Raw genomic sequence first — 142,014 nt, forward strand, 5'->3', positions numbered from 1 at the left:
GCCGGAGTGGAGATCACGCTTTACTCCCAAAGGGTGACCACTCCCGGAGTGGGGGGCTACCTGTTGTCCAGGGCGCAGAGGAGAAATGGGATTGGGGTACCTTTACTCCAGGATATGTGCGTGTGACCAGACTTTCTTTTAATATACCGGGTTGGGGGGGGGCATGTTTTCTGAGACTAGAGCCTCCTCCCCCTCCCTTCCTTCCACATATGGAGTCAAACTGTTTGTAAGGAAAAGGACGGGTTGTCATAGGGAAAACCACCTGTGGTCTGCCAAGAGCCTTTCCAGTCAAGCCCTGGGCAGGCGTCGCAGATTGGAGCCAGGAGGGAGGGGCGAGGAGCGTGGTTGAGGAACGGGAACCTTACCGGCGCCCCCCCGCCCCACGCCCCACCAGCGCCCCGGGCCTGCTCCGCCGGTTTTTACTGGCGGCTCCCAGTAGGGGTAGAGAGTACCTGGGTGCTGGGCGCCTTCCCATTACGCAGTTCCTGTCCCTTTAAATCCAAGTCCCGGGAAAAGGGGGGGTTGGGGTGCACTAGCTGGACCCCTAATTCCAGGCGGGCCCGGGCAATGAGGGGAAGCTGGGCGGGAAGTAACGCAGGGTAGGGATGAGGGTGGAGCGCTTGGGGTCCTGTCGGCGCCCCAGCCCTACTCCAAGTGGGGCAGCGCCCCCCTCCAGGCCGCGGGCGCGTCAGAAGCAGGGGGCCGGTGCGGGGGCTCGAGGGCGGGCGGGGTGCGGCGCGGGGGCGCGCAGACTAGATGCGGAGGCGCGCCGCGCAGGCCGGAGCGCGCAGGCCGGGCTCAAAAAGCACGCCGTCGTAGCTGCTGTTGCCGCCGCCGCCGCTGCCCGACCCGCCGCATTGCTGCTGCCGCCGCCGCCCCGGCCCGGCCCGTGGCCCCCAATATGGTGCAGCCGCCCGCGCCGCCGCCCGTGCCGCCGCCCGCGGGCCCCGCCGCCGCCCTCGGGCGCCCGCAGCGCGGCAGCCGCAGGTGGGGCGCTGAGCCCCGAGCCTGAGCCGCGGTCCCCGCGCCGGCCTGCGTGGCCAGCCCCGCGGGCTCGCCTCTGAGGGGCACTTCGAGCTGAGGTGGAGCCGTTTGCACCAGCTCTGCTGCTCCTGCCCCCTCCCTCCCCCTCCCCTCCCCTCCCCCTCCCTCCTCCCCTCCGGTCCTGTCTCCAGCGGGAGCGCGAGACGCTGGTCAGGCTCCGCGGCGCAGCTCGAAAATGAATAATCGCCCCCGATTGACTTAAATTCCACCGAAGCCGGCGCCTCGGCCGCCCGCCACTCGGGATCTGCTCGCTGTTTTTTGCTTTCTCCATTCTTTCTTAAAAAAAAAAAATAGCAAAACAAAACCAGCCAGCCAACCAAGAATCCGGTTTGTTGATAGCCTTATTTTTTTTTTCACCGTTTGCGGGATTTGCAAACCGAGTTACATGCATGTCCAGTGGGGGTAGGTTTAATTTTGACGATGGAGGGTCCTACTGTGGAGGCTGGGAGGACGGCAAGGCGCACGGCCATGGCGTCTGCACCGGCCCCAAGGGCCAGGGCGAATACACCGGTTCGTGGAGCCACGGCTTCGAGGTACTGGGCGTCTACACCTGGCCCAGCGGCAACACGTACCAGGGCACTTGGGCGCAGGGCAAGCGCCACGGCATCGGCCTGGAGAGCAAGGGGAAGTGGGTGTACAAGGGCGAGTGGACGCACGGATTTAAGGGGCGCTACGGGGTGCGGGAGTGCACGGGCAACGGGGCCAAGTACGAAGGGACCTGGAGCAACGGGCTGCAGGACGGCTACGGCACAGAGACCTACTCGGATGGAGGTAGGTGCGCCGGTGCGGGCGGGCCGGGGGCTGGGCGGAGGAGGGACCTTCTCTTGCCTCTTCTGTTTATCTCTGGGGAAGTTGAGCTTCTCCCTCCAGTGGGGCCCTGGGCACCTGGGCATTTCCCGGGGTTCCCTGGAGGCCCGGCTGCCCTGGCTACAGGTTGCCCCACTGCTTGGTGGGGGATAGCACCCCTGTGCCAGCTGAATGGTGTTGGGGGCTTTCCAGGAGCAGAGCCAGGCCCTGGAGCTGCGGAGCTGAGCACTGTCTATGCATCACCAAGAGCAGGCCAGAGACTTAGGGAAAGGCCAGACTGGGCCCAGGGCCTCCTCTAGGACCCACTGAGGGCAGCCAGGGGCTAGAAGAGGCCCCCTTCCGCTTGTTGACAACTGAGAGCTCCCTTGGTGTGGGCCTCCAGGACTCAGGCCCCAGCTTTGTTTCTTGTTTTCCTGCGGTGCCAAAGGGCCTCACACAGACCTGATCAACCCAAGCCAAAGGAAAGGGAGCGATTAGGAAAGATAGAGGCGGGGGGCACGAATCCAAACCAACACAATGCAATAAACTTCTAGGTGGTTGGACATGGGCTAGTGCTGTCAGAGCAGGCTGCTAAAGGGAGAGAGGGAGGGAGGCCCATCTGTTTAGCAAGAGCCCAGGAATCTCACCGTTCAGTGGCTGAATCATTTTCCCCATTAGTTCAGGGAATGGTCTGTGCCTTCATTCTAAGATGCCACCACATTCAGGGCTGAGCTGGTGCAGGAAGTCAGGGAGCTGTCCACCAGCTGCCTACCACCACTGTAAGATTTCTGTGCAGGGAGCTTTGTTGGCCTTGCAGCCAGCTTACCCCTGTCCCAGGCACGCTAGTATCCACGCCTTGGTGCAGCGGAGAGGCATGGAGCATTTACTGTTCCTGGAAGCCAGACCCCAAGCAAGCCTGCTCTCTCGTGCAACCCCCCACCCCAGCCCCCAATCTGGGAGTTCATTCTTAGAAGCGGTTGTAATTTTTGAAGCATGCAGTGGGACACAGCAGTGACTTGTATGCTTCTGGTGGGCACAGAAATATAAGTGTATGTGTGGTCTTCTCCCTGCCTGCTCGTGGCCTCCAAGTCGCATGAAGCAAGTGCTAAACACCTGCTCCCCGGCCACATCCAGGAGTGACAGAGGGCTGGAGAGTAATTATTATTTTGGCTTATGCAACTGAGAGGCAGGGTTCATTATTCCTCAAAGGGGAGGAGGCGTGGGGGCAGTTAATTATATAATGCTCCTGCTTGTCATCGCCCTGCCCAGCCCTGGTCCCAGGTGGCCTCTCCTGTGCTGTTGTTGTTTTCCCTGATCAGGTTGGTGAGTTCCCTGACCCTGGGCCATGGGGGCCAGGTGAGCAGCCTGACCTGCCGGGTTCCAGGTCGTGGGTGTGTGTGCGTGTGCATGCACCCATGTGCAGGCACAGCGAGGCCCGGGCAGCAGGTGTGGGTGGCTGAGGTGGGCGGTCGAGCAGCCTGGCGCTCCCAGCTGGGCGCTTTGGGAGCCCAGGAGCAGTTGTCACCCCGGGGCTTTGGCCAGGCTGCTCTGCAGATCTGTCCCTCCAGAGGTGCTCCCAGCTGTGCCTGAGCCAGGAGAGTGACTTCGTAGTCCTGCGCAGGGGGCTGCATGCGGGAACATGTGGAGGAAAGGAGTCAAGAACACCCCAGAATATCCGAGGGTGAGGTCTAACACCCCCGGCTGCCTGCCTCCCTGGACATCTTCAGTGTCCTATGGAATTCTGTCCTTCATTCAACAAATATCTACAGAGTGCCTGCCATGAGCAGTTGCTCTGGACTCTGGGAAAATAGCAGTGAGCAAAGCAGACACATCTTTGCCCTCATGGAGCTTCCATTTGAGAAGGAGGGTGACAGTCGCTTTGTGATTGCTGGGGGAAGAGGGGGTCTGATCTTGTGTCTGGCCGTGAGTTTAGGGTCTGACATGTTGCTGTGAGAGATGCTTCTTTTATTGGTTTTACGACCCTGGGTCTCTGTCCCGCATCCAACCAGCTAAGCAATGGTCAGCTCCCTAGAGCACTTCCCCTCTGCATCTTCTTGCTTGAGTGTCATGTGGTGGAGGGGGTCATGTCTACTTCACAGGTGTGGGTAGTGAGGCCCAGGAGCCAGGTGCCCCACCTCTGTGGCAGAGTTGAGGGTTTGAAGCCCAATCTGTCCTCACCACACCACCTGTATGCCAGCGGAGGCGGGTGCACAGATGCAGGGCACCAGGGCCAGCTGCTCTCTTTTGGTTTGTGACATGGCATGACAGAAAATCGAATTGACCCTTCTGGCCTGGGATGGTCAAGCCCAGACATCGGGGACCACTTTGCCGGAACACGGCCCCCACTTCTTGTTGGGAAGGAGGTGACGATGGAGAGTGTGCCTTTGAGCAGTCCATCCAGTGAGCAGAGCTGAAGTGGGTTGTAGGCTGCTGGAACAAAACGGTGAATCTCCACACTTTCTCCCCAGTCGGCTGGTGGGCTGTGATGAGGCTTCCTTCGGAGAGGGCAGAGCCTTTAATGAGTTAAAGGTCTAGTTCAACTTTTCCTGTGCACCAGAAATGGGAGTATTGGGCAGGCCTCAGCAAAGCTCCCGAACTTCAGCCCAGCTCCCAGTGCTGACTTGGGAAAACAGTGATATTCATGAATAATGCACAGATAGCAAATGTATTCCACATTTAGCTAGAATTGGTATGGAATCCATTTCAACTGGGGACACTTCCGCCAACTCCTGCTCTTTCGGGTTCATCCTCCCATGAGCGCAAGTCAGGTATTGCTCAGTGAAGTGAGCTAAGTGGCTTCCTCGGTCTGTTGGTGGCTCCACGGAGATGGTGAGGCGGGGGGTGTGGGGTAGTCGAGCACGTGCTGTCGAGTTTACAGCTGCTTTGCTTGAATCCCAGCTGTGCTTTTGCTCTGTGACCTTGGGCAAGTTATTTAACTTCTCTGAGCTTCTGTTTCTTCGCCTGTCCAAAGGGCTTATAGTAATTCCTGTAAATAGGTGGGGATTAATTGAGGTGGTGGATGTGGCTATACCAGTAAGCATTCACTATTATTTACAACTGCTTTCTTGTTACAGTTCACGTGCAGGGTATGCCACATGTACTGATTATGTTTTAGAGCCAGTAGCCAGACATGACAATGACGATTTTGAAAAGGATAATAAAGGGCAACATTAAACACTTCCTGTGTGCAGGGCACGGGCAAGTGTTTGCGTGAATGATACCACTGGATCCCTATTCCGTTCCAGGATTATTCCTCCCATGTCCCACAGTGGGAAGTGAAGGCTCAGAGAAGGCAGATGAGCACTGGGCCACGCCCAGATGCACTCTCAGGATGGCGATTCCAGAGCCTGCGCTTCTGTGCAGAACACCCCTTTCTAAACCGCCTGGTTCAAAACTACCTCCTTGTTCGCCCCTCTTCCTCCACACCCATCCCTCTCTTCTGGGTGCAGCAGCCCGGGGTTGTAGACAAGGGCACATTCACAGACACACGCACTCAGACGCCCCCACTTGGATCCCACCAGTCACACTGCCTCTTCTCCACTTGCTGGACTCCCGCGCTAAGCTGCACAGGTAAATATTTCCTCCTGGGTGCCGTGTGCATAGGACCCCTGGGACCAAAAGTTAGCCCCAGCAAATAAACCCTCCCACAGGCTGAGAGATATGAGTCATCTCACACACCCGGCCTCTCCCCCTCATACACAGATTCCGTTCACCCGCCCAGATCCCTCCACCCACACAAATCACACACGCCCACAGTCGAAATTCAGATCCCCTCGCCCCGCGCCTGCGCACACAGGCGCACAATACACCTGTCAACCAGAGACGTGTTCCATCCTGTCCCCAAAACATAGCCACGTGCACCCTCCCAGCTTTGTTCTCTGGCCACGTACTCCAATCCCCACTGATTCCTGCTCCTGAGACGCAGCCATGCCCGGGAGGGAGAGTGCCAGCCCTAGAGGAGGGCTCAGATTACAGATGGAACAGAATGCTGCGTTTCCACTTTAAACGCACGTTTATGCAGCCAGCGCCCCTTGGAAGGGGGGAAACCCTTCATCCAAACAAAATAAACAGCCGTTGAGCATATTTTTAGTACTTTGCCATGGTTATGTGAAAGGAAATTTTTGAATCCAAATGTCCAGGTTAGGAGGAAGCGGGCCCATCCACATATTACGCCCACCGGAACTCCTTCTAGAAATAATAAAAAAAAAAATCGAGCACTCAGCTATGGGAGATAAAAGCATCTCCTCAGAAATTTCTCTTTCAGCCACTTTGGGGAGGGAGAAGGCTCCATGAGGTGAAAGGAGAAGGAAAAGGCAAATAACTAGTTCTTTGTTGCCAATAATAGCTGAGGAAGAAGTGTTACTGAAGACTCCCTCACCCAGCACAGCCCTGGAGCGATTTGACGGGCTTTATATTAAGAAGCCTAACAGGGCTGGTGAGGAAGTGAGGATCAGCACCCTCCAAAAATAGCCACTCCACCCAGGGTTAGTGAGTAGCCCCCAGCTGACGTGAACAGTTAATGCAGCTAACCTGAGGAAAGGGGCATGAGGCTGGAGAGAAGAAGACCCCGGAAAAACAAAGGGTGGCAATGGTTTTAGAGGGAGGGCCAGGAACCTCTGCTATTTTTCTTCAAGACTCCTTTCCTTCCTCAGTTTCCTCCAGGCCTCTGCTACAGTAAAGGGAACTAGCTACCAAGTCTGAGCTGGCAATTTTGCATATAAAACTGATCGTGTCCTTAAATGACAAGATACTTAGAGTTGTGAGCACTACAAAGAGAGTGGTGATTGTTTTAATTTTCCACAATGGTCCCCCCCTTCTTGGATCAGCCGCTCCCCCCATTTGTAGTTTTCTGGTTTGTGAGAGGCCACATGGCAGATGAAGGGGGCTCTGAGGGGTTCTGGGGGTTCTGGCATTGCCACAAACGGCTGTGTGGTTTAGACCACGGGGCTGGCTCCCTTGGGTCCACTTGTCTTCCTTTAGGAGAGAGAGGAGTGTCTTCAGCACCTTGGAGAGCGCCCCACAAATCCTGCCTGGGAGGCTGGCTCTGCTCTACTTCTTGGCAGGCGGTCTCTTCCAGCCAAACCACGTCTCCTGGCCAGTGACCGCCTGGCTCTGGCCCCTCCTGCACACTTGGCTATCAGAAGTCTGCCTGCTCTCGTTCTGTCAGTGTGTGGGTTCCTTACTCCAAGAAACACCACCCCTGCGGGTGTGTGCCTGTTTTTCACCCCAATCCTGTCAGTCTTCTCTAAAAAAGTTGAGTGCCTTCCTGGTGTTCCCTGCTGAATTGGGAGAGCCTCTCCCAGCTGGTGTAGGTGGGTTTGGGGTGGGGTCCTTCAGGAAGACTTGTAGAAGTTGCTCTGAAGTCTGGGGTTTACTTTTCCATTATGTTGTATGTGCTCAGTTTCCACAGAGCATGTGGGGGCTGTAAGTGCACAACCAAAGCAGGCAAAGGGGTGATCTTGTCTGTAGCAGCAATGAAAAACTATTTTACCTTTATTCTCTTTAAACTGGCATCAATGGGTTAGTCATATAGACCAGCCCTGCCTGATCCAGTGGCTGGCCTCATGTGACTATTGGAATTTAAATTTAAATGAGTTAAAATGAAACAAAATGTATAAATTTAGTGCCTCAGCCATGCTGGTCACATCTCAGATGCTCAGTAGCCACATGTGAGTAGCGATGATACCATGTTGGACAGTGCTGGTGGAATGCAAGTACGCTTTTTGCAGGAAGGGATCTGCTGTCTCTGCCGGTCACCGCTGTGTGTCCAGGGACTAAAACAGTGCCAGCGTCTAGTGGCCCTCAGTAAACATCTGTGGAATGAATGAACTGGGAAATGTAGTAGCATTTGATAATTTCATCCACTGCCATTGTTTCATATACCCACCTCACTGCAAGGACTTAGGACTACACGTAGACATTAAAGGGAAAATGTAAAACTTTCTTTAAAGCATTACTGCTTTAAGTACTTGATCAGTTTTGTTTTGTTTTGTTATTGGCTCTGTCATTGGTCGTAAGAGTCTCTGCCAGCATTTTACCTGAGTAAGATGGATGGTGTTGAATACAATGAGTAATAGAGTAATAATAGTCTGATGGTGGAAACCAGTTGTGATCAGGAGGCATTTTTGGAGCACTATTTAAAGAGCAGCATTCATTGCAAAGTGCTAGCAAAGATGAGCAGAAAATGCCCTTTCATCTACTCTCTTGCTGTCTCTTTATTGCTACCTTTTCTTTGGCTTCATTCATTCAGTCATTGAGCAGATCTTACTGAGTTCCTACTATATTCAAGGCACAAACACAGAAAAGCTCAGCTCCACCTTCAGCGAGTTACCCTGGAGATGTTTGTGCCAGAGCACTGACTCTGTGTCTCGGTCCGTTCAGACAGCACAGGCTGGGGCTTATCAACATCAGACATTCATTTCTCACGAGGCTGGAAGTTTAAGGCCAAAGTGCCCACAGATTTGGTGTTTGGTGAAGGCCCTCTTCCGGGTTACAAACTGCCAACTGCTCTGTGTCCTCACACGGTGGGAGGGACAAAGGAGCTTTCTAGGGTCTCTTTCATGAGGGCACTAACTCCGTTTATGGGGGTTCCACCTTTGTGAACCCTGAGGGTCTTTGCTTATTTTTCAGCCTAATCCTATCAGTCTTTTCTAAAAAAGTGGAGTGCCTTCCTAATACTGACACATTGGGAGTTTGGATTTCAAGATGTGAATTTTGGGGACACAGATTCACTCTGTAGCACTACGTATGTGGTACATAGTTTGCAGTAGTATAGGCTACTGGGGAAAACAAACAAATAAAAAATAAAATATAAGAAAAAGAATGACATGACTTCTACCAAAAAGAATATGCAGTCTGGATGCAAAACTAAAATATGTGAAATAATTAGGGGTTTCTCTTGCCAGACTTTGGGGGCCCTGCATGGCACTACCGCAGGTGAGAGTTCTGAAACCAGAGGGGAGTGTGTGCATCCTTGAGTGAGCAGCACGGGTACCCAGGGAGCGCACACCTGGGTTGAATCTGGGAGGGCGGGCAGGGCAGCTGTTGCTCCAAGACTGAAGTTGCTGACCTTGGAGAAGGCTTGTCCTCTCAGCCTCAGTGTTCTCACTTCTATGATGGAATCATAACACTTTTCTCCTCTCAACATATGCCATCTCCTGCCTTCCCAGGGATATCACAGGTGTTAGGGGCCCACAGGGGTCCCCTGGTGCTTTGGAGGTCCCCCTCCAAGATTCAAGGGTCAGTTTGCGCAGCTGGAGGAGCACAGGACTTAGGCAGAGTGTTGGTTTGCCACCGCCTGTCACTCTAGGCCAGTGCTCCACAAGTTTGAGTGTGTATCAGGCTCACTTGGAAGGCAGGCAAAATAGATTGCTTACCCCACCCCTGAGATTTTTCCCTGGAATTATCATTTCTTACAAGTTTCAGTGGATGCTGAGGCTGCTGGTCTGAGGCCCACCTTTAGAAGCATGGCTCTAGGCTAGTACCTATTAACTCCTGGCACAGTAGAATCACCAAAGATGGTTCCCTGGGAGACAGTTACAAATGCAGATTCTCAGGCCCCAATGCAGACCTCCAGGGCAAGAGTCTGCACTTTGGGGAGATGCCCAGGAGGTTCAAGTGTGGGGAGCACCACTCTAGCCCAGCAGTTCCAATCTTGGCTGTGCATGAAGTCATCTGGGTGCTTTGAAAAACACTGATGCCCGGGCTATGTGAGGTGGTCTGTATGTAGACTGGCACTGGGGGTGTTTTGTAAACTGCCAAGGTGGTCTAATGTGCAGCTCAGGTTGAGGACCTCCCTTCCAGAGCATCCTCAGTTGCTCATCGGAATCACGGGGATGCATCTGGGGTTCCATCCTACACCACTCCAGCAGGATCTTGAAGGGGGGCATCCGCCCTGTGTTTGTGACAATGGCAGCCAGGGCCAGGAGTTGCCTGCTCTAGACAGAGATTTGAGAACTCTGGGTCAAGTGGCTTATGAAATTAATGTTGTGCTTCAATTAAAAAACTGAAATAGACTAGAGAGCTTCCAAGCACAACAGCTGCATTACAGTAAGGAAAAGCACTGTCCTATTTCTGCCTCTGCCACCATGTGGCCTTCTCTGTGTCTGTGCCTTCTCTTCTTCCTGTCTTAGCAGGACACTTGTCATTGGATTTAGGGCCCAGCCAAAACCCAGGATGAACTCATCTCGAGATCTTTAACTTCACTGCATCTGCAAAGGGCAAATTAAGAGGTACCAGGGGTTAGGGTGCAGATGTATCTTTTTTGTGGGGGAGTCACTATTCAACTCACTGCAGTGTCTCACAGATTTTACTTTGAAAGTGCTCCAAAATGTGAGATGCCCCGTCCTGCGGAGCTCTCCCGGCTACTGTGGATGAGAAATAAGTCATCCTGGACACAATCTGTTGTTCTGGCAGGGAAGGGGGTGGCGATTCCTTCTAGTGGAGAATGCCCCAAGCCCTTCTCCAAAATGGCTTTTATTGGGATCAGTATGCACAGGGGTATACAGTATGCATGCATAGCTCATCAATCAATGTCTACAGGCCACAATTACAGAAAACAATTGAGAAAATACAGAGATCTGCCTCAGGTCGGCAGCTGTTAGACGTGCTGATGCCAGAGGTGTTAAGGTGTGGTTCATGAGATTAGGAGTTCACTCCCTTAAATTTTGAACTTAAACATCTGGTTTATATCAATAGGGCTATACAAAGCAAAGCAAGCCTCAAGGGGTACAATGCATTCTTTAGGCCTGATCTCCCACGGGAAACTTCTGCGCTAGTATCAGGTCATGCCTGCTTCCTGCATCCCTGGCGTTCTGGTGGAGACTCACGGGCCTCCTTCAAGGCCCTCCCTCAAGGGACTACAGTTTCTGATACCACACAAAGTAGTCCCCATCACCAAAACACGTAAGTGAAACCCAGAATCACAAAGCCAGGGAGAGCCCTGTGAAAGAATTTTAAATGTCCACTTTGTTCTGAGTGCAGCACTTTACCATACATGGTATTTCTTTTATTCTTTAAAACAGTGCTTTGAGATGAGCCATGTGCTCCCATTTAAGAGATGAGAAAAATGAGACTCATGGAGTTATGTGGCTTGATGAGGACATACGTGCATAGCAGGGCTCGGCTGGCCCCAGAATCGTCTCCAGCACCCAGCCATGGAGCAGTTATTCCAGCCACTTTCTTAATTGACAGATGAGGAAGCTGAGAGGCCTGGAGAAGAGCCCAGGGCCTCACAGTGCAGGACAGGCAGGGAAGGCTGATGCCATGCTCTTCTAAACCTGGCCTTTGGTGGGCCTTCCCCAGCCAGCCATAAACTTGTGTGTTCTTCCAGGCCCCTCTGAGAGTGTGATGAAGCTGTGGGCCCCCTCCCAGGACACAAGCATGTCCTGCACACATGTGATGTTTTGTGGACACTTACTGGGTTCACAGACTCTCTGGGACTTATCCATGGGCCCCAGGATGAGAGCGCCCTTCCATTCTCCACAGGCACTTAAATGTGCAGAGATGGATCTCAGCAGCACAGCAAGTGGGAGAAGGGAGGAGGGCAGAGCCAGCAGACTCCTGCAGGCCTGTGGGTCCAAAGCAAAGGCCAGGGGCAGGCAGAGTGGGAGATGTGGGAACAGGGACTCAGCAATGTGTGCTCACCAGTCTGAATAGCCCAGGCCGGGCCTCTGGACAAGCTCCTCAGAAGAGAGCTTAGGAGTTTATGGCACGGTCACACACCTGACGCAGGGGGCCCTAAGGACACACTTTGAGAAGCACCTGTGTCCCTCTCAGTCAGTCCATGTGTCAGGGATGAGGACCACTATAAACGATATGAGGCATTTCTAGGTATAGGGGTAACAGTCTGACTGTAGGGAGGCCCAAGAAGGCTTTTCAGTGGGGAAGGTTTCAGGAATTAAGGGAGTTAAGAGGCTCCTCCCAGTATTACGTGGGAGTGGGGAGAAGGGTGCTACCTGGTAAGCAGGTATCACACCCTCACCTTACTTGGAGGCTAGTTGTAAAAGCAAAGCCAAGGGGCCATGAGCTTGTACCCCCCTGCCAGCCTGGAGACTGTCCAGCTAACTGTTGTGCGTAACCTTTCTGTGGCCCTGCCCCTGGGCATTTGTTGAGTTCACATGCCTAGTTGCTTGTGGGTAGCTTGGGGACAGGGGGAGCAATAGTCGAAATGCACTTTGGTGAGGGTGGTGTGGAGTAAAGGTGGGTTTGCCAGTTGTGGGGCATCCCTCCTCTGCCCTCTGCAGTGCCACTGGGCCCTCTGGTATTGAGCGTGCTCCTGTGTCCTATGATTAGTGGCTTCTGTGGCTGTCTCCTCCTCTTGGACGGAAAGCTCCTAGAGGGCAGGGACCTGGTCTGCAGGGCTGCTCCCTGTGGCCCTAGTGTGGCCACAGCACCTGTAGCAGGGGAGGTGGGTAGCTCTGGAAGTCAAGGTTGGACAGTGAATGATGTATGCGAATCAATGTAGATCCGGAGGATATGCATCATGGGGAGCATGGAAGAAAGAGTGTGCAGGGAGGGAGAACAGCATGTGCAAAGGCTCCAAGGCCAGAACAAGCTTGGCTTGTTCCAGGGACCAAAGGAAGAGGCATGTGGCCACAGCAGGCTGAGGGGGAGAGTGTCAGAGGGTCTGAGCACAGAGACCTTCCATGGGAGGGACTTTGGATTTTTCGGGAGGCCAGGGAAGGGCACTGAACAATTTGAGCAGGGCAGCAAACACTGTCTGGTGTTTGTGTTTTTCTAATTAAGTCTTTTTATTTTGAGATGATTATAGATTCACATGCAGGTGTGAGAAATAATAGAGTGAGATCCCCTGGGTATTATACTTAGCTTCTTCCAGTGGTAACATCTTTGAAAAACCTCTAGTTCAATGTCACAGCCAGAGTGTTGATACATTGGTATAGTCACACACAAAATATTCCATTACCACAAGACTCCCCCACTCATCCTCTCATAGCCATGTCTGCCACCCTCTCGACCCTGTATCTCCTCCCCCTGGGCACCCCTGGCCTGCTCTCCATTTCAAGAATGTTCTGTAAATGGCATCATATGGTATCTAATCTTTGGGGTTGGCTTTTTTCACTCACTCCATTTCTTTGGAGATTCGTGCAGGTCATTACTGTGTCAATAGTTCGTTCCTTTTCATTGCTGCCTAGTATTCCATGGTGTGGATGGACTGCCATGTGTTTAGGTAGTCCTGGATGAGGAGCATCTGGGGCATTTTTTGTTTGAGGCTATGAGGAATACAGCTGCTACAGACCTCCGTGTAGAGGTTTTTATGTGAGCATAAGCCTTCATTTCTCTGGAATAAATATCCAGGAGTGTACTTGCTGGGCCCTGTGGTCATTGTAGAGTTGATTTTAGGTAATCACCCTGGCTGCTGGGTGGGGAAGGAAATGGGAGTGGGGTAAAGCTGGAAGCTGGGGGGATACCGGGGGAGCAGGTGTCCAGAGGAGAGGGGATGATGGCCTGGATCTGGATAGGGGCAGTGCTTGGGTAGGACCAGAACCCCAAGAGCTAGGAGGTGGGCTGAGCAGGAGGACAGACCCCGGGACTGCCAGCTCCTATCTAAGAGAGAGGCCACCCTGGGGGAGGAGTAGGCGTGGGGGCTAAGAGTCACATGGCAAGCTGCATGTGGCCAGGTGAGGGTGAGGTGAGCGTTGCAAGTCTCGGTCTAAAGGGGTCACCACCCTGCTCCAGTGTGTAGTGACAGAGGAGGCAGCATCGCTGGAGAGGAGGACCAGGAGGCATGGCTGATGTGAGCTGGGTGGTGGGAGGTGCGGTCAGACCAAGGGTGACATTGTACCTGGTAGGAGGTTGGGGGACAGTAAGGGCAGAGATAGGACCGAGGCCCAACACTGGCTTGTCATGGCCGGGTGGCCAGTGTTTTCATCCATTGCGTTACCATGCCCTCAGCTCACTTGGAGGCTGAGTAAGGTGAGGCCGGGTCTGCAGGACAGTGTGCTGCGCGTTTATAGACAAGAAGCCAGGCAGGGCGGGACGCAGTGAGTGGGCGAGTTGGAGTGACTCGCTCAAGTCACTCTCCAGAAGCCTCGGAATCGCATGGTGTAGAATTGAGTTCGGATTCCCATTCCTCCATCAGAAGCCTGCATGAGCTCTTCCTGAGGGTGGGATGTGAGACCAGGTGAGGGTCTCTGAGCGCATGCCTGGCGTACACAGGTGCTCCATACGTAAGCTGTCGCTCCTCCTGCCGCCACTGTGGTGTGGGAACCTCAGAGACACCAGTGGCGGATCAGAGCCCCCGTTCTGCACTCCACAGTTCCCCCCTCTCCTTTGCTGTGTCCCGGAGGCTGTGCCCGATCAAGCCTGTCCCCTGGGAGGAGACAGATGGTGTCACAGTGACATTTTTTTGTATCATCTTTATTGAGATATAATTTATACATCATAAAAGTCACCCTTTAAACTGTGCAATTCAGTGGTTTCTCATATGTTTACAAGATTGTGCAATGGCGCCACACCTAGTCTTAGAACACTTCTGTCACCCGGAAAAGAAACCCCGAGTGCGCTACGTAGCCCCTCCCCATCGCGGTCAGCTCCCCTGACCCCTGATAACCACCCGTTTACTCTCTGTCTCCACGGATCTGCCTGTTCTGGATATTTCACACAAACGGAATCATCGTGTGCAATTTCTTTCACTGAACGTAATGTTCTCAAGGTTTATCCATGTCACATGTACCAGAAGTTTGTTTCTTTTTAAGACTGAATAGTATTTCATTGTGTGAATGGACCATATTCTGTCTATCTGTTCGTCAGTTCATGGACTTCTGGGTTGGTCCTCCTTCAGGCTATCATAAATAGTGCTGTTGAGAACATTCTCGTACACGTGTTTATGTGGATGTGTGTTTTCTATTCTCTTGGGTCGATATCTGCAAATGGAGTTACTGGGTCACGTGCTCCCCCGCCCAAGGAACCATTTTCCAGGCCAGCTGCCCCACTTTCCAGTCCCATCACCAGCGTTCGAGGATTCCAGCGGCTCCGTGTCCTCACCGACTCCTGCTACTGTGTCTTTTTGATCACGTCCGTCCTAGTGGGTGTGCAGTGGTATCTCACTGAGGTTCTGATTACATTTCCCTAATGATGCTGAGCATCTTTTCATCTGCTTATTGGCCATTTGTATGTTTTTGAAGAAATAGTTCTTCAGATCTGTGACTATTTGAAAATTGGGTTATTTCTCTTTTTAGTGTTGACTTGTAAGGTTTTTTAAAAAATATATCCTATTTATTTACTTTTAGAGAAAGGGGAAGGGAGAGAGAAAGAGAGGGAAAGAAACATGGATTGGTTGCCTCTCACACACGCCCAGAGTAGGGGATAGTGCACCAGACTCTAAACCCAGGCATGTGCTCTGACTGGGAATCGAACTGGTGACTTTTTGCTTTGCAAGGTGAGGCCCAACCCACTGAGCCACACCAGTTAGGGTGGGTTTTTTTAATATAATATAGATCCATCCTCCAGTGACTTAGATTCCAGCGCTTGACTTCTGAGCACCCCCTGACAATGGCTTGTTTGCATGCGGCCTCCCCCAGTGAGTGGTGGATTCTTTGACATAAGCTGTGTGGGCACCTTTTTCTTGTCCCTAGAGTGCCTATCATGGTGCCAAGCACACAGTAGGTACTTGCCCGCTGGCCGAGAGGTCAGGTGATCCTGTCCAGTTCTCGCTGCAGAGGCGTTGATGAGCTGCATTCAGGGTCTGCTCTACCAGCAGGGAAAGAACAGCCATGGTGTTTGCAGGGAGGTTGGGACCCACAGGGATATTTATTGAGCACCAACTGTGTACCAGGCAGTGTGCTGGCTCTAGGGGCAGCAGTGACTAGATAGCCACAGGGTTCTGTGGGGGACATGGCTCCTCAAGTTTTAATGCTGATGGGAAGGGGGGCCAGGCCAGGTTAACGGAAAGACTGGATGGGTATCTGGGGCAGCTTAGAAAACCTCTGGGGACATGACTTTCCCATGGGGACCTGAGACTGAGGGCACCACAGATGCTCCTGGAGAAGCATTATTAAGTGCTCAGAACCAGAGGGAGCAAGGCCACCTGGGAACCAGTGTGATTTTGGCTGTGCCAGAGCACCAGGGACTGCCTCCAGGGGTCAGACCCTCCTGGGCGCTGGAGGCCCAGCTTGACCCCTCGGGCCTACACAGAATCAACTCGATTGTCAGGAGCAACAAGACAGGAGGCAAACTCACTGGGGATGAAGGCCCCAGCCCACAGCCTCGCTGGGAATCTCCCTCAGCTCCAGCATCCCACAGACAGAGCGGGGACTTGCCCGCCCTGTGTGGAGGCTGAGTGGCCGCATCCATGGTACAGGGCCTAAGTCGGAGGAAATTGTGTGTGTCCTCAAGAGAATGTGGCAGAACTGTAGTAGAGGTCAAGGTTTACTCGGGCTGGAGGCGACTTTGGTGACAGCGACCATGAGGTGTTCACAGGCACCGTATCCTATTAGCCAGAGACTGAGCAGCAGGAGGAGAAGTAGGAATGTGCCAGCCAGGGGAGGAAATCGGTGGAGAGACAGTGGGAGGGGTCCGGGGAGAGACAGAGATGGAGGAGAGAGACAAATGGGAGGGAGGGAGGGAGGGGAGAAGAGGTGAGGAGAGGGCAGTGGGGGGCAAAGACAGGAAGATGGGGTGGGTTGTGGAGGGGGGGAGCTGGGAGGGGACAGAGGAGAGAGTTGGGGAGAGGGGAGAAGTTGCTGCTCCTGCCGCCAGGGATGCACGGATGCTTCCTCCCCCCGCCCTGTTGGAGCTGCAGCTCTTGCCCACCTGCACTGCAGCAGCCCTGGGCTGAGCGCGGTCAGCATCTCTCCTCTACGTCCTCGTAGCAGCCTCTACAGCCGGGCCCCCTATTGCTCCGAGGAGGAGGCCGTGCTTGTGGTCACATGGACCCAGTATGGAGCAGGGCCCAGTGGGGGCTGAGCACCCAGGCTGTTCCAGTGCCCCTCCCTGCCTCAGTTTCCAGTCCTGCACCTGCCCGTCAGGACTGTGAGGAGCATTAACTAGAAACTGGGTCCCTGGAGTGTGGGGGATTTCAAGGTAACACTCAATAGTGCTGCTTTCTGGACACGCTGGGGTGGGCGGTTGTCTGGGTGCTTCTGAGCTTGTGGGCATCAGAGGGTGGGCGAGCCCTGGTGCCTCTGACCCTCAGGAAGGCAGCAGCACCCCACCCCAGGCCTCCCCACCCCCACAGGAGCCAGAAGGGAGGAATCCTGTGGAAATACCCAGAACACCCTCTGGGGTGCAGGAGCCCTCTGGCCAAGACCCAGGAGCTCATCCGGGGTGAACAGTCAAGTTCAGTCCTTGCTGCAGCGAGGCCGGCCCCTCCCCAGGGGATCGTGGAGAGAGGGTGCTAGAAGAGCCTGGGGTGGGGACTGGGCTGGGGGTTGGTGGTTTGGGGAGGGTCTGAGGGAGCAGGGGTCACTCTCGACAATGTGCTCTTGGAGAGGGGGGCAGTTCTCTGGTGGGGATCCCCTCAGTCTCCTCTGCAGCGAGGAGCAACTCCGATGAAACTGTGACCCCCTCACTGTAGCCGAGAGGGGGGCGTGTTTGCTGCTGGGTGGGTGCCACGGTCACCTGTTTCCTCTCCCTTCATCGAGGTCTCAGGTGACCTTGTCTGTTTATGCCCAACAGGGGTCAGCCCGGGCCCAGTGGGAGTCAGGACAGTGCCCAGGGGCTGAGGGGCCTTTGGGGAAGGAGGTGGGAACACCGAGGCCTCACACCATCAAACCTGCCTCTGCCTCCGTCCCCAAGCCACTGTTCCAGTTTTCTTGGCATTTCCTGCTCCTCTTGGTGGCCCCAAGAACTCTTGGTGATGGCTGAGTGAAGTTTCTGGAATACCAGACATTCTGCTCTCTCCCCTTGGCCTGTGTCTGAGATGATGGAACAGGGGGAGGTGGGTGAGAGCGGGTGCTGCAGATGCTGGCAGCAGGCTCCAGCTGACCTCAGGGTGCTGGGCCCTGGGGGGGGGCAGCAGAGCACAGACACGGCCCCTCCCTCGAGGACCTGTCAGCCTGGGGGCCCGGCCCCTCCTGCCTGTGCAGCCAGGACTGCAGCAGGTGCCTGGAGGGAGTGCTCTGCCCCTGAGCCAGTGGACTGGGGTAGGGTCTGGCCAGGTTCCCTGAGGGACTGGGGGCTGGGACCTGAAGGAGGAGCTAAGTGGCATGGAGGGTAGGGGGACCCCAGAAAGAATCAGGTCTCCAATTCATTTATCAGCCCCACCTGTGGAGCCTCGGTATTCCCCCTGCTCTGGACAGCAGCCTCTTGGGGCATGAAGGACAGTACTGGATGTCCCTTCCTCAGGCCAGCACAAGCTTGGGGTGGCATTTGTGAGGCCACAGAGGCAGGCAGAAACTGTGGGCGCTGTGTGTCCTTGGCCCTGTCCACCCTTCGCTGACCTATCCGGTGTCCGGCAGGGTGGGTGTGAGGCTCATCCTGAGCTCTCCCGCCCTGCTCCGGCTGCGACAGGCCTGGATGTAACACTATCTCAGGGTGTTAGCTGCCACTCTCACAGGACGTGCCATTTCTATTGGTGACAAAATCACAGGATTGCCATACACCACAGTGGTCTGATGCCTGCCTACACCTCAGGTAGAGGTTAGTAGAAAACATAAGGTAAGTTTCTCTCCCCATGACCCCCAGTTGTAGCCATGGACCCCACGAGTCTGCACACCCAAATTGGGGACCCTTGCACCAGTCCTGCCCTTGGGGGCGAATGTCACATCTGAAATCGGACACTCCCCCTCCATGTCCTGCAAGGAGTCCTGAACCCAGCCTTCTCCTCTGCATAGGCCACCGGGGTCCTCTGGCCAGACTTCAGGGGTGCTCTGCAGAGGTTTGGGGCACAGCTTGGAAACACACCCCAGCTATAGGGGCCCCTGGTCAGCTGAGCAAGCTTTCTGAGAAATACTCCTCCTGTGAGAGCCTCCAAGGGGCGTGGGCAAGGAGGGCGTTATGGTTAAACCGAGGTGTTCGGCATTTACTGGAAGCGGAGGGTGGGGAGGGCAGGCATGAGGTCTGTTAGGAGGGGCGGAGACTCTACCCCTGCCCCGGGCAAGGGAAGGCTGGCGTGGCCTCGCCCAGGCCCGCTCTTTGCACGGATTGCAGAGAGGGAGGGGTCTACTAACCCACAGCTTTATTTTTAATAGCTTTATGGAGGTATGGTTCATACCTCATACAATTCACCCAGTTAAAGTGTATAGTTTAACGACTCCCAGCGTATGCACGGTTGATTTTAGAACATTCGCGTCACCTGAGAAAGAAACCCCATAGGAGCTGGCGTTTCCCTCTCCCCTCCCCCAGCCCCGACACCCACTGGTCTGTCTCTGTCTCTGTGGATTTGCCTACTCTGGACATTTCGTATAAATGGCTTTGTGTGATACGTAACTGTTTGCGACTGGCTTCTTTCATTCACTGTGATGCTTTTGAGGCTCACCCACATGTATGTCAGTGCCCACCTTTTGGCTCTCATGGTAGCGCTGGTGTGAACACCCGTGTACGTGTGTTTGAGCGCGCGCTTTCACAGCTCTTGGGCCGGCACCTAGGAGTGCACTCGCTGGGTCATGTGGTCACTCCGGGTTTAATTGTTTGAGGAGCAGCCAGGCTGTTGGCCAAAGTATCTGTACCACTTTACGTTCCCATTCAGCTTCTTTAAAAAAATTTTTTTTTATTGTTCAATTACATTTGTCCCCATTTTTCCTCCGTTGCTCTCCCCTGCCCTGCCCACACCCCCCACACTCATTGTCCTCCCCCTCATTGTCTTTGTCCATGAGTCCTTTATATATGTTCCTTGATGACCCTTCCCCTTCTTTTCCCTGGTATTCCCCTCCCCCCTTCCCTCTGGTCACTGTCAGTTTGTTCTTTATTTCCAAGTCTCTGGTTCTACTTTGCTCTCTTGTTTTGTTATTAGGTTCCACTTATAGATGAGATCAAATGGTGTTTGGCTTATACTGCCTGGCTTATTTCACTTAGCATAATGCTCTCCAGTTCCATCCATGCTGTCACAAAGGGTTGGAGTTCTTTCTTTGTGCTGTGTAGTATTCCATTGTGTAAAAAAACTATGTACCATAGTTTTTGATCCACTCATTTACTGATGGGCACTTAGGCTGTTTCTAGCATTTGGCTATTGTAAATAATGCTTCTATGACATTGGGGTGCATAGGTTCTTTTGAATTGGTGTTTCAGGGTTCTTAGGGTATAATCCCAACAGTGGAATTGCTGGGTCAAGAAGCAGTTCCATTTTAAGGTTTTTGAGGAAATTCCATACTGTTTTCCACAGTGGCTGCACCAGTCTGCAATCCCACCAACACTGTTAGGTCCCTTTTTCTCCACAACCTCGCCAGCACTTGTTGTTTGTTGATTTGTTTATGATGGCCATTCTGACCGGTGTGAGGTGGTATCTCATTGTGGTTTAATTTGCATCTCTCTGATGTCTAATGATGCTGAGCATCCTTTCATATGTCTCTGGGCCCTCTGTATGTCCTCCTTGAAGAAGTGTCTGTTCACGTCCTTTGCCCATTTATTAATTGGACTGTTTGTCTTTCTGGTGTGGAGTTGTGTGAGTTCTTTATATATTTAACAGATCAAACCCTTGTCCGAGGTATCATTGGCAAATATGTTTTCTCATACAATTGGTTCTCTTTTCATTTTGCTGCTGTTTTCTTTAGCCATGCAGAAGCCTTTTAATTTGATGTAGTCCCATTTGTTTATTCTTTCCTTTATGACCCTTGCTCTAGGGGACATATCGGTGACAATATTGATGCGTGGAATATCTGAAATTTTCCTGCCTATCTTTTCCTCTAGGACTTTTATGGTGTCATCACTTATATTTAAGTCTTTTATCCATTTTGAATTTATTTTTGTGTATGATGTAAGTTGGTGGTCAAGTTTCATTTTTTTGCACATAGGTGTCCAGATCTTCCAACACCATTTACTGAAGAAGCTATTTTTACTCCATTTTATGCTCCTGCCCCTATGTCAAATATTAATTGACCATAAGACTTGGGTTTGTTTCTGGGCTCTCTGTTCTGTTCCATTGATCTAAGTGTCTGTTCTTATGCCAGTACCAGGCTGTTTTGATTACAGTGGCCTTGTCATTAGTTTGATGTCAGTATTGTGATCCCTTCTACTTTGTTCTTCTTTCTCAAAATTGCTGAGGGTATTGGGGGTCATTTATGACCCCAAATAAATTTACCATATAAATTTTTAAAATATTTGTTCTATATCTGTGAAATATGTTATTGGTATTTTAATAGGGATTGCATTGAATCTATAAATTGCTTTGGGTAGTATGGACATTGTGATGATGTTAATTCTTCCACTCCATGAACATGGTACCTGCTTCCATTTGTTTGTGTCTTCCTTAGTGTTGTGTAGTTGTCTGAGTACAGGTCTTTTACCTCGTTGGTTAGGTTTATTACTGGGCACTTTATTTTTCTTGTTGCTATAGTAAATGGGATTTTCCCCTGATTTCTATTTCTGATATTTCATTGTTGGTGTACAGAAATGCCTTTGGTGTCTGACTTTGTATCCCGCTCTGGAAGCCAAGAAGTCCTTACCAGTCCTCCCTGTGGGGTTTGTTGCTAGTCGTTGGGAAAATCTGAACAGGATGGAGACAGCAATGACTTTGTGAGCGTACAGTCAGCCTGCAGGCACAGGAGCCACCCAGTGTCACCTCTGCAGGTGGTCCTGACACATTCTTGCCCCTCTCGCTCTCCCCCAAGCCCTGCTCTGCCTCTCTTTATAGTGTTGGTGTTCACGGAATGTCTTTGTTTCTCTGAAGCTCTGATCCAAGAGGTTCTTGTTCTCTATATATTGTCAGCCCCTGTCCTGTGGGAGGTTCGATATCTACATGGTAGTAGATATTGGTGGTAGAGAATAAACAAGTGTTTAGAGTAGGAGGTGTTTTCTCCACGCTGCAAGCCACTGAGGCTGGGGCAGGGCCGAGGGGCCTTGGGGAAGCTCGCAGCTGAGCCTTGACCAGTGATCGCACTCTAGGTCAGAGGTCCCTGGAAAGGAGGTGACGCTGCCTTCTTGCTGGACAAGCTGGCTCCCAGCCCCTCTTCCATTTTTCTCAGGACAGATTCTGGGGACACCTCCCTGAGGAGAGACAGAGACCTAGGGGGACCTCCATGAGGAGATGACAGGCACCTGGGGACCTCTGTGAGGCAAGAGCACACAGGGACCCGGCCCTCACTCATGGCAGCCACTCCAGTTTCCAAGGTCCAGTCACGGTCTTGCTGTGGCCTTGCGGGTTAGGAGCTGTCACCCTTTGTAGATGTGGAAACTGCGGGTCAGTCGCCCAGCCCCTCAGTTAATGGGGGAGCTGGGCTCGAACCAAAGGGTGTGGTGGGTGGCTTCCTCCATCAGTCCCTGTGCAACAGGAGCCCCATACAGAGGCCTCACCCCTCCCCTACGAAGTCATCCAGTCCAGCGCTGCAGAGACGGAGGCTGGTGGAGGTCTCACTGGGGCCCATGGACGGCCTTGGGGAAGTCTGGGGTCCCTGTGTATGGTTGGGGGTGGACATGCCTCTCCTCCTACAACTTTGGCTCATAAGTCCTATCGTCCTACTGCAAACCCTCCATCTTAATGCGGACCCTGGGCCTGCAGCCTGGGCCACCAGCAGCGGAGGGAAAAGAGAGGCCAGCGAGGGTGAGGCACCCCACAGAGTGTGAACGGGAGGCTGCCCCTCTGAAGTGAAGATGGAGGTGGGACCCGCCAGGCAGCTTCTCAGCAACAGGATTGATGGTCCTCAAAAGCAATGAAAAGGAAAGTGATTGTTGGCTCTGAAAAAGGAATCACCTGGGAGCTTCAGAACCTGCAGAGCTTCACCCCTGACTCACTGAGTCTGTGTCTCCGGGAGGCCTGGGCATCGGTGATCAGTTTGCCAAGTTCCCCAGGGGATGCTCATGGGACATCCTGTGTTCCGGACCCTGAGGGAGATCACAGTCACCTGGAAGGTGTGTGCCATGTCTGGCTGTCCACGCTCCCCCAGAGTTTGGTGGGCCTGGGTCCAGCCCGAGAATCTGCATTTTAGTAAATTCCCAGCTGGCGCTGGTGCTGCCCAGAGAACCACAGCACCGTGTTTGTGGGGAGCCCTCCATGGCCTCCCTCTGTGCCCATCCACTTATGAGAACCCAAGCCTGGGGGTAGATATTGTCATTGCCTCTGTTTCACAGAAGGGGACACTAAGGCACGGTGAAGTTAGGTCACTTGTGCAAGCTTTCACTCTGTTAACTGTCAGCCTGGCTCTCCATCCCCTTGCTGTCCTCCTCTCTTAAAGCTCACAGGGAAATAATTTTATCCCCATTTTGCAGATGGACAAAGCAAGGGTCAGAGAGGTCAGGGAGTCTGTCCGGGGTCGCAAGACCAGGACCTGAGCCCAGACCTGCCTGACTTCCAGCCACACCAGTGAAGGGTCCTTTCCTTCCTCCTCCCACACTCCCTACTGCCCCACCTCACTGGCATCTCTTAATCCCTGACTTCTAAGAGGCCAGTCTTCTGGGCCTCTGGCAGCTGGTAAGCCTCAGTGCCTGCTGGGTGACGGAGAGGGGAGTGTGGGTCCAGGGAAGGTGCCCCCAGGTGGCAGGATACAGAGTAGCACCCTCTCCGTGCTGCGGTTCTGTTGCTGCTTCCCCTGTTTACACAGAGGGAGGATGAGAGGGAGGGGCAGCAGGGAATGGACGAACCTGGGTTGGGGGGCACAGGTGGTCCCTGCTTGCTGCAGACAGGGGACTGGCCCTTGGGAGCTGCTCAGCCTGCACACCTGAGCTGCTCACCATCGGGAGGAGGCAGCGCTTGACATCAGCGGTATTAGCAGCAGCAGCAGCGGGCCTCCGCGGAATGAAACCCAGCATCCTGCCACGGCCCAGTTACCGGCCCCCAGTGCCGGGTGGGGAGCAGTGGAGAGTAATCATCCAGATGTGGGCTGGGGAATCAGATACTCCTAGCAGGGGTCGTAGCTTAGCCTCTTCCTCAGTATTACATCTTTGGGCAAGTGACAACCTCACCACATCTCTGTTTGCATCTGTAAAATGGGTACAGTAAATGGGTACAGTGAGATATAGAAAAATCCCCCCACAGGTTGTTGTAAGAGCCAAGTGAGGGGCTTATGGAAGCTCTTAGAGGGGACTCAGCAGACAGAGTTGGGGTGTCATTCCTATTGGCAGGTGGCTGAGGCTGCCCTCCCTGGTGAAGTCAGGGTGATGAGGTGGGCAGAGCCTGTCTCCTTAGGGAGTGTGGCTTGGAGGGAACAGTGTGGGACCAGCACACCTCCAGAAGAAGGGACACCTGACTGAGGTCTACGGACCAGCCTCTCTTCCCTAACTTGCACTGATCGGCCAACAGCATAGCTGTGGCCCCCCTCATGACAAGGACAAGGAGTCAGGAGGGGGCTCCCATGTCCCCACAGCCCCTGTTAGCCCTGGGGATGGCTAGGTGGGGAGGATCGGATCTCCACCTCTTCCTAGCATGTAGCCTCGGACAAATCACCTCAGCTCCCTGAGTCCACGTGCTGTTGTGAACGGTTAACACCTGGCACTATGTCCTGTGGGTTCAGCAAACGTCAGCTGACGTCGCCCTTCAGACACAGCGACCCGAGTTCCTGACCACAGGGTCCAGGAGGGTTGTCCAGGTGTCCCAAACTGAGAAGGCAGCCGACACAGGGAAGTTTTAAAGATGAATATTTGATTGAAACAACATTCTTTATTCTGAGAATAGACTCATTTTTATGTGAACACGACTTTCCCTTTATTCATAATTGCCCAAATCTGGAAGCAACAAAGATGCCCTCAGTAGGGGAGGCACGAGTCCAGGAAGGCACACAGGAAGCTTTAATGCAGGTCACTAGGTGAGCAAAGCCGGTCTGAAAAGGCTGCATGCTGTATGATTCCAACTCCGTGACATTTTGGAACAGGCAACGCCATGGCAACAGTAAAAAAATCAGTGGTGGCCAGGGGTTGGCGGGAGGAGGGGGCAGGATAGTGAAACTATGACACCACCATGGCGGGGACACATGGTCCTGCACTGTCCAAACCCATGAAATGTCCAGCAGCGAGAGCGAGCCCTCCCCTGCACCGTGGAGTCTGGCTCCCAGTGGGTCAGCACCGGCTCATCGGTGTGACGAGCCTGCACTAACGTGAGGCAGCAGAGAAGTGTGTCTAGTCGGGGGTGAGGAGGTGCATGGAAAAGCTCTATACTTTCCACTTGGTTTTTCTCTAAACCGAAACTGCTCTAAAAATAGTCTATTATTTTCAAAAAACAAAAAGCCCTTCCCATGATGAACGATTGGAGATTGGGATCTACCCGCAAGGCTGGAAGACCGTGCAGGTGGGCACCGGTGGGTGGGTCCTCGTGCTTTCCCAGTCCGTGAGGCCGAACACACCGCCTGTGCCCAAATGCCCTCTTACCTGGGTGGCAGGAAGGTGACCCTGCAGGCCGAGTTTGCCCCTCCCACTGGGGTCTGCTGGACTCTCAGCCCCTTCCCCACTCGACTCTGGGGTTGCTTCCTGGCTCGTCTGCCTGAGCTGCACTCGGCCTCTTGAGTGGCGTCTGACAGTCCCTCTCCTGCCTCCCATCTGCCCGCGTCAGAGGCCTCCTCTGGGAAGCTCCTCCCCACCGCGCCCCACAGGGGACCACTGACTGCCACTTCTGCCTCTCCCTTCTATTTTCCCCACCAGCCTTTTAAGTACCTAGGCTGAACATTCCTGGGGCCGTGGTCCTCCTGAAGGATCAGGGCTTTGTTTGGGGATGGGGGAGGGGGGCTAGGTTCGGATCCCCACCCCAAGAAGCACAAAGCCTCTCTGAGCCTTGGTGTCTGAAGCTGGAAAAGGGATAATATAAACCATTGTGAGAATTTTCTCATAAAGGTGTCTTCCCTCCCATCCCCCTTGAAATTTTTCCTCTGTAAAAGATACTGTGTGGCCATAGGTTAAGGTGTCAGTTAGTGCTAAGACCAAAATAGTGCTTAGAACAAAGAGCAGCAGGACCCTGGCCCCTCCCTCTGCTGTGGTCTGAGCTGCACTTCGAACTCTGTCAGCTGCCTCTTCAGAGACTTGCCTCCGAGTTGCTATGTGCATGCTCTCACTGCTTTCTCGGTTCCTAACCACTTTTAGCCATTGTCTGTTGACTTCCTACTGTTGTTCCTGAAGATTTTCAGTCTTTCAGAATCCTCGCCCTCGTACCTTCCCTAGCCACTCCAGTGTTCTGTCACAGGACCTTTGTTAACCATGGTCAGTTTTTCATTATTAAAAGACTAAGTATTGCTTACTGTGTAGCCAAGCAATGCACTCCGATTCTTTTCACACACAACTTGATTTAGTAGTTGCCTCATTTTTGCAATTGCAGAGTTTTTTTTAAATCACTGGTTGGTTCCCCCCCCCCCCTTGCAAATGCTCAGGAAAATACAATGCAGCTTTTCACATGAACAAACTCTACAGATAATATATATACACAAATATACATACTTTTTACATATTTATATATTTTCATGTATTGCTTTCTGTAAGTCATATATACTTATGGGGATATATACATATATACAGCCCCAGTCACACTAACCCCCTTTCTTCCTGGAAATTTTCTTCACCTTTGCTGGGTTGGATCTCCCCTGTCTCTTCCTCTTTCTTGGTTTACTCCCTCATTTTTGGTGGAGTGCATCCTGCAGTAGCTTCCTGAGAAAGGATGCATGGAAGATCCAGTTTTGATGATTTGATGATTGATAAATTGGTTGTGCATAGCATTCTAGATTGATAATTACTTTTGTTCAGAATTCGGTGGTGGGGGTGGGACAGTTCCCCACTGACTTCCAGGTTTTGGTGTTGCTGTTGAGAAGTGTCTCATGCTGTTCTGATTCTCGGTCTTGCATACGCAATCTGTTTTTCTTTTTCTCTGGGAGCATTTTGGATCGTTCTTAGTGGATTTCTAAACTTTCACAATGCCGTGTCTCAGTCTGAGTCCTTTTCCTTTATTGTACAAGGTGTCCGTGAGCCCATTCAGCCCGCACACTCATGTGCTTCATTTCTGGGACTCTCCTTTATTTTACACCTTCGGTGATTTTTTCCATTGATCCCTGGAACTCCTAATACATGGGTTTGGGGTCTTGTGGATGACTATAATCTTCTCAGTATCCCGTATTACTTTGCCTACCTCTTTGTTCCAATTTATTGAAAGATTTTCTTGAACTTATCTTCCAACTCATTCACCAAAATTGTGATTTTGGCCACTCATACTTTTAATTTACAGGAGCTCTTTCTTTTTGTCTGATATTTTTTTAAATTGCATTTGATTCTCATTTTGTGGATATAGTAACTGATGTGAAGATGTAATTTCTGGCTTCTCTGATGTCTTCTTCCGCACTTTGCATTTTTCATAACTCCCCCAGATTCTTTTCCCACTTGTTTGTGTGTTTTGGTCTCTGTCTTCCCTGTGGGAGGCTTTCTCCAAATGTCTGGTGACCCCTGGCTGTTCGTCTATCAGAGTCAGGGACCAGAAAGCCTATTGGAGGTTCTGTGTGTGGAGCCTTCACTGCTGGCCCAGTTCAGTCTCTCCCGAGGAATCCTCCTCTCCCGCCTGGGCGCAGTGATTCCAGGTGGGCGGGCTGGGCAGCAGCCAGTCTCTGCCCGGAATGAGGGCTTCCTCCCACTGGTGCTGGGTCTGGTCTCTGCCTCCCCCCACCCCCCTCTCTGCCTGGTGGCCCCTCAGGCATAATCCTCTGGTTCTATAATATTTCTCCAGAAACTTCTCGTCCTGTGTCCTGTAGGAAGAGAGACAGCTCTCATTTTAAAATGTATTATTTATATGTTCTCAGCACTAGGACTTTCATCCTTTCTCGGGGTTTGTCCTCCTAACTTTTACTTCTTACTTCTATAGTTACCTCAGCTGCCTAGAGACTGAGAGTCCTGTCACAGTTTTCTAGGGCTGCCGTAGCAGAAGATCACAGACTGGGCACTGAACCAACAGGCATTTATCAGCTCACATCCATGGAGGCGGGAAGGCCACGGCCTGGTGCCGGCAGAGCCGGGTTCTGCTGAGGCCTCTCTCCCTGGCCTGCCAGTGGCCGCCCTCTCACTGCCTCCGCACCTGGTGTCACTGCCTCCTCCTGCAGGATCATCGGTCCTGTTGAATTATGGCCCACCCAAATGGTCTCTTTTTAAAATTGTGGTAAGGTGCACATAACAAAATTTATCTCCTTAGTCATTTTTAAACGTCTAGTTCAGTGGTATTAAATACCTTCAGAATGTTGGGCGGCCATCACCCCCATCCATCTCCAGAAAGCTTTTCATTCTGTGGAATTGCAACTCTGTCCCCATTAAACACTAACCCCTCCCCTCCCCTAACCCCAGGCACCGTCTCCCTACTCACTGTACTGTTCTAAGCATCTCCCCTAAGTGGGGTCATGCAGTAATTGTCTGTTTGTATCTTGCTTATTTTTCTTAGTGTGATGTCCTCAAGATCCATTTGTGCTGTAGTGTGTGAAGGAATTTCCTTCCTTTTGAAGTCTGAGGTATAGTCAATGGTATGGATGGACACATTTGCTTCATCCCTTTATCCTTCTACGAACACTGGGGCTGCTTGCACTTCCTGGCCATTGTGTGTGTGTGTGCATATACCTGCTTTCGGTTCTTTTGGGTGTGTGCCCAGAAGTGGAATTGCTGGGTCATATGGTAATTCTGTGCTTCATTTCTCGAGGAGCTGCCAGACTTGCCCACAGTACATGAGGCTTCCTGTTTCTCCGCATCCTCTCCAGCATTTGCTGTTTTCTGGTGTTTTTGCTGGTTTTTGTGATAGCAGCCATTCTAGTGGGTGCACGGTGGGACTCAGTGTGGTTTTAGTTTGCATTTCTCTCACGATCAGTGATACTGAGCATCTTTTCGTGTGCTCATTGCCTGACAACCTCTTTTATCTTAATTATCTCCTTAAACTCCATGTCTCCGAGAACAGCCACATTTCTCAGGCTCCAGGGGTTAGCACTTCAATGTACAGATTTGGGGGGAGCATAGTTCATCCCTAACAAACTCTGTGAGCTATAACTCTTCAGAGCCCAGCTAAAATGGGTTTTTAAGTGTGATAGTTGTGGTGCTGTTAGTGATGTGGGGGGGGGAGAATCTTTTCTGAGGGCAGTTTACCAAAAACCTTTTGAAAGACCTTCCTTTTAACCAAGGCATTTCATCCTAGCACTTCATCCTACGGATGTAACTTACACGGCATCAAAGATCAGCTGTCACAGGTCAGAACTATTCCAGTGTCCTGCAGAACAGGGTGGGCCTGTCATTTACGTGACTGCGCAGGACACACGTGTTGTACTAGTGGCGGCCATTATTAATGATGTAGGAAAGGTGGAGATGGCTTCAGGATACAGTATGAACTCAGGAAGTTTCCAGAACATTGTGCACCCACCTGCGCCATGATGCTGCTGCCCTGGCCCATGAGCTGGGTGACCTTGAACTAGTCTTCACCTCCAGATCTTCCTTTTCTACGTCCCTAAGACCCAGGGATGCCCTGATGAGGAGACCCCCCTGGGGGCTGTGACAGTTACAGGTCACCTGGCCATCTCTGGCCATCCCGATTCAGTAGGTCAGAGTTGGGGCCTGGGAATGTGTGTTTTTCTCCCCTTCTCACTTTTTTAAGAAATAGAAACACAACCAGTTGCTTTCATCCTATCTTCAGGGAGGCAGTAACTTCCTCATGGTCATTTCACAGCCCTGCCCGGCCTGGAGATGCTGGCTTGGCCCTTGCGGTGTGAAACGGCTGTGGTGGTCTTTTTAACTCTGGACAAAGTGTGTTCTGACATGTGTGTCCACAAACTCGGGAAAAATCACTTCCTGGTTGAAATGCGAAGCAGAAAAAATAACGGAGTGTTGTTTGGTGCGTCCCCACGATGGTCAGGTGTCCCCTCTGACCACTGTCTGGGGTCTGGAACAGATGAGATGGGGAGGCGGGGGCACAGGAAGCTTGGTCACCTGTGAAAAGGGGGGCCTGGAGCTTTGTAGATGCCGTTGTTACCCTCAGGGAGATGCCCTGGGGTTCTCACAGCCCAGTCTAATACGTGCCTAGAGCCTGGTGCTGCGAGAGGACCGGGGGTCATTTCATCAGGCCAGCAATCTCCAAGCTGATGCTGTCCCAGCTCTGGAGGCCGGCGCATAGTGAGACTGCATATACCACGAGGCTGGTCCTCTGGGCCTGTGCTTAAGGCTTCAGAACTTCAGCTGGTGGTGGGGGCTGCAGAGGAGGAGAATAAGAATGTGTGAGGCTGGATCTTAGCTGGCCGAGCAGCGTGGGCCAAGCTGGCCAGGCTGTGCTGCAGCCCAGGGCTTTGGTTCTTAAATCCGGACCCAGATGTTTCTTGAACCAGACAACATTGGTGCCCACACAAGCCGGGTGCTGTGCCTGGTGCTGGAGTGAAACTCGAAGTGGGGTCCCCAGAGTACAGTGTCAGCCTCACCTGGGAGCTCATTAGGAATGCAGATGCTGGGGGACACCCACCCTGTGGGGTCATGAACTTGGGTTTTAACTCACCTCCTGGGGGATGCTGAAGCTGTGCAAGTGTGAGGCCCACTGGTGGTCTCGTCTCATGCGTTCTTCCTCACTATCTAGATCATTCTAGTAGGTATTTGACAGGCGAGGTTTAGGGAGGTTTGTTTTCTCACCTGAGACCACTCAGATCTCCTGCCCAGGTCTGGGCAGCAGGGACCTCCACCCATACCCTCCTCAGTGAGAGGGAAAGAGAGAGAGAGAAATAACGTGAGAGAGCAGGCCAGCGAGGGTGGGCACAGATGCCCTGGAGCCTCCCTTTGGGCGGAGCCACCTCCTCGCCCGACTGCGTGGTGTTCTCTCTCCTGCTCTTTACCGCCCTTGGCAGTGGGGCCCTGAAGCTGAGCTGCCCGGGGCAGTCATAGCAGAGTTGACGTGGAGAGTGCTTCTGTAAGTCCAAATCCACATTCTTATTGACATCAGTTAGAAAATCAGAGATATGTTCCCACCGAGGGCAAAAATGAAGACACAAGAAGGCTGCAAACTCTGGGCACAATAGGCTTAGCCACCCTGTCACGCCCAGTGCTTAAAGTGCACACGGTACAGAAAGGGAGCCCAGCACGTGGGTGCGGTTACCGCCGCCATTACACAGCCGAACAAACCGATGTTGGAGACTGAAGTGAGGACCCTCAGGTGGTGGGCTGCGCTCTTCCAGAGCTCCAGCACCTCTGGGTGCACCACCCCAGCAAGAGTTGATCAGCTCTTCTCTTGTCTTGTTTTGAGAATTTGAAATTATATATACATGTTTTTTTACTGTGCTTTCATTTCTCTGCTACCAATCACTATATCTTTAAAAAATGATATGAAATCTTCATATGTAAAATTAGCCATTTTAAAGTGAACAGTTCAGTGGCATCTAATGCATTTACAGTGTTGTGCAAATACCACCTCTTGTGCCACGCCATTCTCATCACCCCAAAAGGAACCCCATCTCCGTTCCCCGCCCCCAGCAGACCCTCCGGTCTGCTTCCTGTCTGTGTGGATTTGCCTGTTCAAGACACGAAGTGCTGTAAGGTCCTTTCTCCTCACTGGTCAGCCTTGTCTGGGCCCAGGACGTGCCCTGCACGCACACTTTCACCCTTCCCAGGGCTAGCTAATCCGTCCAAGGGTCTCCAGAGTCACAGAATTCAGGAATAAGTTGCTTAGTGCTTGCCCTCACTTCACTGATCTGAAAACTGAGACTCATAGAGGCTGCGGTTTGTCCTGGTCACTCAGCTCCTCAAGGACATGGTTGGGTGGCTCGTGGAAGGCCAGGGTGACATGAGCAGGGAACTCTGGGTGAGAACGAGGGACAGCCCGAAGCCCAGATCTGGAACCATTGCTCTGGCTGCTCTGCCACTCAGCACGAGCTGATGTTTGCCTTCGGTCTTTTGTTAGATTCCCTCTGTGTGTTTCTGTCTGGGGGCCGGGGGGACAGTAATAGTGATGTCCAGCTCATGGCGTGGACTGAGAGTGAGGCGCTGTTTGCTCCTGAGGTTTTGATGATGATGATGATTAATAATTGTTAGCTGACTGTTAATGACCAGCCAGCACTTTACATGGATTCCCTACCTCATTTTGTCCACACAGCCACCTTCCTCCACTTTACAGATGAGGAAACTGAGGCACGGAGAAGTTACAGCACTTTCCTAAGGTCACAGATCCAGGATGTGTGGGGTTGGGGTCCAGACCCTGCTTCTCAGTCCTCCACGAGCCCCTGCACCTCACAGCCTCCCCGGGCCGTGCGTGAACCCCCTGTGGCCACCTTCACTTCTTCTTTGTGGCAAAATATACATAACGTGAAATTTACCATTTTCACTTTTTAAGTACTGTTCAGTGGCATTAAATACACTCACGGTGTTGTGCAGCCTCCCCGCCACCCATCTCCAGGACTTTCCCACCTTCCCAAACTGAAACTCTGCCCCCTCTAAACACTGTCCCTGCAGCCCTCTCCCCCTGTGCCTGGTACCGGCCCTTCCCCTCCTGTCTCTATGAATTTGACTCCTCTAGCGGCCTCATGTGAATAGAATCGTGCAGTATTTGTCTTTTTGTGACTGGCTTATCTCACTGAGCATAGTGTCCTCAAGGTTCATCCATGTTGTAGCCTGGGTCAGAATTTCCTTCCTCTTTAAGGCTGAATAATGCTCCATTGTGTGGAGAGGCCCCATTTGTTTGTCCACTGTGCCTTCGCTCTTTAACCCTCATTCCGTCCTTATCTGTAAGCCCTGCCTCCTTGAGAGGAAGCAGAGGTGCTGGGGGCAGGGTGGATCATCTCCTTCCTTTGCAGGGACCCTGTTTGGGAGGGGCCTGCCTAGCACCCCTGTCTCAGCAAAACCCTCGGTGTCATATTAGGAGGTCCCAGCTGGGGTGACCATATTCAGCAAAAATCCTAGGGTGCCCAGCTACATTTGAAGTTCAGATCACCAGTCTGATCTTCTCTAGTCTAAGTATGTTAGACATGCAGTGTCCCCTAAAAAGTTATTTGTTGTTCACGTGAAACTCATATTTAACTGGGCATCCCGTATTTTATCTGGCAGCCCCATCCCAGCTCACAAGTAGAAGGGGCAGTAAGCCAGGGGTGAGCTTAGGAGGCGAGAGTCCTTACAATGGTAGCCCCCCACTGGCTGGAGGGGGGCTACAGGAAGACCACCATCCATTCAGCAGTCTGGCCTTGTTAAAGGGCCAGGTTCCCACAGGCCACCTCATGCCCAGGCAGGGCAGAAGCCACCGGGCTGCAGAGCCAGGTCCCAGGATCCTTCTCATAACCTCGGACTGGGGCAAGCCTTTGGAGCCTCTGCCCAGCAGGGGCCATGCTGGGATGCTGAGCAGCACAAAATCAGCCACTGCCTTTGCCTGCTGACTATCCTTTCCTGGCAGTCAGACTGGCTGATTGTGGGATGGTGGTGCAGGTAGGGGGCGCTGTGGGGCATGCAGGTGTAAAGCCTTCTTGGGGAGGAGGTGCCCACTGCTGCAGAGGCAGGAAAGCCCTTGGTCGGGGCAGGGGTGGGAAGAGGGAATTGGGTGCTGGGCATTTCCCCCCAGTTGGGGGTAGCTTCCTGTGTGGATGGCAGCGGACCTCCTCCTTACCTTAGCTGCCTCATCCTGTACCTCCAGCCCCAGCTTTCAGAGTTGAGGAGTCCGACCCCTCACCTCAGGGTGGGGTGAATTCCATTCAGCTCCCCATACCATCATGCTGAGGCAGGGGTCCAGCTGAGACCACCTCCTTTTGGCTCCTCCCTGCCCTTCCAACCCCCCTGTGCCCCCACCCCCAACGAATGATGTTCACAGGTTCCAGGCTGCACTCCTAGAAAGCACCTGGGTCGTGCATCACTTTTGAAATCCCACAAACTGAAAGGTCGCCAGTTTAATTCCCAGTCAGGGCCCATCCATGCCTGGGTTGTGGGCCAGATCCCTGGCTGGGGGCATGCGAGGGACAACTGATGGACATTTCTTTCTCACATCGATATTTCTCACCTTCTTGTTCTCCCTCCCTTCCCCTCTCTCTAAAAATAAATAAATAAATAAATAAATAAATAAATAAATAAATAAAATCTTTTAAAAAATGTACAAGCTACTTTCTGCTGGAGCAGAGGGTGCTCCAGTCTTTGTGTGGGGCCCTGGCCAATTCCGGGCTGTTTGCACATCCTCCCCTGAGGGCTGGGCTCATGTTGCATAGAGAATGGGTATCTAGAACACAAGGCCCATTCCCCCTGGAGCATGTAATCTGAGTGAGCAGGGAAAATGCACTCAGCAAACGTGGAAGAGCCCAGGCACTCTCCTGAGTCTGTCCACGCAGTGTTGGACAAACGCCCCGAGGCTATGTGTGCTGGCGGGGGCGGGGGGCGGGGGAACACTGTGGGTTGGAGTGTTCCATCAGGCTGTGTTGAGAAGGGGATGCAAGCTGGGCTGGGTTGGGTGTGATTTGAATGGTAGGGTGGGGATTTTGAGTATGGACAGGCTGTGTGGGCGAGGTCTCAGAGACAGAAAAGTCCATGAGTGGCCAGGACCAGTTCTGACTTGGGGGTGATGGCAGTGTGGAGTGGTGACAAGCCAGTGACAGGTCATGTGGGGCCATGTATTAGGATTCTACACTGAGTTTGGATTTCACCTCCAGTGCAGGGCACATAAATAAAGGAGATGGCCTGGGTGGGAGACAGTAGGGAGTAGTGGGGGGTGGGGCAGACTGGAAGGGGTGTGCCTGTCTAGAGGAGGCAACTACTACTGCACTCCAGTCTGTTTTGCTCCCTGAAATTAAAGACCCAAGGTTGCCAGACCTTGTACTTTTTAGGAGAAACAAGAGAATTGAACTTTTCTGTGAACTCTCTTGACTTTGAAATGTTGGCTATTAATTTCAATTTTTTTAATAAAAATGCTGTGTGGGACCATTAAAACCGGTATAGGGGCAAGTTTTAGCCTCTGAGCCTCTGGCTTGCAACCCCCACTACGGTGGGCTGGAAGAGTGATGGGACATACTCCACCCCCGTTCTCACCCCAAAGCCCTTCCCAGGTGGAGTGAGGGGTCCTCTCATGGGTGCCTTGCTGAGGCCTGGTAATAATTCTAATAATAAGTAGGAGAGATGCAGATTGAGGTTTACTTCATGTATGGCACCATGCTGAGGGTCCTTGAATTCTTACAACGACTTATGGCATGAGGAACTTTAGACTCCTCCTATTACAGATGGAGAAACTGAGGGTCAGAGAGGTCCAGGAGCTAGCCTAAAGTCACAGAGAAAATAAGCAGAGCAAGAATATGAGCCCAGTTTGGCTCACTTTTCTTTTTCTTTTATTATGCTAAGATATAGATAACATAAAATATACCATTTTAATCATGCTTTAAAGTAGATTTCATTGGTTATGCTATTACAGTTGTCACAGTTTTTCCCTCTTTGCCTCCCTCCTCCCGGTAATCCCCTTCCCTCCAGCAATCTCCCTGCTTAGTTCATGTCCATGGGTCACATGTGGGAGTTCCTTGGCTTCTCCATTTCCTAGTGTTCTTAACCTCCCCCTGTCTGTTTTGCCCTACCAATTATGCTTCATAATCCCTGCCCATTTCCCCCATTCTCCCCCTTCTCCCTCCCAGCTGGTAACCCTCCAAATGATCTCCATACCTATGATTCTGTTCCTGTTCTGGTTGTTTGCTTAGTTTTTTTTGGTTTTGTTTTTAGATTCAGTTGTTTATCATTGTGAATTTGTTGCCTTTTTAATGTTTACGGTTTTGATCTTTTTTTCTTAAATAAGTCCCTTTAACGTTTCATGTAATAATGGCTCAGTGATGATGAATTCCTTCAGCTTTACCTTGTCTGGGAAGCACTTTATCTGCCCTTTCATTCTAAATTAAAGGTTTGCTGGACAGAGTAATCTAGATTGTAGGTCCTTGCTGTTCATTTCTTTGAATACTTCTTGCCAGCCCCTCCTTGCCTGCAAAGTTTCTTTTGAGAAATCAGCTGATAGTCATATGGGAACTCCCTCGTAGGTAACTGCTTTTCTCTTGGCGCCTTTAAAATTCTCTCTTTATCTTTAACCTTTGGCATTTTAATTATGATATATCTTGTGTGTCCCTCTTTGGGTCCAACTTGTTTGAGACTCTCTGGTCTACAGGTCTATTTCCTTCACCAAATTAGGAAAGTTTTCTTTTATTATTTTTTCAAATAAGTTTTCAATTTCTTGCTCTTCCTCTTCTCCTTCTGGCACCCTTATGATTCAGATGTTGGTACTTTTAAAGTTGTCCCAGAGGTTCCTAAGCCTCTCCTCGTTTTTTGTTCTTGTTGAATGTTACTTCTTTCTGTTCTTGTTGAATGTTTATTTCTTCCTTTTGTTCCAGATCGTTGATTTGAATCCAGGCTTCCTTCCTTTTATTGTTAGTTCCCTATGGATTTTTCTTTATTTCACTTACTGTAACCTTCATTTCTTCCTTTATTTTGTTGTTGTACTCAGTTAGTTCTCTGAACATCCTGATTCACCAGTGTTTTGAACTCGACATCTGATAGGTTGCTTATCTCCATTTTGTTTAGTTCTTTTTCTGGGGTTTTCTTCTGTGCTTTCATTTGGGCCATATTTCTTTGCCTCCACAATTTGGCAGCCTCCCTGTGTTCTTTGTATTAGGTGGAGGTACATTGACTTCCTGTCTGAGTAGTGTGGCTTTTGTAAAAAAAAGGCACCTGTAAATCGTGTGGGGCAGAGCCCTAGGCAATAGCCATGTCAGGGCAACCCGCTTCACCGCTTCGTGGCTGTGTGTGGGGAGGGGCGCTCAGAGAGGGGACAGTGCTTGGCTTCTGGAGTTTTGCCTGGCACTAGCCCCATTTCCAGTCAATTCACCCACTTTCCATATGCAATTGATAGCCTTCCAGCTGCTGCCCTGGGGTTTGCATATGGTTTAAGTCTGTGCGGGCCCTTAAAGCAATGAAAATCCAGCAGTTTCTTCTGTTGCCCCAACCCCCACTGGTTTTTATAGCCAGAGGTAATGGTGATTTTCTTTTTCCAGTGCTGGGTCCCTGGGCTCTGTGGTCCAGGCTGGGGCTGGGATTGCTCGCTCCAAGGTATCCCTCCTGATTTTTATCTACCACACGTGAATGTGGGGCTGTCCATTCCACCACCTTTCCACACCATCTCTGTGACTCCACCTACCTACCCATCTGGATGAATGTGGCTTCTTTAAGTCCTTGGTTGTCAGACTTCCATACATCTCGATTTTCAGACAGTTCTGAGTGTTATTTGTTTTTGAGATCTGGTTATAATTCTTTCTATGTTTGCAAAAGGAGGTGAAGCTTGTTTACTACCTATGCCTCTACCTTGACCAGAAGTTCCCCATTTTAATCACTTTTAAGAGCACAGTCCAGAAGCATTAATTACATTCACTGTTATGCAACCATCACCTATGTTTTCAAAACTTTTCCATCACCTGAAACAGAAACTCTGTTTCCATTAAACAACTCCCCATTTCCCCTCCCCCAGCCCCTGGCAATCACCATTCCATTTTCTGTCTTTATGAATTTAACTACTCGATGTAATAATAAATGTAATCATTTAGGTTTTCACTCAGCATAGTGTCCTCAAGGTTCATCCATGTTGTAGCATATGCCAAAAATTTTTCCTTTTTAGGGGTGAATAACATTCCACACCACAGATAGACCCCACTTTGTTCATTCATTCATGGGTCAGTGGGTGTGTGGGTTGTTTCTGCCTGCTGGCTGCTGTGAATAGTGCTGCTATGAATGTGACAAATATCTCTTCAAGTCCTCACTTTTCACTCTTCTGGACATATCAGGTCTGCCAATTTCAATGCCTTAAGGTCTCCAAGCACGTAGGTCCCCGTGCAGTTAAAGGTGTCCCCAACAAGTGCTCTTCTAAACTCTTTTTGGATGCCTCTGGCAATGGGCAAGTTGCTACCTGCAAAGCAGCCTCTTCAGTACTCAGTCTGTAGCCCAGATCTGTGTCCCTGTAGCTGCTGATATGCTTCTTCTTTCTTCTCCCAGTCTATTCCGGGGTGGCCTTCTGCCTGTGCACGGGGGAGCTCTCCAGTTCACTCTTGACTCTGTGCTCCTGTCTACACATCACAGACTATGAGGCCTCTCTTCCCCCCCCAACTTCTAGGGAGAGAACAAAATGCAACTGTGGGAAGCAGCATGGACATGTCTTTAAAAACAACCATTGGTGATACAAATCGTAAAAATGCACCATGGCCTGTCAGCCTCACTGTTAGCCTCACCAAGCTGTCCCAAGACAGAGAGGACCGTGAAGGCTCCGTCCACTGTGTAAGGTGCCCTTCCTCCATCACTGTCTTGGGAGCTCACCTTGTCTCCTCTGTCTCCACAGGGACCTACCAGGGCCAGTGGGTCGGAGGCATGCGCCAAGGCTATGGTGTGCGGCAGAGTGTCCCCTATGGCATGGCGGCCGTCATCCGCTCGCCCCTGAGGACGTCCATCAACTCTCTGCGGAGCGAGCACACCAACGGCGCCGCGCTGCACCCGGATGCCTCCCCGGCGGTGGCCGGCTCCCCGGCCGTGTCCCGAGGGGGCTTCGTGCTGGTGGCCCACAGTGACTCTGAGATCCTCAAGAGCAAGAAAAAGGGGCTGTTCCGGCGCTCGCTGCTGAGCGGGCTGAAGCTGCGCAAGTCGGAGTCCAAGAGCAGCCTGGCCAGCCAGCGCAGCAAGCAGAGCTCGTTCCGCAGCGAGGCCGGCATGAGCACGGTCAGCTCCACGGCCAGCGACATCCACTCCACCATCAGCCTGGGCGAGGGCGAGGCCGAGCTGTCGGTCATCGAGGACGACATCGACGCCACCACCACGGAGACCTACGTGGGCGAGTGGAAGAACGACAAGCGGGCGGGCTTCGGCGTGAGCCAGCGCTCCGACGGGCTCAAGTATGAGGGCGAGTGGGCCAGCAACCGGCGGCACGGCTACGGCTGCATGACCTTCCCCGACGGCACCAAGGAGGAGGGCAAGTACAAGCAGAACATCCTTGTGAGCGGCAAGCGCAAGAACCTCATCCCACTGCGCGCCAGCAAGATCCGCGAGAAGGTGGATCGGGCCGTGGAGGCGGCGGAGCGGGCCGCCACCATTGCCAAGCAGAAGGCGGAGATTGCGGCCTCCAGGTAGGAGAGTGTGGAGGGGGCATGGGGCAGGTTCTGAGTTGCCAGCTGGGCCCGGTCTAGTCAGTCATGCTGCCTGGTTAAAGGCCTACGCTGGCATTTCTCAAACTATGAGCTTTGGAGCCCTGGGATTCCTCAGAGGTTCTCAGAGATGAGGCAAGAGATTGTGGGTCCTACACCCCCTCCTCCAATAGAGCAATATATCTTTTGTCTGTTTATATGCTGATATTTAATGTAAAATCTTGACGAACAAAGAAGTGGGCCACTCTGGTAAGTTGCATAGGGTGGTGCCGGCAAAGAGAAAGGTGCAGTGCCTCCGTGGCCGCATTCCCAGCTGGGCGAGGCATGCCCAGCACTGCCCGGGTATGGAAGAAGAGTGGAAGCTGCCCTGGCCACCTGGCCTCCAGCCCAGATTGTCCCTGGGTGCTGGGAGACAGCTGAACAGATTGTCTGTAGGCGACAGGCAAGCCTTGGTACTGTGGGCCAGCAGCTGTTCCGAAGGGGTTGCAGGACTCACTGCGTTGGGGGTCAGCAGAGCTGCAGAACCCTAAGTAGTGAGTCTGGAGTTGATGTGGGTGGGCACCATGTTGGATTTTGAGGTATCTTTGGTGTTGGTGCAGGGATAGGGGCTTTAGAACTGAAAGAGGGGGTGCCCAGGGACTGTCTCCCTGGGAGCTGCAGCAGTGAGCTCATAAGCCTGGATCTGGTCCAGGTGAGGCTGTGGGAGGCTGTGGACCGAGGAACGAGGCAGGTGCCTGCCATGGGCTGAGGGAAGTTGTCCTGTTGAAATCCAAGGGCTGTCTGTTTGCCACGCTCCTGGCTTCTAAAGAAGCAGTTGCTGCCTGAGCTAACCAGGAGCCCCCACTGTCTGTTCGCTTCCCGGGTCAGGGGGGCCCTCGAGGTCCACCACGAGAGTCCTGGTGCTTGGGAAAAGGGTCTGGGGACTGCTTTGGGTCCCTCAGCATGCCCAGGCCAGAGCTTCCAGGATGAGTGTCTTTCTGGATGATTCTGCATTCTCAGCCAGGGGCAGGCCTAGGGTTACTCGAGGAAAGCTCCCAGCTCAGGTATGCTCAGGCCTTCCCAACCTCATCACTTAATTAAAATTTTAGCCCATTTGGTTCTGGTTGTCAATGACCTTTGATCCCTAGTGAAAGGACGGAAATGGTGGCCGTGGTTTGTTGGCAGAATATCTGCCACTCATAGCATCTGAGGCTTTAGAGGGAGACGAATCCATTCCAAGAAGCTGACATTAAAATGGCATCACTACCCGAGCACCGAGGTCAGAATTGCTGTGCTCACCTCCTCTCTACTCCCCCGGAAATGTTCAGGCGATAGAAATAAACAGGAGCTGCGTTTATGACTACTCACCTGGTATTTGAGGATCAGATGAGGTTCCATAGTTATTTTTTTCCAATATAAATGTAATACTTGCCCCATATAGAGAAATTGGACAATGGAGTGTGAAAGGAGAAAAGCAACATGAGGTCTGGCCTGATGTGTCACCCGAGACTCTTGTTGGCATTTTGCCGTATTTCTTTCCTTTCGGTGATTTTTTTTTTTACCTTTTGTATTATGTTTGTTTTGTTGACCTCAGTGGACAAGAAGTAGTTACAAAGCGGGACATGGCATCGTCAAAGATTTGGGGCTGGTCAGGTGGCTCAATTGGTTGGAGCCTCATCCTGTACACCAGAAGGTCACGGGTTCGATTCCTGGTCAAGGCGCATACCTAGATTACAGGTTTGGTCCCCGGTTGGAGTGTGTATGGGAGGCAACGGATCAATGTTTCACATCGATGTTTCCCCCGCTCCCACCCCCATCTGTCTCTCTCTCTTTCTGAAAGCAATAAACATGTCATCAGGTGAGGGTTGAAAAGAGGTTTTGGGTGCTGCTGACAGCTCCCACCGAGAGTCCTGTGGGCACGGAACTGGTTTATTTTAGAGTCCAACAACCAGGCGAGTTTGTTAGGACTGAGGAGCTTTCTGACAAACCCTGCAGAAGCTGGGGTGCTTGTCTCCTGAAGGAGCCGAGGTGGTGGTGTGGGCGGAGCTCAGAGTCAGCACACCCAGGGGGCTCCGCTCGGGCAGGTCTCCAGTGTTTCTGAGCCCTCGTTCCCACACCTGCGAAACAGGAGTCAGGGCACCTGCCTGCCTGCCCTGAAGGCCTGGGACCTGAGGACAGCCCCCTCCCGGGCCTGGGGCCTCCGCGCTCCCCCGGGGCAGGGGAGAGTGTGGGGTTCCTCAAGGCTGATTGATGGGCAGTGTGGACCAGGAGCAGGCCAGGGTGCTGGGCCAGGGGGGCAAGAGGGGCACAAGGAAGTTGGAGCAGCTTGGACCCAGGGCGCATTGGCCAGTCAGCTTTGGTGCTCCCGAGTCTCCTGGGGAGGGCTTGCTGGTGTGTTACTTCATGGTGGGGGGCACTGAGTAAGGGAGGGCAGAGGGCTAAGTCCGGGTCACTGGTGTGGAGGGCGTGGCCAGTGCCTGTGCCGAGGTCAGGGAGGAGTAAAGTGGGTTCCTGATTGCACCTATCTGCTACACATAGGGCTTTGGAGCTCTGTCCCTTTGTGAGAATGATTGGCTGACAGAGTGTCCCACTCTGTACATACACACGCCCCACAACACATGCACACACTCTTCTAAACACCTTCGCAGCTCTCACACACACAGCTCGGACCCTCACATACATGCTCAGGTGCACACACGGAGACGTGGGCACTGCAGGAGGGGTGGTACATAGCCTGGACCTACACAGTTCAGGGGAGATACAGCCCTTGTGCCCCCTCCCTCTCCTCCTAGGTGGGTCTCCCAAGGCATGGAACAAAGTCAGAGTCTAGCATTTAAAACATGTCTGAGAAGAGGGCAAACCTCAGGTGGCATCTGGAACGGCTTCTCAGAATCTGAGCTCATGGAGCCTGCAACCCACGTCCAGCCTGGGCCCATCACGGCCGAGTTACCTGGGGAGAGACTCTCCCTCTTTGGGACAATGGAGTGTGAAAGGAGAAAAGCAACATGAGGTCTGGTCTGATGTGTCACCAGAGACTTGGGATGGGAGGGGCAGCACACAGAGCCCTCAGCTGGTGTGGGGCCTGATGTGCTCCATTGTCCTCGCTTTGCTCCCCTGAGCCATGCTGGCCCCTCCCACCCTCCAGTCCCCAGCCTCACAGGGAGGTGGGCGTGTCTGCACGTCCACAGATGCCACCTGGTCACACGGGCCTCCTGGTGCCCAGGGTTGCTCTTTGGAGGCAGGAAGCGACAGTGTCTTCAGTCACCACGATGGGGATGAGAACAGGCCCCGTTCCCGGCTGCAGGTGGAGCCTGCATCCTGCATTTCCTCAGTGGGCTTAGATTTGGAAAAAAGGAGGAGGGAACAGAGGCTTCACCCTTGAGAGTGAAGCCAGCAGATGGATGGCTGGACCGGTGTCGCCAAAGCCCCAAGGCCCACCCTGCACTGGAGTGTGAAAGTGGCCCCATGGGGCTGCAGAGTGGCTGGTCCCGAGGGGACTCTGGTCACTGTCACAGCCAAGAAAGCGACCCCCGGGTGACAAGGGAGCTGTGACCAGCAGGGCATGGGTTGCTGGGCTGAGTCAGAGACACAGTTTGGTGTGTCCTTGTCAGAGTGCCTGGGGCCTTTCCTGTGTTCCCAGGAGGTGGACACAGGCTTTCTTGTTAAATGGGGTCACACAGAGCTTGCATTCTGAGAGGTGGTCCCATTCTCTCCGTGTCACAGAGTGGCCCAAGGCCCACAGCGGCCAAGGGCCAGGGCCCGGCAATACAGCTGAGCAGGAGCCAGGATGCCTCCTGGGGCAGTGTCTGCAGCGGGTTCCCAAGCCCCCGAGCTCCCCGCCCCCACCCACCACTCCCCTTGCATGTGCTGGAGTTGCCTGGGGTGCTCGGACACATGCTGGCCACCCTGAGATGCCGAGTTCCTGGGCTACAGAGCCCTTCATATCTCTCCAGGTGATTGTCAGGTTTCCTCAGCACCCTTCAGACGTATGTAAAATACAAATGGCAGGGCCCCACCTCCAGAGCTTCTGATTGGGTGGGCCTGGGTGTGGGCCTGAGAACCTGCATTCCCGAGGACTCCCCAGGATGCTGGCATGGCTGCATCGGGAACTGCCACTCTTCTCTCACAGGAAGCCACGGGGGAGAGGAGATGCTCACAGATGTGCCTGCAACAAAGGCAGAAGGTGGAGGGTGCCTGACAGGGTCTTCAGCGGGAGGCCAGGGTGACGGGCAGGTGCATGAGGCTGGTTGATCTGGATGAGATGAGATCAGAGCAGATGGCACTGGCATCCTTCGCCCGTGACATCCTCCTACAGGGTCCTCTGCGCCCCATTGTGGACCCCTGTCAGTGATGGGCTGTGATGTACCCCATTCTGCCCTGTCACTCAGCCAGGCTAGTGGGTTGGGGCAGACTGTGGCCTGTTTGCCCCTCCCCTTCCACTCTCCCTGTGGTGGCCCCGGACTTTCAGCAGCAGCCTGGGTCGATGTCTCAGGCTTGAGAAGGTGTCTGACGCCGAGCCCAGAGCCGTGGGAAGGAGCGCTGGGGCCCACCCATGGCTGTGTCTGCCCAGCGTTGGGCAGGGTGTGAAACGTGTCGGCTTGTTGGACCCTGCGGCCCTGCGAGGGTCCTGTGGGAATCTGGTGGTGTTGCTTTGTCTGGGCCCTCTCTCTCTGCCCGCTCCGTGATTTGTCTCAAATGTTACTGTGGAGAGATGTCAAAAGGTTTTGCAAAGTGGTAAAATGCTGACAGGAGGAGGTGTTTATTCTCATGCATTGACCCCATTCTGCTGGAACATGAACTTCCCCAGCCGGGGGTGCAGTGCAGAGTCCCTGGAGCCTGGGAGGGTGTCTGGCTTAACAGCTTCTACTCTGTGCAGTAGTTATATTGTGAATGAATGGGTAACTGTTAGGCCCCACTTTCTTTCACTGTTGGGGCACCGGCTACTTCCTTTGGTTCTGGGGACCTGGAGGTGTGGCAGTGGCCATGGCCATCCTGGAGCACAGGGTGACTGGGTCAAGTTCACAGGGAGTGCGGGTTGTGACAGCTGAGTGACCAGCTCTTTCCAAGGGACCATGGGATCCTGCTTGCCCCTTGGTGCCCACAGATTCTCCAGGGTGCAAGGTGGACCCTCCTGGGTCCGGCAAGGCAGTGTCTTCCACAAAGTTCATGGGAGAGAGAACTGTGTGCTCCCGAGGTTTTGGTCGGTGCTGGGGCCCGGCCACCCCACAGAGGTGGTCCAAGTCCTGATGCCCTAGCGTGCTCTGTGGCCGTGGGCAGGCCACCAACTCTGCAGATGGTGGTGCAGGTAAACCACCCAGGGCTCCTGTATTGTGGGGGTCACACGAGGTGGTGTGTGTGCACTGTGTAGCACAGCGCCCAGGCACGAGGATGTTTGCGAAGGGTGAAGGTGAGGATGAGAATTCACTGTGTGCAACCCCCCACCCCCCGGAGGTCCCTGCAGGGGACCAGGTTGGCTCCTGAACTTGCTCTTCAGGCTGCCTGGGGGCTGGAGTGGTGGGGGACAGATAGCCAGAACACACTGGGCAGGACGGTGCTCCAGACGCTGCACATCTCCACCCCCCACTTCTTGGCCTGGCCTCCCTCTGGCACTCAACCCGGAGCCTAGAGCTTGGAGCCAGCTCTGCTTCCTGGGAGTGACTGCTCGCTGTGCTTGGGGCTGAGGAGGAGGCGGACGTGGTGTGGGGGGGCTGTGCTTTTCAAGGATCTCTTGTTCCCTTGGGAGCAGCTCTGGACGAACGTGGGTGTGTGAGATGGAGGTAGGGCTGGGATGGGAGGCCGAGGGCTCAAAGGGTATCTGTCATCCTGGTGGGGGCAGGAGCCTTCCCAGAGGTGGCTGGCCAGAGGAGGGCACCTCCTCCTGTGCACTGAGGCTTGCTGGGTCGTCATGGCAGTTGCAGGGCTGTCACCCTGTCTTATGATGCTGACACCCTGTCTTATGATGCTTTGCTGAGTGAGCAGAATCGCAGGCAGGTGGAGGCAGGAGGGACCTTGATAGTCATTTAAACGGGAAATGACAAATTCTTGGCACATTGGCAGCCATTCCTCCTCCTGCAACCGTGGCAGACATGGCTAATTGATTGTTGCACTCAGAATCCTCCCACTAGGCAGGTAGGCCCTCTGAAGGATGGGACCATCTCTGCCAGTGCTGTGGGAAAGCGGGCCCAGTGGGCAGTGTGGCCGAGAGCCAGGCCCCCTGTAGTACAGGGCAGCACTGGGTCTCAGAGCTAGGGCTGGACCTCACGCCTGGTGTGCCACCTCCCACCCTGCTCCATGTCTCAGCCCCTTCAGACCTGGACCAAATTCAGGGGCCCCCAATTGTGAATTTGGGGGTGTTGGCTGGCTACCTCAAAATGTTCCTTAAATACAGCATTGTCCCGGGAATGGGAAGGATTTGGTGTGCAAACCTCAGGTGTGGCCCCTTCCAAATGTGCAGCCGATTCCTGAGCGCCTGCTGTGTGCCAGGCCCGGAGCTGGTATTTCTGCTGCCAGGTCTCGGGGCACCCTGCCTGTTTGCCGTCAGCTGTCCGTGTGGCTCCCCCGCTCCTGTGACTCACAGACCCGCAGCAGGCCCGACCCACAGCCGGGCGCAGGGAGACATGCGCAGAGCCCGGCGTCCAGGTGGGGCCAGATCACCTGCCAGAAGATTCCCTGGGGCTCTCTGACTAGGGCATGTTTGCATTTCAACGGAAACAGGACCTCTGAGGGTCTGAAACTGGGGGAGGGGTGGTATTTTTGGTTTAAAAATATTATTAAAATGATAATATATTCTTGGAAAATATTAAAACAGTCAGACAGATTTGTATGAGGTAACCGTGTCCCACCAGGACCTGCTCCTGTCCTCACAGAGAATGACAGTCTTCTCAGACTTTTCTTCAACACATGTTGAACACATGATGTATGTGTGATGCAGACACATACATCACACCCGTGTGATTTCATGTTGCAGTGATGCAGCCGCACTGTCCGAGTTGTTTTGCCATTTGTTTTTCTTTCCTCCTCACTCACATCAAGGGCACCTTTCCATGTCGGCAAACCCAGACTTGTAGGTTTCTCTCTTGGCTACGTGATGCTGTTGCTCCAGCCCCTCCTCTGTCTGCGAAAGTGTGAGGTGCGTCCGGTCTCTCAGCCTCACACACCAGGCACCAGAGACCATCCTTGTCCGTGCACCTTTGCTGCTGGGTGGGTGCGTCTGCACTGTAACCTTCCATAGCAGGCACCGCTGGCTGCAAGGTGGGTGCATTTAAAGCCTATGGGAGATGCTGCCACATTGCCTGGCAAAAAGGCTGCACCAGTTTACCTTGTCTGGGAGGGAGGCCTGCAGGAGGAGGTGGTGGGGTGGCCTTGACCGCCACTGTGCCCTGTGGGGTTTGTCCCCGGGGCAGGCAGATAATGGCCCCCAGACAAGCCCATGTCCCACTCCCTGGAATCTGTGGATGTCACCTTCCGTGGCAAAAGGGACTTTGCAGAAGTGCTTAAATTAAGGGCCGTGAGATGAGGGGATTATGCGGGATTATCTGGTGGGAGGTGAGTGTAATCCCAAGGGTCCTTATTAGAGGTCAGAGTCGGAGAAGCAGCGGAGATGCTGGAAGCAAAGGGTGGAGTGATGCGGCCGCAGGCTGAGATCTCGGACGGCTTCTAGCAGCTGGGAAACGGGGTGAACCAATTCTCCCCTGGAGCTTCCAGAAGCAAACAGCCCTGCCCACACACCTTGACTGCAGCAGCAGCAGCAGCAGCAGATTCGGTTTGGACTACTGAGCCCCAGCGCTATATGATGACCCGTGTGTGTTGTTTGAAGCAGTGTGGGGACTGCTGCAGCTCCACGGGAAACCCGTGACTCCCCGCTCTGGCTGGAAATGGGGCATTTCAGCCCCACCCCCTCCCTGTGTTCCCCAGGTGTCCCCCTCCAGAACGGGCATGCCCACCCCTTCCTGCCACCTGCCCCCTGGCGGCCTGCTCTGCGCTCCAGCTCCCAGGCCCTGCGGAATGGGGCCCTCCGTGCAGGGTTCAGGCCGCTTCCTGACTCCCCAGAGGGCCCTCCACATGTGCCACTGGGCGACAGCCATCTGTTCCAGCTCTGCCCTCCGGACACAAGAAACAAACAAACAAACAAACAAGCAAACAAAAATGGAGAAGGAAAGACCAGGGAGTGGGTGCTTGATCCTGGAAATGCCCAGGTGCCGGGCCAGCTGAGGGCTGGGTTGGCGGGGGGAGACGCTGCTGCCCCGGGGCCGGGTGTGCCCCCAAACTGTGGGTTCCACCCCGGGGATCCAGGGACTCCTGACCTGGGGCCTGCGTCTAACATCCCTACGGTGCACCTCGGGGGCTGGCAGGTGTCAGCGGCTTGGGACTCGGGGAGCCAGCCTCTGCCCCCACCCCCACTGCCTCTGGTGCTTGCCACAGGGTGTCTCACCCTCGAGCATGGGGTCAGGGAATGCAGACTGTCAGATGCGATTAGGATCTGGCCCATTTCACTCCGAGCCACTTGTTAGACAGAATGCACAGAGCCTCTGACTCACCCACAGGCAGCTTTCCCACTTGGCACTTGCAAGGCACCTTGGGTGATGTGGGGAAACTGGGAGCCAGCCCCATGCTGGCTGCGTCCAGGAGAGTCCTGGGCCAGAGGTCCCGGGGCCCAGAGTTGGCGCAGGTGCTGGGGAGCCTCAGTCTGTCCTCCCCTGAGCTCCGTTCCATGTAAGACAAGCTGTTGCCTTTTACAAGGCCCTAAGACAGGGACCCCGAAATGGACTTGGTGATGTGTCCCCAGGCTTGGTGACTGCAGGAATTTTTCCTGTAAATCTAATCCCAAACCCTCCTGTTGCAACTGGAACCCATTTCTTCTCCATCTTTGGAAGAAATGGTAAGTGGATCTGCTGTTCTTAGCTCTCTGGCCACAGGCAAGGTGCACACACTCCCTGGGCCTTCAGTGGGTTAGAGTGTGTGTCCAGTGGGGTTGTTGTGAAGAGGAACAATGTCCCAAGGAAAAGAGGACCCCTGGCTCTGTTTCCTGTGATGTGTTAACGTAGGCAGGAAGAGGTGTGCGTGGAGAGGACTCCCCGACCTCGGTTCCTGATGGTCACCGAGCCTCGGTTTGCCCATCTGAGTGAAACGGTGCACTCAGGGCCTGGGACGGCCCTATCCCCGTTGGTCAGATCTGAGAAGTTTGTTTAATATCGCTTAAGTTCATTTCAGTCCAGCCAGAAGCGAAGGTGCTGTGGTAGGTTGCACCTTTGGTCCTGATTTCTCTCCTCAGTGCTGGGCCCACGCCCTTGGCCCTGTGACTTTTTGGGCCTCCCAGTGGAGGCTTTGGTCCGTGGAATGGGACAGCAGCGATGATGTGCCAGCCCCACTCGGAGGCCCGGGGAGGCTGCGTATGCTCGTCCCTCTTGGTTTCCTGCCAGTGCCGTGACAACATGCCCTGGGAAGCGACCATCCTCCCTCCCCCAGCCCCACCTTCCCTGGGAATGAGGGACCCTTGGGATGACCCAGATACACGAGCAAAAAAGAAATGATTACTTTAAGCCACCTACCTTGGGGGAGGGGAATCGTCATGCAGGATTATTGTGGAAATAGCTGACTGATGCAGCGTTCAGTGGGTGTCTGTCAGAGGACGGAGGACGGAAGGAGTGTCTTCACCGTGCTCGTCCCCGAGCACCACGGGCTCCAGCCACACTGGGTCGTTGGTCCATTGTGAGACACTCCTGATCATCTCTGCATGAGGGTCCTGGGGCTGCCATAGCAATGTGCCGTCGACTCAGGGGCCCAGAACCACAGAAATTTATTCTCTCACAGTCCTGGAGGCCAGACATCCAAAATCAAGGCGTCAAAGGGGCTGCCTCCTCCCGAGGCTTTGTAGGGGGGGTCCTTTCTGCCTCTTCCAGCCCTTGGCAACTGCAGGCTTTCCTTGGCTTGTGGCCTCATCCCTCCAGTCTTGGCCTGTGTTCTCCTGTGGCCTTCTCCTCTCTGTGTCTCTGTGTCGTCTTTTCTTGTAAGAACACATCATTGGATTTAGGGCCCACCCTAATCTAGTGTGACCTTATCTTAATCATGTCTGTAAAGACCCTGTTCCTTTAAACAGCTTTTTAATTGTATTGATTATTAAAGAGAGAGAGAGAGAGAGAGAGAGAGAGAGAGAGGAAGTGGGGGAGAGAGAGAAACATCTGTTTGCTGTTCCACTTACGTATGCATTCACTGTTGAGTCTTGCATGTGCCCTGACTGGGGATCAAACCCACAACCTCGGTGGACTGAGATGATGCTCTAACCAACTGAGCTGCCCACCCAGGGCAAGACTCTATTCCTAATAAAGCCATACTCTGAGGTTCCTGGTGGATGTGAATTTGGGGATCCATTCAGCTCACTGTACTTGGCACACTGCCCCACAGCCAGGCTGTTCCCGTGGTTGTGAATGCCTTTCTCCCTGTTTCTTCCTCTCAGCTGCGCTGCAAATCACAGCTCCTGCGTCTGCAGTCAGGCCCGCCCTCTGGAGCGCATGGGTCAGAACTTGCTCACCTGGACAGCCCAGAGTCAGCTCAAGCCTCGTAGCCCTCCCTCCCCTCCCCCCAAATTTATTTGGTTCTCAGGTTCCCACATGCTCATACATTGTGCCCCCCCAGCTTGTGGGCACTGCTCCAGCTTTCCTGGCTTTTTGCTGAGCATGAATTTTCCATGAAAAATGGCCTACACCCGGCAAATATGTGTGTGATGGACTCTGCAGGTGGTTTGGAGAGATGGAAGGGGGTGTTAACTGCTACTGAAAGAGCCCGCCACTGCTTAGAGATGTCACTGCTCCCAAAATGCCCCGGCCACTCTTCCAAGGTGAGGTCCAGGCTTTGTCTGTTGTCATTCTCCCTTCCCACCCCACCCCCCACCTGCCAAGATTCTGCCCAAAATGGCCCTTTGCCTCCAAACACCCCTTAATGGGTTCTGCCAGGTCATCCGTCCCAGATCTCCCTCCGCCAGCCATCTAGTGCCCAGAGAGGTCACACCACTGGACCATTACAGTTGTGGGTTAATCCCTACTGGCCTGGGGGCAGGAGGGAGAAGCCAAGCAGGTGCGAAAGGAACGAGATGGGAAATGGGAACGTCTGACTGCGTGAGCACCTCGCCTAGCTTAGTCTCCATCGTTTCAAAGATTTACGTGTGTTGTGTAACAGAACCCCTAAATGTACACCAATAGATGTTTTTGAAGACTCATTTCGACCACTGAGGTTTTCTCCAAACCTACGTCTGTAAAATGTGATCCGGCTACATCAGTCAGGACTTAGTTCAAGCAGCAGGATCACAGCTCAAAGGAGCTCAAGCACAAGGCCCTGCATTGCTCTCATTCTCAAGTTGGCTCGGGCGCAGCAGGGTCAGGGTTCAGGGAACCTCAGGGCTCTGCCTCTCTCTTCCTCTCTTGGTCCTGCCTTCCTCTCTGTGTTAATTGCACTCCCAGCAGCTTCTGTGCAGACACTGTGGGAAAAACTGGCGGCCTGTTCCCACAGAACCCTTACAGTTCTGGGTACTGGAGGGGAGGTCTTCTCTCCCCTAGCACCTGTATACAAATAACCTGGGAAGGCTCCGCTGGCTCTTTGGAGGCACCTGCCCACTCATTGCGCATGAGAGGTGGGAATTTGTGATTGACCATGCTGGGTCCTGTGCCCGCCTCAAATGGGAGGGGTGAGCAGAGGACAGACACCCGACGGACACCCGACGGATACCTCACTAGGACATGGAGTGGGGCAGGGTTGGTCCCTAACGGTGACACCGGGCACACAAACCTCAGAAGGGACTGGTATAGGGATTCACATAACTCTGGTCTGTGAGAGAAAATGGAAGCGTCGCCATCACTTTCTTTTTCCTGAGATACATTCACGTACCATAAAAATCACCCTGATGAAGTGTGCTTGCTCTTCAGTGGTTTCCAGCATATTCACAGAGTCCTGTGACCATCACCACTGTCTACTTCCAGAACATCTTACCACCCCCCAGAGAAACCTGTTCCCCACCAGCAGTCACTCCTCATCCCCCTCCCCCAGGCCCTTGTAGCTGCAGATCTACATTCTCCATGAACTTGCCTGTTCTGGATGTTTCATATAAACAGAATCACACAATAGGTGACCTTTTGTGTCTGGCTTCGCTCCCTCAGCGTCCCGTTTCCCAGGTTCATCCATGTCCGGGTGGCGTGTGTCAGAGCCTCGTCCCTGTTCTTGGCTGTTACCCGGCACTGTGGATAGGCCGCCGTTACTTCCCCATTCATCACTGATGGACATGTGGGTTGTTCCCACCTGTTAGAAATAACACCACTGTGGACACCCGTGTACAGATTTTTGCATGGACATGTGTTTTCAGTTTTCTTGGCTGTCTACCCCGGAGTGGGATTGCTGGGCCACATGGCAGTTCCACTCCCACTTTCTGAGGCACTGCCACACTGTCTTCCACGTCGGCCACCCCGTTGTACACTCCTGTCAGTGGTGCGAGTGGCTTCCAGGTTCTCCACGTTCGCGCCTACACTTGTTATTGTCTGACTTTTGCTTCTAGCCATCCTTGTGCAGGTGCAGTGGCGCCTCCCTGTGGTTTGGGTTTTTGTTTCCCCAGCAGGGAGTGCTGTTGAGCATCTTTCCTGTGCATGTGTGCTCGTTGGCCACGTGCACCTTGTTTGGAGAATTGTTGGCAACGTGGGTTTAAATATATATTTGTGTCCTCTTTACTGTCACCTGCATTTGCTCTACTCTGACTGGCAGACTCCGAGCCCTTGGCCCCACGACACTGTCTTGGGGAAGCAGCAGGGTTGGTCTGGGGACAGACCTGAGATTTTCTACAGTTGTCCCCAAGGAGACTCGGTCCCTTCTGCCCCGAAGCCCTGGTGAGCTCTTTTTTCAGAGGCGATAAGAGCCCTCGCTGGCTTGGGTGCCTCAAGGCTATGAAGCTGCTCAGACCCCGACCCCTTCCTGAACCTTGGGATGCCACCCAGGCACCTGGGAAGTTAAAAGTATTAGGGAGGCAAGAGGATGTCTGTCTCACATCTCACCTTGGCCCCTCTGGGCCCCACTCCCTCTTCCCTGGAGCCCCCACCCCAGCCCGAATCCCTAGATTGAGGGAAGAGGATACTGTGGGCGTTAGAGTCCCAGCTCGGCTACTTGGGCCTCAGTCTCCCCGCCTGTGGTAAATGACTAAGAACATCCCCTTTGGGGCTGGTGAGGGCACAGTACTTTTCATGCAGGGCTGGCTGGGGATGAACAGTGCCCTCAAAATTCACGTCCACCCAGAACCTCAGATGTGACCTTATCTGGAAACGGGTCTTTGCAGATGTAGTTTGTTAAGATGAGGTCATACTCGAGTAGTGACAGGTGTCCCTCTAAGAAGGCCTTGAGTCCTTGTAAGAAGGTCATGTGAGGATTCAGAGACACACATGGAGAGGCAGATTGGAGGGATGCAGCCACAAACTAGGGGCCACCTGGAGCCCCAGGCTGGAAAAGGCAGGAAGGACCCTCCTCTAGAGTCCCGGGCGAGAGCGTGGCCCTACCTAAAGTTCTCCTGTTCTAACCCACCCATTGCGTGCCCGTTTGCTGCAGGGCCCCAGGAAACAGTGCAGGGCCCACACACTGGGCCTGTGCCGGGCACGGTTCCTCCGCTGTCTGCATTTTACTCAAACCCCACGTCTGCAGGCTGTGCAAGGACATGTCACACCTTCTTCACAGGGACCAGGGTCACATGGGACCATTCTCTTGACTTGGGCAGATTCATCACTTTCTCTCTATTTTGAAAATGGCCTTGAGTAGGAACGTACCTGGAACAACAAGGAAACTTAAAGCAAAACTTGGCTCAGTTTCCTCTCCACCCCGCCAGTTGCTGGGTCCAGCGTGACCATGCAGGGCCAGCTCTGGGCCCACCAACCCGGTCCCCTTCTCCCTCTGGCACAGCTGGTGGCGTCTCCCAGCCTCCCTGTGGCTGGGTGGCCCCCTGCACTCCACAAGAAGAAACGACCTTCCCGTCTGGGTTCTCGGCTCCCCAGACACACCTGGCCACCCGGGAAGCCAGGGAAGAACAAAGGCTCCTGGATCCCGAATCGCCACCTGGAGGAGAGCCACTGCCAATGAGGAACACTCATTTATTAAAAAAAAATTATTTTAATTGTGGTAAAATACACATGTCATAAAATTCACCACCTTAACTATTTTTAAGTGTACAGTTTAGTAGTGTTAAATACATGGGTGATGTTGTGCAGCCATCACCACATCCACCCATAGGACTTCTCACATTTCCAAACTGAAGCTCTGCCCCGTTCACCACTACCTCTGCGTCCCCAGCCAGCTTTCTGTCTCGCTGACTGCCCGAGGTGGCTCCTGTGAGTGGCATCATGCAGTGTTGGACTCCTGTGACTGGATTATCTCCTCTCGCTTATTGTCCTCAAGGTTCACCCATATGGTGGCACGTGTCAGTGCTTCCCTCCTTTCTGACATTGGATAATTGTTGTCTGAAGATGAAGCACTTTTTTATCCATTCATCCTCTGGTGGACACGTGGGTTACTTACACATTTTGGCTGTTGTGAATAATGGTGCTGTGAACATGGGTGTGCCATTTACTATTAGCAGGTCTGTCCAGAAAAAGTCCAGCCATGGTTAATATGACGAGAACAGTTTGTGCCACACCGATGTAACCTGGCAGCCAAGGAGAGTGGACTGGAATGTGCATGCATGAACAACGATGACTTCACTGTACTAGTCAGTGGGGGCGGTAGATGCCACTGAGTGAGCACGTGTACTGTGTAGCCACTGCATGCAAAGTGACTGAGCGAGTAGAGCAATGAATCTACTTCAAGTTTTGCATTAAACTTGAACATTCCTCGAGAAGGTCATAAGTGGAGATGAATTGTGGGCCTATAGCTGTGATCCAGGAATGAAGGCCTAGGCATCCCAGTGGAAGTCACCTGGTTCTCCACACCCGAAGAAGGCATGGCAAGGTCGCAGCAAGATCAAGACTATGTTAACTGTGCTTTTTGTTCGGGAAGGCATTGTCCATCATGAGTACACCCCTCCAGGCCAAACAATTAATAAGGAGCACTACCTACCTCAGTGTTCTTCATTGGTTGAGAGATGCAACATGACAAAAACAGCTACAGCTATGGGCAGCTGGTGATTGGCAGCTTCATCATGACAACACACCCACTCATGCATCATGTTTCATGCAGTTTTTTGGCAAAATATTGATCACCTAGGTGACTCAGCCCACCCACAGCCCATATTTGGCACCCTGCAACTTCTGGCTTTTCTCAAAACTAAACTCACCTTTGAAAAGGAAGACATTTCAGACTATCGACGAAATTCAGGAAAACATGACAGGCAGCTGATGGCAATTCAACAAAGGATTATGCAGAGTGTTTTGAACAGTGGAAGAGACGCTGGGAGAACTGTGTGAGGTCCCAAGGTGCCTACTTTGAAGGAGACTGAGGTGTCATTGTTCTATGTACAGTGTTTCTTGTATCTTGAATCTTCTTCAATAAATATGTCTAGTTTTCATAGCACCTGGCTTGATACTTTCTGGACATACCTTTGTATTTTTAATTTCATGTTTACTCTGTATTATGGGAATTTTCAAACATATACCAAAGTGGAGAGAAGAGTCTAATGAACACTATAGGCCACTCACTTGGCTTGAACCATTAGGAGCTCATGACTCATCTTGTTTTTCTGAACCCTGACCCACCCCTCCCTTCAAGGTTATTGCTTTTAAAAAATATATCTTATTGATTATGCTATTACAGTTGTCCCAATGTTTCCCCCTCCCCCCTCCACCCAGTACCCTCATTCCCTCCAGCAATCCCCCACCTTAGTTCATGTCCACGGGTCATGCATATACGTTCTTTGGCTTCTCCATTTCCTATACTACTCGTAGCATTCCCCCGTCTGTTTTGTACCTACCAATTTGTACTACTTAATCCCTACACCTTTCCCCATTCTCTCCCTTCCCCTCTCAAGTAACAACCCTCCAAATGATCTCCATATCTATGATTCTGTTCCTGTTCTGCTTGTTTGCTTAGTTTGTTCTTTAGATTCAATTGTTGATAGTTGTGAATTATTGCCATTTTAATGTTCATAGTTTTGATCTTCTTTTTCTTATATAATGCCCTTTAGCATTTCAAATAATAATGGCTTGCTGATGATGAACTCCTTTAGTTTGACTTTGTCTGGGAAGCACTTTGTCTGCCTTCCCATTCTAAATGATAGCTTTTCTGGACAGAGTAATCTAGATTGTAGGTCCTTGCTTTTCATTACTTTGAGTATTTCTTGCTAGTCCCTTCTAGCCTGCAAAGTTTCTTTTGAGAAATCAAGTGACAGTCTTATGGGAACTCCTTTGTAGGTAACTAACTGCTTTTCTCTTGGTGCTTTTAAGTTTCTCTCTTTATCTTTAATCTTTGGCATTTTAATTATGTGTCTCGGTGTGGTTCTGTTTGGGTCCATCTTGTTTGGGACTCTGTGTTTCCTGGACTTGTATATCTACTTCCTTCACCAAATTAGGGAAGTTTTCTTTCATTATCTTTTCAAATAATTTTTCAATTTCTTGCTCTTCCTCTTCTCCTTCTGGCACCCCTATGATTTGGATGTTGGTATATTTGAAGGTGTCCCAGAGGCTCCTTAGCCTATCCTCATTTTTTAAATCCTTTTTTCTTCTTGCTGTTCTTATTAAATGCTTTTTTCTTCCTTATGTCCCAAATTGTTGATTTGATTCTTGACTTCATCCCCTCCACTGTTGGTTTCTTGTAGATATATCTTGTACATATTTCACTTAGTGTAACCTTCATTTCTGCCTGCATCTTTTTTATGCTGCTGAAGTACCCAGTGAGTTCCTGGAGCATCCTGATCACTCGTGTTTTGAACTCTTCATCTGATAGGTTGCTTATCTCCATTTTGTTTAGCTCTTTTTCTGGAGTTTTGTTCTGTTCTTTCATTTGGGCCATGTTTCTTTGTCTCCTCATTTTGGCAGCCTCCCTGTGTTTGTTTCTGTGTATTACGTAGAGCTGCTTTGACTTCCTGTCTTCGTGGCATGGCCTGTTGCAGAAAACTGCACTGGTAAGTTTGATGGGGCAGAGCCTCAGGTGATCACCAGGGTGGGTGCTGCTCTGTGTCACTGCTCTGTGGCTCTGTGTGGGGGAGGGCTCGGAGAGGGGGCAGTGCCACTGTCTGGCCTCTAGAGTTTTGTCTGGGAGGAAGCTGTCTCCTGGCACTCACCCTATTGCCAGTCACCTCAATTTCTCCCTGTATGCCACTGGCGCTCTTGTAGCTGAATCCTGGAGCAGATGAGTCTGTGTAAGTTCTAAGTCTGTTGTGGGCTATTTAAGAGGAGTCTCTTGAACATCCTGCAGTTTCTTCCACTGCCCCAACCCCCACTGGTTTTTCTAGCCAGAAGTTATGGAGACTTATCTTCCTGGCATTGGAAACCTAGGCTGTGTTGTCTGGTCTGAGGCTGTGATCCCTTGCTCCCAAGGTATCCCTCCCGATTTTTATGCACCACATGTGGGTATGGGATTGCCCGTTCTGCCTCTCTGCAGCACTCTGCATTTCCAATCCCCACCTCTCCTACCCACCTGGATGAATGTGGCTTCTTTAAATTCTTGGTTGTCAGACTCCCATACAACTAAATTTTCTGACAATTCTGGGTGATGTTTGTTTTGTAGCGCAGTGGTAATTTTTGCTGTAGTTGTGCAAGGGGACAACGCATGTTTACCTAGGCCCCCATCTTGACCAGAAGTCAAGGTTACTATTTTTAAAAAATGTTTTAATCCTCACTCAAGGATATGTTTATTGATTTTAGAGTGTGTGTGGGGGGGAGAGAGGGAGACATTAATTAGTTTCCTCCTATACATGCTCTGTCCCAGGACTGGACCTGCAACCTAGGTATGTCCCCTGACCCAACCAACTGAGCCACCCAGCCATGGCTGCCTCATTTTTAATTATTTGTTTAAATCATGCTTAACATAAGATCCATATGCTGTCATTGGTTGATGTGTCTCTTAGGTCTCTTTTAAGCTCTAGCTACCTTGCCTGCCTTTTTTCCTTGAGACAACTAGGTTTTTTGTCCTGTGGAACTGCCCAGTCTGGGTTTTGCTGAGTGCTCAGGGTGTGTGCATATGTCCCCCTGCCCTGAGGATTTCCTAAAACTGGTAGTTAGACCCAGAGGCTTGATCAGATTTCTATGGTGTTTGCTTGTTTGTCCCTGTAAGAAGATTTCCTCAATGTGCTGATAACTCCAAAGACAGTGGGCACACAGAGGCCTGTTTGTGAGGCCAAGAGCCAGTTGTGGTCATTGCCTGGTTCCTGTTTCAGGAACACCTGGATTTGACTGGACGTGAACAAGAAGTAAATGTCTGTTTCATCGGAGCCATCATCTGTCATTGGGCCCATTTGTTACAGCCATTAGCCCAGCCTGACCGATACACTGACTGCTTGAGCTGAAGTCCATCCTGCCCCAGTGCGGTAGAGGCTCCCCGTTCCCAGCACTAGGCTTCGGAGAGGCCGACAGGCTCCCTCCAGGCTGCTGGCTGGTCCCCCAATGCCCAGAGAATCAAGGCCTCTCCTGGTGCTGGATTGTCCCCAAGCTCTTGCTCCCTCTGTGCTGTTTGGATTGGACCGAGGCCAAGCCAGCCCTACAGTTCAGCTGAGCTAGATTGCCCTGGCATTCACTTGCTGTTAGTGCCAGGCAGTGACCCAGAGAGGCAGCTGGTGGGCAAGAGACTTGGCACGCAGGCGTGTGAGACCCCTGCACGCCCAGACTCTGCAGCAAGACTGCCCTCCCCCTCCGGCTCCCAGCCAGGGGAGGGGCCTCTCCTCACTCTTCTCTCCGGCTGCTCTTGATGGTACTATTTTCTTCCTCCTTTTATTAAGGAGTCTGGTTAAAAGGCAGCCTCCAGGCCCTACTACCCAGAGCTGCTGTTAATATGTCGGGTGGTTCCTGTCACTGGCATGTTTTCCTGTGCGTGTGGAAGTGTGTGCTTCCATAGGACATGTCTGTGTGCTTCTTCTGTAATTCCACAGCCACCCTTCCTTCCAGATGCTTTCGAACATTTGCGTCTGTGTGAGACAGAGTGTACTCCTTCCCTGGAGCAGAAGGCAGAGCTGCCTTCTGAGAAGTTCTTGATGTAAAGCTAAAGTAAAATTTATGAGCTTTAAAATCATATGTGTAATATGAGGCTATCTTTGAAAACAAGGCTACCAGTTTATGTTTATGTTGAATGAATTTCGGCCCTGTGGCTTAATACCTGTCACTTTCCCAAGTCCCCTCACTTCCCTGTAATGGGGACAACACTGGGCCCTGGCGGACTCACTGGGCCTACGGCTGAGACCTGGGCAGTGCCGCAGGGGTGGGGTCCCTGCAGCAGGGACTGTGCGTCCTGGCCTCCTCCCCTATCCTCATAGCAAAGGTGGGGGCCCGGAAGGTCCTCAGGGAGGGCCCAGGGCTTCAGCCCCGAGCCCCCTCGAGTCGGCATCCCGTCCCTTTCTCGGACCTTCACCACCGGTGCCCGCGGTCTGCAGGGGTGAGGTCTGCAGGCCTGTTCTTCTTGGAGGGGAGTTCACAGGGAACCAGACTTAGGGTGACCACAGGCACGTGCACTGGTCACTTGTCAGGTGACCTGCCAACAAGGACTCCTGATAAAGCCCCCCAACCCCTTCCCCACCCACATTTGCCTCTGGGAAAATGTCCACAGAGGAGCCTCTCTTCGTGGCCAAGCACTCAAAGGGTGTGACCCAGCAGTTACTTGGCCAAGGGCTGTGTGGCACTGTGGGGCTGGAAGGGACTCAGTCAGGGACTGGGGATTGTCACAGCCTCCTCCAGGCCCTGCTCTGCTTTCTCCTTGACCTCTGGGGATTCCATACCCTGCAGGAGGTGGGGACCCCCACTGCTGCGCAGCGTTCTCAGCCCATCCCGCCACCCCCACCATCCAGCCACCCAGCCACAGCGATGAGCTTCCTAGGAGCGTGGTCCTCATGATGGTCACACGGAGACTGCCACCCCGGGCCACCCCTGGCCCCTCCCTCCCTGCTCAGCCACCTGACAGAGCTGTTTCTCCTCCAGCCTCAGTTTCCCTGTCCATAGAACAGGAGTCAGGTCTGTTTTACCTTCCATTTCCTGTTTTCCCTAAACAATAACTGTTCCCAGGGGGTGACATTCAAAATATTAGTGGCCAGCATGCACAGCACCAGGCAGTGGCCCAGCGCTGCCTAGAGAACAGCGTGGCTGCCCCAGGTCCACACTTCGGCCTCGTAGGAGGCCCTGAGTCAAACGAGGCGAGGGGACGGGCACACACACACCCACCACCAAGCACGCACTCAGGAACCTCAGCTGCTGCCCCGCTGCCATTGTACACCCTGCCCCTCCACATCCTGCCCCCGCTGCCCTGCATTCCCACCTGCCCATCCAGCCCCTGCAGAGTCATCCTGGGCGGGGCAGCCCAGGGTGGGTGCGCTGCTTGACAGTAGAGCCTCAATAGCCCATCCCCAATGGAAGCCCCATACTCACTAATAAGGAGTCAGTCTCTACCCCTGGGAACCTCAACTCTGCTTTTTTGCCTTCAGGACATTCCATATGACTGGAATCACACAGTATTTGTCCTTCTGTGTCACCAGCACCAGCTCTCAGGGCCCATCCGTGCCGCAGCCTGTGCTAGACCTTAAACAGCTGTGGTGTGTGTCCCGTCAGTCTGACCCCCTTCCTCATACACCGTCTGCTGTGGCCTGAATGGCGTGCTCCCCATTCATGTGTGTGGCCCTGACCCCCGAATGCCACTCTTTTTGGAGATGGGGCTTTTAAGGCATAATTCAGTGAAGTGAGGTCCAAGGGTGGGCCCCTGGTCCCGGAGGACTTGTGTCCTTGCAGGAAAAGGGAAAGAGAACTAGAAGCGGAAGTCACCTCCTGAGGCCACAGCCACTCAGCAGCCAAGCAGGACTTGACCCCCAAACTCAGCACATCCAGGTGGAGAGCTCTGTGTTCTCCGTCTTCCCGGGGAAATTCAGGGGCATTAGGACAAGGACTCGCTCGCTGTGTCTGTCTCCGTCTCTAGACTGCTCTTTGTCTCTCCGTCTCTGGCTATATCTCTGTCCTTGTCTCTGTCCCTCCCCCCTTCCCATCTCTCTGTCTTGTGCATGTTGACACAGACCCAGGGGACAGGGAACGGCTGGCAAGGGAGGGCAATGAAGGAGAAGGGAGGACTTCCAGGTGGCCCCACATGAGGGCATTGGCAGGCTGGGAGGTGGGGTGCAGGGCCATGCTCCCACCATGGGGGGCGCCAGACAAGCCAGCTTCGCTTCCTGGCCCCTTGCTTCTCCAGGCTGCCAGCTTGGGGCTTGATGACAGGGTTGTAGGAGGGTCTGAACCCTCACCAGAGGGTGGACGGCAGGCAGGGCGCAGTCTGGGCTTACTGCAGGGACTGGAGCATTGCCATCTGCCCCCCACAGCCATGGGTCCCTCCCCTTTCCGACTGAGGCTCCCCTCCTAGTTATTTACCCTGCAGGCGGTGCGCCTGGCTGGTGCTCGAGGGGTAATTACAGGAAGTGTCTGAACTGGGAGTGATTACTGCAGGGCGCCACAGCCGCGGCGCCACAGCCGCTGAGACCTCAGTGATTGGTTATTGCTGGCGCTGGCCGAGGTGCCAGGCTGAGGCACCACAGCCAAGGCCTGAGACAGCCCGCCCTGCGTCCGGAGCTGCTTCTGGTTCAGAGGAGCCGTGGGGCAGCTTGGGGGAGCGGCTGCACCATCTCTGGTGGGTGGTCTACCCAGGGCTCTGGGCTGAGAAGAATTCTGAGGCCCAGCCTGGGTCAGTCTGTCAGGGGCGTACAGGACGGGGGTCCCCAGGAGGGGCACACGTGCTCATCCCTTGGCTGCCCCGGAGGAGGGGCCTGCAGGGGACAGCACGGGTGCTCCCGCAGCTGAGGGGAACTTCTCCTGAGCGCACTGTGCACCCTCTGCGGTCCTTGGTGGCTATGGCATGTTTGTTCCCAGTTGTTTAAGTTGTGGTGAAATACATATTACAAAAATATTGTCCTCTGCCACGGTTAAGTGTATAGTTCAACGGTATCAAATCCATTCGTAACGTTGTGCACGTGTCACCACCGTCTACCTTCAAAACTTTTCCGTCTTCCCAAACTGAACCCCTGTCCCCATTAAACACAAATTCCCCGTTCCCTCCCCCACTCCAGCCCCTGGCAGCTACTGTTCTGCTTTCTGTCTGTGGATTCGACTCCACTGAGGGCCTCGTGTGAGTGGAATTGTACGGTATTCGTCCTTTTGTGTCTGGCTCATCTCGCTGAGCGTCACGTCCTCACGGCCCACCCACGCTGTAACCGGTGTCAGGACTCCCTCTCCAAGGCTGGGTTTATTTACTCCACTGTGTGGAGTGGACAGTTTGCTCCTCTGCTCACGTGCCCACGGGGACCCGAGCAGCTTCCACACTTCAGTGGCTGTGAGTGGTACTGCTCCGAACGCAGCTGCACACACACCTCTTTGAGGCCGTACTGTCGATTCTTTTGGATGTGTACCCAGAGGTGGAATCACAGGGTCCTACGGAAATTCTATGTTTAATTTCCCACCAGACGAGTTCCACAGTGACTGCCAGTTCCTATTTCCACCAACACTGCAGGAGTGTTCTGACTTCTCCACATCTTTGTCAACACTTGTTACTTTCTGTTTTGTGTTTGTTTATTTGTTTGTTTGTTTTTGATAGTGGCCATCGTCGTGGGTGTGTGTGCGCCTGCAGCATTTTGTGCCAGCTTCTGTTAAATCCAGGTTTCCCGTTGCAGCAGAAAGCACCACTACCCGCCCAGCTGGGCAGGCCAGAAACCCAGACACACACTTCCCCCCTGCCTCCTGCAGCCCCAGCGAGCCCCTGTTCAGGCCCTGCTGGCTCTCCGTGACCGTGCCTCCGGGGTGGCACTCCAGGGCCTCTTCCCTCCTGTGGGTCCCCTCTTGCTGCTCTCCTCTCTGCCCCCACCTGCTCTCCTCCCACAGCCCACATGAGGCTCCCACGGGGCAGAGGTCCCTGTTTCCTGGCTCAGCACCATCCAAGCTTCCCAGCAGCGTGGGGAAGGCCCCAGAGCACTGGTGGTGTCTGCGGTGTGGGAGCGTGTCTTCTGACTGACCGGCCTCCTCCTGGCCCCTCCGCACCCCATGCACCCCCACTGCAACTGTGCTCTCACCTGCAGGTGACCCCACCTGCAGTGACCCCACCTGCTGGCCTTTACCTGTGGCCCAGGCACCCTTCCCCAGGCCATGTGAGGTACCCCTTCTCAGAGTTGCCACTGCCTGTCTGCTAGCAGTTGCCTCTCCTAGTCTGTGAAAGGCTCAAGGGTGGGGGGGTGGCAAAGCTATGGGGAGGCCGGGCTGGGCCATCCCTTCCTGCTTTGTGGAGGGGCCTTCCCAGGACTCCCGGAGGTGGGGAGGGCATGCAGGCCCATCCTCCACTCGTTGCTCTGAAACCGGGGCGATGCTGAGCGTGGGGAAGGATCACGTCTGCACTTGTGCCAACCTCCACACGGAAGTTAGCGTTTCCCCAGTCATGGCCCCAGTGGCGGTACCGGGGCCTGCGACTTGGCCGCAGGACCGGCCTCAGACGGCATTCTCACGCCCCGAGATGGGGTGTGCCCACACGCTCCCGAATCCCCGTCGGAGTCGAGTCGGCCGACTGGTGCAGCGCGTCTGCTGCGTTCCTTCTCCAGGAAGCGTGATATAACCTGACTCGCTCACAAGGTGAACATTTCGGAATCATCAGTTGCCTCTGGAACTCCACGTGCCATATTTTATGTATTTCAAATGGTCCTGGGACAGCACTGGAAGTGCCCACCCCAGCACAGTGGAGCTCACAGGCCTGGCTCGAGAGCTTGGCTCCGCCTGCACTTCCCTGCGTCAGGGCCGCCCACGCTGCGGGGCCTGCGGCAGCCCTGTCATGGGACACATGCTATGTGTCCCGGGTCAGGGTGAGGGGGGTGTTGTGGGTGAGGGTCCCAGTCCGAGGCGCCTGGCCAGGAAGTGCTCTGTCGCCCTCTGAGGTCCAGGTGAGCCCGTGGCCAGTGGTTTCGAAGCTGAATTCAAAAGGACAGTTGGGAGGGTTTCCCCCGCCGCCTGATTTCACGAGGCTCATGTCCAATTTCTTGCGGCCGTCTGCCCTCGAGGCCGGGTTAGTTCTGTGTCTGTTTCTGCTGTCCCGGCTCAACTTCTGGGGTGTTCATAGGGGGAGCGAGGTCCCGTGGGGTAGACGGGGCAGGAGATTGGGGTGAGTGGGCCGTGCCGATCACCGTCAGTCCTGGGGCAGAGCCCGGTTCCCGCCAGGCCCCACTGGGGGTTTGGGGGAGGGCCCTCTCTGAGGCTGGCCTTTCCATTTACCCTTTAAACAAAGGTGTTGGTCAGACCCTCATCGCCTTTCATCCGAGGGTCCCACAACCTCCTTTTTGCCTCCCTCTGAAACCCACCCTCCGAAGAGCTTCCCCCCTGGGAAGGCCTGTTTCTGCTTAAAATCCTCTGGGGCTCCCCTGTTGCCTGCAGGGGAGAGCACAGGCCTTTCCCAGCAACTTCCAGGGCCCCCTGGGGTCTGGCGCCCCCCCAGCCCCCAACCCCTAGCCGAGTGCCCCTCCTCACAGCTTGCTGTCGGGCTCCCAGCCTCGTCCCAGCCTGCCTTCACACCATCGAAACGCCAACACTGGCCAACAGTGGGCGAGGTCTGCTCTAGGTCTGGATAGGCTGCAGGGGTGTCCAACGTTTTGGCATCTTTGGGCCACACTGGGGAAGAAGAATTGTCTTGGGCTGCATGTTAAACACATTGAGGCACATAATAACAAAAAATCTCACAATGTTTTAAGTAAATACATGGTTTTGTGTTGGGCCGCATTCACAGCCTTCCTGGGCCACGTGTGGCCTGCAGGCCGCGGTTGGACACCCCAGGATAGGGTGATGGGGTTGTTTCAGGGTTGGCTTCTGGGTAGTGGTTGTTATATAGTCAGGTCTGCTACAATGCCGGTTTTGAAAATGCAGATTGGCTCCGGTGTGATTGATCTGTGAGGGGACGGTTTACACATAGCATCATCTGCGTGTTTTCTCATGCACGATTTCGTCCGCCAGAGACGGGGGGAACACGGACAATGGCAGCAGAGTATTGGGGGTTACAGGAGAGGTGCGGGTAAAGCCAGGAAGCAAGGGCCAGTGTCACCCAGGTCCCCTCACACTGGGGCAGCTGACAGCACCGCAGGGCATCCTGGGAGACTGGGGAGGAGAGCCCCGGGACCAGGGGCCCGCTGAGAGCAGAGGGCCAGGCCCTGCAGACTCCACTCTCTCCGGGCCAAGCAGTCTGGGAGCAGACCCCACCTCCTGGCATCTTCCCGGGAGCTCACTCAGAGCAGGGCTTTCCCGGCATTCCTGCTTCTTCCCTCCAGCTCTGCTCTTTCCTCAGTACGTATATTCCCAAAACAATTAAACATTTTTACAAGAATTTAAACTCCCCAAAACAAGTAGATCCTGGGCGCTGACCCAGGCAGTTCCCACTGCTTATAAGCCCCTCCTGCGTCACCTCTCGGCCACTCTGAGGTTTGAGGTGCAGATTGGTGATGGCAGTAGGGGCAGCAGTGCAGCCGGGTGCTGTGCCAGCACCACGAGAACAGTGGCCCACGCACAGTGCCAACTCGCCAGCCTCGCCTGCCCAGGGCTCTGGCTCAGCGGCGCCTCTGTCCTCTCACGGGGCACCAGCCTCTGCTTCTAATCATCTCAGTTAAGCCTGACCTGCCTTCCAGTTACCACCCCGCTTCACAGAGAGAAAGTGGGGTCGAAGGCCACGCGGCTGGTGTGTGCAGGCAGCTGTCTCTGCTGCTGGAGGCTAGGCCTGTGTCTCCTCCGCCTCTGTGCCCAGGTGTCTCACTTGGTGCTGCCACCAGGAGGCACGGTAAAGACTGAACCAGGGGACCCTTCCTGGAGGCCTGGGCGGGGCCGGTGGTTCAGATATGCCAGAGAAGCAACCCTGGCCTCAGAAGCTGGACAGGATGGTGCCCCCCACACCTTTAGGACCACCTGGTGGACAGACTGTCACCACTGAATAAGTGACTTCTGTGGAGACTAGTGGGGGGACAGGAGGGAGCACCAGAGTCAATAACCCCTGAAGGGCTGCCTGCACACCCTCGCTGTCCTCACAAGGCCTGGGGGAGATGGGCCTTAGGATCGGCATCTCACGTGTGCGGAAACTGAGGCCCCAGGGGTCACGGGACTTGTCAAGACCCAGCTAGCGGTGGCAGAGCTGGAGTCGCACCCAGGCACCCCAGTCCCTGCTAAAACTCCAGGGTCAGTCTTTCCCCTGGCCCAGCCTGCATTTCTGTCCCCTCCAGACCTCCCCTGCACAGAACTGGGAGCGTCTCGCGGCAGACGTCTCGCCCGTCTCTGGGCTCATCTGGCTCGTCCTAGCCGATGCGTGGAACTTGGTGCTTGCTTCTCGCATGGGCAAACCAGAGAGCTGGTCACCCACCTTGCTCCCCACCCCAAGTTCTCCCCTCTGACGTGGAGAAGGAGGTGCTGGTGGCATCATCTTCTGGGGAGGTGTGAGCTCACTGCAGAGTGGCGGGACTAGAACCTTCTTCCCAGGGCGGCGCTCAGGGCACCCAGCGGGGACACCCGTGCTGGTGTCTGCTCTGGGCCTGCTGTTTTATCTCGGTTCCGCTGACCTCTGACACTGTTGTCCTCCTCCCTGCCTGCCTTCTTCTCACTGCCGCTCACATCCCCACCGAGCCTGGCTCGCACCTGGCAGACCACATCCTCGTCCCCCACCTCTGAGGAGGCCGTTTGACAAAGCGCCTCGTCTGCTGTCCCGTGTGCTCTGTCCCGCGTCGGAACGTGGACCATCCTGACTGGTCTCAGTGTTGATATCGGGCCTCACCACTGACCCCAGGCAGCCAGGCAGCCCATGTCCTCCAACCCAACTCCCTACTTAGCGGTACTGACCGCTGATATGTGGCGTCACCTTTAATCCACAGATTTAACAGGTACAGAGCAGGATGCTTAGTGATGGTGGAATTTCAGGTAAACTGACATTAATCTAAGTGTGCCCGTGGTGACCCTCATCTACCTAAGCAGGCGACATTGTTATTCCCATTCTGTAGATGGGGAAACTGAGGTGAGCCGGGTTCGACCCCAGGCCATCTGGCTCCAGCACCTGTGTGCTCCCGTGGCAGCGGGGTAGGCGTCTTAGTCTGCTCGGGCCGCTGCAGCAAAATACCACAGACAGAGAGCTTAACGACAGGCACGTATCTGCTCGCAGCCCTGGAGGCTGGAAGGCTGGAATCCAGGTGTGAGCAGGGCGGCACCCCCTCCAGGGGCTCTTCTGGCTCCTGGGGCCTCCAGGGGTCCTTGGCTGTGGCAACATCACTCCAGCGTCTGCCTCTGTGGTCACATGGCCTCTTCCTCCTCTATCTCAAGTCTCTCTCTTCCTGCCTCACAGAAGGACACTTGTGATAGCATTGAAAGCCCAGGTGGACAGTCCAGGATGGTCCCAAGATCCTAAGGGAGTCACTCTGGCACTCGGTGTCAGTGCTGCTCCAGGACACTCAGCGGGTCGCTGTCTCTTGTGTGGAGCTATCCTGGGCCGGGGGTTCCAGGTAGGCCTGTCCCAGGCTTGCAGACTCAGCCTCCCCAGAAACACACTTTCTGGGTCCTTTTCAAATCCCAGCCGTTGGTGGGACTTGGGCAGGCGAGTGGTAAGCATGGCTGAGCCTTGGTTCCTATCAGTTGGAGCGACGATACCACCTTGCTGTCTGTCACGCCAGGGTCAGGGGAGAGTTCACTCAGCACAGAGCGTGGCCTGTCATCTGGCTTTGTGTCGCGTTGCTGCAAACCACTGCTGCCAGTCCTGTGGAACAGGAGAGACTCACCTGTCCCCGCTCTGTGTCTAGGGGTGTTAAAGGAGCTGGTTCAGGCCCGGGCAATGCTCGTGACCTGTGGTCCTGTCCTCTCCCTCCCTGATGGAGTAGGGCCCACACGTTGGCTGGTTGAACAGATGGTCAGTCTCTGACTGGGTCCTTTCGTGGCTGCTGCTGAGCTCCTGGTGCTCTTCATGTTACAGACCAAAGAGCTGGACTCAAGGGCCCTTCCCATCCCTCCCACTGGGAAAATAGGAAGGGGCTTCTGCAAGGGACCTGGGCTTGGACCCAGGCCTCGGAGTCCCCACTCTCCTTGGCCAGCATGCTGGGCAGCGTTCCTCCAGCCGGCCCCTTGCACAGGCCTGGGTCTGGTCTCCAGGGAGCTCAAGACACTTCACGAACAGCTGATTAAGCCTCTCGAGGTCCCTTGAGGTTAAGTTCATGCAGCTCTGCCTTCGGAGAACAGAAAATGAGCGAGGAAATCGCTCCCAGCTTCTCTGGATGGACGCAAAAGCCTTGAGCTGCTGCCGGTATCTCCCGTCTCACGCCAAGTGGGACAAGGGGCGCCTGCAGTCTGCAGGGTCTGCCCTGGGCTCTCACAAGGGTGGTGGTGCAGGAAGCAGCTCGCTATGGTGCCGGGGTGGGTTGAAAGTCCCTGGTCCCCTGCCCCCGACCCCCAGCAGGGAACCCAGTCACACCTGACAGTCAGTGAGGGCTTTTTGATCTCTAAGCCCGTCTGCTGGGTGGGGCTGAGAGCCCAGACTGGGTGTCTCATCTCCTTCACGCCTGAGTTGGGAGGGGCTGAATAAAAGAGACCCTTGGTCACCTTTAGGTGCCCTGGGATCCCGTCACCCCTCGGCCCCTTGCCTATCACCTTGGGCAGATTGCAGAACCTCCTTCATGCTGTGCCTCAGTGTCCTCTTCTGTGAAATGGGGTGCCCCTAGCACCAGGTGCTCCGATGGGTGCTGCACAGGAAGTGCAGGGCACTGGGGGTCCTTGGCCCGCAGCGAAAGCTGCGCCCTGCCTCACCGGTGCTGCCCCAGGCCTGGCTCCCACCGGTAGCCGGTCTGCGTGGAGTGAGTGGCTTGCTGTGCGAGAGCTGCCCTGCCCCCAGGGGAGGGGGAGCCAAGCCGGTCTGGGCAGAGGAAAGAACGCTGGTTGCAGCAAGAACAGTAGCAACAGCAGCTAACATTCCTAGGGCACATCCTGGTGCCTGACACACTCACAGGGCATGTCTCCGGTGCTCACCCTGGGGGAGGCCTGTGTGTGCCGACTCTCTGGGCCCCACCCCCCATTTTGCATTTACGGGATCAGAAAGGCTAGAGGACTATGCCAGTGTCACACAGTAGGTGTCCAGCTGAGTGTGGAGCCACGTCTCTGCCTGCCTGAGGACTCCAGCTGGTCATCTCCAGCCGTCAGGGCCTCTGGGCCAGCCCACTTGGCTGGGACTGTGTCCAGGAGGTTGTCTCCTTTCCTTCTGCCCCAGAGCATCTCAGCCTCCTCGGGGGCCAGAGACGTGGAGGAAGGAACTTTCTGTAGTGGGCCCGCATTGAGCTAGGCCCGCCCTGCTGCGAGGCTGGGTCCTGGGAGTCCGAGGCCTGGCGGAGACTGGTGCCCCCTGCACAGGAGCGGACAGGAAGACGGGCTGTGAGGAGGGGCTGAGCGGGCACAGAGGGCAAACAGTAGCAGCAGCAGCCAACATTCCAACCCACGAGTGTGCCGCAGCAGGGACGGCAGCCCCAGCGGAATCTGCTGGAAAGATGGCTCCTCTTATAAATGGCCTTTTCCTTTATTCATCCTGCAACTAACATCCCGGGAAAGCCAACCTGTGATCTGCACTGAGTTGGCCGGTGGAAGGCTCTCCACCAGGCCTGGGAGCATGGAGCACGGCCCCTGAGTAACATCCCTGCTTGCTATCCAAGGCCCCCTAGGGCCTGGCCTGGCCTTATTTCATTTATTCTATTAACAAACACGTGTTGATTTTGCTGTGTGTACAGCACTGTGCCAGGTCCAGGACCCACAAGGGTGGGCCACGAGGCAGGGTCTGCCCACACCGGCCGCCCTGTCCTCTGGCAGCCTCCTGTCGGTCCTCCTTCTGTGCTTCACTCAGGCTGTCCTGTCCTCCTGTCCATCCAGTTGTCCATCAGACACCTGCCTCCTGAGCACCAGGCACTGCTGATGGGGCCGTCAGCCTCATCCCTGAAGAGCCGGCGGGAAATTTTACATTGCCTCCTCAATGCAAAAAATGCCTGGATGGGGCCCGCCCTGCACCCGCCGCTGGGCTTGGTGCACGGGACACAGCTCCCTGCTCCTGCAGGGCACTGGGAGCTTCTGAGGAGGGTGGGGAGAGGCGGGAACAGGAAGGACTCCCCAGAGGAAGTGGCATTTGGTCAGGGATGGAGGGGCCCACCCTGAGTCAGGAGGCAGAGGGCAGCAGTGGCGGTCAGGAAGCTGTGTGGACAGTGCTGCCCCCTGGGCCCCACCCCCAGGAGGGCCCTGTGCTTGGGTTCAATGCCCGATGTCCCCATCTTGACATTCCAGATCACTGCAGCTTTGAAACTGTTGTGTAAGTGAAGTCCCGAGGGACAGGCGCCGGGGTCATGGAGCCCTGGCTCCCACAGACAGCCAGGCTCTCGGCCATACCCTGGCCCCTGGGGCAGGCCACCTTCGTCATCCCGAGATGGTGACTGACCCCATATTCTACCACTGCCTGCAGCCCTGGTGGGGACCTGGGGGCCTGGAGGGTCGGGGCCCAGAGCACCGCCCACCTCAGCCGACAGGGTCACAGCCCATCTGGCGAGCGATGTGGAGGGGCCTCTCGTCCCTCCCTGTCCCAACACCAGCACACCCTGGCTGCTGGGTCACTCTTCTGGTTGCCTGTGCGCCGGCCCTGGGGGTGGAAGGCCGGTTTGGAGGGGATCCTGGTGGCCCTGGGCCCAGTCCAGACTTCGTGGGCAGACCGGCTCCTGTTTTAACTGAATGTAACTGAGTTATTTCAAAAATCACATTTCAGGCAGGGCATTGAGTAGGCAAACTAAAGAGACGTGGACACCAGCTTCCCTGTCTGGTTTTAAGTAAATATGACCCAACCTGGCCTTTTTGCGCCCAAGAAAGACAGTACCCAGGGTTTGCTTTGGCTCATCCTGCATTCAGGAACTGTCCCTGCCCTGGCGCCAGGCCTCCCATCCTGTCTGTCCTGGTCCCCCCGACCCTGTCCCGGCCAGCCACAGGGCTCTCAGGCAGGCGCGGCCTGTGCACCAGCCTGAGCTGGGTGGAAACGCAGCACCCTTATTAGCCGTCCTGGCACTTGTTCAGTGGGTATGTAGGCTAATTGTGGGGGGCTGCTTGCCTGCTATTCCTGGTGTGCGGGGGCTTGGGGTGTGGGGTGAGGGAGGAGAGAGGGGGTGCTCAGTCTAAACATAGACTGCAGCCCAGAGGGGAGGAGAGGCAGGAGGAGGGAGAAATGATGTTGGGAAATCAACTCTTTAAGAGACTCCAGCTTCTAATGAGCAGGAGCTTGTGGGTTGCCATGGCAACCAGGATGTGCCCCCCCCCCCTCCACCCCACCCCCAAAATAAGCCGGCCCAGAGCCTAACAGGGTCGTTTCTCTGGGCCAGCCTGGCTCGGGGGGCAGCGGGGCTCCCAGCCGCAGACAGTGACCGCACCAGCCACAGGGCTTTGCCTCAGGGGGCCTCAGTTTTCTCACCTGTGAAATGGGGGGTGGCAGTGGCAGCCTCCCAGAGCTACTCCTTGTGAGTGCTCCTGCGTGTCGGCGAGGAAAGAACCCACCCCACTCCTGACAACCGAAGAGCAGGCCAGAATCACAGGGAGATAATGCCAGGACACGCTACCTATAAGCTCCGGGAGGATAAAAACCTGATACCCCACTGAACTGGAGAGGATGTCGGGAGATGGCCCCCTCTGTACTGCTCCGGGAAATCGGTATAACCCCTCTGGGAAGCAAAAGTAGCATCTCTGTCAAAGACTACGGGGACATTTAAACTGCATCGTTGACTTAGCAACCGCACCTCTGGAAATGTGTCCTGAAGAGAGACTTGCGTGTAGCATGTCAAACACACCGGGGCACCACTGGGCCGTAATTTGTAAAGGCAGAAAGTGGAAAACAGCCTGCGTGTCCCTCGGCAGGGGCGGGCTCACTGTGTCTCAGCACAAAATCCACGAAAGGAACGAGAAGGCTCCTGGTTTGCTGACGTGAAACACCCCCCACCCCCGAGAGGTAGCGTGAGGTTGATAAAACAAAACAAAACAAAACAGGAAAAGCAGGAGGCAGAACAGGGCGGCGTGCGCACACTCGGGTCGGGTCTTTAGCGCGACACTCTGCAGGCAGTGGAAACTGTAAGAGATGCCGATCCGAACTCACAAGCAGAGATACCTACAACAAATTAAAGGCGAAAAACAAGTCATAGGGAAAAGTATGTAGAGTACAACCGCATTTATGTTTCGAAAACGAGCTGTGTATGCCTGTAAGCACATAGAAAAATGGCTGGGAGAGAATCCACCAGAACGAAGGGTTGTTATCTGTGGGGTGTTGAGTGGATGAGGATGGTGTTGAAAGGGGAAATTTATATTCATTCTCCACACTTTTTATTTAAAGAATTTTTCTAAAGAAGCCATGTTGCATTTGCATATTTTTTGGAAGAGACTATCCAGCCACAATAGCCAGACAGTGGAGTTTTGTTAATTACAGTTTATTGTTTGTGCTGTTACAGTGGTCCCAGGCTCCCCGCCTTTGTCCGCCTCCACGCAGCCCCCACTGCCTCAGGCAGTGCCCACATGGTTGTCCCTGCCCGTGGGTCCTGCCCATGTGCTTTCTGGCTACTCTGTTCCCCGTGCCCCCCGTGGCTGTGTGTGACAGTGGAAGGTTTTAAACCGTGTCTTGGGGTTGTTTCGACCATCCTGCTCCCTCCCTGTAGGCAGACGCCTCGGCCCACCCCACCTCCCGGCACATGCTCACCTCCCTCGGTCCCCTAGTGTCTGGCTCCCTCCCTTGAACCTGGGCCTTTGCACTTGCTGTCCCTTCATTCTGGAGCGTTCTCCTCCTGGCCAGTCCATCCTTGCCTCTCAGGCCTAGGGGCCTGTGTCCCTCCCCGAGCGTGGTCGTGCTCACCGGTCCAGAGTTGTGTCCACACTGGTGTTCCTCCATGGAGCTTCTGCACCCTCGGGGCAGGCCCCACCCTCCTGCCCTTTGAGGCCCTGGCACCTGCAGGTGTCCAGCCCAGCTGTCCCGCCCTCCACCCCACCACTGAGCCCCCCAGACCTGCTCTCCCAGCTCGGGGCTGGTGGCCTGCCATGAGTGAGCAGTGCTGCGGATATTTGTGTCCGGGGACAAATTTTCTGCACTCCCCTCTGTCTTCTGTTGTGTTCCAGGAGTGTGTTTTTCTAGAGTTTTGTCAGATTTTACAGCAAAGAGTGTCTTTTAACTCAAAAAAGAGCTCCATAATGAAAGGAGTTCAAAGGTGGCCTGGGCGTGGTGGGGGAGCCGTGGTGGTGCAGCACTGGTCCTGCCCCAGGGGGTCACCCATCCCACCTTTCCCTGCACACCCATGGCCCACCCCTCCCCCACCCGCTGACACAGATTCAAACACCGCTGCCGGAGCCTTGCCCCTGCCAGCCCCGGGCTCCTTCACTCCTCCCGGGGAGCAGCACTCAACAGAACAACAAAACACAAGGCAGGCTGCAGTCAGCCAGAGCTGGGAGGGGTGGGGAGCGGCTGCCATGGGCACGAGGCTTCTTTTGAGGGCGATGAAAGTGTTGTAAAGTCCGATTTGGGGACGGCTGCACAACTCCAAAAACATGAAAACCCACTGAACTATACCATGTAAATGGGAGAATGGTATGGTACATAAATTATACTGCAATAAAGCTGCTAAAAAGAAAAACCTCACACACAAAATACCTGTGAAGAACCCCAGGACCGTGTGCTGTCTCGTGACTCTTCACAGAGACACTGCGAGGATCCTCATGACTGCACCCACTCTACAGGTGAGGAAACTGAGGCTCAGAGAGGCATGGCCAGCTCCAGACGAAGCAGCTGTGAGTAGGGTCTGGAGGCCAGCACACGGAGCCCCGTCACACCCTCCTGAGTCAGGACGCCAGTCTGCGGAGCCTGGAATGCTCGTGGGGGTGGTGGATGGGGGTCAGGACTGCTTCCCAGTAGTGACACAGGGTCTGGGATCGAAGGTCACAGAGAAATGGAGCATGAATACTCACTCCACAGCAGGTTAATGGTGGCCCCTAAGAGATAAATCCAGCCAGAACCTCAGACTGTGGCCTTATTTGGAAATAGGGACCTTTTTTGCAGTCGCAGATTTAATGAAGGTGAGGACTTGGAGATGAGACCCTCCTGCATGAGGGTGGTCCTAAATCCAATGACAGCCCTTTAAGAGAAGAGAAGGGGAAACACACAGAGACACACAGACAAGGGGAGAGGCCACGTGGAGACAGAGACAGAGACTGGAGGGACGCGGTTCCGAGCCGAGGCGCGTCAGAGACCGCCAGCAACGGCAGAGCTGGGAGAGGGGCCTGGGACAGGTCGTCTTCCGTGGGGCCGTCAGAGGGAGTGGGCCCCTGGCCTTCAGGCCTGGGTGAGAATGTCTGCTGCTTTAGGCCCCCAGTCTGTGGCCATTGTTGCTTAGCCCCAGGACACTCGTCTTGTGGGCTGAGGCAGCTCCTGGCCTCAGGTCTACCCCTCCCCCCACCTTCCCAACCCCCAGTCCCAAACCTCAGCCCTGGTTCCTCTCCAGGCTTGGTCCGGAGTGCTGGGGGCTGGTGTCCCTCTGTGTGGCACCTCCCTGACCCCCATCTGTTCCTGGCTGCCTCCGTGAGTCAGCCTGGCTGGAGCCCGCTGGTGCGCCAGCCACTGCTTCTTTCATTGCTCTGGCCTTTTTTCTCTCTTTGAAGATTTTTTTAAAAGGAGAAGAAACGGGGGTAGGGAAGAAGGAAGAGAGGCCAGTTGTCTCGATTTGATCTAGAATGTTTTCCAGCTTTTCAGGCAGCTCTGCCGTGTGACCTGCTCATCTCTGACACTGAAACTAGGTCTGGCCTGGTGGTCCGCGCCTCCCAGGGACTTGGGTGGGCTTCGGGCTCCTTCCCTCGCGTCCTGGCTCTGGTAGAAAACCCTGTGAGAACAACTGTTCCAGGAGACTTTACTTTCATTGTGTGAGTTTGGCTCTGAATTCTTTTTTGACTTTAATGAATTTTTTAAAAATCCTGCCAATCCTCTGCCTTACTCATACAGATCAGCTCAGGTGGCGGATGCGAAGATGTCACATACACTGCAGAGGGAGGTGATCAGCCAGTTCTGTGACTGGGGCAGCATCTGAACGTGTTCCCGATAGGGCTCCTCTCGGCATACACCTCAGGCTCTCCTGTCCTGCCCACAGCCCTTCAGAGGCCCCTCGCTGGCCTCAGAATAAACGAGGCCTCTGTGGTCCACGTCCTGCCCCAGCTCCTTTCTCTACTTGGGCCCTTGGGCGCACCATGCCCCTCATTCCCACTCAAGATCTCTATATGCCCCATCCAGCCTCTTGTACTGACTTTTACCACTCTAGCTAGTCCTTCAAAGATAGCTCACTGTCACCTCCTCCAGGAAGCCCTCCCTGACCAGGTATGAGCCCCTGGGAATGCATTCTCAGCAATCTTTCTCTCTGCAGCACTCATTGTAACTGGTTACAGTTGATGCCTGTTTGCCCTCTGAGCCTCCCGGGGCAGGTGTGGGGTCTTTCCTCCTCTGTGTCCCTGGCACTTGCACAGGGTCTGACACATTGTGGGACTCCAGGAAGTTTGCTGTGAGAGTGACTTAATGCCCAGGCCTTTCCTGTCTCTGGTCTCAGTGTCCCCTCCTGCCACCTGGAGCTGAAGCACAGTGGATTGGCCCTACACGGACGCTGGGGGTTCAGCCTTCTTGTGCCGCCAGAGTAGTTTGAGGGTGGGCACTTGACCTTCCATGACTCCCAGCTGTTGGCAGAGGGAGAGACGGGAGGCTCACACAGTTGGCCCCGGAGCGTGCGAGATCCCTGACCGTGGCGCCCAGACATGGGGGGGGGTGGGGAGGCCGCTGCGAGTCGAGGACACGCCTGAGAACCTCTGCCTGTCTGTCTGATGGGTGTTCCCGGCCAGTTGCCTGCTGCCCACAGCAGTGTGAGGACGCAGTGAGAATGACAGACGGTGAGAGGTGCCCCTCTTTTCAGCCTCCGTGTGTGAGTGCCGGCAGGTAGCACTCGGGGAGGCCAGGTGCGCGTTCCCCATGGGGAGCAAAGCTGGACCCCAGACGGTAGCCCCAGAGGTGTGCGGGGTGTCTTGCCAGCACACTGGTGTTTGTGGCAGCCCCGGCCTGGGCGCAACCCCAGCCTGGGTGGAGACCCCAGGCCTACTTGGGAGGGACACTGGGACCAGGTGGGCGCTGGGAAGGCCACTCTTACCCATGCGTGTGTCAGCTTCTCTCCCGTGTCTGGGAAGGGGCGGCCTTCTGAGGAGGGCTTCATTTCTGATGATGTGACCCAGGCTGCTACAAAATTGAGTTAACCTGATGGCTCGCCTTCACCCCCCAAATGTTGCTGCAGCGTTGCTGACCCCACGCTCTGAGCATCCCCCCCACCTCCGCCCCCAGGCTGGGCCTCCCCCCACCAGAGGTAGATCCCAGGAGCCGGTGAAGCACAGTCTTCAGGCTTTAACAACACGTCCATTCAGGGATTTTGTATTCTTTCAGAGAAGGCTGAGCCTCGGCTCCTCCCGTGGCCCAGCTTCAGCCTGATCAGGTCTGCAGCGCAGGACCACGCAGGTCTTTCTGGGGCACCGGCCTGTGTGTGTGTGTGTGTGTGTGTGTGTGTGTGTGTGTGTGTTAGCGCCCCCTGGAGGGCTAGTTCAGGCAGACGTCTGGCCTTCCTGACAGCAGGGCTGGAGGGCCGGAGGATCTGCATTCTGGATGCTCCCAGTGCTGCAGGTGCTGCAGGTTTAGGGACCTAACCATGGGCAGCACAGGTGAGCCCTTGACCTCCTCTGGCAGGTGCAGCCCAGTCTGGCTAGGGACAGGCACAGGTGGAGCAAGCAGTCCCTTTGGATGGTGTCTGCCCTGTTCATGGTGTTTTTGTGATAATCAGACTGGCCCAGGGTTCTCCACAAGCTGATACTGATATGGAAATAAGTAGCAGTCTGCCCAGGGAAGGCGCCTAGCTTGCAGCTTGTCAGCGGATTCCATGGGCGGGCCAGGGTGGCTGAAACACAGAGGGCTCCCAGGCTGTGGCCAGAGCCCCTGGAAAGAACACAGTGATTGATTAGCGGTGTGTGCTCAGGAGAGGCCATGGGACCTCTGGCCTGGATGTTAATCTCATTGCCAAGGCATCCTTGTCCACTGGGTTCCTGAGATGAGGCAGCCTCAGGGCTGTGCCAAGAAGGGATGTTCCATTTGCAAATGGGGGGACAGCACCCCAGGACTCTTCCCCAGAACAGTCAGGGCCCCTCTGCCTGCTCTAAACACAGCAGCTCCTCCTCACACCCCCGCCCTGCCGGTGCTGCCCCTGAGCTTTGGGTGGGCCTGACCCTGTGGCAGCAGGCCCTCGGAGGGCGGGGTACTGCCTGCACTGGGGCCGTGGTTGCAGGCCTGTGCCCGGGTCACCACTGGTCCTGCCAGGGGTCTGCTTCCTCTCAGCTCGGTTGTGGGGGCCGAGGGACACCTGGGGGAAGTCCTGTCTGAGTCACATGAGGGCAGCAGGGAAGGGCCCTGGGGGAGGAACACCCCCATCCTAGGAAGGGAGCAGGACTGGCTCAGGCACCCACACCACCCCTTCCCCACTGATGGGCAAGGACTACCGTCCAGGCCCGAAAGAACACAGCTTCCAGATCCACCAGCATTTATTGTGTGCTGAGCGCGTGCAGAGGAAAAGTGGCCTGTGCCATTTCATTTAATCCTTCAGATGGCTCCATTTTACAGATTGGAAAACTGAGGCCCGTGGGGCCTTGTGACCAGCTGAGATCTCTCCACAGGTAAAGGGCTGGGCCTCCCAGGGAAGTCCACACCTTTCTGGTACTCCCTGAATCACGCTGGCCCAAACCCTGGACTTGGGGGCAGTGTCACATCTCACCTTGGCCTTTGCTGATCTGGGTTTGTCTGGGACAAGCCCCTTGACCTCTTTGTGCCCTGGCAGGTTCCCAGGGACTCTCAGGGTGTCCTCCCCACAGTGTATGGTTCTGGGACCCACTGAGGGGGCGCCCCAAGCAGAATGTAAGAAGTAAGGAGTGGAGTTCTCACTCTCTTGTGCCATCAGCTGGTCCTTCCAAGACTTTGCCAAGCACACAAGTTCCTCGTTAAAAGCAGGCTCTGGTTCCGCAGGTCAGGCAAGGCCTGCAGACCTGCTTTCTGACCGTCTCCCAGTTCATGCTGCAGGCCCTGGCTCCCCATGAGGGGCGAGGCTGGGGCTGCTCTCAGCTGAACACACTCGATTGTGTACTGTCGTCACTGAGGCCACGGGCTCCCTGCCAGAGTCTCCACCTCCCCTGAGCCAGCCCTGACCCCTTCCTCTCACAGCCCAGCCTGGAGAGGGTCCGCCTGCTTGTAGACGACTCAGGAGAGCATGGCCTCCTGGAGAGGAAGTCGCAGGGCGTGTGAAAGGTGCAGCCCCTCATTCAGAAAGAAGCACTGGGCCCAAGTGGAGTGGGACTGGCAGCCTGTTTACCAAAATACATTTCGTAAGGCAGTGAGGGGGCAGGGCTGGCTGGAGGGCGGGCAGGGAGGCCGAGCGGGGAGGAGGAGGAGGCACAGGCTGGCTCTCCCGGGCATCCTCACTCAGGGGTCCCGGGAGATGAGGTTTTGGCCCCCTGAGGAGATGGGCGGCTTGCCACACCTCACGGGCAGATGTGCGGAGCAGGGAGACAGGGTTCAGAGGCTGGCTTCCAGCTTCTCCAGGCCTAAGTCTCCTCATCCGTAGAATAGGAACAACACTAATTCTCCTTGGGAGCCGAGCTCTCTGCTGGCTGACGCTGGGCTGCAGGGCCTGGTGATCCTAAATCCAGAAGAGAGGGGCTCGAGTCCTGCAGGGACTGACCGGTGGACCTGGCCTCCAGAGCTGGGTCACGCCCTGGGCACTGGCTTGGAGGGATCAGAGGCCTGCTGCACACCCAGCCCTGGTTGCGGCTCCCTCCCCCAGGAGGCAGGGTTGCCTTGGCAACTGCAGCAGAGGAGGAACAACTTGCTTTGGAGGCAGGGCGAGAGGTTTTCTTCCCTTGCCTTGGAATTTGGTTTAGTAGGAGCATCCCTGAGCCTCCGGGTCCGTGGGATTGGCTCGAACCAACGGCCAGGGTGTGAGCTCTGGATTAGCCGTGGCCAGCGAGGAAGAGAGGCCACAAACAGGAGGAGTCTGTGAAAAGCAACAACGAACACCACGTCGGTCTGCTCAGGCGGCTGCAACAGCAGAGCTCTCTCTCCCGGTTCTACAGGCTACAGGTCAGAGATCCAGGTGCTCAGGCCTGGTCCTGCCTGAGGCCTCGCTCTGTGACCAGTAGACGGTGGCCTCCTCCCGTGTCCTTCCCTCTGTGTGTGTCTGAGTCCTAGTCCCTCTTCTTGCAAGTGGATTAGAGCCCACCCTTAAGGCCACATTCTAGCTTCACTACCTCTGTGAGGACCTTACTTCCAAATAAGGTCACGTGCACAGGTACCAGGGATGAGGACTTCACCATGTGCAGTTTGGGGACACAGTTAAGCCCAGGACATACACGCATGTCCTTTGTAATGCACACAGATCTTCCAGGAGTGAGGGGAAAACACGGCACATCTTTAAAACAGGGAGAAAATCCACCCTGCCCCTTGGAAGCTGTCAGAGCCCACTACCACCACGTGGGGGCGCAGGGCCCCCAGGGTCTGAGCCCCCGACTCCTCTGACTCTGGGTGTGGTGCTGGTGTGTCCCCTCATTTCCACGGACCCTGGTTTTCTCATCTGTGAAATGTCATATGGAGATTTGTCCCCATCAGTGCTCCTGTCCCGTGTCGTCAGCTTCACCCTCTCGGCTGGGTCACCCGTCAGCACACTCTGGTTGGCGGCTCTCCCAGGGAAGAGCCTTGACTGCACAGTCTGCCCCTTTCCTGCCCGTGTCCTGCCCATGTCCTGCCTATGTCCAGCCCATTTCCCCTCCATGGCTGAGCAGATGTGGGCGGTGAGCGACGGACTGGTAGGCGTGGGATGGGCTGGATCCCCAATCAGGGAGCCCAGCAGGCTGATGGGTGGGAGCCGCACAGAGACACTGGGACAGGACGAGTTTCTATTCAACAGTGGTGCACCCTTCATTACAGCGTGGAAATCTGTCTGTCCCCAACCTGCCCAGTGCGTCCTGGACTCTTCCGTCTTGTCCTGGGAACCCCAGGCAGGTCGCTCAACCTCTCAGGCCCCAAGTTTTCTCACCTGCAAGGGAGGGCCTCACCAACCTCATGGAGTCGGGGGCGAGTAGAGAGTGTGTACGAGGGGCCTGAGCACACGGAGGGTGGGCGGTCAGACCCGGGTGGCTGTCCCGGTCAGATCATTCGAGACCATTCAGGAGCCTGGCAGGCAGCCAGACGGGTTGGCTCTGTTGTTGCTGCCCAGGCTGGAACTGATGGGCTGGTTCTCGGCCCCGTCAATGGGAGGCCAAGTGGGCGTGGCTTTCTGTAAGTGAGCACTTTGCTCATTTACTTACATAACAGGCCTTATCACATCGCCTCCTATCGATCCTCTCTTGAGACGGTTGGCTGGCTGGAGACGGCTCCTTAGCACGTATTTAATGATGCAGAGACAAAGGCTGCCTGGCACGGCCTACGGCCTGCGAAAGGCAGGGTTGGGGCTGATGGGAAATAAGGTGATGCTATAATTCCTGCACTTGCGTTTCCCTAAATTCTGGCTCTGAGATATCAGCTTTTCTTCAAGGAGACTACAGTTGTCTATACTACCCTGAAGACGCCTGTCCCTCTGCAGGCCCTGTGAGGGGTGGAGGGGACACAGGGGGTCTGGCACTGCCCTCCTGCCAGTGGACGGCGGCTTTGCACCCTGACAGTTAGGATGGAACTATTCTGCATCGGGCAGGCGCCAGCCCTGCCTCCCTCTCCAGCTACCCAGCTAGGCCCCCAACAGACACATCCCCTGGGAGTCTGGGAGCACAGCCTTGCTTGGAAAACGGGTCTTTGCAAGCGGAGTTGAGTGTGAAGGATCCGGAGATGTGATCATCCTGCTCGAGGATGCCCTAAATCCGATGACAGCTGTCCTTGTAAGAGACACAAGAAGAGCCACAGACACATGGGGGAGAGTCCGTGGGAAGACAGCATTAGCGCGATGCAGCCACAAGCCCAGGGACGCCTGGAGCCCCCAGGAGCCGGAAGAAGCAGGAAGGACCCCATGACAGAGCTTCTGGAGGGAGCGTGGCCTTGCCCACACCTGAAACTGGGACTTGGCAGGGGGGGGGGACTCAGTCCTGGATCCCACCGGAGGCTGGCGCTGCCCTCCCTCCCCCACAGCCAAGTCTTGTCTGAGTCTGCAAGGACCTGACCTGGAGGCATTTGTTTTGTCCCTGGGGGTGCTCTGCCAACAAGCTGGCTTGCCCCCAGGCGATAACGAGGGAACCAGCTCCTGGGCAGAAACCCCAACCCACCCGCCCTGGCCATCCTTGGGCGCCCAGACCAAAGGGCGATAGCTCAGGGTCATTTCATCTCAGAGCAGAGGGTCTGGGTGCAGCAAGCTGACACCCCTGACACCCAGAGATGGAGGTAGCTGGCCCAAGCCACCCGCCTCAGCTCGGAGACCTGTGTGGCTCTTGGGGCCAAGTGGGGGAAGGAAAAGGAGGAGGGATCGGGTGGCAGGAGGAAGGGAGGAAAGAGGAGAGAAGATTGGGAAGAGGGGAGAAGAAGCCAAACAAGGGAAGAGAAGAAAAAGGAGGAGGAGCAAATATACATTCACACAGAGACATGTTCACCCGTGTTCACGGTGCACAACTGACAGTCGCCAGAACATGGGAGCAGCCAAGTGTCCACCAATGAGTGACTGGATAAGCTGCACGGGGCATGTTCACACAGTGGGAAAGCCATGCTACGGAACATTGCTCAGCCCTGAAAAGCACTGGCACGCACGACACAGCGGCTGCGCCCCAGAAACACGACACTCAGAGGAGCCAGACTCGAGGCCCGTGTTCCGTCACACGAAATGTGCAGAACAGGCAAACCCTTAGAGGCAGGAAGTGGCTGCCAAGATGGGGAGAAGAATGGGAGTGAGTTTCTTCTGGTGGGTCCAGAGTTTCTTTTTTATTTATTTTTAAAAGGTATTCAATTTTTTATTTATTTTTAGAAAGGGGAAGTGAGGGAGAGAAACGCTGACTGTTTGCTTCTTGCATGTCCCCAGCCAGGGCCCTGGTCTCCAGCCCAGGCACGTGCCCTCACTGGGAACCACACAGGCGATCTCTCAGTTTGCAGGATGCCACCCGGCCCACTGAGCCACACCAGTCAGGGCGGTAGAGAGTTTGGGAATGTTCTAGAATTAGGCAGTGGTGATGGCAGCACATCTCTGTGAGTGCGCTAAAACCCACCAAAGTGTAAGTGGGTGGGTTGTGTATTATGTGAGTAAACCTCAACAAAGCTGTTACCAAAACAGAGGGAAGAGATGGCGATTATGAGGTCCAGAGGACACCTCCCGTGTGGCCTGTCCTGGGTCACTTCTGAGGCCTCAGGGGCTGCTGGGAAGGAAGACGGTGTGAGCTCTGGGAGGCGGGGGCTCCAGGTGCCCCGGGCTTGTGCACCCCGGTCTCTGCGCCTTCACATGGCCTGTCCCCTGTGTGTCTCTGTCTCCCCTGCTGTGACAGGAACGCCTGCCATTGGATGTAGGGCCTGCCCTCACGCAGTATGACCTTATCTGGACTGATTACGTCTGTACCATTTCCAGATAAGGCCGTGTTCACAGGTTCTGGTGAATCTGGGGGAAGACATGTTTACCCCGAAGCAGATGGCTGGGGAGGACAACACCCTGAGTCGTTCACCCTTGGGACTAGTCACTTTCTCCTGGACTCCTGGCACTTTTCTGAGCTGGAAGAGAACCTGAGTCATCAACTAGGCCAAACCACCCATGGAATGGGGAAGCCCGGGTTTCTGTGCCTCAGTTTCCTCATTTGTCAGAGGAGCGATACTCCCTGTGCCTGTGTTAGGGTTGCGATGGAGGTCGAGGTGAATGCTTGAAGAACAATGCCAGGTGTCCCGCTGCAGTGTGGGGGGGACCTCTGACCCCAGGCAAGTGTGTCTGCTTGGACAGAGTGGGTTGAGGGCCAGTGAGGGTGAGCCCCTCCAGGACAGGGCTCAGCACAAGCCCTGCCCCCCATGCCTCATGGCCGCTCTGCCGCACCCCATCTTCTCTACTGTGCTTCCTTGTCTGCTCCACCTCCTTCTGTGGCTCTGGGGCTGCAGCAAGCGCACAGCAGGGGCTCAACAAGTGCTGAATGGGTGGGAAGGGCGATCTCAGAAAACCCTCAGGTCCCTTTTAGTCCCTTGGTCACCAGCACTGCTGACAGCTGGGTGCCCAGGGGCTTTGTCCTATGGGGCCCAAGGTAGAGCACGACAGACCTTCATGTCCCAAAGGCCTGCCCTCGACTAGTCGACTCTGGTTGGGGGAGAAAAGGAGCTGAGCACGGGAAGAAAATCCAGGTCTGAACGTGGGGGAAGGGGTGGCGAGGCTGGAGACCCACCAGCAGGTCACATGTCCCACTCCTCTGTAGACAGTGCCCTGCTGGTGGGGCAGCGCTGGGGCAGGTGTGTCCTCATTCTGAGGGCCGGGGGCCGAAGCGGGGACGGACTGAGCTAGCTCACCTGGTGTCTGGCCAGAGTACAGAGTGGCTGGAGGACAGGGCTGTCCCCGGACTAGGGCAGATGCAGCAGAACAGTAAGCAGCAGGCAGTGAGGGGGGCACAGAATTTAGAGTTTCCCACCATGTGCAAAGGTTCTCAGACTGACCGTCCCGGACCACCAGCAGCCCATTCCTGGGTCCTGCCCCTGACCTGCTGAGTCGGACACAGGGGCAGCCAGGCCGGCAGGGTTTTATCACACCTGGAAAGACGCTATTTCCAAGTTAAGGTCACATTCCCAGGCTCCAGGACAAAGTTTGGAGGGACACTTTTCCACACAGTATAGGTGCTAAGGGTGGACCTGTGGGGACATGGGCAGGTCACCCCGTGCCCCACCTACCCCTTGTCTTGTGTGTCTATGACCTTGACTTCCCTGTAGCCCCTGAGGCTGCAGATCCGTCCCCTGAGCTGCCTACAAGGGCTGGCTGCCCGAGTTGAGGAAGCCCAGCCCTGCCCACCCGCTGGTCCGCAGCAGCACAGGGACCCAGTGTGCTCAGCACAGCTGCTTCCCTGGGACCCCAGCTGGCTGTGGGAGCAGGCTGCGGGAGGGGTGCAGGGCCCAATCACCTTGGAGGCAGGGGGAAGAACGTGATGGAGATGCAGCCCTGAGAGGCCAGCAACAAGGAGGCCCCTGGAGCTCAGGGGCTGTCCGTGCCTCGCCCCTGAGGTGCCAGCCCGAGGGGGCCTGCCCGCCCCCCCCCAAGCCCAGCCCTTACCCATCCAGGAGCTTGGCTGCTGGCCCGAGTCCTGAAATTCTCATGAAGTTCACCTTTGTGATGCACTGGGGATTTTTTCTCTATTAAATGCATTTGTCTTGATTTCATTTTATTGTAGGGTTGGCACAGCATATTCTTTTTTATGTAGGTGTGAACGTGTGTATGTGGATACATGCAAGGTGTTCGGAACTATTGTTTGTGATATATTCACTAAGCAGAGCTGGGGAGACCAACAGTGGCCCCTCAGGATGTTTCCCATTTGCCCACGTGTCCTGTGTGTTGGAGGAGCTCGCAGCAGGCGGGGCGGGGCACCTTCCTGTCCGGGAGTGCGTGGTCTTGGGGGGGTGTTCATGACAGGTGCCCATCAAGGGTGAGTCTGTGGGCACTGTGAGGACAGGGCTGCAGGCCTGAGGGGTGGAGGACCCTGGCACACCCGCCAGGCTGGCTTTGAGGAGGGGCAGCATCTGGGACCGGTCCAGCAGGGCCGGGGCTGCCCGAGGACGCCATGTGCAGGGGGCACTCCCCGGGGCCCGTCTGCTTCAGTGAGAGTCAGCCAGGCCCGAGAGCGTGGTTCTTATTTCCGAGGGTTCGGGACGAAACAGACGCATGTACAGTGAGAGAACGATCTTTGCTTGACCTTCTGGACTCCTGCCCCCTCCCCAGGAAAGGCTGCGGGCACTGAGCTACACGTGTCCAGTGAGGACAGGGGACCGGACGGTCCTCCACAGGTGTCTGCAGGCATGCTGCTAGAATGCACGTGTGCAGAATGCTTTGGAATGACGTCCCATTAGCCCGACTTTTGGGGGATTTAAGCTGAGTTCTGTGAGGTGGCACTTGTATAATAAAAATTCACGTTATTCCTCTCAGTGAGGAACCATCAAACTTGCTACTTTAAAACACACCAAGATCTCACGTTTCCTTATAACTTCACCCTGTGAGCAGCCTTGTCCGGTCCAGCCTGCTGTGCTTAGCTGCGGCCTGCGGCGCACACTGTCCCTCCAAAGCACCAAACCGCTGCTCCTCAACAACCATCCATGGCTCCCCTTTCCACCTGCACCCGGCAGCCGCTCGCTCTGCCCACCCTGCCTTCCCCTCCTCAGTCGGGCCGTGCCCCTGCTGCGCCAGTGCCACCCCGCAGTCTAGAGCCTTGTTTGGGCTCCCCCTTCATCCGCATCTGTCGTGGTCGGCAACAGTGACTGTGAAGGGCGTGGAGAGCTGCCATTGGCAGGCAGCAGAGGGTGCTCCCTCTCACACTCTCGTCAGGGGGTGCCTGCTCCCCCGGACCGTCCAAGCTCGACTTCAAGGAGGAGTCTCCACGGAGCTGTGCCAGGCCTGATCCAGCCCTGAGTGCTGGTCTTCAGGGTCGCCGGGCCCTTCCGTTCATTTTCCCTGAACTCCCTTTGCATGGCCCCAGCTGCCTGCATCGAGGGTCCTGACCAGGAGCCCCCAGGCCCCAGTATTCCACACAGCAGCCAGGTGCAGTTGACACCCCAGCCGTGGTGATGGGAGATGCTGAACTGTCACTCAGAACCCCCCCGGGGCTGGGGACGTAGGTGGGAATGGGAGTGACTGGTAATGGGTCTGGGTCTCCTTTTTGGGGTGACAGAAATGTTCTATAACTAGGTAGAGATGGTGGCTGCACAACACTCTGAACGTGCTAGATGTCCCTGAACTGAACGCTTTTAAATGCTTTGCTTTATGTCATATGAATTACACCTCAATTTTTTTTAAAGAAAGGACAAAGAAAACCTTAAAAAAAAACCCAGACCCCTAGTTCGGCATGGTATGTCCAGAATAGGCAAATTCACTGGCACAGAAAGAGCCCGGAGGTTGCCTGGGGCGGGTGGGAAGGTGTTGGGGAAGACAGGCGGCTGGGGGTGACTGGGGAGGGGAACCGGGTTCTCGGGGGCGAAAATGTTCTGGAATTGTGGTGAGGGATGCAGCACTGTGACTACACACGCTACAAACTGCCGAATTTTAAGTGGAGGATTGTATAGTACGTGAGTCATATCTCAATAAAACAGTTATTACCACAAACAGAACAAAAAAACAGCCCATGGCAAGTTCTGGAGAGAAGCAGCAGCATCCCAGTGGAGGTGCGTGCAGGGCCCACGGACCACTGCCAGGTCTGGGCTGGGACCACGCCGCTGCCCTCGGCTCCTGGGCTGCATGCTGCGCTTCACTCCACCGGTCCCGTGGCGTTCACTTGCACTGTGGTCATCTCAGCTTTGGGGCACCGTGGGGCCTCCCAGAATCTGACGGGAGCCATGAACCCTCTGCCTCTGGTGTAGGCGAAGCACATGCAGCATTCTGAACACAGTGTTGGAGGACACGGGGACCCGCCCAAAGGCCCCCGGTTCAGAGCCCCTCTGGGAGCTGTTCAGGGCCTCTGCCAGGGTCTCTGGGTTGGGGCGGCCGTGCAGCCCCAGCTGTCCGCTCACCAGGTCCCAGCCCAGGACAGGAGCCGGAGAGGCGGCCGGGAGCTGCTCTGCTGGCCAACCCGGCCCCGTCCTTTCCCCTCCGTCACTGGCACTCCAGCCCGATGGGGCCCGGGGCCACTGAGGCCTCTCGCTGGCCCTCACTGGGTCTGACCACCACCCGAGTTTCTCACATGAGGAGCTGATGGCTCTTGAGATACAGACGCACCTCTTCCAGCCCAAATTGTTCATGAACTTGCAGCTGTGACCTTCAGGGACCGCAGGCTGGAACGCTCTGGCCTCAGGTGGGAGGCTGCTCAGGCGCCTGTGGTGGGGATGGGCTAAAGGCTGCAGTAATGACTTACCTAATTGATTTATTACTGATACAAATGAAGCATTAATAATTAGTGCTTTATTAATGACTTTGTCTCCACGAGGCTCCTGCCCCTCTTCTGTTGTAATTACAACCAAGTGTTCCAAAGGAATCTTCTAGAAGGTGGTGCTTCTCAGCTTATGCTCCCAAGGGACATGGGGCTGCCGCTCTCTCGAATGACGGTCACCTTTTCCCAGTTTCTAGGAGAAAACTCTGTGAAGGGGAGGGTTTCCTCAGTGCTGCACTTTTGCAGAGGTTTTCCTCCAGGCTTCTCGGTCTTCAGGGTCGGCTCCCAGGCGCTGGAGCGGGGGGCGGGATGTGGGTGTGGCTGGGGAGGCATGTGAACGGGAGCCCTGGACACTGCTGCCCAGGTGTCCTCGACAGCTCCCTTCATTTCCTGGACACGTGTTTATGCTGTAACTTACTGTGTGTGTGTGTGTGTGTGTGTGTGTGTGTGTGTGTAATACATTTGTTTTCTTGTAGTGCAGTTGTTACTAGCGTGGTCGAGTTTTGGAAAGACTTGTCACTCACAAGGAGTGTGGGCCCCTGGGTGGGCCTGCAGCCTGTGAGGAACTTGGGTGTTGGGAAGGCCAGTCTGCTCAGAGGAGCCTTTTGGGGAGACCCCTGGGGGGCAGGCCATTTTTTTGGTCACTGCGCCTCGATTTCCCAGGTGTTGGGAAGCAGTGCCCTCTGCAGCCAGGACACCGGGCAAGTGAGACATAGGGACCCATGGCAGTATCCTGCCTCAGGCGTCCCGTGCAGCCTCGTGTTATAAAGGGAGGAGTGTCTCATGTGGGCCTCGCTGGGGAGGGCACAGGGCAAGTGGGGGCCACCCACACCCCAGGGCCCTGAGTCAGAGTCCCAGGACCACTGGGCTACAAGTTTCAGGGCCGCCATGTCAAGCTAATGGCTGGTCCCGTCATGGGACCCCTCCCGGTGTGGGGCGTGTTCAGAATGTTTATTGACGTGAGAACAAACCCATCCTGATGATGCCCCCCTGCCCTGAGGCTGTGTTGGGGATTTCATGTGCCCCCCCAAAATACATGAGGTCAGTGGTGTCACGGACGTTGTAAGACCACCGGAGAAATGGGGCACAGGGACGTGTGACTTTCACTCAGCCTCTCGGCTCCTCCTGGGAGGGACTGTGCCCGTGTTCCACGTGATGCCCCACCCACATTAAGATGCTGGTGGGCAGTTTGATTCCCAGTCAGGGCACATGCCTGGGTTGTGGGCCAGGTCCCCGGTAGGGGGTGTGCGAGAGGCAACCACACATTGATGTTTCTCTCTCTATCTTTCTCCTTCTCTTCCTCCCTCTCTAAAAATAATAAATAAAATCTAAAAAAGAAAAAAAGATGCTGGTGGGAGTTAGGCCTTATCTCTGGGCAGGGTCGGTGGGGAACAGACTTGCTTTCTCTCAGCATCTGAACCGTGTTTCGTGCAGACTTGGAGAAGCTTCTTAAACTCTAAGCCTGTCTCTTCCACAGACGGGTCGGTGACAGCAGCTTCCAGAAGGTGCCAGATGATGGCTCAGGGACGCCCAGCCTGGCCTGTGCGTGTGGGGTGCCTGAGCGGAAGGAGGGCCAGGCCTCGGGGGCCGGGGACCAGCTGCAGCCCTAGCTCTGGTCTCCCAGGATCTCCCCCAGCTCTCAGCAAAGCCTGTGCTTCCTTCTCAGGGCAGAGCTTAGGGGGTTGCCGTGCCATCTGCTGGGACGAGGGAGGCCCAGTTCACACCTGATGGGGCCGCCTGGGCACGGGATACTAGGCATCTGGACTGTCTGGAGAATCCCTCAGCAGCAACACGGCCTCCAGCAGGACTGGCCACAGCCCCTCTGGGCTGGACCCACGCCTGAGGCTGGGGGAGCATCTGGTGCCGTGTACCCTTGGCCCGATCTGCTGCTGCTGGGAGCCGAATGGTCCTACCATCGGGCTCTCTGTCCCTGCTGAAGAGCCCGGTGGGCCAGTTGCTCACCCCCTTGGGTGCAGTGGGGTACAACTGCCCCCCAAACTCTGCATTTCTTGTCAGGTCAACATTGACTGAGCACCTGCTCACCCCCAGAGACTCAGAGACGGGTCAGCGGGGGTCTCGGCCTTTTAGTTGGCACACACGACACAGGGCAGGAGGCACACTCCTTGCCACAGGACCTGGAGTTCTGTCCAGGACAAAGTCTCCCCTAATTTAAGGCCCAACTTGCATCTGGGACCCAAGCGCCGCACAGGTGGTGGTCTGCCCCGTGCCCAAAGGCGCTGGTGGTCTGTCTGGCCTGGCGGGCGCCCAGTGATGTTCGCCGAATGAATGAATGAGAGATCCGGTCTGAGGGCACAACCCCCAGGGCGCCCAGCGTCCTGTCCTGACCCAACCCACTGTGGGGACCAGCGGTCGCCCAGCCTTCTCTGCCTTCTGTGCCTTCACCGCCCTCCCTGTCTCTCCCCGCCCAGGACGTCCCACTCCCGGGCCAAGGCGGAGGCAGCCCTCACCGCGGCCCAGAAGGCCCAGGAGGAAGCACGGATTGCCAGGATCACTGCCAAAGAGTTCTCACCTTCCTTCCAGCACAGGGAAAACGGTGAGTCGGGTGTGACATGGGGGTGGGGCGGCAAGGTGCCCTCCAAGGCCACGTTCCAGCAGGTTCTGCCCATCGCCACCTCACTGCGTGTTCACTCTCCCTCGTGATGGTGCGTGTCCCTGCAAGGGGCCTTGGCACATGCCCCCCTCAGACACACGTGTCAGAGCATGTGGTTTCAGTGTTCCTCCCCGCCTCTAGGGCTGTGCCCCTGTCCACGTGTTTCCAAGTATCCCCTCCTGCTTCCCAGGATGCGGAATGTGTGTGCTCTGAGTGTGCATGTGCTCTGTCTCCCTCCCCTTCCCTCAGTGTTATTCTAGAACTTTCTATGATGCATGAACTATTCTAACTGCTCTGCCCACTGAGGTAGCTACTAGCCGTGTGGGTACTGTGACTAGTGTGGCTGAGAACCAGCGTCCTTAGTTTTATTTGATCGTCACTAATCTATATTTAAGTGACGCGTGCCTGTTGATGGCTATGCTGGACAGAGCACCTCCAGAACAGCGAGGGGAGCTTCCGCTGTGTCCTTGGTGGGAGCTGGGAGGAGCTAGAAGCCACTGCTGGGGAACATGCCTGAGGGAGGCGGAGAGGGCTGAGAAGGGGGTATGGACGATGAGAAGGCCTGCTGGGGCTGAGGTCCTTGCAAGCCAGACCAGCCCCACTCCCCTGCCCCATGTTCAGCCCCACTCCCCTCTGGTCTCCCTCGGAAGCTCCCACTGCGGCAGGAGCCCTGGAGCCCAGCGAGGCCACTTCCCTCAGGGCCCTGCCTGCAAGTGGGAGACAGGGTGGAGTCGGCCGCACAGGCTTGGTCCTGAGACCACGCCCTGAGCTCACGTCTTAGAGACCCGAAGCTCCTGGCCTCACAGGCAGGGTCCTGGCCTCTGGGGCAGAGGAGGCCAGGCCTACTTCTGGGAGGCAGGAGAAGCCGAGACAGGGCACAGAGGTGTCGTAATGCAGCCATACACATTCTGTTCCGCACTTTCACGAGGATGCTTCTGGGAATGCCACGTGCTCTGGAACTTCTAGCTGGCAGCCAGGGCGCTGGACCTGAGCATGAGGGCACCTCTCTCTGGGGTGCAGAGCCCACAGGCCGGCCAGGGCGGACCCCAGGGCTCTTAGTGGACAGCCGGTCTCCTGGGGAGGCCACAGGACCCTGCAGGACTCAGTTTCCAGGCTCGTCTGTGGCCCGAGATGTAAGGTGCAGGGGCCTGGCCCCAGAAGTACGGATGATAGTGGGGGCAGGCCGGGGCATGATCACGGAGCCCTGTGATGGGGCCAGGGCTCTCCCACATGGTGCCCGTAGGGCCCCCCACAGGGAGGGCAGTCATCTGTGTGGTTCCTCAGACACCCTCCAGCCTGTTCCCTTCTCTGTGCTAGGAACCTGGGTGTGTGCGGGGTGGGGGTTGGGGAGGGTGGCTGCAGCCCAGTCCCTGTCCCGCGGCCGGCCGCACAGGTGTGGTGGTTGAATGAGACCTGCACTACCCGGGCCACACCCGTGCGACAGATGGGTGCAGATGCAGGGGGGCTGACTGCGTGCCCGGAGCCCCGGCACACATGGGTCTCATATTTCCCCATCCAGGACCACATGGGGCCTCCCCAGGGGTCTCCACCTGCCCTTCCGTGGGACAGCCTCGGTGACTGTGCACGGGTGTCTGCGGCTCAGCCTTGTTTTGGCCCCCCTGCCTCTCACCCCCCAAAATGAGAGTGGGAGCCTCAGGCTACCAGGGGTGCCACCAACAGCATGGTGGATGCCCCCTCATAAACAGGGTGCCTGGTCCCTGCTGGACCGAGAAGTTTCTGGCCACACCAAGGATGCCGTGTCCCCCAAGGCCTTCCCTGTCCTAGCTCAGAGTCCCCAGTGTGGGAGCAGGGAGAGAAGCCCAGCAGCAGGCTGGGAAGGTGCCCCCGTTCTCTCAGGACAGGCCACCAGGAGGTCTGGCTGGACAGGGCCGGTGGCTATGATGTTGTGGCCTCCCTCCCCAGGCCATGAGACCCCATAGGTCACTTAGCAGGAGATGCTTCCTTCCATCCTCAGGAGGTCCCGTGGGGGTCCTCGTGAAAGTGTGGAACAGAATGTGTATGGCTGAACTACGACACCTCTGTGCCCTGTCTCTGAGACCGCCCCCCCACCAAGTGGGCTGACCCCAAGTCCTTGTGTACTCTGAGCCTTGCATCTGCCCCACAGCTGGGGACTGGGGCCAGAACTGCCGTCTTCCACTACCTGTGTGACCTGGTCCCCCTCAAAGCACCTGTGGGGTGGGGGGCTTGGGACCCACCATGTCCTGGATTGTTCCCCTGCTGTCCTGGGGCGAGACCAGGCCTACTGTGTGAGTAAGCCAACCTGTGCATGCCGCCTGCTCCTCCTCCACGTAGGGCTCGAGTACCAGCGGCCGAAGCACCAGGTGTCCAGCGACGACATCGAGGGGATCTCCATCGGGACGCCCATGCAGCAGGAGAGCCCGGAGCTGTACCGCAAGGGCACCACCCCCTCGGACCTGACCCCCGATGACAGCCCCCTGCAGAGCTTCCCTGCCAGCCCCTCAGCCACCCCACCACCGGCCCCCGCCTCCAGGAACAAGGTCGCCCACTTCTCCAGGCAGGTGTCCGTGGATGAGGAGCGAGGCGGGGACATCCAGATGCTCCTGGAGGGCAGAGGAGGGGACTACAGCCGCAACAGCTGGGGTGAGGAAAAGGCAGGGGGCTCCAGGGGGGTCCGCAGCGGCACCCTCCGCAGTGGCCAGCCCGCAGAGGACTTCCGCACCCGGGGCTCGGGCCACAAGCAGCCCGGCAACCCCAAGCCCCGGGAGCGGCGGACGGAGTCGCCCCCTGCGTTCTCCTGGACTTCCCACCCTCGGGCCGGCAACCCCGGCTCGGGGGGCGCCAAGCTGCTGGAGCTGGATGAGGAAAAGCTGAGCAACTACGAGATGGAGATGAAGCCCCTGCTGAGGGTGGACTCCCACGTGCAGGAAGCACACCATCAGAAGAGACGCTACAGCAGGGGGGCTGCCTGCCGGGGCCAGGGCGAGGACCGGGGCTTTGGGGTGCAGAGACTGAGATCCAAGTCCCAGAACAAGGAGAACGCCCGGCCGGCCGCGAGCGCGGAGCCCGCGGTGCAGAGACTGGAGAGCCTGCGGCTGGGGGACAGGGCTGAGCACCGGCTGCTGCGCTGGGACCTGACCTTCTCCCCACCCCAGAAGTCCTCTCCCGTGGCACTGGAATCGGACGAGGAGAACGGGGATGAGCTCAAGTCCAGCACGGTAAGTGGACGCCTGACGTCCTGGGGAGTGAGCGCCCAGGTCCACCAACCCGGACACCAAGTCCTGAGACTTCCGAGGAGTCCTCCTCCAGCTGTGGGTGGGTGGGGGCAGCGGGAGGAGTGGCTCTCAGGGTGACGGGCACTGGCTTCCACAGCAGGGCCCTCGCCCTGCAGGCAGCCACTGCTGGGCTGGGCGGCACTTCCTGCAGGCGGGTCCTCGAGAGGTGGCTCCCCGGGTTGATGCTGCAGTGAAAGCACGTGGACGGCTGGGGAAGCTCCCAACACGACGCTGGGCAGCAGGGGGCCCCGGGGTTGCCCAGACCTTTCCCCAGCTTGCTCCAAATGCCCAGCTGTGCAGGAGGGTCCTCCCTGCTCTGCAGGCTGTCTCCTGGTAAGAAGCCCTCGCCAGCACTGTCTCTGAGAAGTCTCCCAGTCCTGGAGACAGAGGGCCAGACACAGGGAGCAGGTAGCGTGTCAAGCTGGGGCAGGTCCCCTCTGTCCAGGGCACACCGTTTACTTATGGCCAGGCACTGTGGTCCCCCCATATACCAGAACACACAAGTCTTGCTCCAACAAAACCTGCTTTCTGACGGGTAAGACGATCTCCTTCCTACCAGAGCCAGGGCTCTCCACCTGTGGGCCCGTGGCACTGCACAGACATTCTCTGGGAGTTCCTCAGAGTCAGGCTTCTGGCCCACCCCAGGCCTGAGGGATCAGTGCCTCTGGGTGGGGCTGCAGTCCAGGTTGGTGGGCGGGACCCTGGGGCTGCTCAGGAGGGAGGGCCTGCCTCTTAGGTGCTAGCACTGCCTGGAAGCCCTCCTGACCCAAGGCGCACAGGTTGGAGGGAAGAACAGTCCCCTGGACAGGATTCTGTGAGGAGGGGGCAACTGGGGAGGGCTCTCGTACCCAGAAGACCTTTTGTCAGGAGGCCTCCACCTGCAAGCAGACACGCCTTGGTCCCTTGGTCAAGTGGCAGCGGGAAGGGCCAATGGAACACTTCAGACCCACGCGCCAGGGCGGCGCTCCCACAGGGTCCTCCATGATCCCACCTGCAGTCTCACTGGTACAAGGGGAGTGCAGGGGGGCTGCCTCATAGGCAGGCAGAGCCTGGTACCCACGCTTCTCGAGTCCAGACCTCAGGACTCTCAGGCCCCATCTGGGTGTTGTCCTGGCATGTGGAAGAGAGGCTTCCTGCTGGCAGACAGTCTGCTGGCTCCCGAGGCCATTTGTGCTCCCTCGACACCACTGTGAGTGTGCCTTTCTTGCTGGTGGACAGCTCCCTAAAATGCCCCCGCCCACCCTCTCCTAGCCCCTCCAGGAGCACAGCCCCTGGGACCCAAGCCCCAGCTGGCGCTTGCAATTCCATTTTCCTCATCCCGGCAGCTGGCCACGCGCAGGTGCACGTGCACCCATATGTATGTGGTGCCTGTCCACGTGGTGTGCACCCCCACCTGAGTGCACACGTGTACGCAGCCATCTCAGGAACAGCCAGGTGATGGGCAGGGGTGGGAGGTACGGGAAGGGTTCCACATTTGGCCCACTTAACCGTGTCCGCACATCTAGGTTCTTTAACATGAAGCTCTGTTGAGTAGAAGCAAGACTTCCAGCTGCGCACCCCTCCTTACTCCACCAGACCAACACCTGGTCCTGAGGGGCAGCTGGGGACCATGCGGTGGGGGTACCCTCAGCAGAGGCCTTGGGTGCTGCTTCTCATCCTGCCCTGGGGGACAGCCCCCCCACCCCTCACTGAGAGGCTTCAAGGCCAGGAGGCAAGAGGAGGAGGAGCGCCTGTGGTCTGAGGCGCTGCAGGGCTCCGGGCCCCTCGCGCCCCAGGAACTGACCCAAGGAAAACCCTCCTTCCTGCTCCCGAGGGGCCAGGCTGCACGGGGATGGCAGTGAGCACAGGGCTGGAGCAGCTTCCGGGAAGATGGGTTCTCGGGCCTATCGGAGGCTTCTCCCCTGGCCCGGTTACGGGATCTGAGGATGAATTTAGGGGGCCCCTCTGGGGAGGCTGTGTCTGAAACTGAGTGGCATCGGAAGTCCCAGCTGTGTAGAGCTGGGAGCAAAAATAACGTGGGCGAGGGATGCTTGCTTAAATGGAGACCCGGGGCCCTGGGAGAGATGCCCGAGTTTCCAGAGCCATGAGGGGTCCGAGAGCAGCAGCTGCAGACTGACCATCGCATGGGCACCCTTCCCCCCAGTCTGACCTATGAGGGGCTCCCACTCTGAAGAGCCTGATGTCGGGTTTCTGCTGTCTCCTAAGAGACCTGTCACCCGCCCACCCTCTCGGACCTCCTGCTGTGGCCTGGGGCTGGGAGGGCCAGTGGGGGCATTGGCCAAAGAGAGCACACTCCAGACCAGGCCTCGCGCTCACTTGTCCTCTCCTTCTGTTCCAGGGCTCGGCTCCCATCCTGGTAGCCATGGTGATCTTGCTCAACATCGGAGTCGCCATTTTGTTTATTAACTTTTTCATCTGATGAGATTGTCACATTAGCAAAAATACCAGTTGGTGTGCAAAAGGGGGACGTTAAAAGCAAAACAACAAAAAGTGAAAGGATCATAACTCGGATAGCCCACGGCTACTTCCAAGTTTCTTCACAGAACAACACGATTGGGTATTACTCACAGTTTGCCTTTTTTTCTGGGTAATGTTTTTTGGATTTTAGCCAGAATTCTTTGCTTGTATAACACTCTGCTGTGTGGCATGGCAGAAGGAGGCCAGCACGCCGACCCTCCAGCTTGAAGTGGAAAGAAAAGGGATCCCGGCATATCAGCGGCAAAAAAATAAAATCATCATCGTCATCAATGTCATCACACTCCTGCCTGGGACGTGGAGGCGGCGGCAGCCCGAGGAAAACCCCTCCGCGTGTCCAGCTGTGCCCGGCCAGGGGGGAGCAGCTGCCATGAGGTGTAATGTGGGGAGGCAGTTAACTCTGCTTTTCCTCTGTCCTGGAATAGCGGGTGACAAGTATGGGCGTGAGGCGCAGGGATGAGGGTGCCCCACCCTGGCTGGGAGCAGCCTGGGCCCTTTTCTGTTTTAAATCTGTGCTGCACCTTTAAGGAAGCAGAAGTCTAGCTGCTTCTCTTCTCTTCCCACAGAACAGGCCACAACCCTGCCCTAGTCTCAGCACCGCCCCACGGCGTTCCTTACAAGGCCAGATCCCCACACCAAGTCTTAAAGCCAAGTCCTTCTCTCCCCCCGGTCCCCCCATTTCCCGAGCCCCCCACCAGACCCCAGAGAGGCCGTGTGCAGACGTCCACAGGCTGTGGAAGCCCGGGGCTGGTGCTGGAGGGCAGGGAGCAGTGTGGGGTCCCCCGGGCCACCAAGTCTGGGCTCTGAGCATGTGGCATTCCTGTATGTACTGTGCAGGACAGGTACACAGGCTCCCACGTCCCTGTCAGACGTCTGCGGCCCTTAAATGATGCCATCATCTCATTGTCACTGAGCCCACGGGTTTCGCATCTTCGTTCTGTGCCTGCAACTTCCCCCACGGACATGCCTACTCCTTCCAGATGCCTCAGTCATTCTCTGGAGCCGGTCTGGTCCCAGGACAGGAATGTGGTTGCAACCCAGTGGCTTGAAAACTCCCGAGGAGTCGCTGCATATCCATCTCCCCCCGACACTAAACACAACTCGTTTCGGTCAAAAACAGGTCCCTGGTGTCTCTGCCTTCTCGACCAGCATTGCTCTGTCACCCAAACAAAAGAACAAGATTCCAGAATGTTTCCGTGTCCTTTGGTCCTAGCCACGGAGCCAGACTGGCCTGTGTGCATGGACGTGTCCGTGAGGCCATGGGCACGTCCATCCACAGGTCCCCCTGTGCTCACACCCGAGAAGGGCCTCAGAGGGAGTTCCCACAGCCGTCCTGGGTACAGCCCGTCTATGACTCTGCCTTGCTTTGCTTATGTTTAGCTGTTTCTCTGCTGTCTTTCAAGCAGATTTCTTTACTACACTGCACTGGATTGCTATATTTTTAACCAGAAATAAACTAAAGATTAGAGCATGTTCCAGTTAAATTCAGTTTTATTTTTTTCTGTTATACATTCACTCCCCATTCCTTCTCACGGTTTGGTTCAGGTTGGGGTCTTTTCTGGGGAGTAGGGACATGGGAGAGGGAGGGAGGATCCGTAGGAAATACATTTCTGATAACGTTGCTTTCTAAAGGGGTATTACATCTTTTTGTACATCTTATTTTCCATTCCTCTTTTTTAATATCGAGTGGTTGCTGCAGACCTGAAGTGAACCAAATAAAGATGCCTGCTCCTTGCAGCTCTAAGAATCATCCATGCTGGGATATGTGTTTTATAATCTGTTTGCAACTCTTTGTAAAGATCATAGGCTTTTTTTGTACATTCCAACAACCGCACAACAAAAACGGTCCCTACAAATGCAAGGCACATATTTACATGCAAACACATGAAGTAGTTGGATGAATAAAAGTAACAGCACAGAAACACGCATCACTCAACAGAAGCAGTAGTGGTTCCATGACTAGGTGACTCCATCACTAGCCCAGCTGCCAATCACACACACACACGTGAAAACCAAACCGACCCCCCTCCGCACCTGCAGAGGGCGGGGCCGTTTCCCTGCGCTTCCTGTGAATTCCCAGTGTATTCCACCAAGACCAAGACATACTGGTTCTGAGCGACTCCAGAAAGCTCCTTATCAGTTGTTCCAAATGGGGATGAAAAACCAGGCTGCCGCGCAGCACCCCTGCAGACAGGCTGAATGCTTTCCATCAGTCCAGCCTGCTGCTCCTACCCACCCACACAGAGCCTCGGGTTTCCCGGCAGGGGCACCTGTCACCTCACTGCAGGGCCAGGTCCGCTGACCTGCTTCTCTCATGCCGTGCCCGGTGGATGTGAGCGTGCTGAGCTCACGAGGACATGGGAGACTGTGGGGAGGAATAGATGTGTGTCACAGCTGGCCCCCAGTGGTGCAAAGCGCTGACAAGTTGTGCTGACAAATTTTAATTAATCCCAGAGCAGCCTCGTGAGAGTCGTTTCTCCCCTGACGTGCCCTGGATGTGAACATCCGAGGCAGAGACATCGAGACACCCAAGGGCCGGGGCTGCAGGGAGGAGAGCTCACCCCCCCAGGCCCGCCTCTCCTCGCCCGCCCAGGCCGGGACCCTGCACTCGCACCTCACCCCAAGAGAGCTGGAGAGGACGCTGCCCTCTGAGGCCACCAGGCACTTGTCCTGCATCAGCGGTTCACCGGCTCCACTCACCGCAAGTGCGAGGAGCCTTGTGCACTGGATTTACTCATGGTTTTCGTTACGTGTAGTGACCATACGGGGCCTGGGTGATTTCAGGCCCCTGGAAAATTCTCCTCACCTGTCCTTTTGAGTTCTAAGTGTTTCGATCATTAGCGCACAGAGAGTCCCACATTCAGAGGTGAGTTATGCAATACACAAGCCAGGGAAGATGATGCTGATGTAGAAAACTCCAGTGCGGCCACAAAAATGCAACGCCCACTGCCAAACCACTCGGGAGAGGGGACCCGTCGGAGTGCAGCAGCCCACTCCGAAGACGCCCACGACCGCACCGAACGACCCGCACACTCGGGTGTCTGCCGAAACGCCGTGGTGCAGGGTGCGAGTAAACACATGTGTGGCAGGGTGGCGGGCTCTTTCTGACACGCACTAAACCTGAGGTAAGTGTGAGGTCTCACCAGCCCGCAGACCCGCCCCCAGCACCTGCCTGGCGCCCAGGGCGCACAGTGGAGCAGCCCCCTTTCCTGGCTAACGCCTGATGACCCCACCTGGCTGTGAAAGCGCTCCTGGTCCCTTTCAGAAGCATTCCAGTGCGGACAGTAGGTTCACAGCCACCCCGCTGACAAACAGGGCCTTACTGAGAGCCCAGTGGAGAGGCTCTGGCCCCACAAGTCCAAGACATTAAGGACTTGTTAAAGCAGATGAAAGATTTGCATTTGGGGGGGTGGGGTTGATAATCCTTGAAAGTCATACAAGCCACCACCACCAGCATTATCCCCCGGGCAGGGTGTTCCTGTCAAGGCAGTTTGCCCTGCCCCCGAGGGCCGGAGGGCCCCCGGAGCCCCAGGGGGTGCGCCCCAAGATGCCCATGGCGACCTCCTCCCAGGCCACTGCTTGTTTCACTCCACCTGCACAGTGAGACTCTCTCCAACAGGGTGGAAGGAGCGAGCGCGCTCTGTCTGCGTGAAGCTCAGTGTCTTCACCTCTCACGGGTCTTCTCTTCTGACCTTCCTTGCCTTCAGTCCCAGAACTTGACATTCAGGTGCCCACCAGATTCTGTGGCCTGTTTCCATAGCTGAGTGTACTGCCTGACCCCACGATGACCCCACAGTACGGAGCACGGCTGACAACACCTCAGTGTCGTGACATTGAGTAAACACCTCCACAGAGTCATTCTCAGTCTTGCCAAGGACAAGGATTTGCTCCCAGTCAATTAAGCATGAAAGTGAAGTGACAGGATCGAGAGCCCAGTTAAGAAAGCAGTGAGGCTGACTGCCAGTGAACTTGAGGGGTCTGGTAACCAGAGAACTAGTTTCGTTCTCTTGCCCAGGGTGGGCCACGTGTCAGGCAAGACCACCAGGAAGCAAAGACTGAAAAACCATCTGTCCCAAGTGCCAAGAAGTGTCCCTAACTCAGCCTTAACACAAGCAAGAAAAAGAGTAGTTGCCTTTGTTTAAAAGTACAAAACGCAGCTGTATTTTCACAGTGTACCGTATGCCCAGCCAATGGGAACTACTAGATACACGGGGCGCCTGAAAGCTGGGGAAGCACAGGGTCGCAGTCACTGTGACATGGGCGGGGGGGGGGGGGTGGCGGGGGCAGCCCTGGCTCAGGAAGCCACGGGAGGAGACGCCCGGCACCCAGAGAAACATGCAGGAGGCGAGAGCGCAGTGAGGTGCCCAGAACAGGGGACAGACACCCCTGTGGGCGACGGAAGCAATGCTTTGGAAGATGGTAAATGTTCTCCAAGCTCACAGAACGAACGCTGTTTTCAGAGTTTGCCTCCACAGGAAACCCCAGCACAGAAGTGCCCGAGACAGACACATGCAAATGTGTTCCTGACCCTCAGAGACGCAGAGCATCAGCGGGGGCAGCGCCAGGTGTGGCCAGGAGCTTGCCATGAGCAAGCTGGGTGCAGGGGGTCCAGGTCTAGGGTTCGGGGGACAGCGAGCAGGGCAGGGTGAGAACAGCAGGCCTCACACACCTACCTCACTTGTCTGCCCCACCGCCCCCCCGCTGCTTGAGACACAGACAAACAGCTCACTGTGCGCCGGGGCCACGGGTGCAGGTCCCACGTTTCGCATGCCTGTCATCATGTCTGTGCACTCTCCCGTGGCCCTTCCCATCACGTCTGTGCCACACACGGGTGCAGGTCTCCAGATGTGCTGCCACTGCCTGGTGACATGGTGACAGCAGCAATCCAAACCCTGAAGGCAGAAAGCACCAAGGAGTGGGGGAGGTCAGTCTGGACTGGGCCCAGGTCCCCGCCGTCCTGCCGGCTGAACCAGCCTCCGCCATTCATCCACGCTAAGGGCAGACAAGCACCAGGGCTGCTTCCTTGAGGTCAGCACTGAAGATCAGGGCGCTCGTGCTGCAAGAACACTTAGCCTGAGAACTTCTCTTCCTCTCTAAATACTATTAGTTCCAGTGGGCAGGCACACCAGGCACCCACTGACCTTCCATGAGCGACGCCTACTCCGTACTGTACGAGCCTGTGAAAGGCAGGGTCAGGAGGAGGAGGGCTGCCCCAGGGGGGGTCTCCCAAACATCAGAACAAGTCAGGAAGAAGACAGAGTGAGGCTCAGCAGGAAAGAGTCGGCTCTGAGGCCCAGCTCTGCGCCAGGGTGCTCCGGCACCCCAGCCCTGGGCCCGAGCTCATCCCCCAGCCCACTAGTGTGCTCGCTGCCGCCAGCAGAGGAACACGGCCTGCCCCTCACCCCCGCCTCTGTCCGGCCCTCACACACGCCGAGGCTGACACAGGACGTGTGTGCCGCTGACCATTGACTGCCAGTGCCTCCTGAAAACTGAGCTGAACCCAACAATGTTCTCCAGTTGGACCCTGCTTGTTTGCACCGGTCGCCATTTCCAAAGAAATGCCATCCAGTGTAGCCTGAATGAAATAAAACCCGCACATCCTCACCATCCAGGGGAGCGGCGTGTGAAACGCATCTCCACTCTAGCCATGAAACCACTGACCCTGACACAGATGCCCTTCTCGGGAATGAACTCTAACATAGCACAGACCTGTCTCAACCTGCATTTTCTTTCTCCCATTTCCCCCCCGCGGTGCATGTACACTGTTTGCTAATACTGTGCGATCATTCTGTGCATTGGCAAGAGAATATGGACTATGTTCTGTTTTTCTTACTAATGAAGCAGCTAAAAACATTACCTCAGCCTTTTTCTTTTAGCTGGAAAAATAGCTTGGTTACTTACAAAATGAAAATAAAATAATTTTCTTCCATGAATGTAGGTGTTTCGGTCATACCACACCACACGTCCACTGTCTAAGAGAAGGGACGCTGCTGTGTCAAGGAGAGTCCTGCTCATCTCAGGGGCAGGCACTGCCATGGGGAAGTCGCGCGACTTGCACCATCTCACACATCAGTGTCTTCACTCGGGTTCCTTCTAGTGACAGAGTTTCAAGACGGATGGTTGCACCTTGCAGAACCGAGCCCCCGTTAACAAAGAGCGCCCCTCTGCCGTACTTGGAGGATCTTCTTGTTTGAAGCAGGAAAGCCCTGTGAGCACAAGCCTGACACGGGGCCCGACTTCCCACGGCAGCATTCCCCCACGTGACTAGACGGTCCCTTGTCCGTCCGTGGCCGCGGGGCCCTGACCGCTCACCCTAAACTCAGCACCTGCGGACTCCTACCCTGCCAGTGCTCACTGCCCTCTGCCCACTGACATGCCCCAAGGGTCTCACAGTATTGTTTTTTCAGACCTATTGTAATTTTCTTAAATACCAACATCTGTTTCCCAGGGGGCGGTGACTAGGTACCTTCCTCCCCATTACTCTCCGCCTCAGCACCCCGACACACCGCAGTCTCTCCAGGCCCACTCCTCGGACGAGACCCGCCCCCACCACATGGAGCCCACAGTCCCCACACACAGCTCAGCGTGCCCATCTTCAGAGACAGCAACAGCTTCCACGGCGCTCCTCACACCAAGCCCGGCTCACCTTGGTCCCGGCACCAGGACCACCAGCTGTTCTAGTCAGTGCCTCAGCTTCCCGCTGGACACCATGGTCAGACCCCTGGTGACCGGGCACAGCCCGGACTCAGAAGGCACTGCGGAAGCTCTCTTACAAACGAAGGGTGACTGCAGTTTACTCTCAGGACACGATGGAACTAGTCTCGGGTGACCAACCGCCTACACACAGCCTGCTCCCCGATGTAAAACACCTGGGAAAGCAGGCATCGCTGGACAGCCCTGAGGTGCACGCACGGAACTCAGACAGACGGCAGGTGGCTTCCAGACTCACTGGAGCGACAGCTCCTCACTTTTCCTTCATGCCAGGACACAAGTGTCCCCTCCCTGCCATCCTCTGACACAATCAACACTTGCGTCACCTTCTCACTGCAACACACTTGGGGGGATTCAAACCAAGCTGGCTCCGCATCTCACAAGTGGCAGCCTCCTGAGGGCCCCTCTCCCCCCGAGCAGGATGGCCCTGCAGAGGCTAACTCTCACCAGCAGGCCCTGCCAGCACCTGGCCCCTTGATGCACTGCCACTGTCACCTAGCACCAACTTTCTGCTTGTACCAACTTAGTTAAAAAAAAAATCGGATGCCAAATTGCAGTAAACACCACTGCCACACCCTCAAAAATACCAGCACTTTAAATGATGAACACTCTGAAGCTTAACTGGTCATCCCCTTGATTTTCACTGACTCCAACCCAATCCCCAGAGAGCCACGGCCTCTCTCCAACCCCTTCGAATTCTTCTTCCTTCAGCCTGACCCAGACAGCGGCTCAGCCGCACCTGGGAAGTGGGAGGAATAGGGAACTCATCATCCTCAAAGCCCCACGGAACCCTCCATGGAGCTCTGACACGGCGTCTTCAGGGCTGATGTGGCAAGCTGACGGGCCCCAGTAAGAGAAGGGGTAGAGTCCACCAAGGGGCTGGGTGTTAGGGGGCACTTACCAACAACAATCAGCCTGCCGAGGACAGCAAGACAGACTGCACCACTGCACGGCCCTTGCCGACCTGAGCCTGGCCACCTCCCAGCTGTTCCGGCTCCAGTAAGGCAGGGCTTCAGACCCACCTCTCATGGCCAAGGTGGCCACTCAGGTGTCCAGAGCACTCAGTCAGGCAGACCAGTCACCAGGAACCAGAAGGGCGGCGGGGCACTGGCTGCTGCTCGTGGGGTATCTCGTGGTCCTGGGTCGAGTTCCCACCTCCCTGGGGGCTGCACACCAAAGACACACCGTCACTGGTGTCTTACCCACAGCAATTACACAGTGGAGACAGCACCTCTTCTGGACGCTCGTTTGTTTAATTCTCATGGGTTCTGATCAACCTCCTCATTCAAACTGCATCTTCAGTAACAGCCCCGTGGACATGACAACAAAACATACATTTGTACAAGATGCTTCTTCTTTGGGGGTTATTTTTCTTTCAACTTAGTTGATTAAAAATTATTGTCTTCTTTCAAATATCATTTAGCTACAGGCTCCTCTAAGAAAAATGGCCTCCGATGACAGACAGCTGTGCTGGAGCCACCCAGATCTCCCAATCAGCTCTTCCCAAAGTCTCGGCCAAATCTGAGCAGCTGCACAGCTGGGCCTGGTGTGTTCGTGTGAAAGGACCGGGCGGACAGGCCCTGCAGCCTCCGTGAGGTTGCCGCGGGCCAGCTGTGGCACTCAGCTGGCTCTTCAGCCCCGACCGAGGAGCTGACAGCTAGACTGCGCCCAGAATGCCAGAAAAGGACTCAGGCTGCCCAAGTACCCAAGGCAGTCACCAAAATACGAAGTTAATGCCGGAACGCCTTGCCCTTCTACCCAACACAGCCGTGCTAACCAGCCAGGCTCTGTGCCAATACCCACTGGCCTCTCCCCGATGACCAGGGCTCCTATGGGCCCCGCAAGGCCCTGAGCCCGGAGAGAGGTTCTGGCAGGCAGCTGTGGCGGCCAGGCTACTGCAAGAGAAGAGCGTCTTATTTCTCATCAGCCTGCAAGAGCCCATTTCCCCTCTGGATCCTTCCAGGTCACACAGGTCACACCCATGGGAGCTGGCAGGGGCTGAGCCTCACGAGAAGGTAAAGGCAAGGTGGGAGGAGGGGCACACCAGCCCGGTCCTTCCCCTGAAGCCGGGGCCCACGTCCTGCTCTGCCAGAGGCAAGCATTCCCACTTGTTTTTCTTAAACAGGGAATGAATAGGATGTTGGCCCCAATACTGAAAACTAAGATCCTACATTCATTGTTGAGAAGATATTTAAGATAAAAGAATGCACCAGGTGGTAATTCAAAGCCCAGTTTTGACCCCAATTATACAAATGAAAAGTGGTCTCTTGCCACCCCTCTTGGAGCAGGCACCAGCCAGTGTGTGAGCATGCCATGGCGCCACGACTTCTGCCGGGAGGGACCCCGCTCCCACGGCAGGCGCTACGCAGCAGCGCTACGTGGGGACAGTGGGGAGCTGCCCTCTGCCTTTCCTTCTGTCACTTGGCAAACGACAGCCTTGAGCCCAAGGGGAGAGGAACAGAGGATGGCTCCACCACCTCCTCCCCAACCAGGCTAAGGGAGCGGTCCTGAAGCTTCGGGTGCACTCATCACCAAGAGAGCCCCAAAACAGCCAATGGCAGGAAGGGGTGGACCCGCCCAGCCAAGAGCTATTTTACTTTACATATACTAAGAAAACTTGTGCAGGTGGTTGCAGGGCTACTCCTGATGATTTTTAGCAAAAAGTCAACCTCCAGGTTGATGCCACACAGTCAACTGGAATATTTATCCCCGGCTTTTGTAGAAGGGAAACCCCCACAAAGCACAAATGTCCCAGTTTTAGTAGAACAGAAATGTGCTTCCTGTGGGCACCTCACATTCAAAGTGCTGCCTGCTGTGTGGGTGGCCCCCCTCAGCCTGGCCCTGAGCTGCAGGCCCCACCAGGGCTTTGGGGCTGCAGGGCCACACAGAAGACAACCTTGGCAGGGGCCTCGTTCCAAGTCCAGTTTATTTTGAATGATACCAGTGATGCCGGGGAAGACAACCTCCCTCAGTTTAGCTGCTGGCCCAGCCTGGTGGCTCATGCAGAGTCGTCAAAGAAAGCCCTTGCCATGGCGTGGGCGACCTTCAGGACTCTCTTCTCCTTCGCTTCTGGCCCAGCGCCATCTTGGGCAAGCCTCACCCAGTACTGCTCGGTCCTGGACAGGTAGTCTGCAAACTGCTCACCAGGCGTCACCAAGGGATGCTGCGGCTCTTTCGTGGGGAAGAAGAAGAAGAAGCACGTTCAGCTGAGGAGGCAGGCCCGGACCAGGTGGTGCAGGCCACCCGCTCGCCGCCCAGCGGAGCGAACGCACTCGCACTGCCTTACGGAAACGCCGCCAACTGGCGCCGCTCGAACAACAAGCTGCTCCCACGTGCTCCAGGTGCGAATGTCTCGTTAAAAAACGCAGGCCTCCCTCCGAGCGTATCTATCTACAAAGCAGTCCCACTCTCACACACTCACCCCCGTCCTCCTCGCCGCTGTCCTCATCCTCCTCGTCCTCCTCATCGGCCTCGTCCTCCTCTCCGCCCTCAGCGCCCTCGGCCGCGTCGCTGTCCTCATCCGAGTCGGTCTCCTCCAGCCACTCCTGAGTGTCTTCGGAGCACAGTGAACATCGTCTGAGTGTCGGTGCACCCAGAGCCGGGGGACCAGGGCCAGGAGCTCCTGGGGATCCCCCTTCTCAATGAAGAAACTCGACCTGAAAGCAAGCCGCCTGCCCCCCACCCCGCCCATGTCACAACAGTTTTTCCTGGACCCTAACAGAGGTGGTGAGGATGAGACCGGCAATACCAGAAAACCCGTCTCAGAGTTTTCTCCACCCTCACTTTGCTGTAAGAAACAAATCCTTCACCAGCCGTTTTATACCTTCTCCTACATGTGTGGATTTTAACTTAATTTTTAGCCTCAGATCTCAAAGAAGTGAGTAGTGACTCAAGAACTGAGCACTCTATTGCTGGCCCTGTGTACCACACTGTGGTACAGTGTGAACGTGAAGGAACACGGCAGCTCGGATCAGAGAGCAAACGGGGCCAGGAGGTTCAGGTCACAGATGGGAAAGGGGCTGCCGGGTCTGTCCACATGTGCACAGCAGGCTGCTGACAATGGGAAGAATTCACAGGTAAACGTGCTTTGCAACTGTGCACCTTCAAGCAGTGCCGGAGAGGTCTGAGGCTCACGGGAGTGGTGTCAGGAGTGAGCCTGCGTCCTGGGAGGTAACCAGCCCGCTGCCCCAGTGCCCGGAGTAGGACGGGTGTGCAGAGGAGCGGCCTCCTCTCTGTGGCCAGGGCCTGCCCTCACGTGAACAGCCAGAGAGCACATGGCCCGCCGGCACCGGGTGGACCTGGGTGGCACACGTGATGAAGACGCTCTCACCCCAACCTGAGGAAGCGCTTACCCCACGACAGCTCACCTGGATCCGCCTCCACCAGGACCGTCCACTCGTCCATCTTATGCAGGTCAAGGCAGTACAAGTCGCTGAGGGTGACCTGGCGGCTGCCGGCCTCAAACATGCCGCCATAGAGGTAGAGACGGCTGTGCTTCACAGCCAGCATGGCGTTGGAGCGGGGACAGGGTTCCACCGAGGAGCCGCCCGCTTCCTCAGGGCTGTCGTCCTCACCCAACTGTGGCTGTTCTGACGGGCCTGGGGCAGCGAGCACCTGCTTAATGGTGACCACAGTCCCATCCTCTGAGACCACCTCTCTGACCACCTCCAGCGGTGCCTGGGCACTGGCCTCTGCACACTCCTGCTGGTCAGCACCCTCAGGCCCTGCTTTCGTGGCCCGCCTGCGCTTCCTCTTCTCCAGCTTCGGTCCCTGTTGACAGAAAGCAGGACAGCCCCCTATAGCACTAGACGGGGGCCTGCAAGCTCCAGAGTGTATGGGGAGCACCAACCACCCCTCGTGCTGGCAGACAGCTGGAGGGCTGTGCCCCCATTCCACTGGCTGGGGGGGGCGCCTCTACCCCGTGTCACCCCCTAGACGAGGTGGGAGAGGGTAGTGAGTGCAGGATCAGGCCCTCACGCTCACCCAGCTCTCAGCAGAGGCACCGAGGCCTCGTCTCTGCCAAAAGGATGGCCGTCCTCCCTCGGCCTTGGGCCCTCACCACACCAGCTGGAGATCCAAGGCCCCTGGGGGTCCCATTACTGGGACAGGGACCATGTGTGCCTCTCTGGTGCCACAGCAGGGACAGAGGTGACCAGTTCCCTGCTTCCAGTGACAGCTCACAGAGCCACACAGAAGGACCTGGGGACCTGGGTGTCCCAACACCTGGCCTGGGAGGCGGAACCCAGCTGACAAGACCACACATCCTCTGCCCAGTGCACCTACGAAGGTGACAGCCAGGTGCCCCGTGTGAGGCCTTATGTCTGGTGCACAGCACACCACGGCAACTGCTTTGGAGCCCAACTCTACCTTTATCTGTCCCTCAAACCAGCGGTTCTTGGTGGCATCATAGAAGTGCAGGTCGTTGAGGAAGTCGCCCTCCAGGCTCTCCTCCTCTTCCTCATCACAGACACCCCCAAAGAGCAGCGTCTGGTGGTTTGGTGCCACGGCCACGGAAAAGCCAGACCTGGGGGTGGGCTTGGCACCTGAAGGGTTAATCCGGGTCCACACCCATCTGCCTGTCACAGGAGAGCGGGAACAGAGGTAAGATGCAGGGATGGAAAGGCACCAAGAGCCAGCCAATCGCATGAATGTTCCCAGAACCCCCAGTACTAGGATAGATGAAAAAAATGCAGGACTGTGGCTAAAAATACACAAAATCTTGCTCCCTCGGTAGAAAAAACAAAACACAATTCAATAACCCACCCCAAGTTTAATTCTCCCTGAAGTTTAGTTTATACTGAACTTCAATACAAGGGTCACCTTTTTCACAAACCCTTCAAACACTGCCCCCTGGGGGCACTTTCCAGCTGTGCATGGGGCCAGGCGTGAGACAGGGTGTGGAGGGGGGCACCTTCCAGCCCTGGAGGGAGGCAGGGATGAGGTACTGCGTGGAGGTGGGCAGGCCGGCCCAGTGCTGGGAGAAGCCCTCGCTGCAGCCTGGCCTCCATGAGGGCCCTCACTCCATCCTCCCTCACCCCTGCGCAGGCTGCAGGGTCGTGGCTGCATGCCTACGGGCCCTCCTACAGGCAACACCACCTTATTGTCCTCCCTCTGGCTTGTGTCTCATTTCTGTGATCACCCTCAAAATGTAACCTAGTGTAAAATGTGGGGGTCAATTTTCCACCACGTCTTGAAAAGGGAAGTGAGCTATTCCCTCTAACAAACATTAAAAAAAGCTTAACAGAAGTAGCAAACATTCTACTGTGTCCTGCCCACGTGTCCTCCATCGGTGCACAGCACAGGGTGACTCCAGGCTGCGCCCATCAGTGGGCTCTGGGATCGTCTCATTGCCACCAGCACTGTAGTGCTGGGAGAAGACAGAAAAGGACACACATCAGAGTGCCCTGCACACAGCCAGGTAAGACATACTTGCGTGCCACCTACGTGCGGGCACGCGTCAGCTCATCGTACACCACGTCCCTCTCACCAGGACTCAAGGTCCCGATGGCCAGGACACTGGGGGCAACACACAAGCTTGGGGCCTCCCTCTCTGGAACATAATCCAGCCTTCAAGTTCAAGTCCACTGAGGTATAAACTGAGCAAGTTGCCACATGGCTCTAAACCTACGTTCCCACTTGAAAGTACAGATGTCCTCATCAGTCATGCAGTAAGCTGGCACCTGAGAGGTGCCTAGGTAGGAATATTTCTAAAGCCTTGGCTCGGATTTTAAAGCAGAAAAGAGATGAAGGTATTCTGTAGAACAATCCCTCCTCTTACAGAAGACAGACCTCACAGGGAGATGAAATAATGCACTAGAGGTCATAAAGCGGGCCTAGATCATCCTGGATCCCTTGGGTCCAGTCCAGTCATCACAAGACCTGGGTCACACAAAGGAACCACGACCTTGCTTTTTGTACAGGAGCTTCCAAAAGTGACCACTGGGGACGTCAGCCCCACAGTAAGCGTTCCAGAAGTCTACAACCTAACAGCAGTCACTCGATCCTGAGCAAGAATGAGAGAAATGACCAGAAAGCTGTGGCTCCCGCTCTCTGCGAAGGGAGTTCTCGGGCTGGCAGTGCTTTCAAGCCAGCCCATCCTCAGCTCCCTCCGAGGGTGCACACTCCTCACCTGCTTCTGCTGCGCAGACATGCAGACAGCTGAGGTTATTTATGGAGTGTCCGGCCTGGCCTGCTCAGGGGCAAGGACAGTTTGTCCACAGCTCCAGGCGGCACACAGGAGGCTGACCACCAACCCCACGTCCACCAGGGCAGCTGGGCTGGTTTCTCTGCCCTGCCTTTCGTAGCAGCACGCAGGCCGCCCACGGGCCCATCCTCCCACACAGTACACGAACCTTCTCTCCCTTCCTCGGATTTCAGCAGGAACATGTCTGAATGCTGGGTGCCTTTGTCCACATCTTTCTTGACTCTCTGCAAAGGAAAAGGGGAGTCGTGTTAGAATTAGCAGGGCACCAGCCACAAGACCTAAGAGTAGATTTTAAATTTTTAAAACCTGCCATCCTAACCACCACGATCATGCCAGAAACACCCTTGTGCTCTTCCTTACCACAGCTTCCCGTGGCTTCCACAGCAACCCTGCTTTCAGTGGACGGGGGCTCTGATGGAGACCCCGTGGGGCTGCTGATCATATCACGATGCAGCTGCCCCTGCATTTCAGTCCCTGCATGTCTTCGCTTCCCATCGTTCAAATCATGTGACGCAGGCCTCGCTGCAAGGCTCAGACTGATGCTGCAGAAGCCAGCCACTACCCATGTGAAAACTGCTCCGAGCTTTTAGAACAAGCTCAGGTGTCTGAACCCAGAGTCTTTAGCTCCAAACCAGTGCTGTCAGCTGGCCAGACCAGACACCTCATTCTCCACGGCAACGTCCCCAGGCCTCACGCCGGAGCTGTCACCCAAACACTCAGCACATAATATCCTGGGTGGAAGGATCTCAGTACATCTTAACTTCTTTGTATGTGTCCTTTAAACTCCCTACTTTAACAAAATTTTAATTTCAGAGTAGTTGTACATGTACAGAAAAATTCAGAAGACGGTACCAAGGATTCCCCCCTACCCCGCACCCAGGTGCCCTACAGTTAACATGTTACATTAGTGGGGCCCATCTGTCATAATCAATGAACCAAGAGACAAACCACTATTAGCTGAGACAATTCTTTATTTAGATTTGCTTTGTTTCCCCTACAGTCCTTTTCTGCTCTAGGACACCAGGCTACACGTGGTTGTCACAGACCCTCCGGTTCCTCTGGGCCTGACAGCTTTCAGACTCGCCTTGTCTCTGACGGCCGTGGCAGTCTGAGCAGTGCGGGCCAGGTGCTCTGCAGAGTGCGGGTTTTCTGCGGACTGCACAGGGCTGTGGGGTTTCTGGGGGTGGGTCCCAGGGGTACAGACGGCACCCCTCTCATCACATCAAGGATGCATGCTGTCACCATCACTTATCACTCCCCCACCACCAACTTTCCACACTGTCCTCTTCCAGGGGACACCACCTGGAAGCCCCCACTTACAGAGAGGGAAGTCACGCTCCGCCTCTCGGAGGGCACACTGTCCACCCGATGCCTGTGGAACGCTGCACTGGAGTTCTGTCTCCTCCAATTTACCTCCTCGACCATTCGTCTGTGTCATACGGATCCGTGGTTATTGACACTGCACATCGTGCAGCAACCCAGCATCACCGCATTTTGTTGCTGATACAGTTCCAGCTTTGATGTTAATTCTCCTTTGGGAACTGTTTCAGCTGGCTCCTGGTTCCTTGGACACACCCCATCAATGTGGGTTTCTTATTAATATTTTCTTAGGATCTGGCACTACAAGATGCTCCAGACTCACCTTGTATATTTCTTGCCCTAGTCCTAGAATTGGCCACTTCATCAAGGAGTCCCGGCTCTTTTTACAGAAGGTGGTGTTAGAAACCAAGATCTGAGCACTGGGTGCGTTCACTGCTGCTGGGTGCCATTGCGTCTCGCCCCTCTCAGCTGACAAAGCCAGAAAATGTACACGCATAATGCTTTTTCTTTTAACTAATGAGCATATAATTTCTATAAGGGAGGGGGGAAACTATTCTCCTTTTGGAAACAAAACAAACAATCCAATTGTCTGTCATGTACTGGACATGTGATCTGAATATCCTAAAACCAAGGAGGTTCAACGAGAGTCACATGTGGGAAACAGCTGGAGTCTTGGGAAATGAAAACTGGTTCAAGCCAAGCCTCTCGTTTTCCTTCTGGGAATATCTGCACAATTCAAGTGATGCAATTTCTGCGTGTTACACCATTACTAAGACTAGATATTCTTCTCTTTTTCTAGCAGGTTAACACTGAGGAAATGGCTGCCACTCCGTGCCTACGCACCCTTCCGGACTGAGAGACCGAGCATTATCAGGAACTAAATTCACACCCAGAGGCCTCTCCCACTGGGAGGACAGGGAAGGAACTCAGTGACATCTCTACTTGTCATTCTTGTCACTCAAAACTCAGACAACAGCTATGCTTCAGCCAAACTCTCTCTGGCCTCGTAGTTGTCACTGCACCTGCCGACATTAGCTGTACTATTTTGCTGACAACAATTGCTTCTCAGAACCAACAAAGCTTTTATGCCAGAACACTTAAACACACCCTCTTCAAGGCCCTGATAGCCAGAGCCCTTCCTGAGGAGGGCTACTAGCTCACCCACATCCACAGCCCCCAGAGTGACCGCCAGGAACAGCTCCGGCTGGGGTGAGGATGTCACACCCTTCCAGCGGGAGCTGACCAGTTCCCAGGGCAGCATACCCCAGCAACTCTCTAACTCCTCCTTCACAGCGATTTCTTTTCTTGAGGTGTTGTGACTTCCCCCAAATCCAATCTCCTTGTTCTCAAAGAGAACAAAAAGCTGCCTTCTATTATTATTATTATTCTCTTATTATAGATCACCTGTGTCAGATTCTTTCCATTCCCTCAGATCACACTGGCTTTAACTTCACCCAGTTAGTCTTTTCACTGGATTAAACTGTACTAGAAGAGGAAACAGGATTTGCATGAATTTTTGGAGATGCCAAATTTCCACCTCACGAGTCAAAGCTCTAAGGAGGGTCCAGGCTTTCTCTAAGGATGCGCATCCTCCTCTAAGCAGCTCTGGAGACTGACGTTAATGCCACACAGCAGTGACCCAGGCCTTCACTCTGCAGAGCAGAACTATTCCTCCACTCACAATGTCTTACACAATACTAATGGAATCCAAAGACATCTGAGAGGGAGATGTGTACCAAGTGTCACAACATCAAGTTGAAAAAACCCTCAACTGTCTCTGAAACTATCCAGCATTTCTGTGAAACCCCAGAGATCAGCACCAGGCTGTACACACCACCCTCCCCCACCCCAGCCCCAGGCCGTGCCCTCACAGCCCGCACCGGAGTTCTGTACCCATGTCCTTGAACCAGCAGCTCTGGCTCCCTCAGTCTTAGACGCCAAGATGGACTCATTTCAACTGTCATGGGAAGAAGGGACACCCCAGGCTGTCCCCAGACTCCCATTTTCAGTGCATCCAGTCCTTGGAAAAGGTGGCAACAGCTCTGACGTGAGCAAAGGCCCTGCACTCCAGAGAACCAAACTCAGCACCCTCGCTCTCTGGGGCAATCCACAGTTCATGCCCAAAGGGCAGGGGAGGTTCCACAGAAAGCAGCTGCAACCTGGTCAAGATTCAAACAAAATGAACAGCCCTGAAAGAGAGAAGCCAGCTCCAAGTTACCTGCTCTCTCAGAGCCAATCAGAGCAGCCTCACAACACACCCAAACCAGGACCCGTGCTAACACAGTAAGCTCCAGCCCTGAGATCTGAGAAACAGCCACACAGCTAACAGCGAGGGCAGGAGGCCCGCCGGCCTGGCAGTTCCACTCCCAGCTAACTGGCAGGAACAGCTCGATCCGCCTGTGTGCTCAAGGCGTCCTGGCGGACAGGCGAGGATCGGCTCCAGTCCTGGCCCTCACTCACGGTTTCCCTTTCCTCCATTTCACGTAAGCTGGGGTCAACCAAAATAAACAATTCACATTTTTAAACTGCAAGTCATTATGAAACAGCACAATGAAACCTCGCACCATCCCACCAGAGACGGGAGTCGTTCCTTCGGTGTCTCCACACTGTACATGCTTCCTGCCCATCAGTCAGTCACTAATCATATCAGTTATCAGATCGACTGTGATGGTATCATAGAGTATATTCAAGTCACCCGTACGTGCTTACTAATGCCCAAAGCACAGGGGCAGTGACGCCGGCAAGGCCGATGCGCCAGCGGGAAGCCACGTTTCCGTTAAGTGAAAAGGTGAGTGTTCCTGACTTAACAAGGGAAAAGAAACCTGTAGGCTGAGGTTGCTAAGATGTACAGTAAGAACAAATCTTCTAACCATGACGCTGTAAAGAGGAACAAGAAGTTCGTGCTGCTTCTGCTGTCGTACCTCAAACTGCGAAAGTTAAGGCCACAGCACATGTAAGTTAGTTAAGGAGGAAAAGGCATTCAATTTGTGGGTGGAGGGCATGAACAGAAACACGTGCTGCAGCTGAGGACAGTGCGTGGTGCCGGAAAGCGCTGAGCCTACAGAAGGACTTCAGTGAGGAACCCCCGGACTCAGTGACACCAAGCCGTTCGCTGCGACATCACTGACTGAAAGATTCAGGAATAGGTCTGGACTGAAAAATACAAAAACGACTGAAGAGAGCGAGCGAGCATTCACAACTTTATTACAGTACATTGTTATAACTCTCTTCTTTTTTATTATGTTGTTGTTACTCTTTCACTGCATCTAATTTATAAATTAAACTCTACCATAGGTATGTGTGCAGAGGAACGACGCAGTGCACACAGGGTTTGGTATTCTCCACAGCTTCAGGCATCTGCTGGGAGTCTGAAAACACACTCCCCGCACGTGAGGAGACCACGGTACTTTCAAATGCCATGGATTCCTCTCAGCTCATGTGTCTGGAGCAGCGTGGAGGTGGCAGGCTGACTCTGTTCTTCAGCCCGCCGACATTACAGGCTGACTTCCAGCCACCCTCAGCACCTCGGCCAACTGGAGGTCAGATTCATAAAGTTGCCAGAATTTCATCCTGGTTCCCCTGAACTTACAATAGCAACGGTTTTTCAAAACCAGGCACAGTGACGGGTGAGGTCCCCAGTGGGACCATTCGTGAAACACAGAAACCACAGGGAGGCTGTTCTTTCTGACGCCTCATGATTGGAGACCCTACTTCTGCAGGCTGCTCTGAGATGATTCCAAGGCGCTGTCACTGGACAACACGCTCCACAGGTCACCAGCCCACCATGAAGGTCGCCCGGCCGCCCCCTTGCCAGGTGGTGACGCCTGGTGAGGAGGAGCTCTCCCATCAGGAGGCTCCCTGTGACAGGCGCCCACAAAAAGACGTCAGCAGACTCCTGTCACTTATGCCATGCCTGCTGCCCACTTAGACTAATCCCTTATTCATATTTCATGGAATTCACAACTCAAATTTTTCACTACTTCTGGTAAATGCTCCCCGTGAATCCAAACAGATAAGCCCCCCACTGCAAACTGAATGCCACAGGCCTGGAGTAGGTGGACTCAGATTAGCCACCCGGCTAGCTCATGTGGCGGCTGGAGAAAAGCAGGCACCAAGAACTAGGCACTATTCCAATGAAAGTCACAGCAGCTTGACAAGGTCCACTGTGTGCGCATCACCCTGGGTTACCCCACGAAGCACGCGCTGAGATAAAGCACTGGGCCTGGGCACCCCGCACAGCTCCAGCCACAGCAGTCCGCCTCTCAGGACCCTGCTGTCAGACACCTAGCTGCGGCGGGGCAGGCCACCACTGAGAAAATGCATCCGTTTTCTCTTTCCAGAACCAAGGCCGACTGCTCACTGGAGTGAGTGGGGGTATGGAAGAAGGTGGGCACAGGACACCTCCATGCCACAGCTGTCCCCAACCCCACCCCACCCCACCTCCAGCAGCCTGCTCAGCCACCAAGTCGGAGGGCCCATTTCATCCAGAGGAAGTGAGAATTAAAACCACACGAGATGGCAGACATCGACCAGAAAGGCTGCAAGTAAAATATGTGACACCAGCAAAAAGAAATGGACAAACTATGGTGTGTTACATAACAAATACTAACCAGCATGAATGTGCAATGTGGTGGAATCTCAAAACACGCTGCATGGAAGGCAGCTTCCCCTAAAGAACACATGTTGTATGACCGCGTCTGTCCGAGGTGCCAGATCAGGCAAACCGAACACACGGTGGGAGAGGCCAGGACAGTCCTTGCCCCTGGAGGGTGGTGAGGTCAGGGGGTGGCCGGGAAGGGCACAGCAACCAAGGCTCACAGGCTCACACATGTCATAACCCAAGAGCACGCACTCAAAATGTGTGCAGTTCATTGTAGGTATTTGAAAAGTTAAACAGTGACCTCTACTTAGCAATACACGCATTCTGGTGTTTGGGGGAAATGTACAGATGTCTCTGCACTTTTCGTTGAAATACATAAAAAACAATGAGTGCCTAGTAGTATAAATATGAACGAATAGGTAATAAAACAAGTATAGTAAAATGTCAACAGTGGAATCCAGGTGGGAAGATATGTAAGTATTTACTAATTCTTTCTAGTCAGTGAATGTTGGGAAAATTTTCAAAATTGGAAAAAAAAAGAGAAAGAAAAGCCCCACAATGAGATACCAGCGCACCTCTCGGGCTCGGCCCCGCCCACGCGTCAGTGAGGCTCGGGTGAGCCCGAGTGAGAGGGGGCTGGAGGGCAGGACGCTGTGAGCAGCACACGGTGTGGGGGCCGCAGCACCGGAGACCCCCCCAAGAGCTGTCCAACCTCCTGGCGTCTCCGGGCCGCACTGGAAGAAGAGTTGGCTTGGGTCGCACATTAAATACACAAACACTAACGAAAACTGATGAGGAAAAGAGAGGTTTTAAGTACATGTACGATTTTGTGTTGGGCCGCACTCACTTCCATCCTGGCCCCAGGGTGGACGCCCCTGCAACAGCGCGTGCACCCGAGGGACGTGCACAGGGACGCTCACGCCAGCAGGGGCACTGCTCGCAGGGAGAAAAGAAAAGGCCCATTCGCAGGAGAAAGGAGACACAAGTCGTGGTGTACTCTACAATGGAACGACATACAGCACGAGGCCCCCGCAACCCGAGTTACTCATACTGCCGCGTTTTTCAGGCATGTGCATTAGAACTAATGCGGCTAGAGTAGATTAACGCCATCTCTGTCCACCTCTAACTCAATAAAAAGAATCATTCATATGAAACTATATGCAGTAAGTTACTACTGGTGAAACTGAAAAGGCAGCAGACAGAAGTTACCGCACTTTCCGACACCCCACACCTTACCTGCTTCGAGTAGCCCCCGTAGACGACGATGCTGCCCTGGGGAGTGACGGACACCTGGCAGCCCGATCTGGGTGTGGGACCAGTCCCCGCTGGGGACAGCTTGCTCCACGTGAATGTGTCCAGGTTAAAGGCATACACGTCATTGTAATAGATGTAATCTCTGGTTATAATAAATAAAGTCACACAAACAAAACACAGTGACATTAAAAAGCAGACCTAATTTAAAGTTAAGTTTTCCACATTTGTACTGTCAGTTTAATTAAAATTTAAATTCATGACAGGACTGAAAGCATCTGTGAGTTTGCATTTGAAGATAAAAATAATGCTAGACCATAGAAACATAGTCATTTGTCCGGATCTGAAAGTCTTTCTAATATGAAAGTTATACCATACTTCCTTTACATAGTTTACAAAATCACCATCTTGCAAATAATTACATCAGGTTACTATGCATGTGATTTTAAGTTTAACAATGAACTACAGACCTAAAGGAATTCTCAGCACAGAGATACCTGCAGCTCGGCAAAGCGGCGAAGAGACCCTGGACTGAGTGGAGAAACAGGGCCAGGAAGGCCCGAAACTGAAAGACGCCAGAGGCTCAACTCCTTCAACTCCATCAGCACAGGCAACAACCACCAGGACCTGGCTGAGACCTTCTAGGAAGCACCTCGGCCCTGCCCTGTTTAATGCTCCTGGGATGTAAGTGACAAAGGACTCAAACCGCAGAGAAGGCCTCGCGGAGGGTGCCCCGGGTGCAGGGGAAGCAGCAGCTCTGCCCGACACGTAGAAGAATGCTGTGTCCAGACATGGGAGTTTTACAGATGGCCACAGGCCTCAGGTCAGGTTATACCCACAGAGTAACAGACACTCTCCAGCTATTCAGAAGGGAGCGCTTAGAACTGACTTTCACAAGAAGCCGTGGAGGAAGCAAACAGCTCCAACCCGATCTAAGCAACCTCTGTCCCGTACACTGCACGCTAACACTCCGAGACTGGGCTCCACAGCAGAAGGACCGCTGCGCCTGCCCGTACCCTCACACGCTGCGCAAAGCACGGCCTCTGAAACAGAACAAGCCATCTGGTGGGCGACAGGAGACCTGAACTTTCCGACTGGCAGCACGGTCAAATGCACCCTTTTGTGGGTAGAGCAGGGAGGCTTGTAGTTTTTAAAAGACGTCACCACATCCCACTGTTTCTTCAGATTTCCCACTGCAGATTTTCAGCAAAAATATACTATTCTGAACATACAGTAACTGTCAGCTGTTCTTGGGTTTTTAAAAGTCAAACTCACCTGTTTAATACAGACAATGGCGACACAGCTGTTTGTTCTGGTGCCTTCATCTTTTTGTTGTGTTTGAAATACGTCATAAACGGTCATTTTAACCAAGGCAATAGACAACAATAGCTTTGGAAAAAAGTTCTGATTTTGAAATGGTTGCAAATTACAAGCACTTGTAAAACCTGATCTGCTTTATAACCTGGAGCACCAGGATGAGGGGCTGCCCTGCATGCAGCGGGTGCTGAATTACTCTGCTGACAGAACCATGAATCCCCATGTCTGTACGTGACAGATATTTCTTTTTATAAAAACATTCCAGGGATAAATAAAAATGACCATCCCTTGGGTATTAATTTTTAAAAGTAGCCCAGGCTCTCTTGTCCAAATGGCAATGGCTCACCAAACTCCTCCTCAGCAGGAGGCAGACCTAGGGCAGCGAGCCGGGGTGAGGGCAGAGGACAGAACGTAAGACACACTGAAAATCCGCAATCTCTGGTCATGGCCAAGTTCTACTCCTTATTAGTTCTCTTGGTTTCCTCAACTTCCACTTGAGATAATGAAACAGCTTTAAGAGAATGTGTAAAAACCACTTGGTAAACTGCATCACAAGACATTAAACTAAAGATTGTTTATACCCAAGTCATGCCTTTAAGGATACAAAATCACTTCTTGTTTAATTTGAATTATACTTTTAAAACCCCACCCAAAAGCATTTAAGAATTTATATCCCTGTTTCTCAATTCATAAAAAATTCTTTATTCATGAAGAACATGGATGCGTTAATGGAGCCGAACTACACTACAATCCTCGGCCGAGGGTGTGGGGTGGGAGACAATTACAGCACTCCCTCCTCGCTCACCAGACGCCTCCTTCTTCACGTGTGTGTGTGTGTAAGGGATTCGTTCCATACGCCAGTCATTATCAGAAAAAATTGTGCAAATGGATCTGTAATGTGACAAAGTGTCAATGGGGCCTCCACAATGACCAAATTAATAAGTATGCTATTTGTTAAAGGAGAGAGGAGAGCGAAAATGAGGCACTCAGAGAAAGATAGCCATCCACCTTCTTTGTCAAGGTCACGGTCAGAGAAAAAGCACTGCAAACATGGCCTTCACCAGGCATTTGTCTAGACCTTTACTACCCCAAATGCTACTGTATTGCAATGGCTACAGGAATACCACTAACTTCTTCACCATATACCCTGTTTTTCTAGACTACACTAAGGACATTCAAGAGGGTATCTGTACAGACAACAGGCTTAAGACAATGAGGGGCCCGCCAGGCTGGCCTGGTAAACCAGTGCGGTGTACACCAAGGTGACCATGACACCGGAGGAGAAGTGGAGGCCCCTCCACAGACACCACGCAGAAGACCAGCTAGCGCTGCCTTCCCCAGCGAGGGAGGGGGCCCCCGGCCAGCAGCATCAGCATCACCTGCAAGTCAGCAGAAATGCAGATCCTCGGGCCCCAGGCCTTCTGAGTCAGAAACCTGAGGTGGGCTCAGCAGCCAGAGTTTTAACCAGCCCTCCAGGGGATCCTGTACCAGGCTCAAGTCTGAGAATCCTGTATTAGATAAGACTGACCACACCATCTGCAGGGCTCGGGGCAAAACAAAAACGTGGGGCCTGTTCAATGATGGTTAAGAATTTCAGGACGGTGGGAGCAGAACAGTAAACCAAGCCTAGGCCCTCCTATGTGTGGGGCCCTGGTTGGCTACTTGAGCTGCAAGCCCATGATGCTGGCACTGGTTTTAGGAGACGGGTAGCATTTTTCATGTGTATTCAGAATAATTTTTCCCACAAAAAGTCCATTCCTTACTGCTCCAGGAAAGAAAACTCTTCCTGCTGTTGGCACCAACCTTGCACTCTCATGGAAGCCACCAAAAACGATTAACTGTCTCTTCCAGGCGACCATCCGATGTCCACTCCGACCTGAAGGGCCTCCTGGGGATCTAAAGTTAAAAAAACAACAACAAAAGACCACGTTTTAGACCGATTTCTGTTTTGCAAGCACTTACTGAGTACCATTTAATTTGACCAGGAGCTTTTGCAGACTTCAACAAGCTCCTTAAAAATGCTAAAAGCATGAACCCCAACACTGACGGGTTTTCTGTAATAGAGAGGAATGTTTGTGGTGTATTATCTGCTTACAAACACATCTGTGATGAAAATAAGAAACAAACCTAGCCAACCTCCAGGGACATATTTTTGAAAGGAGTGGGACCTCCTCAAGTACAGCCTCCAGTAGGCCCTTCAGGACTCATCCAGGAGAAGGCGTCGTTATCACAGATGACAGGGACACGTGTGTCACTGCCCCAGAAGACCTTCCCGTGGGACAGGCACGGAGGCAGGGGGCCGAGTGCGGACGGCCCTGACTCTCCACAGGCTTAAGCTGATACAGGTGTTCATGTCTTAGTTTTTAACAAAAAAACGTTTAAAAAGTAGAATAAAAGATAAAAACTTTTAAATGAATAAAAGCTTATGAAATAAGGATATAAAGAAAGGAAATGTATTTGTACAGCTATACGACATGTCTGTGTTTCATACATTCAGTGTAGCCTGAGTGTCCAGTGTCTATAGAGCCCGCAGCGGTGTCGTGCTCAGCAATGCCCGAGGCCTTCTCCTCACTCACCACTCACTCACCGACTCACCCAGAGCAACTTCCAGTCCTGCAAGCTGTTTTGCTGGTAAGCGCCCTATCCCGGTGCACCATTTTTTTATCTTTTGTACTGTATTTTTTACTGTACATTTTCATTGTTCATCGCTTACAGTACTCAGTACAGTAACATGATGTACGAGCTTGCAGCCCAGGAGCAACAGGCTGGACTACGCAGCCTAGGGGCGCAGCGGGCCGTGCCATCCGGGTTTACGGAAGCGCACTCTGTGATACTTGCACAGTGACAGAGTCACCTAACGACACATTCCTCAGTACACATGCCCGTCAGTAAACACTGCATACCTGCAGATGAGTTCTTAAAAAGTTCTTCAGAGAAATGGAAAATAATACACATCAGAAACATAAAGAGCATCGAAAAAGGTAAAAATAATAAAAATGTTTACCTAATTGATCTAAAAGGTAACTTGTTTAAAATAATAGACAATGTATTTCATTATATATACATAAATGTAAGTAAAATGAATGACAGCAATGATACAAAGGAGAGAGGTAAGGAATTAGAATTTTTTTTACAATAAAGTATTCATATCACTCATGAAGTCATATAGTGTTATTTGAAAGTGTACTTGGATTAGTTGTAAATGTCAGGCAACCACTAAAAAACAGTATAACTCATATGCTTCATATGCTAAGAGAGAAAATATAATCATATGACATGCTCAATTAAAACCACAAAAGGCAAAAAGAGTGAAAGAAAAACATAACAAATATCAAAGCAAAAAATAGAAAGCAATAATGTAATAAAAATTAGGCCAACTGTAGCATATCAATGATCTAAATGCATGAATTCAAAGTCACAGATTGTCAGAGTGGATCAAAACACAGGAGCCACAATATGTTGTCTACAAGAAACCCACGTTAGAGGCACGTACAGATTAACAGTAAGTGGATGCTGAGGACCATGCTAACAGTAATCAAAGAAGAGTAAGAGTAGCTAAATTCATTTCAGACAGAACAGACTTCAAAACAAAGTTATAAGGGATTTTTTAAAAGACATTACATAATTGTAAAGGAAAACTATAAAAATTCTCTAAAAAGATATAACAATTCTTAACACGTGCACCTAACGACAAAGTGCCCAAACTATGTGAGGTAAAACTAATAGAATACCAATAAAAGACAGATGAATTCACTATCATAGCTGGAGAAATTAATGTCTTTCTCTAAAAAATGGACAGATACAACAGGCAGAAATCAGTAAGAACATAGTTGGACTCAACTAACTCAATCAGCTGGATATAACTGACACCTATAGACTACTTCATCCAACGATAGCAGAATACACTTTTTTCTCAAGTTCACATAGAACATTCACAAAGACAGACCATGTTCTGGGCCAGAAAACACACTTTAATGAATTTTAAAAAACAAAAATCAGCCCTGGCTGGTGTAGCTCAGTGGATTTAGTACCGTCCCGCAAACCAAAGGACTGCTGGTTTGATCCGCAGCCAGGGCACATGCGTGGGATGTGTGACAGACAACCACACATAGGTGTTCCCCTCCCTTTCTTCCTCCCTCCCTTCCCCTCTCTCTCAAACTAAGTAAGTAAAATCTTTAAAAAATAAAAATAAGAAAAATAAAAATCATACAAAGTCTGCTTTGTAATTAAACTAGAGCACAGTGGAATTAAACTAGAAATCAATAATAGAAAGATAACTGAAAAATCCCAAAATATGCAGAGATTAAACAACATACTTCTAAACACATGGATCCAAGGAGAAATTTTAAAATATTTTGAACTGAATGAAAATGACACCTACTTATCAAAATTTGAGAGATGCAGAGAAAACAGTGCTAAGAAGTAAATTTATAGGATTGAATGCACATATTAGAAAAGGAGAAAGACCAAAAATCAATAATCTAAATTTCTACCTTGGGGAAGTGAAAAAAGGGAAATCAAATTTAAAGTAAGATGAAAATAAGTAATAAGAAACAAGCGAGAAATTAATGAAATTGAAAACAGAAAATCAATAGAGAAAAATCAACAAAACCAAAATCTGGTTCTTCAGAAAGATCAATAAAATTGACAACCCTCTAATGAAGCTAAGAGAAAATGAACACACAAATGACTAATGCCAGAAATGAAAGTAGAAACATCACATACCACATGGAAATCAAAACAATAAAGGAACAGTATGAACAACTCCATGCCCACAAATCTGATTACCCAGATGCAATGGACCAATTCCGTAAAAGACAATTTGCCAAAACCCACATAAGAAGAAACAGATGATCTTAAGAAGCCTGTATCTATTAAAGAAATGGAATCAATAATTAATAACCTTCAAAAACAGACAGCCCCAGGCCCAGATGGCTTTGCTGGAGAATTCTAACAAACACGGAAGGAAATCATAGCAATCCTCCATTATGTCTTCCAGAGGGTCGTTCCTATCCTCTGTCGAGTGCTATCCTAATATCAAAACCAGACAAAGACATCACAAGAAGACTACATACCAATGCCTCCAGCAAACACAGGTGCAAAAATCCTCAGTGAAATACTAGCAAAATAAATCCGAAAAGTACAAAAATATGATGACCAAGTGGGATTTATGCTGAATATGCCAGTCCAGTTCAACATTCAAAAATCAATTAATATAATCCACCACATCAGCAGAGTAAAAAGAGAAATCACATGACAATAAAGAAAAAGCCATTTAACAAAGCACCTGTTCATGATAAAAAAAACAAAAACAAAAACAAAAAAACCTCAGTAAACTAGAACAGAGGAGAACATTCTGAACTTGATAAAGAACTACCAAAAAAAATAATCTACAGCTAATACCACACTTGATAATTAAAAATTCAAAGCTGCCCCGTCTAGGACAAACCCTTTTACCACTCCTTTTTGGTACTGTATTGGAAGCCCTTGCTAATGCAGTAAGGCAAGAAAAGTCTACAGAATTTATACCTACTGAGAAGGGAGATACAAAACTATCTTTGTTACTAAATGGCATATTCATCTATGCATGGGGTGGCCAAAAAGTTAGTTTGCTTTTTTCTATTAAGACAGCTCTAGTAGCATTTATTTGTCTTTAACTTCATTTGAAACAATTTTGTTAGATTGTAATGTTGTAATGTGACAGCTGTCATATCAGCATGCATTTAAAAAACTTATCAAAATTGGTGAATTTTTGTGTAGCCATTTTAACATTGAAGGTGGAAGAAAATACGCAACATTTTCAGCATATTATGCTTTATTATTCCAAAAAAGGTAAAAAATATATGCAACTGAAATACAAAAAAAAAAAAAAAAAAGATTTGTGCAGTGTATGGAGAAGGTGCTGTGACTGATCAAATGTGTCAAAAGTGGTTTGTGAAATTTCATGCTAGAGATTTCTCAGTGGACGATGTGATGCTCCATGGTCAGGTAGACCAGCTGAAGTCAACAGTGATCAAATCAAATCAAAGATATTAACTGAGAACAATAAATGTTATACCAGGTGGAAGATAGCCAACACACTCAAAATATCCAAATCAATAAGTTATTGGTGAAAATGAAAACTCTATCTTTTATTTTATAGGGAAAAAAACAACCAGCCATACAGACTTTCTGGCCAACCCAAAAAGAAATTCAGAAGAGTTGAAAAGAAAACTCCTAGAACTAATAAGCAATTATAGCAAAATTGCAGGCAACAAAGTTAATATACAAAAGTCAATTGTTTCCTTATAAACCGACAGTGAACAAGTGAAATTTGAAATTAAAACAATAGCATTTACATTAACACCCTAAAATAAAATACACTGGTATAAACCTAACAAAACATGTACAAGATCTATGTAGGGAAAACTACCAAATTCTGACAAACTCAAAAAGAACTAAATACATGGATGAACACTCTGTGTTCGTGGAGAGGAAGGCATTAACTGTCAAGATGTCAGTTCTTCCTAATTTGATCTCTAAATTCAATGTAATCTCAATCGAAATCCCAGCAAACTATTTTACGAATATCAACATACTGATTCCAAAGTTTACAAGGAGAAGCAAAAGCCCCAGAATAGCCAACACAATATTAAAGGAGAAGAACAAAGTGGAAGACTAACACAACCTGAGTTCAAAACCACTCAAGACAGTGCGGTTTTGGTGGAAGAATAAGCAAACAGATCAACGGAACGGGACAGACAGCACAGGAATAGACCCCGGCAAATGCCATCAACTGATCTTTGACAAAGGAGCAAAGGCAGTCTCTTCAACAGACGGTGCTGGACCGACTGGACATTCACAAGCAGAATAATGAACCACAACACAGATCTTACACTCTTAACAAAAATTTATCCAAAATGGATCACAGACCTAAATGTAAAATAACTGATAGGCTGAACTTTATTGAAATTTCAATCTCCTGTGCAAAAGACAGTATCAAGCAAATTAGAAAAGAAGCCTGGGGAAAAATATTTGCAGAAGACACGTCTGATAAAGGACTGTTATGCCAAATATGCAAACAACACTTAAAACTCAAAAACGAGAAAACAAACAACCTGATAAACAGATTCTTTCTTTGCTGGAATCAACCCCCACGGCCCAGGCACCTCTGCTCACCCCATTTGACTGGCTGCTCTCTAGGCCTGGGTCTCCCACCTACAGAACCCCACTGTCAAGTCCTGTGTCCCCCAAAGACCTCAATGACTCCAGGCTGCAAGGAACGGTTACAGCCCAAACCACACAGTTACAGGACGCACCATTCTACACAGTTGCCATCAAAACCAAGTGCCCTAAAGCATACATGAGCATGCAGAATGTCACAGTAAAAAGGAAGTTTGAGCTGCCCAATCTAAGGATCTCCTCCTCATCAACTTTCAGATGAACAGTTCATCACACTGCACTATGAGGCACCCCGCTCAGGGCCTTCCCTTATTCCAACCCAGACCAAAATCCTTTCTCACCTTTCTTCAAATGCTTGATCATACTGGTCTCTCCCATCAATGCCCTGAATTTATTAACATCTTTCAATGTGTCACTCAAAATGACCATTGGGCTCACCATGAAAAGCCAGCCAAAAGTCACCGATACCTGTTCAACCTTTAACATTGGCTTCTGGATAGCCTCACCGCATGTCCATGCCTACCAGAACTACAGTTCCAAATCCCTCTCTTCTATGAGCAAGGGCAGCTTTTTTTTTTTAAGTCATATTTCCTAATCCTGTTTTTATATGCAATTGACATGAAAAATTTATCCCACCTCAAAATCTTTTAAATTTTGGCCTTTTATTGATAGCATATTTGTATTTAGGTTATTAACTGTATCTGAAAGTATTTTTTAAATTAAGAATTTTTCAATTACTGTTGACAGTCAATATTGTATCAATATTAGCTTCCGGTGTACAGCATAGCAGTCATTTACAAAACTTACGAAGTGATCCCCCCGGTAAGTCCAGCATCCCTTGGACTGACACCATAGTGTTGTCACGGTACTATTGACTACACTCCCCGAGCTGTACTGTACCTCCCCACGACCATTTTGTAACTGCCCATTTCCCTCCTAACCCCTTTCACCTTTTTCACCCAGCTCCCCCAACCTCCCTCCCACCTGGCAACCACCAGTTTGTCATCTCACTGATGAGTCCATTTGTTTTGTTTGTTCATTTATTTTGTTTCTTAGGTTCCACGTGTAAGTGAAATCATATGATATTTGTCTTTGTCTGACTTATTTCACTCAGCACAATACCCTCTCCATCCATCTATGTTGCTGCAAATGGTAGATTTCATTCTTTCTATAGCTGAGTAATGGTGCATTGTATATACGTATCACTTCTTTACCCAATCGTCTATCAATGGACACAGTTTGCTTCCATACCTTGGCTATTGTAAATAATGTTGCAATGAACGGAGGGATGCATATATCTTTTCAAACTTGCATTTTGGATTTCTTCATATAAATACCCAGAAGTGGGAGTGTTGGGTCACATGACAGTTCTATTTTTAATTTTTTGAGCAACTTCCAGACTGTTCCCATAGAGGCTGTATCAATTTGCAAACCCACCAACAGTGCATGAAAGTTCCCTTTTCTCCACATCCTCTTAAAACACTTGTCTGTTGATTTTTTGACAATAGCTATTGTGACAGGTGGGAGGTAATATTCATTGTGGTTTTAATTTGCATTTCCCTAATGATGAATGATGAGGATCTTTTTATATGTCTATTGGCCATCTGTATGTCCTCTTTGAAAAAATGTCTCTTCAGGTTCTCTACCCATTTTTAAATCAGATTATTTGTCTTTTTAGTGTTAAGTTGTATGAGTTCCTTACATATTTTGGATATGAACCCCAATCAGGTATATCACTAGCAAATTATCTTCTCTTAGTCTGTAGGTTTTCTTTTTATTGTTGATGGTTTCCTTTGCTGTGCAGAAACATTTAGTTTGATATATTTCCACTTATTTTTTTCTTTTGTTTTTCTTGCCTAAGGAGACATATCCAAAAAAATATTACTAAGAGCAATGTTACAGAGTTCACTGCCTATGTTTTCCTCTAGGAGTTTTATGGTTTCAGGTCTTACACTTGAGTCCATCCATTTTGGGTTTATTCTTGTACATCTCATAAGGAAGTAGTTTAGTTTTTTTCTTTCTTTTTTGCATGTATCTGTTCAGTTTTTCTGACACCATTTATTGAAGAGACTGTCTTTTTCCCACTGTATATTCTTGCCTTTTTTGTCATAGATTAATTGACCATATTGGTGTGGGTTTATTTCTGGGCTCTGTTCTGTTCCACTGATCTATGTGTCTGTTTTCATGCCAGTGCCATGCTGTGTTGATTACTATAGCCTTGCAGTATAGTTTGGTTGTAATATCTCCTACTTCTTCTTTCTCAAGATTGCTTTGGCTATTTGGGGTCTTTTGTGGTTCCATATAAATTTTAGAAGAGGGAAAGGAAGAAAGAGAGAGGCGGGAGGGAGGGGGAGGGGGAGAGGGAGATGAGGAGAGGGAAGGAGAAACATCAGTGTGTTGTTCCACTTCTTTATGCATTCACTGGTTGACTTTTTTGTTATTATTTTTATTGTTTAAATGTGTTATTTATTTTTAGAGAGTGGAAGGGAAGGAAAGAGAAAGAGAAACATCAATGCATGGTTGCCCCTCAGGCGTCCCCTACTGGGGACCTGGCCTGCAACTCAGGCATGTGCCCTGACTGGGAATCGAATCAGCAACTCTTTGGTTCACAGGCCCATGCTCAATCCACTGAGCCACACCAGCCAGGGCCATTGGTTGATTCGTGTACGCGCCCTGACTGGGGTTCAAACCCACAACCCTAGCGTACTAGGACAGTGCCTAACCAACTAAACTACCTGGCCAGGGATGAATATTTTAATGATGTTAATTCTTTCTATCCATGAACATAGTATATGCTTCCATCTGTATCTTCTTCAATTTATTTCTTCAGTATCTTACAGTTTTCTGAGTATAGATCTTTTACGTCCTACCTCCTTGGTTAAATTTGTTCTTAGGTATTTTTGATACAATTATAAATGGGATTTTCTTAATTTCTCTGACAGTTTTGTGTATAATAATGCAACCAATTTCTGAATAATTTTGTATCTTGTTACTTTATTGAATCCAGTAATCAGTTCTACTAGCTTTTGACAGGCTCTTTGGGGTTCTAAATATTATATCATGTCATCTGCAAATAATTCCAGTTTTACTTCCTCCTTTCCAATCTGGATGCCTTTTATTTCTTTTTCTTGTCTGACTGCTGTGACCAGAACTTCCAATATTATGTTGAATAAAAATGGTAAAAGTGAACAAGCTTGTCTTGTTCCTGATCCTAAAACACTTTCAGCTTTTCACCGCTGAGCATGATGGTAGCTGCAGGTTTGTTGTCTGTAGCCTTTACCGTGCTGTTCCCTCCATTTCCACTTTGCTCGGAGTTATCATCAATGCATGGATTTTACAAAATCCACTTCTAGATGACCTCTGGCTAACAAATACCTCTTGCTAGATTTGGTCCACAGGATAATTTTGGATGCTGAATTTGTCAACAACATATTTGCTCTCCTACAAATTTAGTAAGTGTATTTTCTATCCAAATTCATGATAAAAATGCCAAATGAACAAGGCTTGGAAGGAGAGCCTGTGGGTGCCATGATACCACCACTGCAGGTTCACACCGTCGCCAGGCACTGGCCTCGACAGGCCCTCTGCATGGTGGGAAAGGGCCCTCCTGGACGCTGGCCCCACTCCCCAGACTGAAATGGATGGCACAACATCTCCATCTCCTCTGCTGGGTGCTGAGGGAATGAGCCACACCACACAATTGCACAACAGAGAAGCTGAGTAGAAGCCACATGTGCTGGACAAGAAGCAACCCCCCCCTTTTAACAAGTTCTTTGACGTAATGCTTAAGTAGTACAACCTGGGGAACAATTCAACAACTAGGATGGTCCAACTCTACTTCAAAACCACTATTCAGGAGAGCCAAATGCTACCAATGTTAGTCCAGTAACGGAGAACCTGAAGGCCCAGAGACCTATGGAAAGTGTCAACAACTGTCATCTTTAAACGACTCCCAGTGGCTGAGGTGCACCAGGACAAGGGCTTTCTGCCCACAGACCTCATGGGTGTTTTGTCCCCTGGTGATCCAGGCACGAAGGACTGAATTTACTTTTGGTAGCAGCAGCCAAGTACCACTCTGCTTTGTAACCAAAATGGGAAAGTTTTCCATAAAAAGACTTCACATACCCTCCAGAAAAATAAAGCTACCCCCAAAAAAGCCTGTTTATATCTGAATCTCCAACAGGCACTTTTCAACTGCCATCACTCCTAAATATGGAGTCTTAAAAAATCCCCATGTTGTATGCAGCCAGATCTACACGCAGCACAAAAATACATGTGCAATGCTGTGGGAGTGCGCACTTTCACCGCGGCTGAGCTGTGTGCAGAACCCATTCCGATAGGGCAAGGTGCCCCTCGGTGTCACCCCGGCCCCTTCTGACGGGCCACTGTGGCGACATTTACAGGAAATACACAAGCATCGAGTAGCTCCATGGGATTAGAGTACAAACAGAGTGTTAAGCACTTGGCACGTAAATGTTTCCCTGAGGTATTTCAAAATTTCTGCCTTCCAGAATTACATGCCAGAGTACCAGGAAGCCCCGGGACATTTACTGAGCAAAGGAACAATTTATTTCACAAAACCTGAGTCAACATTACACAGGCCCACCCGACAGGAAATTCTGTCTAGTGGCTCATCTTTGACAAGAAAAGGCCCCTTTTAAAACTGGTAACAGCCTGGCCCAAGCAGGAACTGCGTGCAAAAAGCGTCACTCTTTTCATCTCAAGCAGTGTCCCTTTGGCCTTTGGCCCCACTTCTCCAAGTATCAAATCAATCAAATAGTGAATCTGAGGCTTAGTAAGTACAGGATATTGTATCACCTTGTACGGAACAACTAACAGCAGTCTCTAGAATCTAGGTAGCCTAAAAAACTGTTCTTGTTTTATTTTGTAACTGTTACCACTCATAAGAAAACTCCTGTTTGTGGAGAGTTCATTCTGCGCTATGTGCATTCATTCCTCACAATAAATGCACGGTGCAGCCATTATGTTTACTCCCGTTTTACAACGGAGAAAACCAAGACTTAGAAGTCAAGAAACACACTAAGCTAGTCAGTGGCAGAGCCAGAATTTAAATCGAGGCAATCTGGCTCCAGAACCTGCACTTTCAACAACCAATTAATTCGACACTAAACTACACCAAATGGAGCCAGAGATATTGTACAAAAGAAAACTAGGCCCCAAAAATGACCCCTCACCCTAACGACAATCTTCCATTTCATACATCCTTTGCATTACCCCTTAATTTTCCCACAAATCAGTCGCTCTCTACCTGTTGGTCTTCCCTCCCCCCCCCCCCCCACACACAAGCGCACCACATCAAAACAGTCACCGATGGCAGCGAAGGAGCAGGGGGGTCCACACAGGTTTCCACTCCCTCCCCAGGGTCTCCTGGCTTCACTCCCAGGGGCTGCATGGCTGTCATTAAAACTTGCCTGACTACGAAGTCCAGAAAACCTCCGACCACAAGGCCAACCAGCTCACTGGAGAAGTCAGATCGCAAAGCATGTGTGTCTCTATTTCCACATGCATGTTTCACAGCCCAAGATGCATATACTTCACAATTATGGGGCATGGTTTGATTTCAGCTAACTCATTACTGCCTTTTGCAACAGGATTATAAAAAGAGCTCTGAATCATTTTGCTAATAATTCTTGTCTAGGATGCCAACTTTTCTCAGACACAGCTTTCAGAGACACATACTAAGTGGGTTCGGCTAAAGACCGCACAAACACTGGTTCCTTTCCCAAATCAAGAGAAAATAGTGCATGCGTGCCCATGGAGCACACGCTCGTACAGTATATTTTTCATTCAATCAATTTGTATTGATCAGGTACTAAGTGCTTCAACGCATATAAAAACGTGTTAGTTGTACACAAACGTTCGCAGTGGAAGTCCTCTCGAGGCTGGAAAGTAGAGACAACTCGTGGATAAACAAAACGTGGTGCATCGAAAACAATGGAATATGTTCAGCCATAAAAAACCATTCTGACATGTACTGCAGGGTGGATGGGCCTCAAAAACAGTGTGCCGAGTGTGAGTCAGCCACAGAGAACGAACGCTGTAGGATTCCAGTTACAGGAAGCATCTCGAGTGGGCCAATGCACAGAGACAGGAAGCAGACTAAAGGGGACCAGAGATGACGGGAAGGACAAGCGTAGGGTTGAGGGTGGTGGGAATGGAGTCTTCCTGGGGCAGTGGAAGCACTCTCTATTTAAAGAGTAGTGGTAGTCATACAACTATGTGCATATGCTAAAAACACCGAATTATATATTTTGAAAGGGTGATTTTTTTAGGCATATGAAAAACATCTGAAAATAGCTGAGTTCTATAAGTAGCAGCCCGACCTCCTTGCTTGTGGCTTATGGAGTCATAGATGACTAGCTAGATGGCACCAACTTCAGAAATAAATGGAGAAAGGGTGTCAAAATCTTTCTTCCTTTGCCCAACTGCACCTCCTCCGGGGGGTCAGGGAGGAAAGCGGGGCTTGCCTTTGAAAATGCTGGCGTTTGAGTGCGGCAGGCTGACCTACCCAAACCTTAACAGAAAGGCAACCAGAACTGGTAGGGCAGGCCCGCTGCGACTGAAGAAGGGGTTGTAAGTGCCTGAGCACCCTGGCTGGTTACACATGCAGGTCCTTCCCGGGGCTCCCAGGCTCGCTCCCTCTCAGAGAAGTCCCTGCAGAGCACGCAGCACCCACACAGCACCAGAGGAGACTGAAGGCGCACAGAAGAGAGGGAAGGAACCGGGGCACAGCCCCGCTCCCCTACCTTGGCACCTTCTGAGGAGCATCAGCATCTCCTGTAGCTCCAGCCCCAACCCCACCCCGCCTCCCAAGCCTAGCAGTGAGATGTGGCTTCTAGCTGTCCCCCTGGTTTGGCTTTGTCTACCACAGGTGTGACCAATCGCATCTGTGTCTTCCTAATTAGACCCTCACTGATACACCAACCCATGTGAGAGGAAAGACCTCCGAAAACACCAGATGCTAACTGTTGGGCTGGAAGTTTGCATCCCCACCTCCACCCAACTCCTAGGCTGAAGCCCTAAGCCCCAGTGTGATGGTATCAGGAGGCGGGGCCTTTGGGAGGGATGAAGTTTGATGAGGTCAGGAAGGTGGGGCCCCCATGATGGGATCAGGGCCTCCATAAACAACAGGAAGAAAAAACTCTCTGCAGGAGCAAAAAAAGACCACGTGAGGGCACAGCACGGAAAATCCATCCATGAACCAGGAAGGGGGCCCTCACCAGACATCTAATCTGCTGGAACCTTAACCATGGACTTCCAGTCCCCAGAACTGCGAGAAATCGGTGTCTGTTGGTTACGCCCCCTGATCTGTAGTATCCTGTTATAGCAGCCCAAACAGGCTAAGACACTGGCCTGTCTAGTGTTTCACTGTTTTGCTGATAACCACAGATACACCTGCAATTATCAGCCACTCATTTGCTCAAATGGAAGGGCAGGCAATTTTCTCAGTGGCTTTCCCCTCCCCAGCCCCTCTGCAGGTCCTCCACCGTGAAACACAGTAAAAGCTTCTGTACCGTGAGAGGCAGGGTGGGCAGGGCAGGTGCTGAGCCCCGTCTTTGGTGTCCAGGTCCCTCAAACTCACGTAAGTGAACATACGTTTAAAGCACAGACACCCGCCCGCTGCTTCCCTATCCCCCGGGAGGGAATCTCCCGCAGCAGATGCAGTAGGGGAAGGAAAGGCTGATTGTATATTTTATGAAAATAAAAAGTTAGTACATAGAACCTATGTTGCCCAATCAGGCTTTTTTTTTCTTTTTAAATTATCAGAGCAGTTTTGCAGGCACCTCCCACTGAAGAGAGACTGAAGGGAACCTCAAAATGTCGGCCAGGAGCTGGAAGGACACATCCACCGTGAAAGGAGGAGGCTGACGCTGGCATTTCATGTAAGCTTTGGTCTTCCTGATGTTAGTAACCCTGTGATTTTCCCTCTCACTTTCAAACTGTTATGATGTCACACAAGTGTCTGTCGCTACAATGGAGAATGTGCAAAAATGAAGACAATAAAAGATTACTAAGTGTCCACTTCTTGTCCAATGTGCTGCGGAAACACCACCAGATGGCAAAAACCCGAGATGAAAATTCGAAGCACTGGCCTGGGTGGGATGGCGGGGGCTCTCCTGCCCGGCTCGCATTCTGTAACCAAGCCCACCAGCGTGGGAGCGGCTGCCAGGGCAGGCTACAGCAGAACGCGTGAAACCCTGTGCCCCTGCCTCGTTCTACTCTTGAGACATAAACTTAATGGAAACACATGTATGTGTTCATCGTAAGATGTGTAAAACAGTGCTGACAGCAACACCACTTACAAAACTGTGAACTAGTAACTTTCTAATGCTCACCACCAGTCAAACGCACGGGGACCCATCTCTATAATGGAAACATTATAGAGCATCAAAATAAACAAACTATTCCCATATGCAACACAAGTAAATCTCATGAAATAATGCTCAGTGAAAATGTCAAATTCGAGAGTACATTTACATGATGTGCAAACCAAGCAAACCCAATCCGTGCTTGCAGGGGCCGGGGGCAGAGTGACCAGGGCTTTGAGGATGCCAACTGCACCGTGTCCTGGACCTGAGTGGACAGGTGCATTTACTTTATAAAATTCACCAAGCTGAACAACTGTATACTTTTCTTTACACAGTTTACTTCATTACAGTTTACTATTTAAAAAAAAAAAGAGCACTTTTTACAAACACAAAACCTCCCTTTGGTCCCTTTGCACCACCTGGAGAGGCTGTCCTGAGTGGACAGTGGCTGCAGAAGTGCACCAGCCTGCAGGGTGCTGCCTGGGTGCTAATGGCTGCGTTTGGTTCCTGTTATGCCCACACGCAGGCGCTCTGACACCACTTGGGGAGGGGGCGGGGCCTGCTCAGGTCTCTCAGCTTCCACTGCAGGACAAGGCACAGGAGGATGCAATCACAGCCTGTGCTCATCTCCACACCCAGCCACAAGTGAGCACCACAGCTAAACACAGGAAGCTGCAGGTGCAGCTCTTTCAAGGCACCCCTTCAGTGGCCTGCCAGGGAGCTAACACCATCGAACCTCAGACCTCAGAAGAACAGGTCTGACATCACTACTCCAGGGCGGCCCTGCCCGTTCCCGCTATCGTTTCCTCGGACCAGCCCATGCAAGGATGGGGGCAATACACTTGTTAATTGGAAGCCTGGCGTGAATCAGAACATTGGCATCAAAGAAAAACATGTCATATAAATCAAAAGTCGCCAGCTAGGAAGGGAGAACCCATCTTACCCTCCAAAGAGAAAAACCTGCTTAAAAGCTAAGAAAGGGGCTAAATAGAGATGCAGATTTAATGTGGCCTCTGGAGGCCTTTGCCAATATGGAACCTTCCTCACAGTCAGTCTCCCCGGCCGTAAAACTGCCCCCATAAGAGTGAAAAACATTTACAAAAAAATGACTGCAAGGTGCCCAGGCAAATTCTGGTAACAAAGTAAATTACAGTGAACTCCACCTGTGCTTTTCAAGCAATACAAGCCCATATCATGCAGATTTTTCCAGGCTAAATGGTCTTCCCCAGAAATGGAAAATCAGTCTTCATTTTGGCTAAATTTGCTTGCCTTTCTGTTTTAGACCAACAAAAATAATGAGGATAAACTGTCAGTGGTAGTCCTCTTTCAACAGTGGCCATGACCTCAGTGCATTGGTAACCAAGTCCAGTTATAAGCAGCAGCAGCTCTAAGTCCGAATTCTACACGCTGTCACCCAGCCCCCAGACCCAACAGGCCGACTGTAACTATCAGGCTACCTGCACCCATCCAAGGTTATACTGGGTCATGTCAGCTAAGCCTGCACAGCCCTGCTGGCAACAATTAGGTGATGCTTTCATTTTGGAACAGTCAGTAAACTATAACAGCAATACTTTCATAATTTGAATTGTTAAAGATCTAAGAAGCACTTCGCAGGAGTGGTCCAGGGTTGCATCAATGAGGGTTGCTATGGGGGATGGGGAGGGATTCATGTAAAATGCAGATTCCTGAGCCCCATCTTAAACCTGTTATAAATCAGACTTGATATTTGGGCTGAGGGCAGAAATGTGCATTTTCAAAGCTCCCTAGGTACTACTTGGTACGTGAAAGCCTGAGAATCACTAATAGAGTAACATCTCCCCAGGCTGACAAGTCTCCCAACCACGCCTGCTGGGAAACCTTCCTTAAAAGTGCCCCTCCGAGTGCAGATAAGGCCAGAAAGACTGCTTATCCCCCGAGGTAGCCCAGCAGAAGTCCGGGACCTGCTACACGGTGACGCAAGGGCGGCCACCAAATGAGTCAGACCAGCACCCAAACAAGAATGCTGTGTGCTGGAGGAGCGCTGGGAAAGAGGCCCCCACATTGAGTGTGGGGGTGCCAAGCGGTATCCTGGGAAGACAACCAGACACTAAGTACAGGCTTCAGGAACACCTGCACCTTTGACTTCTCAAGTCTACTTCCGAGCTCTTCTGAACTTCACTGAAGGGTTAGAAGTGAACCTCACTAAATGGCACAATGTTCTTGATTGGGAAGAGAGAGGGTTAGGAAGATGCCCACTCTCCCTAAATGTAATCTATAAATAAAAGCAATCTAATCAAAATCCTATTGAAATGTTTAAAAACAGAACTTGAAAAACTGATTCTGAAGCTCATATGAAAAGAATCAGTACATGACAAAGAAATATTTTATGTAAATGAAAAAACCCTCTAGTATCAAAACATACCACAAAGCCACAGTCATCAAAATGAAGTAACCCTAGAACAGGTGAAAATAAAAGATCAATGAATCCAGACTTTGCCGCGCGCGTGTGTGTGTGTGTGTCTACCGCATGCACTTGAGTTGTGAGCACCAGGCTCTCAGGCCCACTTTGTGAACACACGAGCAGGTACGTTCACGCTCGGACATCTTCCTTAGGGGTGTGTTGTTCTGCAACTTGTTTCTTTGCGTATATTTTTGTACATGCTTTTCTGTACACGATGAGAGAGGTCTTTCTTCAAGGTATATTCTTAAAAGTGACTCTGGCACCAAACGGTATGCACATTTAAAATACAATGAAACGACAGACGCTGCCGACGTTCCAAGAGGCACCAGCCCTTGCTTTCCCAGCCCTCGCCGACACTGAAAAGGACGCCTCCCTTTAGTGTCTGCCATGTGTGACTGCCTTCTCAGGTCCTTTCTCAGGTTCCTGTCAGGCCACTCACTGCTCACGCCCTTCCAGAAGGCCTCTGTTGTGAACTCGAGCTCCCTGTCTGCTGCAGGCACTTTCTTGGCACTTGTCACTACTCCCAACTTCCCAGGCAGTGGCATTTCCCACACAAAGGCTTGCACATTTCCTGTGGTCGGGGCTGCCGGTCTCCTGTGGATCCTGGTGCAGTGACAGGCCTGGGAAGCCCTGGTGGCAGTGGACTGCAGACAGCTGCAACAGCAAGAGAAGGGGCTGCACCAGAGATGGGCTCTCCTCAACCAGGCAGGGGGCGGAAGGGCGGCCGCTGCGGGGATGGTCAGGGCACCGAGCATCCCAGGGAGGCTGCGGGTGAGCGCCCAAGATGAATAAGGGTGGAAGACAACAAAGAGCGGGAACGGACATCTGTCAAACAGTATCTCATGTAGACCATGTATGATCTTGTGCATCCCATCAGGGAGGGGCCTTAAAAACTGAGCAAGCCCAAACATAAGGCATCTCATAACCACAAATATGTGAAGCAGCAGCATCTGAAGTTTGCTGAGCAGCGGAAGCACAGAAATTAACGTGGGCACTCAAACTCTCCTGGCAAACAAAGTGAGAGGCCAAGCTGGGAACAGGCCCTCCATCTCCTGACTTCCAGTCCTGTACTCAGCAGGCTGTACCCTTCTGGTCAGACACACTCCCCAGGGTCCCCAGGGCCCCCAGGGACCACAGACTCAGGTAAAATGACCCACCACTCCCTGGCTGCCCAAGGGAACAGCTCAAAGCAACACTCTGCCAGTCCCTGCTCATCTCTCTCACAAGGAACCAGAGACCACCCCCCAGAAGGCAGGCTTGAAAAAACTGTGATTTAGACAAAAAAATAGGGCACATAACCCCTTTCCTGCCTCACCACTCTATATGGACTAAAATACATGGGCTAAGAATGTCAACTGAATTTGATCTTTGTAGTTTGTGGCTCCACAGTAGTTTTCAATAGGCTCTACACTATGCCTCTAAAAAAAACTCTCACAATAATCAAGTATTCAAGTAATGTGAGCTGTGTTTATCAGAGACAATTTTCAATTTGGGACAGATGCCTCAAATGCCACGTAAGCGTAACTGAGCCAACAGCACCGGGAGGCAGCTGGGACTGCGTGTGGAGGCGACGTCGCCGTCTCGGGCCAGCTGGGGGACAGCGGCCACACTCCCCGAGTGACCACGTGTCACTAGTGCCTCCCCGCTCCCTTGCAACGAACACCCACAGTACATGTTCGAGAAGCAGAAAAGGCGGAAGGCCACAAGGAAGTGTGAGTGTCACCGAAGAGCTCAGAGCGCCCCTGCAGGAACACCACACAGATGCGCCAGCACCACTGCCAGGCCCTCCGAGCAGCGGTGAGATCTGTACGCATTCCTTCATGGAGAGGGCTTACTGTCCGTCATCCATAAACCTGCACAAATAGCGACCAAAGCTGATAAAAATGCTAAGAAAATACCAAAAATCAATTTGCCAGCAATGAGCAAACAAGCAAATAAAACTGGGTTTCAAAAAAAAATAAGTGAAGCAAAATAAGACAATACAGCTTGCAAGCTTTGAGCCTGAATATTTTTTAAATTAAGGGGAAAATGACCAAGTTTCAATATGTATGTAATGAAATCAATTATCATATGAAAATAATTTCTTGGTTGCTGTGCCTACTAAGACAACAAAGCTTTCCCAGAGCAGGTAACAGAAACGGAAGTGAAATTGACAGTTGGTAATGCACGCCTAGGCTCTTTCTGGTTCTGATTTGATCCGGACTGCCACTGGGCCTCTCCAGCAGGGCAGCCTGGCCTGGGGCATCTATTTACACTTCCCACGTGCACGATGGACTCTTTACCAGGTTCCACTCTAGGCCTGGAGCCAATGCGATCAGGCCTCCACAGCCCGGCATGGTGGTCTCCTAAGAGGCTCATCCTCAAACAACCCAGCAGACCCTCCAGGGAGCGATGCTTCCATCTGATGAACCTAAACACTTCACACCACTAGTGAATCCCACAGGGCAGCTGCCTGCTCCACCGGAGAGAAGAAGCCCCGGTTTGCTGCTCTGGAGGTGGAGAGAAGACCCCTGCGACACGGGCCACACAGCCGGGCGAGTGGCACGCCCACCCCAGGAGAATGAGACCAACTAAGTCTTCCCAATCTGTCCCTCTCCTAGGTTTCTTCTCATAAATAATTTATGTGTAGACGCAATGTCTGTCTTCACGGAGTCAGGTGTGCAGTGCTGACCACTGACAGAAGTGAAGTGCAGCGGTAAATGTGACAACTACATACCAGTGTCACCACGAGATGCGGCAATCAGGCTCCGGCGAGGGCTGAGCCAAGTTTATGGAAGAGCGATATAAAGGCCTTCTCGTCCTTGATCCACTGGTTCCACTGTTTCTATGTCAGCTAGACCCAGACGGACCACACCCTTTTAAAAAACACCACAGCTCCATCCCAGCAAGCTGAAACCCAGAGCGCCTTAAGAGAGATAAACAGATGGCCCAAGAGAAGAACTGCATTAAAATATGACCAATTTAATACAGACACAGCAGAAGCAAGAAAATAAGTCTGAAACACCACTGCCACCCCGGCAACATCTTCTATGAAGCCAGATGTCAGGCAGCGGAGGCCAGGCCGGGTTTCTCTGTGAAGAGTGCAGAAAAACGTAAGCTGTTCCCTTACTGCAGTTACCACTGCAGCGGCCCCCTGGGGCTCTGCACTCGTGCTCCTCAAGTCCTGGAACTCTACAGGATCCGGTCTCATCACTGTGAACCAAGCGCGCTGGCACGGACAGGAGCCGGGCCCAGTGTCGGCTCATCGGCCAGCACCTTACCTGACTTGCTCCCAGGTCTTGGTGGCCAAATGCAGAACCCAGAGATCCTTGTAGTGGTAAAACTGCTCTCCATCAGGGGAAGCAAACTCCCCTCCAAAGATCCATAGCTGCCCGCCACCCTGAGGCACCACCACAGCCTGTAAAGAGAAAGGTGACAGGTCAGGGCAAAGCCGCACAGCTCATGGCCAGCTCCAGAGATGCTGGGTGGCAGCCGCACCGCCCTCCAGAGCACGACATGTGGGAGCCTTGGCTGGCACCCACACTCCTGCCTTTGAGGGGAAAATCCCTCATCGAGAAATCCTCCTAAGTCAGAGTCTAACAAACTTTCAGGCATTCCTTGGTTGCAAAATTAACATCCCCTCATATTCAGACAACCCCATCCCATGAAAATGGACACAATTATGTCAAAAGTTACATCAGTTATAACACAAACTGATAGAGTCATTTTTATTAAATATCTATAATAAAGCTGTTCACTTGTCCTCATTAACCCTTTTCCTAGCTATTAAGCATTGTATACCTAAAACCACACTCACGAATAAGATGTGTAATATACAATGTTTATGTAACATTATTAATATTTTTTAAGATTTTTTATTTTCTTTTATTTTTAGAGAGAGGGGAAAGGAGGGAGAAAGAGAGGGAGAGAAGCATCAATGTGTGATTGTCTCTTGCGCACCCCTTACTGGGGACGCGGCCCACAACACAGGCATGTGCCCTGACTGGGAATCGAACCAACGACGCTTTGATTTGCAGGCTGGCACTCAACCACTGAGCTACACCAGCCTGGGCTCACATTTATTTTTTAAAGATCTAAGCATTACAGGAAGGTGCACGGAAGCAGTGAGGACAGTGCCCTTCGGGCTGCACATGCAGGAGGCTCTCACACAGGAGAGGACAGAGGGGCACGTCAGCCACACTGACCCTGCACCGCACCATGTCCAACTTTCAAGACACACACATGCCTATTTCAAAAGTATTACCAGGCTTACCAGAACATCAAAGTACTCACAGAACAAACAGTCCACAGGCCAAACGTTCCACAAACTAATGTGCCAACCCGAGGGGAGAAGCGGCCGAAGACGGGAACTCCAGGGAGCACATCCCATGAGCAGAACTACTCTTCACATTCCCAGGTTCTTCACCAACTGAACAGAAGTGAGGCAAGACCACCCAACAACCCATGCCCTGAGTCAGCATCAGAAATGCAAGGAGGGGAAGACAGAGGTCTGTCCAGACCAGCTCGGTGTTCTCAGGAGAGCCACGCAGGTGGGTTTTCCAGCGCCCCACTGAAAGCCACCTCCCCCCGTGGGAGGGCAACATTCCAGACTCTAGACTGGGGGTGGCCCTGTGGGTCCCCCACAAGGAGGGAAAAGCAAGTCACAGCATGTGATTAAAAAGGCCTTACCAGAAAAGGAAAATATTAGGTAAGAGCAGCAATTTTCAACCTGTGTGCCACAAGAATTTTTAAAACATACAGTATAGGACTATTCAGTCAGGAGCACTGACCTCTTTTCTCTTAGACTGCCAAATAAAAAAAATGACTACAGCCAACACAACAATAGCTGTCCTGTTTAAATTAGACAAAATTATACCTACTTCTTTGTCACACTGAAAAAAATTGTTTTGGTGTGCCACAGAATTGCAGTAATTAGTTTATGTGAGCCATGAGATGAAAAAGTTGAAAATCACTGGGCATGGGAACGTACTTCAGACAGCCACAATACGAGTGGATGCTATTTCATGTAAAATAACCTTTACTGGTGCAAATACAAGAAACACGGATTTGGGGATTTTAAAGGCAAGTCATACACTATCTAGTCCAGGGTTTTTACGCTTTGGGTTGGAGTTTGTGTGAAGACCACTGACTCGAAGGCCAAAAGGAAACCCATAAAACTGGAACCCTCCCCCGGAATCCAGACCGGCCTCCTGCTCACCCAAGGGCACTCAGATTCCAAGCCCCGATCTCAGCTTAGAGCGCCTGCCCTGTCCACTCTCCTCAGCACCTGCCCTCGCTGTGGTTCTGCTGACGACCCAGGATGACTCAGAGGTCCCAGTGGCACCACCCACAACCACCTGGACCCTCCAGAGCCACACAAGCCACTGGCTGGCCAGCAACCAACAGAGAAAGTTCAATGACGTGCCACCTGATGGACAACAGCACAGCTTCAAAGACAGTCATGATGTGGCTGATTTTATGGTTAGCTGACCTATACACTGAGTAGTGAGGAGATGGCCTGTACAGAAATGACTCCTCCTGCAAGCCCCCACAAATGTGGGGTGTGATGCTCACTCAGTCAACATGTGGCACAGAGCATGTGCCGGGCCAGCCTACCCTGGGAGCCACCAGCCACAGGGTCTGAACAATGGAGCAGACAATGCAACCAAACCCTTCACACCAAAGGCATGTGGCCGGGAAACAGGCAAGGGGCTTCTTGCTGAGAAGCCTGGAAACAGTGGCCATGGCAGCAAACAGTGTGACCAAGGAAGGGGACCTAGGTTGGGTGCCACTGGGCACCAGGACGCTGCTGAGCGCTGTGCGAACGCCTACTTGCCCTCACACACCTCCACGGACAGGTTCACTGGGAGGGTCACGCAGTGGTTTTCAGAAGGCTGCAGCCCCAGCCACCCAGAGCTCCCACGGCAGCACGGGTCCTTGGGCCCGCTGGCACCTGAGAACACGGCAGAACCAAGGCCCTGTCACCGATCCCGCTGCCATCCTGGACCATCCGGCAGGTCCTTGTAGCATACTGAGGAGTAACACAGCCCTCTCTCCACTCCCATTCTCGCTCAGTTTTGTGTGTGTCACCTCAGCGCAGGTGACTGACCTATAAAGGGACAAGCCAGCTTCCCACCACTCTAAAACCTCAGTAGTTCTAGAGGAAAGAACTGATCATTTCAAATCTTTAAAGCACACACGATGATTAGCTCGGGACCAAACCTAACACATTTTTTGAGTTTATGAAGTTAGGTGATATAGTCATATTCAGGCTCCATAATACAATGGAGTTTTGAATCATTGTATTATAGAAGGCTATTCAATGCCATGAGGTAATGCTATAAACAATGCATCAAGTGGAAAAATAGTATAGAAAAAACATACACGTATGTGTGTGTTTACATGTATAAGCCAACTAATATGAAATACAGATGTATAGAAACATAGATATACAAGGAAAAGATGAAGAAAAATAAACTAGCAGTTCTAGAACGATGGGCAATGGACTTTTTTTTTACGATGAATATTACTTACATAATCAGTGTAAAAATCATTTTTAAAAAAATGAAGTAAAAAAAAAAAAATAAAGTCCAACTCCAGGCAAGGAAAAAGGGCTGTAAGCCACAGTGCACCTTTCCCACCCCGCCCCCACTTCACCACAGTACCAGGCCCGCCGCAGTCAACAGTACAGGGACCACAGGAAGGTGGGTCAAAAGTCAGGGAGCCGAGGGATTTTTATTAACCTGGTCCTCAAAGAAGAAAGTATATTATGCAAGAGAACCTCAGAACTACAAAGAGACAGGCATAAGATTTCCACTCTGACCAGGATGGAGCTACCTGGACCACGTAAACGAGGAGAAAACTGGACAAACTCTACGAAGGAACCAGAGTCAGACAACAGCGGGAAGTGCGGCACTGCGACCGTGAGGGTGGTGAGTGGGACCGGTGACCCTGTGCCTCCGGGGCCGTCCTGCACCCGGGGCAGGGAAAGCAGCCCAACAGAGCAGGTGGTCTTGTCCTGCTGAGGAGACAAAGGTCAAGAGTTCGGGGATGCTGAGGCAGCTAGAATTGGCAGGCAGAGTACTGGACAGAGAGCACCCTAGAAGTCCTCACAGGGTCCCCTGAAGCCTTTGAGCACTCAGCTGGTCATCTGCAGGAGAGGCTGGAAAAGAATCACCCCTGCGAGGCTGA

General features: G+C 53.2%; 2 protein-coding genes across 3 annotated transcripts in view; one reads left to right on the top strand and one right to left on the bottom strand.

Moving 5' to 3' along the window:
• Positions 1-871: 871 nt before the first annotated feature.
• Positions 872-95,973, top strand: JPH3 (junctophilin 3). Its single transcript, XM_028501857.2, has 5 exons — positions 872-1,815; positions 38,153-38,930; positions 88,600-88,724; positions 91,095-91,978; positions 94,374-95,973. The coding sequence occupies exons 1-5, from the start codon at positions 1,434-1,436 to the stop codon at positions 94,452-94,454; spliced, it is 2,250 nt and encodes a 749-aa protein (XP_028357658.1). The 5' UTR covers positions 872-1,433; the 3' UTR covers positions 94,455-95,973.
• Positions 95,974-104,129: 8,156 nt separating this feature from the next.
• Positions 104,130-142,014, bottom strand: part of KLHDC4 (kelch domain containing 4) — a 51,315-nt gene continuing 13,430 nt past the window's right edge. For both annotated transcript variants that reach the window (XM_028501743.2, XM_036012371.1), the window contains 8 exons: positions 138,105-138,241; positions 118,717-118,809; positions 115,582-115,741; positions 108,574-108,649; positions 106,589-106,797; positions 105,589-105,991; positions 104,643-104,774; positions 104,130-104,392 (listed from right to left, as the gene is read on the bottom strand). In XM_028501743.2, coding sequence (XP_028357544.1) covers positions 104,220-104,392; positions 104,643-104,774; positions 105,589-105,991; positions 106,589-106,797; positions 108,574-108,649; positions 115,582-115,741; positions 118,717-118,809; positions 138,105-138,241 — 1,383 coding nt within the window. In that variant the 3' untranslated portion in view covers positions 104,130-104,219. The remainder of the gene's footprint in view (positions 104,393-104,642; positions 104,775-105,588; positions 105,992-106,588; positions 106,798-108,573; positions 108,650-115,581; positions 115,742-118,716; positions 118,810-138,104; positions 138,242-142,014) is intronic.

This window comes from Phyllostomus discolor, chromosome 12, assembly GCF_004126475.2.
Source record: "Phyllostomus discolor isolate MPI-MPIP mPhyDis1 chromosome 12, mPhyDis1.pri.v3, whole genome shotgun sequence".
NCBI lineage: Eukaryota > Metazoa > Chordata > Mammalia > Chiroptera > Phyllostomidae > Phyllostomus > Phyllostomus discolor.

What these genes read in the sequence shown, in the direction of transcription:
- JPH3 (XM_028501857.2), top strand. Translation starts at nt 1,434, where the DNA reads ATGTCCAGTGGGGGTAGGTTTAATTTTGACGATGGAGGGTCCTACTGT. An exon ending in GCGGAGATTGCGGCCTCCAG is followed by an intron (nt 38,931 to 88,599) that starts GTAGGAGAGTGT and finishes CTCCCCGCCCAG; the next exon opens with GACGTCCCACTCCCGGGCCA. An exon ending in CTTCCAGCACAGGGAAAACG is followed by an intron (nt 88,725 to 91,094) that starts GTGAGTCGGGTG and finishes TCCTCCACGTAG; the next exon opens with GGCTCGAGTACCAGCGGCCG.